General features: G+C 40.4%; 2 protein-coding genes across 11 annotated transcripts; one reads left to right on the top strand and one right to left on the bottom strand.

Moving 5' to 3' along the window:
- The first annotated feature begins 36,987 nt into the window (after positions 1-36,987).
- On the top strand, positions 36,988-90,349 carry UBE3A (ubiquitin protein ligase E3A). 9 transcript variants are annotated; one of them, XM_057404453.1, is made up of 15 exons: positions 36,988-37,108; positions 40,810-40,904; positions 46,472-46,539; positions 53,787-53,932; positions 54,540-54,656; positions 57,930-57,974; positions 68,299-68,609; positions 72,489-73,744; positions 81,651-81,795; positions 85,456-85,661; positions 87,447-87,611; positions 87,989-88,144; positions 88,237-88,310; positions 89,206-89,349; positions 89,578-90,349. In XM_057404453.1, the coding sequence occupies exons 5-15, from the start codon at positions 54,637-54,639 to the stop codon at positions 89,696-89,698; spliced, it is 2,643 nt and encodes an 880-aa protein (XP_057260436.1). In that variant the 5' UTR covers positions 36,988-37,108; positions 40,810-40,904; positions 46,472-46,539; positions 53,787-53,932; positions 54,540-54,636; the 3' UTR covers positions 89,699-90,349. The 9 variants fall into 9 exon arrangements, with proteins under 9 accessions (XP_057260436.1, XP_057260435.1, XP_057260437.1 ...); XM_057404452.1 differs by having other exon boundaries at positions 40,692-40,904; XM_057404454.1 differs by lacking the exon at positions 53,787-53,932 and having other exon boundaries at positions 40,692-40,904.
- An 11,145-nt stretch (positions 90,350-101,494) lies between these two features.
- On the bottom strand, positions 101,495-122,964 carry CNGA3 (cyclic nucleotide gated channel subunit alpha 3). Of its 2 annotated transcripts, XM_057404450.1 has the most exons (7): positions 122,836-122,964; positions 115,845-115,961; positions 114,886-115,065; positions 110,352-110,471; positions 108,106-108,213; positions 106,225-106,331; positions 101,495-103,240 (listed from the first exon to the last, which is right to left on the bottom strand). In XM_057404450.1, exons 1-7 carry the CDS (start codon positions 122,934-122,936, stop codon positions 101,832-101,834), a joined length of 2,142 nt encoding a protein of 713 aa, XP_057260433.1. In that variant the 5' UTR covers positions 122,937-122,964; the 3' UTR covers positions 101,495-101,831. The 2 variants fall into 2 exon arrangements, with proteins under 2 accessions (XP_057260433.1, XP_057260434.1); XM_057404451.1 differs by lacking the exon at positions 110,352-110,471.
- Positions 122,965-144,179: the final 21,215 nt, after the last annotated feature.

Here is a 144,179-nt window from a genome sequence, read left to right as displayed (position 1 = left end):
AGTTAGCACCAAAAGAGTGAGGTTCAAAAAACAGCCTCGGGAGTCTTTCTGCTTTTTGTGCCATTATCATGTATACCTTATTTGCATTTTCAAGCATTTTCCACCAGCTAGGCAGGGCCAACTCTTTTTTACACTGAAACAAGAGATATTCCAGTGTTTCCTTTGATTCTAGCAGCCTTATAAAGACCAAGCACTGTAAGCTGGTGACGAGAGAGTAAGAAACGGCACGCTTTACTCCTTCTTAGAGCAGGAGTAACTTCACCAAAGGACCAGAGAGAAACAGAGCAATAAACAGCCCCCTCTAATCACAGACAAGAAGAAAACCAAAGCAACATCACGAGGAAAGTCAAGTGGAAGGGTAAAATGCTGCATTTCTGAAACATGGTGTGAAATAGGGACTAAATGTTTCTCCACTCCTCTATCATAATTAGAAGCTCCTGGAGAAAAAAACCCTGGGCAGGCTTTCCAGGCTATGTTGTGAAAAGAGCAGCCTCTGAGGATTTATGTGAGGTGGCTGTGCTATCTGCAGAATCCCAGTCACATCTACCTTTCAAGATAGCTTGGTCATGTTCTATTTTTTGTTCTGCTTCAGCATGTTCAAAGTCCAGAAACTAGGAATAGAAGTATATATGCTGGGATTGTAACAGGCTCACTCTCTACTCTGAATTTCAGAGCTACTCTACTGCTGATAAGCACTCAGGAGACTGCCTGGTTGAAGTGAAAGCTCAAAGCTTTTTTAAATTCATGAGCGCTATCTGCACTCACACTGAGTGTCCTTATCCAGAGTTCACCATACTAAGATACCTTGTCCCTTGAGCATTGTCCCTAATAGTAGCTTGATGCGAGTCCTGTCTATGACACCTTCATTGCTCCCAAGGGGTTGTATTCTCCAGATCATCATGATAAATACTGCAAAACAATCCTTGAAAGTACTGAGAGAAAAGCCTCCCAGCACACCCAGCTAGCACAGACATGGTGCTTCTGCAGTCTTCACGGCTACGAGCACCTCAGCATTGCCTCTCAGCGTCCTCGCTCAGCACTACAGCCTTCTGAAACAGGGATTTTATCCTTTCCACAAGGAGAGGCTAAATAATGAGCTGCAGTCTTAGAGTGACTTAGTCCCACTGCAACAACTACTGCTAGAAATCTTAATGCTCTCTGAGCAGACTGCATAAAGGGAAACGAGGTAAGTAATGGTAAGGCATGGAGTCAAGCCTGGATTTTGCACTAACAAGTTCATTTTCTCCTCCTCCTCTCTTCTGCACCCTCCTTTCATAGGGGAATGGCCCAGCTGGGCCAGCTTTCTTCTCTTCTTCGAAGTGAAGTTCTGCTGTTGACATCCAAGCTGCTTTTTTTCCCCTTTAACAACAGGGCCAGTGAGAACAGAACGCACTAAAGGAGGGGCAAACACTTTCCATTTTCTTCTTGACCTAACTTCAGAAGAAACACCAAGCACAAGGAGTCGTGAGCTGAATTGGTATCAGCACCTAAGACCTGACAACTCTCTTGCGAAGGCAAGACAAGGCAAGGCAAGACAAGACAAAGACCTCATTAAGGGTCATTCTGTTTGAATTTGATAGGTAGAGGAAAGTCTCATTGCTCTCTCTGCCACTATCAAGCACCCACTTCATGTCTTCAAACTCTCCCCAGTAAACAGGCAGTGTAGATTCTTTCTTAAAATGAAATAATGCTCCTCAGACATTTGCTTTGATTATGGCAACTTCTAAGAAGACCAAATGTAGTATTTTTAAACAACCAAAGGTAGGCAGACTCCTGTATTCCTTCGGACACGCGAATGGCATGGTTTCACCAAAGAACCAGAAAGAAGCAGAAGCATCAACGAGCTCCCTCTGATCATGTTCCTGTGTCTTGTTTCTGCTACCTCCAAGCAGTTCAACTGGTGGATTCAACTTCAAGCACTCATGAGCAGATGGTACTTAGGTGGAGAAACCTTCCTGTTGCAACAACCTCTATGCTTTCCAACAGCTTTCATGATACGTGATGAAGAGCGACACTGAGCTGCATGGGGAAAAAGACTACCAAGCTAAAGGCAAGAGCATATGTTTAAGTGTGAGTTGTGGCTATCTGTAATGAAACAACATGGGGGTGTTATCCTTTCTCTTCCTCCACTCCCACTCAGGTGTCCAAGCTCCAAGTGCAGACGTATATGATATGTCTGATGTTCTCATGGCTTTCTAACTATGGACGTATCTCCAGAGTCATACCTAGGTGTGATTAATACACCCCCTTACTACAGAAGTGAAAAACAACTGGCAGATATTCATAAAAAATAATAATATCTTTGTAAAGTGCTTTCACATTCAAGTAATAAAATATAAGCTTAAAATAACTGGAAATATACATGGTAAGAGCTTACTTTTTATTAGTAGTGAGCAATCAATTTTACACCACAATAGAAAAAAAACAAAATGCAGGAAGACTACATTTTGAGTTCAGTATCAACATCATAGAGATTAAAAATTCAGCCTATTAATTATATCATGCTTCTATGATGAGAAGTATAATATAATTGGATGGATGAGGCAACTATTTCATCTTCAGTAAAGCAATTTCTGTGTCTTTGACTATAGCTATTTCTGGGATAAATCCTTTTTAAAACTTTTAATTATTAACTTACAGTATAAAGATAATTTGTATTTCAAGAACAATCTCTCATCAACAAAAAAAAAAGAGGGGGAATTTCATGATATTTGGTCAGTGTAATGCCATAAAATAAATGTAGAATAAGACAATTAAAAAAAAAAAAGCCAACTTGGAACAAATTAAGGTAAATTTTCCTTCAGAAAATCCCATGAAGCTGAAAGCGAGTGTGAGATGGCACACTGGGGTAACATCATATCTCGAGCCAAGGCTGGAAAGTGAGTCCTATAGATCTTACCTTATGTGGTGAGAATAGAGGACAACTTTGAGTAGCATGTAACACGTCACCTCTCTTTCCCTTTTTCACCCTGGAGTCCACTAACAGGAATAAGCTTGATATGTTTATTCCTGTTTGGATATATAGCTCACTGATAGCTCCAAGACTTCTTATCAGTTTTGCAACTACTGCAACTAGTATGCCTCTTTCAACGACTGGATGGATGGTTTTACTGTCTATTTCAAGAAATATTACTTTTATGATTCACAAAATAAGATCTTGGTTCCTTAAAAATTATTAAAAAAAAAAAACAACACAACAAAATCTTTTACAAATATATTAGCATTACAGTACTTAGAGCCTGGTCTTTTCTTGAAGATGCATTTTAAACACCAGACTCCGTGTCAATCAACCAATGACACAAGGTTCAGTTATCCCTGCCTGGTTAAAGCACTAAAACTTCTTAGCTAATATGTTCAATATGTTTTTAAAAACACGTTTTTATCATTATTTAGGTAATCCTGAAGAAAAAGCGTATCACTAAAGCAACAAATGGTACTAGAAAATTCAGCAGTGTTATCACTCATAATTGGTTCTAGAGTCATGCTCTCATGAGTTCCAGTTCTTCAAATGAGGGAATGAATGTAACAATGACATGGTCCATGGATTTAGCTCCAGTAAAAACATGAGGCAGAGCAGCGTGACTAATAAATGTACAAATTGCTAGCTCCTTCCATGCTAAGCTGATGTGTTAGCACAGGTATAAAACAGAAAATACATATAGGATCAGAACGGCAAGGAAGCAGCAACTGTTCTACTCATGCTTTTTTATTCTAAATTATAATACTAGAGTGACAACAATATCTCAGGAAGCAGTGCAGCTTTTTCAGGCCTAAATTCCTTTTTCCACTTTAAGGCAAAGTCGTTCAGCTTGCCACCAACCAGAATATGCCAATGGGTACAACATGTACAACACAACTGTTTGCCATCAATTAAAACAAGATGAGCAAGGATATCACACTTAAGATTCACAATGGAAAGTTAACCTCTCTCTTGACTTAGGATAATGATTTCATATTTAATTTCACAAGATCCGAGAGTAGTTCTTATTCAAGATGCATGTAATACATTCTAAAAATTATTTGGTTTTAATTAAAAGGAGAAATTCCACCAGGACTGTAAAACTAGTCATCCTGGAAAATCATATCCCTGAAGTTTTGGTTCACTGAATATGACTCTCTTATACTCCCAAACTTTGTTTCCTCATCACTTAAAGAAAGCATTTAAAATTTTTTTAATTGTCAAATTATTTGAAAACATTTACATTCTTTTAGGAAGAAGGGATTTCCACATATTTCTTGCACACTGAATTGAGTTAATTGGAATGACCAAATAGTGGCAATCAAGAAGGAGGGACACGACGTGAGTTCTCACAAGTGCTGCTGGGGTGCAGCTGTGTTATTTTGGACACCCCACAGGAAGAGACAATACTCAGATATTCCTCATCAGTCTTGGGGAAGAAACAGAAATGCCTTTCTGATGCTGTCCCTGTTTACTGATATTCACAGCCCCATGACTCCCAAGGAGGCACTGAAAGGCAGGTCAGGGCAGCTGCCAGTCTTCGAGGAAGCTCCAGCACACTTGGGAAAAATCCTGAGCAGGAGCCCTGAAGAGCCTGGGGACATAGAAGTTGCAGGACTGCTAGTTTAAACCTGGACCCAGAGGGTAACACCTGTGTTCTCAAACAACTGAGTTTGCCAGTTCATCCCTGGCCTCTGATGATCTTTCACACTGGATAAATGCTTGCTTGTTCCCAGCTTCAGGTGACAGTAGGCTCCAGGAGAAGATCCCAAATGGGCAATTTTGAAGTGGTCACACCATCTTTGCATCTGTCCACCTACTGCCTCCTTCCAGCGTGACTGCAGCTTGGTCTTGACTTTCATGCGCTCATGCGGGCTTTGATGCCACAGCCCAGGCATGAGCCTTGCATCCTCAATTCCTGCTATTGCTGCCGTAGGTTAGAGCAGAGCCTTCAGATCGTTTTGGAGGTTGGAACCTCAAAAAATCATACTATATCATCATCACCACGACCACCACCACCACCATCATCAATCATCATCATCACCATCATTACCACAATAGCAATACTAGGAATAGGAGAAACAGTCTCAGAGCCAGAGGGCAGCTCATGATGCCTGGCTGTGCCACTGGGCTGCCTCCAGCCTGCCCTAAAGGCAGCCAGCCCCAAGCCATCTGAACAGGACTGTCTTGCACAGCCCAACCTGCTATAGAAACATTCTGCCCTGGAGCAGCCAGGGCACATTTAATCCCTTACCAGTCACCTATTAGTTTGTCTACACTGGTAAAATAGGACAGGCAAGGGGGTATGCTCTAACACTGAGGTCTCCCCTGCATGGCAAACTCCTCTCTTCCCAAAAGCAGGGTGGTCATATGCAGACTGCCTGGCAGGAAGGGTCCTTGGCATATTCCACTCTCCTCACAGAGACCACTGTCTGCAGTTGGTAGTCAGTACTGGCCAAAACCATGCTGGCAGCTGGGCTAACCCAGCCAAGCAGTGTGGGAAAACACAGAGCAGGCTCAAACCTGTGCCCCAGCCGTTACAAGCACAGATGTAGCTCAGCTGCCCAGGTAACAGGCCCCTCCTGCAGTGCTTCCTTGCTCCATCTGTGCCAGGGAGCCTCAGACCTGTTGTCTCAGTTTACAAGAGTATTAAACTCAAAAGCTGACAGAAATGCAGGGCTGCCTCAGGACCATTGAGAAATGGGTGAGAAACTGAGCAGATTTCCACTGGAGCTAGGCTTTCCAACAGCTCAATGGTGCAGCAAATGCAAGTATTTGGCACTGTTAAAATATAGATCCAAAACAGCCAGGCATTGCCTATATCTCTCCATAGAGGTGTATGTTGCACTGCACAGAGTGCTCCAGAGGGGAATGCGATAGGAAAGCAAATAACCTGACAGCTTTGTAGGAAGAAAAATAGATTGACCTTAAAGGTCCAGAAAGGTAAGGGAAGCAGTGAAGAGAGTTCTCCAGATATCTTGAATCCACAACAATAAATTGTTAGAACAAACTGCTGTGACATTGCTCTTGATGTAAAACCTGGCAGCCTGTTGCCATACCAACACAGTGCAAGAGGCTTTGAGGGAACAGCTTGAGCCATCAGTATGGAAGAAAGGCTGAATGTGCTGCTTGTGAAAAGTACAGGAATGCCACCTCCAGAAGCTGGAAGTCTTTACATCTCTTTTCCAGTACCTGGCATCAGCAACAGTGCAACACCTGTCACCCAACGCACCCCACAATGATAGACAAAGAGACCCCTGCATCAGAGCCCATATACTTTGATAAGTCTTAAACCTAAAGGCAGTGAGGTTAACAAATGTCAGAGAAAAAGTTCTGAGAGGAAAGCTAATCCCTGTGGGTCTTTGAAGCTGCTCACTCCAACATGTGGTAATAACAGAGACAAATCCAAGTTTTCCAAGAGCTGTTACATTCAGTACAAGCCTACCAAAGGGCAAACTGCTTTTACCCACATTGCCCTAGAGAATGTTACTCATATCGCCCTGAAGAAATACCCCAACAGACAAGGAAGAAATTAGGTCTTCATACCTACAGAGGTCTTAGTCATTTTTTTACACAGCAGGATTTTCTGATGTCTTAGATAGAAGCCAATGAGAACTGACTTTTTGCAATACAATCCCCGCTGTAGTCATGTACTTGGAAGGAAAAAGAAGTAAATAAGTGTTTTTAAAGAAAAACAGAAAACCTTCTAATATAAATAATCTGACAGCCATGATGTAGGAGGGATCTTAGTCCATCTGCCCTACTACTATCAACTCCGGGTATTCAGGTCTTTCCCATATTACTCCTCCATGGAAAAACTGTCATAAACTGGGACATCAGCAACTCTTATGTCCCGTAAAAAATATTTTCCTAGCATCAGTCATTTCACCTCTACTGTGAAGCCACCAAGCCAACTGGTATTGCTTTGGTTTTTAACCCCTAGCCCCAGTCAGAAAGCCTTGCAAGGGACCTGCTTCCAAGCCTTGCTATGACTGGGAGAGCCCTGCCTGTGGATACTGCATGATTACCAACCCCGGGATGTGTCTGTGAAATGCTCTGAGTTCAAATAACCAGTTTTTATCAGAGGTGCGCTTCACTGAAAAATGCCTGGCCAGCTGAAGGGAAGCACATGGACCTTTGCCATTCATTACCCAGTGACACAAAGTTCCTCAGTACTGCTGCATTAAAAGCCCAGATGTGCTATTAATTGCTCTTCAATTTTGTGTATGACATCATTCAACAATACACAGAGAAATTATTTTTCAAATGACATGCTGTATATTCTTCCCGTTATAATCCCATTACAACTGAATTTTTTGCAAACAGGTAAGCACAGGATTCATTGTTTTGCAAACAGGTAAGCACAGGAAGGGACAGGGGCTCAGCTAGTCCCAGCATTGCATGACTTTTAAAATCTTAGCGTTTGAGTCACATTACCCCATGGCTTAGAGGAGCAAAACTGAAACATCCATGAGGTGTCTGATTGACCTGATACACTCTGTAAGTATTTAACATAGGGCTTAACATAGCGCTTCAGCTACAGAGTGAGAAATGCTGTTATTTAAACAGTGATTAAAGGTGTTGTCTGGTCTCAATAATTAACTCCAGAAGTAATCACCAAACCCTATCTCTTGTGCTGAAAGTTATTATGTTTTGACCACCAGACCCATCCGGCTCTTGATTGAGCAGAGCGTTTGCAATTTCTCACATGGCCTCAGGGGGCAACTGGGTGCTGCCAAGGTCTGTACCGGGAGAAAGTGGTTTTACAATGCAGAAAATAGAGCTGCTTCAGCAAAAGGTGGTTACTTTATTGTAGCACTTTAACGGAGCCACTTTGTCTTAATAAACAAAGTATGTGCATGTAATTGCATCATTTAGAATATCAACTACCTATGCAGTGCAAAAGAAATTATTCTTAATTGCTTAATTAAAATACAGTGCAGCTCACATATGTATGGTTTGTCTGTGCTCCAGTGACTGGACCTGCTCCCTGAAAATTAAGATAAATATGCACAGAAGATGACAGAACCAAATTTCCTCAGGTATTACATGAAGCAAAAATGCCAAACAAGCTGTATTTTTGTCAGCTGACGTATGTACATAAATATACTGGCACCCCTCCTATGCTAAGTGCTTTCTGTTGAATCTGGTGAGCTCGACCTTGGGTGAATTACCCACTCCTCTGTCAGTAACCACATCTCTCAGAGACAGTAAGAATGCATTGCTTACCTGTATAAAGCAGAACATCTTTAAGCTATGACAAAACCTATCATTACGTTTATCCATTGATGGTGTTTCCATTTACCAACACAGGAAGGATGAGGCACCAAGGTTCAGTGAGTTACCAGGGCTTACGTGGACCTATGGTTTCTAATCAGTGATGTGGGCTTCAGAGTTGAGGAATGAGCATATTATGCTAGAACTATAGCCCCGTGCCCAAGGTAGCAGACCCACCAGTCCAGGGCAGGCTCCACAGTGACTTGTTAGACTTGGGAACACAGATATGAAAAATGGGAGTCACTGCTCTAGTGGAGCGTGTGAACCTATAAAGGTCTATGTGCCAGAGTCTAAGTGGGTTATTTTGGTTTAAAAAAAATCATAAAATCATAATTTATTTACCTCAGTAAAAAGATCACAGGTATTTCAAGGAGTTATTATCTGAAGTCAGATATTCAGCAGACAGATTTTTTTTTCCTCATAACTCGAATTCTTCTTTTCTTCCTTTTGACACCACAGCAAGGGACAATGTGTGTTATGCTATTTTGGATCTACACATGGCCAAAAGGCACACAGATTTTGATCAGCTGCCTGCCATCTACAAGCATCAATAATAGTTCACTTCTCTCCTGTACTATTTCTTGATTTCCTTCCCTACCTAACCAGCAAATGACAGACTGATTGACAAACAGGCTTTCACTGGGAACTCAGGTTAAAACACATTTCAACAAGCACTGTGTAGTCTAAAACTCAAAGAGACCTTGGGATTGCAATGTTAAGTTTTCATGCTGTCAGCCAGGGCCTGATCCTTATCCCCAAAAATATTTGAATCCCTCACTCTGGTCAGTATCAATATCAGCCGAGATATTTCTGCTGGAGTTATGCATATAAACCAGGTCAGCCTTTTCCCATTGGGGAAAATTATTTTTCTCAATCTTATTTAGCAGACAACTGGACTTTCTTCTGTTTAGTTTTGAATCTCTCTCTTATTGACATACCACTTAACACAAAGAATGGAACCTTTATTGGAAGCAAGTTGCAAAACTGGTTTGCTCAGACCCAAGGTTCGCAGTGCAAGTCAAAGACAGAGGCAGGCTCACCTCCCTTCCTTCATCTCCCTGTCTCCCTTCCTTCGCCACCTTGGAGTGTAACTAGGAGGGAATTTATCCAGTGATAAACTGTTGGTTCTCAGCAAAAGAATCAATATGCACAAGGACTTTGAATTAAGCAAATTAAGCAGAACACAAATTTTAAACCAGAGGATGCCCTGACTGCTCATGGGTATGAGAGGGTACTTGAGTAAGTCCGTTCTTGCCCTTTCCCAGCTCTTCACTTGCACAAGAACTGATGTGGCAGATGTATTGTGTGAAGATCTAGAGACTGGAGTAACTTGGTTTGCAGGAACATCTATTCTGAGAATCCCCCCAGGGCTTCGATAGAAGTGGGAGCCCAATTAGCTCAGCAGCCTCTCCATGCCTGTACCTAATCCCAAAATAACTCCAGGCAATCCTGGGATTTTACAGGCAGGTACATACAGACCTAGATCTATCCCACCCACCACGATGCTGGGACCGGGAAGGACAAGAGCATGGTGTGGATGGGAGCTGGCTTGGAGATGCCAGATCACTGCATTAACCCAGTGTTGAACCTGAGGTCTGCTCCAAAAATACTTGGCTACGCACTGTACTAACACAGGTTTACAGCTTCCAGAGCTAAGCCCATAAATCCGTGTGGGCAGGACAGTTTGCAGACTGACAAACTCAGGTCTCTGTCAGCTTGGGAATCTCTTTGCTGTCTTCGGTCTCACACTGCAGGTGGCTAGAAACTGAGACGAGGTTTTTAGCAACACCCAAATTGTGAAGGTAGGCCCAGAAAATTACCTGCTGAGTAAAAGCAAGGCACCACTAGCAGCATTTTACAGGGGTTTATGTAAGGAACAGAGATCTGAAGGCAAGTCCAAGAGGGCAGCCATGTTCATCCTTTTAGTGATCAACTGTGGGACTGATGAGCATTTTCTGTAACATTATCTGATCAGAGGCCAGGATTCACCAAGATTAATATAATTTGTTTCTTGGCTTTTCCGAACCACAGCTTAACGAAATAAATTGGAATAGATTGGACAGAGTTGGATAAGTTCCCAAAACAAGTCTGTCGTCACTGGACAGAAAAGGAGCATGCATCAGTATGAAAGGCTACAGGCTTTTGCTGCCAAGGGTTTTATTATATCACTCCTGACAGACGGGGTCAGGCTTGGTAGGTGTCTGACTCTGCAGCTCCATCTCTTGGCAGACGCCAGGTAACAAACACGCTGCGAAGGCTCTTCATGCAGAGATGCATGGTATACTTACTTCAGTGCAACATACTCATTTCCTTAGCAATAACGGAGGGACATAACTCTAACCTAAAATAGAAGAGGGGATTCTCTCTTTTGCTTCCTTCAGTGTTTGTTATATTATCAGCTGTTGCTCTGGAAACAGAGTCCCCAAGTCAGAAACTGCAAATTCTAATAGGAGAAACAGGAGTTTGTGGGGTTTTTTTTCCAAATGTTTTAAAAATACATAATTACATTTTTAATTTGTTGCTGTTTGTCACTCATGAGATTGACATGAGAATCATGTCAATCACGAAAATTCAGCAATTCCTGGATAAACATTTTTATTGAAAAAAACCAACAAAAGTTTGTAAACATTTCTGATCAGCCAATTTGCGCTTTTGGTAGCTGATGTAATCATGAAATACACAGCTACACTGTTCTCCTTGTTTGTAGGTCAGTATGTCTAATGAAAAAGAAGAGCCCACAAATTATCAATCTATTATTATTATTATTTGCCGCACCGTGGCCTTCTGCAGCCTGTATGACTGATGAGCTCATCAGCAGCAGTGCTTCTGAGTGAACCTTAGTGATTTATCCTAGTTGATGAAGTGCTTTTGCTATAAGAACAGATTAGTTAAGCCAAAGATTTTCAGACCCACTAATAAATCATGGTAATGCGTTGATCTGACCTGGATTTAAAGTATTTTAAAAATTGGTAATTCTAAAAAGTACAAGATAAGTTATTTTCTACAAGTGCAGATAAACTCAGGCTCTCGGAATGAAGAGGAATAAAATGCAGACACAAAACAGTTGTGGTCAGTCAAATGACTTCAGATTTTTTGCTAAGAAAGTTTGAAAATCGATAGACAAACAGAAGAATAAAAATGGTGGAAGGCAAAATCTTCAAGTAAACCAAGAGAGGAGCTTGGATGAGATATCAGCAAAGCAAAATGCTATCACGGATGAATGCAGCATTTTCAAACAGAAGATGGTGCCTTCTGAGAGGAAGAATAGGAACTGCATTTTCAGGCTTCTAAATTTAACTGCCAAGAGTCAGAAAAACACTTGGGTGTCACTGTAGGCATTTTGTCAGAGATGTCTTTCAGTGCTAAAAAAAGGAATAGTTAGGAAAGAAAAAGAATGGAACAGAGAAGCAATACTGAAAATACTTTTTATTACCCAAACAGTGCATTGTGATCAGTTCTGGATACCTTGATAAGGACAAAATAGAAATGAAACAAGTTCAGAAAGGACAATGAAAATAATTAGAGGCATGAAAACCTTCTAGATGAATAGTAAAATCAAACCTGTTCACTTCAGAGAAGGGAAAATATAAAGGTGTTCAAAATAATGAACGGCACCAAAGAAAGTGAATCCTGTTCATCATTTCTCATCATACATGAGCAGGAGGGCATCTGTTGAAAATGAAAGGCAAAAAGGTGAAAGGCAATCCTTTCCCACAGCATACAACTGCCTAGTGCTTTTCCTTCCCACCGGAGGCAACCGAGGCCAGGAGCTTCATGAATTAAAAGGGAATGGAAATGTGCATGGAGAAAAGAGAATACGTCAAGTGCTAAAAATAAAACTGTGATTTGATTTTAATGGAGCTTCTCTTCCAGTGGAGGCTGCAGTACATAAAGTAGTCTTTGAGGGTGGGCAAGAGCAAACTTTTCCCCTTCAGAGGAGATTCCTTTTAACTACCTTGCTCCAGAATTTCTCAGATCTTTCACTGCCGGACCTGACACTTTCCACTGTCCCAGAGAGGATGCTGAGGCAGATGCAGGAGTGGCTAGTTATTGAGCAGCAGGCTCTGTTCTACTGCACCAGCAAATTGGAAGAAGCTGTGAGAAGCTACATGTGGCCACAGGGAGACAAGAAGAAACTGAGTCTGCAAGAGTGCAAAAGTGAAAATCATCCCTACAGCTCAGCTCAGCCCCTAAACAGCCAAACTTTCAGAGAGCAATTTTCCCACTTGGAAACTAGCAGGGGGAAACAGAAAGAAGCTCTGAGTACAGTGCTTTTCCGGAAAGACTATTAAACTGACACAAGCCTCTGAGAGAAAATTTCAGTGCCTGTGCAAAGCAGAAGAGTCGTGAGTAACCCCAGAAGCACTGAGGGCAGCAGGACATACCAACTATCTTGAGTGAAAAGTGGAGATGGCGTCTTTGCTCCTACCGAGGAACAAAGATACCCTGTATTCCCCTAATCAGTCTCATTTTCACTCCTGTATAATCACACATGGTAACTCCTACTCACTCGATTTATTGCTTTTATTGACAGCTTTCCTGTGTTGTTGCTGTTATTGAAACACAAAGTAGGAACTGATACACTCATTTATTTTTTTCTTAGTGGCTTGACCAGAAGTGAAACCTTTTTGGCTTTTCTTTCTTTTTTTTTTTTTTTTTAAGATATGAAATAAAAAAAAATATGACCAGTTTTGGCATATACACAATATCCTACTTCTTTCAGCTTACACTGTTAAAGTTTTAGTAAGGCCCACTGTGGTGCTCTCAGGGATTTTACGAACAAGCAGGGGTGATTTACCACTTTTGGAGATGCCAAACAGGAGCGTCTCTCTCTCTCTCTCTGCTCTCTACTGAGGGACTCAAGGGGTGCCAAACACCTAACCTAGGAACAAAGGTTTGTAACTGAAAAGAGATGCTATAAAACACACACACATTTTCAGTATTTCGAAAATGTTCCACCTTCTTCTTGTTTCAGCATGGAAGGGATGTTCTCTCTCTTCCAAAGCAGCAAAGGTTCTAAGACTGCTATGACTTGAATTTAAAATGTAACAGATATTTCTTTGTATGCACAGATGGCAGTTTCTACCATTAGTTCTGCCCCACAGTTCTTATTTTTGTGTTATTTTACCTCCACTTCCCTCACCTGATCTAACACGGCATCCTCCCCAGCTAGTGAAGTTAAACAGTCACTCTGCAGAGTTAAGTATAAGTTTTTACACTACCAATATTTTCTCAAGCAGCATTTTCCAAAAGGCCAGGTGAAAAGATTCACCTGATGCCTCTATCAATGCATTATAGAATCATAGAATCATTATGTGTGTTTCTTTTTGCTTAGTAAGTTGAAATTCCATTACACATGAAATTCATTTGCAACTAGTTTTCCTTTCTCTTAAAGATACATAAATCATTACTTGCTACAAGTTCTTTCTTCTATAAAGGCCAAGCTACTGTTTTGAGGGTCGTGTACTCTCTCTGAGATTTTCCTAATTTCTGCACACAGCTTCTTCCTCTGAGGACAGCCAAAGGGGAGAGCCAAGCACGGCAGCAAAGGAAAACAGCCAAGTACAGCCTGGGAAGAATTTCACACACCTCTTTCCTTCAGTCCCTCAACACATACTGACAGAAACAAATATGACTGAGAACACCACCAATCCGATCTGTTCTGGTACACAGACAATTATCACAAAGTTGATGAGGTTTTGCAATAAGCAATATAAGCTGTAAAGCAGTGCTTAGAATGGTTAACATTTAAATACATACAGAGATATTTTGCTGTCCAGCACTCTGCGGGGAATATTTAGCAGCTGAGATACTCACAGACCTTTCGTAGTCTGGTTCTGCATCTGCATAAGACTTCTCAAGATAATCAGAGATGGGTACAAGGATTTCAGTGCAAAAACCTATAAAGTCAAAAGTCTTTTTGAACAGATTATGAAAGTCAATGAAACAAAAGGGACATGCTTGTTTATGTGATAATTTCCAGCTCAAGCTTCTCTGGTGACACCAGTGGGATAGACTGTAAATATAAAACAAAAAAATGGAACAAGATGAGTCTCATATCTTCAGCCTCTGCTATGGCATCAGCTGGAATTGCAAAGGTGCTCTCATATCACTTGGTTCTGTAACCTGCTCCCTGTAACCAGATGAATTACTTTCCTGGGTCTTTTGAAGTTCAGCTGAGACAGGCAGCTTGGGTTACAAACTTAATCCAGGGAACACCAAAACGATTGTGGCAGAGTGTGAGCATACATGTGAAACATGAAAGAAAAAACAGAGGTATGATCCCTTCCATCACTGCTCATCCTTTGGTGTGCCCTGCAGGCACCCCACCCAGAGACTCGGAGTTGGCCTTGGATATACAGGTAACACAGGGTGGGGAAAAACTTTCTCCAATACCCATGCCTTTACAAGTAGCAACTCCTCCAGCTGGACAACTTTGCATCTGTGTCAGTAAATGCAGCTTAGCAGTTAGGGGACTGTGTATCTTTGCGAAGTGAGACTTCAGTGAAACTCCTCTCATCTGAAGGAAATTAATTTGCTTTGCCAAGCCAACTTGACTTTTCTAAAACAGAAAAACAGACTAGCTGAGCCAGAATGTAAATTTACAAAGTGATTTGGAGAAACTAAAAAGTACTTTTGAAAACCAGAGGGAAAATGCGAAGAGGGAAAATTATAATGCACCAATTAGAGTGGAATGCGAGTTGTCCAAGCTAACACAGGATTTTTTTATTTTGTTTTCCACAAGAGTCTGCAAAAATATTGAAGTTTAGTGTCAGCACCTCAGACTGGCACAAAGAATTGAGATATTAATAATAAACCACCAGATTTCAAATAGGAAAGAGAAAAGCAAGGTGGTTTAGGTTTTATTCACTGTTTTAATAGTTTGTATCCATTAAAATTCAGAGGAATTTCAATGGGATCGTAACTCCATTGCATTTTTTTAAATCAGCAATCAGTAGAGTCCTGTGACAGTGCTTTAGGTTCATGAAAAAGCCTGATGGAAGTAAAACATACGCTTGCGTTTTGTCAGTGTTACTTGACATCACTTCCATTTCCGAGTCAAAACCAGCATGTGTGCACACATGCACGCATGGATATATATCCTTACATCTTTTCCATAATGATTTCCTTCCACAAAAAAAAAGGGTGGGTTTGTATTTTTTTACCAGTGCAGAATATTGGTAAATACTGAATTGGTTCACCCCTGAGTCTTGGTAAGGTCCATTAAGTTCCAGTGGAAGAAAGAGAAGTGCAGTGAAGTGACAGTTTGTAAGAGAATCACGTACAGCCCATTCACAGGTCTTAGAAAAGGCTTCTGGAATCTCCAGGTTATGTACATATTTTGACAACAAAGAATTCAGCTCTGAAAAAGAAAGTCCACACTCTTTAGAGAAAATCTTACAGCTCCATTCCTACAAAACTGCTTAAAATGTTTAAATAAATACAAATAAAAATCAAGAGGAAGGCTCGAGCTTCCCAGTGCCTGCAGCCAGGCCAGCTGTGGTGCCAGACCTGGAAGGATGTACTGCTGGCTAAAAAAATGGAGGGAAATAAGCTGAGTCTGGCATCACCCATCTGGATCCCCAGCCCCTTGCCTGCTCCTTTACCTCGTTGCATCCTTCAGACCTGCTGCAGAAAGCCAGCCCACAGCAGAAGTTCAAAGCCTTATCACCTCCCTGCACTGGCCAGAAACTGTAGCCCTGGCACTTTGAGGAAGCAGCAGCAGCAGCCAGGGGAAATGGAGGGAAGGGGGGAAAAGCTGCTGCGTCACTGTATAGTGTTTGGCACCCAGTTGCCGGGAGTGAGACAGCAAAGTCAGCTGCGGTCAAGCCTAATACCCACTAGCAAGGGGGAGAGCAGCAAAGATGAAGCAGCGGGGATTTCCCCTCAGCAACAGTGATATTTGAAAGGATAAAGATACAAACTCTTTTTGGATTGCATGGACACTTAGCAGGAGTGTGGAGGAGTTCAGAAGAGGCTGTAAGTGCTTTGGGTGTATCCTAAACTGCGTGTAAACTGAGTAAATCTCTGGTCAGCTGTGAGAGGGAAGCTGCAGTGGTTTATTTCATCTAAAAAGGGATGAAATAAATGACACATTGCAGCTGTGTCCAAGGCACCTGCTGTCTTCACCTGCTGCTTCTCTCCACAGAAGGTATGAGAGAGGAAAAATTTTCAATGCTCGTGATTATTTTGCCTGGGAAACTCAGCACATAGGGACTTAAATCCTCTTTTGGGAACCTCTCATCCCAAATGAAACTTTAAAAAAAAAAAAAAAGGCAAAAAATACCAACTTATACCAACTGAAGCAACCAGAAAGGTCTCTACCACTTCTACCTCTATTTTCTGGGGGTCTGAGGCACCATGGACTCAAACGTGAATGCCTATGTGATGGCACAGCCCAAACCCAAAGTCAGGACCCAGCTGGTGACCATCAGCAAATAAGGGAAACAGAAGGAAACAGAAATGACAGGCTTAAAGAGAGGAATGTAGAGCAGGGGCCCCAAAACCACCCGCATATTGCCTATTACACTATTACACTGCAGAGACGTCCAGTAGACGCCACCAGCAGGAACTCTGCCCAGATGTGTTAAGCAATTCCCTGCTGATATGGATTGCATCAGCTCTCCGGATACAGCTAAGTCATGCCAGTGATTTTTGCTGCCCTTGAAACTCTTTAAAATACACAGTAAAAGTTTTGGTGGTTGTTTTATTTTTTTTTTTTTAACTATTGTTAAAAATCAGATTGCCCCATATGTTTTACATTTTCAGTTCATTTGCTGGGATGGAGAATACCTTTGGGCAAAGTCTTTGTTTCCTTAAACTTAACTCAGTTGTGCTACTCATACAGATGAACAGTTTTCAGAGGTAAGTCCAGCAGTAAGTACAGACTACGGTTTCTTTGCCATGTAGATGGTGCCTTTCCTCGTTATGGCACAGCCTCTTCAGTTTCAGTGCTCTTTGTCCTCTGTTTATGAACCAGTTCCCTGTTCCTTTGCCCTCCTCAGACAACCTCAAAATTAGGGCTAGGCAGCTGAAAGACAGCTCTGACCACCCCTGTTCACATACATTGCTTCAAATAATTTCCCTGGTAGAAAAATCTCTCCCAGTCGGAGGGTGGCTTCCCTCCAGCCGTGCAAAGGGCTTTTGTGAAGAGCCAGAGCATCCTTTCCTCCTCCCCACAAAATCCTAGCCAAATCACATCACATGCATCAAAAAGAAGAGAGCAGGGTCAAAATGGCACCCACCTCACTCTGCCTTTCTGCCCAAGAGAGGAGACAGCCCTGTGTGTGGAGGGTGCCGTGTCAGGGAGAAGGAAGGAGACAGGTGCTGGTGGCTGGGTCATGCAGACATGCCAGGGACCTTGGCCATGTCCAGCTGCCACTCCCTGCATTAACTCCTGCTCCTTCAGAGGGGACAGGAAAAGCAAACCCTGGAGAGAAGCCAGCAGCAAGCTGTCTAAAAGGCCAACTTGAAGGAATGTGGTGATCTCCCATCTCAGCCCCCCCTGTTCTCTCCCCTGATCTCCCCTCAGCCCCCCACACCCTGCTCAATAATCCTGTTTTACACATCTTGCTCATCCATTAGCAGCCTTACCGATGTCCACAGCCCCTCCAGCCTCAGAAAGTTCTCCTCCAAGTGACTGACAGTGCTGTCACATGCCAGATTTGCTCCTTTTAGCCCACAGGGCTGGGATGCTTCAGGCTGAGCAGTGGCCAAAACTGAAGAGAAACATGCCATCCAAGCACCATGTAAGAAGACACCTGATTGATACATGGAGCGGATGAGGATCAGCATAATCTGCAGGGTGTGGGGGAGGCAGGGAGCAGGTAAGAACCAGCAGCTGGAGAGGGAAAAGGCAAAGATGATCAGGAAGGCAAAATGGGGAATGCACAGTTTTGGAGGCAGGCAAGACCATGAGGAAAGCAAGATGCAGGGGGAGGAGAAAAGGAAAACTGGGACTGGCTGAGTAGTGAAAGCATGAAAGAGCAAAGCAAGGACTAGCGTTCAGCAAGGCAGTAGGAAGAGCAATGTATAAATAAAAAATGGTACAAGCACAGAGGCCCGGGGAAAACCAGGAATGTGGAGAAAGACAAGGACATAACACCAGGTGAGTGAGAGGTGCAAAGCAGTGTGCAAAGAAAAAGTAGAATGATTAAAGCAAAAGCTTCTGTGCTGAGAAGTATTGAAGCTCTCCTTTTTTTTGTCTTTTCTGCCCACAGATATCTATGAAAGTTTCTGATTGAGCATCCCAGCTCTCCCAAAAGCCTCAGCCACCCCACACAGGTCAGCTCTCTACCACCTTCTTCATAGCATACCTGGCACCAGTGCTGCAGGGAAACACATTTTTGTCCCGGCTGTCAGCATGTCTGCAGATACCAATAGTATGATAAATCCATGTGACGTCTTTGCTTTTTAGAAACCCAGGTTCCAGATGTTGATTTCATCTCTCATGGCACATAGCATCATCTAACCCCTGCACAGAGAATATGCATTAGGAGATACAACCCGCCAAGGACTCTGCTCAGCTGATTGTGTTTACTTCTTTTTTAAAATAAAAGATTTCAAATGAAATATTTGGAGCAGTACAAAACCCCCAAATGTGGTTTTCTTAAATTCAAGCACATGGAAGAAAAACTTTTTTATTTTATTTTTCTGGAGGAAAAAGCAAAAACATCACAGTTCCAGTCACACAATCACACTTCCCAGAGGGGTTTCCAGCTGAAAGGCAAACCCATCAATGAAGAATTTAATTTTTTTGCAATGGAATTTTTCCTCAATAAATGAACAAATTTACTTCATTTCTTCACCTCAAATTTTCTATTGTAATCTGTAAAGCACAGTAATGTTACCTATTCATCTCTTTCAGATGTTATGAAAATAGAGCCATGTGAAGCACGCAGTTGCTATAGTAATTAGCATCGTAGGAAAAGGCCAGTGAGCCAGCAAAGGACATTGCCTCCAGAACAGGGTTTAAATCATGCATGAATTGTATGTTAACCTTAAGACCCACAAAATGAGGAGGAGAAAAAAACATACCAATTCTTTCAAAAACTCTGCAAGAATAAATATGCTGTGTGCTGATATAATTAAAGGCTCCATGGCTCACACAGGTACCTTCCTTCTGACATTTCCTCAGAGATTTTTAGGCAACTTGGCAACTAGAAGAATGTTTTTATTAGTTAATGGGTTTTGTGTCAAACTCTATTTGATTTACCTTGTATGCATAATTTAGTCTCATGCCTGGATACTTGAGGAAATTATGAATTTGCAAGTTCTTTTTCCATTAGACTAGATCCTTGTAAGTATATCTAAATCATGCCATACATATATTTAAAACCTAGGATAAAACCTCTCAATTTTTGTTCTAACCTTTGTCCACAATATATTTTGTTGATCTAGAAGACTTTCTTTTTATCAGCTTTTTGCTCAGCACTATCATCACTAAAAAAGAAATGTTTCCTAATCACCAGACATGATGGGGCTTGCTATGCTTTGAAACAGCAACATGCTTGGCTGCTTAAGAGCATTTGGCTTTGTGCTTTGCATCCAACCAACAACGCACCCAAGTAGGCTGCTATTGGACAGGGACTTAATCCCTGTCATGTTTAATCACTACATTAAAAGATTTAAAGACTAACACTAAAGGCCATTCAGTTTAGGCACCATAGACTTAAATGATGACGCTTCTGTTCTGCATGACAACAATAAGAAAGTTATCAAGTCCATACTAAATGCACTGAAAAATCCTGTCTCTGCTCGGTGCATAACTCTCTGCAGCAAGGATGACTCATCAGCTCCCGAGTGCAGAAGACATGAGGGAGCCATTTTGCATTTCCTCAAGAATGTGACCCCCACTATAAAGTCTCCTACTTGAATACCACATTGCTTCAGGATGTGATTGCTAGCAGCAGCAGCCAGGGCTGTTTCTGACTGTTCAGTTGGCTAAGGAGTTAAAAGCCTCTCTTGGAGATGTGGACTTTGCTACAATTCCTCAAGTGCTGTTACTCCATGCTTAACTCAAATCTCAGGAAGCCGCATGTATGTTTTTTCCCCTAAGGCCACACATCCCCCTTGTTGCACAAATTCCATTTGCTTCCAAATTTACTTCTCCAGTCCAAATCCAGTATTAGGCATTTTCAGCCTAGTAATTCATCAGCCAGAGGACTCTGGTGCTACACATGAACTATGGGGCAAACATAATATCTTCTTTGCTGTGTCCTAAGATCTCAGCTCCTCAGTGTCCATATGAGGGCATTGATGATGACACCATGGATTCTTTCTTGAGCTTCCTACAGGTTTTCTTCCAATAGAAACCACGTAGGCACTAGGGGAGGAGTCATGCTCTCTTTCTCCACAGCCTGCTGTCAGGGTACAGGTACCACAGCTCAGAGGCATCCTCATACAGCTGCCTCATGTCTCACAGGATACCCCATTCAAAGTCCCTTTCCCTGGCAAAGACCAAGTTTAATCAGCTTCAGAAGATGCTTTGAGGATAATTAGCTGTTTAACCAGATCATTTCCGGAGCATTATTGAGCAGACCAGAGAACTTGAGGGGTGCTTTTAGTCTTTTAGCTTTTACTTGCTCACATGTTGTGCTAGTTAACTTTGCTGCTTAGTTTATATCTGTGTTAAGTGTATCTGGAGGTTGTATACAGATGCAACAAATAAAAGAACAAAATAATAAAATTAATCATCATACTGATTTTAATCATATTCCTACAATAAAAATGGAAGTTGAAATTCCACCTGAGATGGACACCTGAGATGATTCCATCGAGTAGGGAGAAAATACATTAGAATACCATAATAAGGAATTCTACTGAAGATACAAGATCTTTTTAATTGTTTTCACTAATTCATATAAAAAACCTCAAGGTTTGGAACTCAAATCAAAAGAGAGTTGAAAGAAAATTTGGGTCTGCAGCAGGTTTCCCCACATTACAACCCCTCTTCTTCCAAAAAAACAGTATAAAGGACTGAACCTGCAAAACCTGCCTCGTATGACCTCCCCTGTGAACAACAGGGGCTGTCCAAAGCCTTTCACTTATTAGTTTCCCAAGAGGGTAAGAAATCAGTATTGTGATAGCAATGCATACAGTACCTTTATAATTCCTTTATCTACTGACAAAATGTCATTTTTCACAGACGATCCTACAGTAATTAACACTCTTTCCAGCTACTAGAAGCTGGCACACACTTCCAGGGAGCAACTCCGTTTCAATAATCAGTTTCTGCCAGCAGCTGTGGAGCAAAGACATCCCTCCCTGATGCTTTCCCAGCAGCCCTTTTACCTGTGCTGCCTTGACTGAAAATATTTTCACAGCCACAAAGCTAACAATATCACACATCTTTTCAAACGTCAAGTCTTCCTCATATGGTAAAAAAGAAGAAATTGTAGAACAGCAGACCACACAGTGATAACCACTGATATATAATCTACATAAGAAAGTCCTATCACAGTAAGGTCATTCTTCGTGAATGCTTAGTTAGAATTACAATGCCTCTATATAAAAAATTAGCAATCTATTCCATTTATCCTCATTTTATGTTGGCAATATATACAGTCATTCAAACCATTTAAATTTTTTCTTTCTATTAAAAGTAAGCCACTGTTGTTTTCTGACTGATTACTCATGAGGGTAATTGTCTTTCTCATAGGTGTATGATATCCCAATATGGGTAGGATTTAACAGTCCAAAGCAACCTTTTCAAATATTAGCCTTTGTTGTACATTTGCCTTCTCTTTCCATGCATTATTGTACACATACACACATATATACACAGATAATACAAGAAGTAAGCTAAGGAAAACAAAATACTTCTAGCCCAGCCACTGCTATCAACAGACACTCGAAAATGAGACAAATCATGATCCCTGTATACAAGAGAATTATTTGTTCGAGTAGGTCAGGGAAGACTTAGCCTAGGATGTTGTTTAACGTAAATGTAATGTAAATGACTTTGCAGTTTGCTATATTCCATCTTTCACATAACTTGCATACAGTCTGTGGCATAAATAGCATGGAAAGTGGGCTTCTCTTGAGCTAAGTTTATTTATTTATTTATTTTTATTTAAGAGAGCAGAAACAGAAATATGAGTATAAATGAATCATCAATGGTTGTCAGTGAGATGGCTTCTCCAGTTCTCCTTCATATGTGTTTCTGTAAGAAAGATAAAAGTTGCATGCCCTCTGTGTCTGCAATGGGACAGCATGAGAGGTGTTTTCTTCTTGTAAGGAAAGTTCAACACGAAGTATAGAGCTGCTGTATTCCTTACCCAAAAATTTGCGTATCACCACAGAAGGACTGAGGATCAGAGCTTCACTTGTGTTAAACATTTTTGTTTTGACATTAATTTTTATATTATTTTCAAGTACTTTCATCAGTTCATGATTTTACAGATTTGCCATCACTGGGGGGGAGGGGGGGGGGGGGGAAGATTTAGGCATGACAGCTAGTGTTTTGGCTAGTTATGTCTTAAGCATATGACACACTGTATGAAAGTACTATTTCCAGCATTACAAGCATTATAACATTAGAAATGACTCTACAACTCTAATTCCAGTTTATAAATGATTACAAGCACTTACTATGCTATAGAACTCTTAGCTGAGAATCCTTCATGCTTATAACTAAGCTTTTGAGAAGCCTGGAGTCTTGGCAGAGATATCAAAAAACAGCATCACTCTCAGGGCAAAGATTTTCTTGTGTAAATCTTGCTTTCATGTTCAGTAGAAGTGTTTTTATGGAGAAGGAAAAAAAAGGCATGGGGGCTGCTTGCTACATTTAGGAGCTCATCTGTTTAATTGAAGAGTGGAGAGCATAACAGTGTCTGTAACAGTGTCTGTAAGCATCAAATTAATCAAAATTATAAGATGACAACTGAGGGATGTTCCTTCTGGAGTGTAACATGTCAGCCTTAGAAACATCAGTACAGATACTTCTATAAAAGATAAACCCCCATCCTACACAATGCATATTACCACATTTCCCCTCATTCTGAAGTAGAGACTCTTCAGCAATTTCCAACTATTTACTCCAAGTTGGAGAGGGTAATTTGTACCTTGAAGGAAAACTTCCCATTCCAGCATGAAAGTTCGAATTGGTAATGTAGTCTCAAAGATGTAGTTCATACAATTTTGGCTCTAACTGCACACCATTTTAAAATTTACTATACCTTTTCACTTCCTTTATGGTCATTACAGATAAAAAGTCCTAAATAACAGACAAGCATCCAGTCTAGTTCATACAGTAAGAGCAAGAAACTGGAAACCAGAAGACTAAGCTCTGACGTCCAAGTAAGTCCGCTGTCTGCTCTTACAGAATCTACATTGTATAATGGTCTTACCCTTGAAGTTATGACTTCTGAGTGCTCATCCAATTTTGTAATGCCTTTATTTCGGTAATGACATCAATTTTGACCAATTTAGAAGTGTGAGATTGTATTCATTTTCAATATCCTCTCTAGAATGGTGAGGACACCAGGTGAGGTACTTCCTGTCAGATGTCACTTGTGAGAAAGCATACTGGCATTCACCCACTGCTTCCTTTTGCAAAAGTGGTATCAGTTCAACCTTTCAGGGCTACAGAATAACCCCTGGGCACAGAATCACATCTGCTCTGTGGGTTTTTTTATTCTTTCTGTAATTGCAAGGCTGTCAAGGAACTTGTAGTCTTACAAAGGAAAACCTGACAAGAAGTCACAATTGACGTTTAATGTATCTGATTCTCATGTGCATTAAGAGCTCTATATTTCTTCTTCAATGTCTCTAAACAGTGTGAAGAAGCTGGTATTTATTTTTAAGTGCCTGCAATAAGATCATTGTAGATTAGTAAACAAACTAGTTTAAAGGAGCTTGTCCAATCTTTAGTAACACCATAGTTTGCTCACATGCTTGGTTTTTCCATATAAGTACAGTAAAGTCAGTATTTCACAGTTCACATAGATTAAACACCAGTTTAGAAAATCAGCACCAAAAGCAATACATTGTTTCATACCTGAGCAGACTTTCTGAGAGACCAGGCAGTGAAGATCCTGTTTTCAAAAGATGCTTATTTTTAGTTCAAATGAGTTCTGCATCCAGACAGCTCCAGTCATCGTATTTGAAAGAGAAAAGCATTGGGAATAAAGAGCTCTGAAGCACCTTGGTAAAACTCCAAGGTCTATTTTCATCCCAAGGGCCAAACCTTTTAGTACTTATTCAGGCAAAACTCCCACATATTTTTCCTCTGTCATGTAGGATTTCACTTTCTCAAGTGAAAATATCTGTATTTCTTCAACATGCCATACAGAAAGTATTCCTTTCTAGCAAAACTGTGAAAGCAAAATCACAAATGCAAAGATCCCTTACTGTAGATTTATGTTTGGGCAGTGGTGGATTGACATGTATGGGATAGATGTTCAATGCTTTTCCAGACAAAACATTTATCGAATGCATTTGCTGCATACATAATGACCTGAATGATCTACTCTGCACATGGGTATTACCAGTCCAGAGTATATTACAGTTCTGGGGTCAAGAGGTACAGCATAGCCACATGCCAATGTTGCATGGGGCTGAGACAGGGATTATATAGTAGATTCCATAGAAAAGCAATGTAGGCACACAGGTCAGATGCAGCCTGCAACAAACGCTAGAAGGAACCTAAGCATAAAACTACATCCTCCAGCAAGAGGATCCTCCTGTAAGACAGTCTCAAGAGAGTCTCAAGACAGCCTCAAGATTCTTCCAAGATTATGCAGTATTTCCCAAGATTACTGCATCTTCTGTGGTCAGCAATGGGGATAGTGGTTTTCTCAGGAGACAAACAAGCTATAGTACTTTTAAGCTCTGGGTTCAAACACAATTCACCTCCACTTTGGTAATAAATTAACATTTTCATCCCCTTCTCCCCAGCTACAATCAGTGATCAATGCCTCCCATGTCCTTGTACTTCTGCGCCTCCTTTGATGATCCTTGGAAGTCAGGGAGCAAGACTCAAAACACAGGAATTAAACTTCTACCTAATACTAAAACCAATCAATTCATTGGGACAAGCCATGTGAGGCAGCTTAAACTCTCCTTCTTGTCCCCCCATCCCCTCTTACTTCTGTGTTTTCCTGCAAGGGGCAGCCAGCCAAGCATCTGGTGATGAAAAAAAATGTGAGTTGTACATTCTACATTTTGGGTAAAGACATACTGCAGGGTAGGTCCCAATAGCTACAGGAGGTTGAACCTCTCATAGCTGTCTCTGCAGCAGCAAGAACTACAGTAAAATGAGTACTGCTGCTGAGGAAAGGAGGCGACACTTCTAACGTCTTCTAGCACCTGAGCCAAGAGAGGTTGGAGCTGTGGCTGATGCTTTTTCTTCTCAAGCTAAACAAGGTTTCAACTTCAAGCAGAAACCCCTCGGGAGTGCCCTCCTCAAATTAAAACCTCCTCAGACAAAAGTGTTACCGATGCAGCTGTATAAAAACACTGGGCACAGAAAGCTGTACATTGCATGCAATTAATTGAGCCTTCAGCTTTTCAATTATCTCATGATGACTTTTTAAAATTATTTATTGACTGGAATATATATGTATAGCTATTTGGACCCAATTTCACCAAAGCACTACTGCAGTGTTAATAACCAAAGCATACTTTGTATTCAAGGAATGAGCTGTTTAAATAGGAGAGCAATTATGACATTAAAATGCCAAAGGAAAAAAAAAGGTAAATTGAGTTTATCACTCTGTAGCTCAACCCAAGGGTAAAGTGAGCTTCTGGCATGACACAAGTTTGTCTTGGAAAAACAGTGTCTCGTCTCAAAAGCAATTGGGCATTGTGCAGTCCCTTGTTTTAGAAAAATATGTGCTCTGTTTGCACTGGGATTGCTGGTCAGATTTTTTTTTTTTAACCATGGCAGGTTGATAAATGCAGATGCCTGCACCCTTCCAAGCATTATTAAGCATGCCACATTAATTGCACAAAGTCATTTTCCTGTGCTCAGCAAGTCAGACTTCTATATATATCTTGGAAAAATAATGTAGGCATGTGGTCAGAAAAACAGCTGTCAATCAGGCTCCTCTTTTACAACCAAAACAACAGTTAGCTCAAACCTGCACAGCTATGTGATGTAAGGTAGTTTCAGCCATGCTATGTGTTGCAGAACATATCAAGATTTCCTCATGAAATCTCTGAGTAAACAAAAGCATTTCTCTAAGCATCTTTTACAACTGCAGCAACTAGTCAAGACTTCTTTCTGAAACCAGACACCATGTCAGGAACCAGGGCCAGGCTGTGAATGTAGGAAAGTGTGAGATACAGCAGAGCAGACAGCAGAAAGGCAGAAAACATAGGACTGAAAATCCATGCAACGCTGGCATCCTCACAGCATAGAACCAGCAAGAATGCAAAACAGCAAAAAAAAAAAAAAAAAAAAGAACATGTCCAGCTCCCATGGGAAGAAGAGAAAACTCTATGCTCTGCTCCTTCAAGAAGAATGGAGGAGGCAAGTGCAAGGCTGGCAGAAAGATGATAACACTAGATTCGGAGATGAAGTGGTGTGTATGAGCTGCTTCTTCTTTCACCCTGTTTCCTTCCAGAGGCCATTGTGCCTGGCAAAGCATTCAGGGAAACAAGACTTTCCTCTGATGAGCTTATCTCAGCAAAATGCAGCAGGAAATCTCCCTCAGCTTTCAGGAAGGAATGGAAACAATCGCACCTGATCAAGATCAGCCTTCCAGAAATGGGAACCACTTTAAGATAACATGACCTTCCACATCACACCTTAACCACAGACCAGTTCATCTCTTCATGAGTAGAAAGGGGAGAACAAGTGTACTTTTCAGGACACAGAAGCATGAATGGCCCTTCAGAAAAGCCCTCAGAAAAGTTCAATCCTTAGGTTAAAATGAAGAACCAGATATAAAGTAGCTCAGATTCTGGAATGAAATAGTGAAAGCCACTCTTGATTGCATGTTCATGGATCATACATCACCTCTTCTTTCTTCAAGTGGGGGGATTTAAGTTAATTGGAAGCACACCTGACAAAAGGCAATGTTGAGTTTAGTCAAGGAATGAAATAAACTTTTCTCAGTACTGCTTACATTTTGCTTCTGTACTTTTCAAACTAATGTTTCTGTCTTGTGAATAAGAAGTACAGTAATTTGGTAGAATTAAACATTCTCTTTGCTATTCCTACACTCCAAACCAATGGCAAAAGCTAAGGGTTTCATACACTAAAAATTAACACTGGCAAAACCCCACACCTATATAAAAACATATGGGAGGTGGGGGGAATCATATCCGAGCCATCTCCAGAGGACTTTGAAAAGTGAAATACATATGTCCTTATTTCCACTTGCCTCCCTTATATCTGACTCCATTAAGAATTTTCCCACAGCTTTCAGCACAAGGAGGACCATGTTTACTATACACGGCAAAGGGTAAAGTGGCTAGAAGGTGCTGGACAGGTTTTAAGATTTGGGGGGCACAATATTAACCACTTTAAACTACTTATTTCCTCACCATCAGGACAGGAGCGAGAAGAGAAAAGGTTAGAAGCAAGGCCCACCTCAGTTGTGACCTGCCTTCTACATCCAGGGCTTGAGGTCAAAGCATGTCGCTTGCCTGCCAAGGCCTGGATGTGCAGTCTCCACCACACTGTTTTCACTTCACTGCCCTCTTAAGCTAAGGATTACACTGTATTAGCCAAATCATTTGCAGTATGCTATAGACAGCCCTTAAGGAGCTCAAGTCTCTCCATTTGCACTGAAAACAAGATCTGAGTCAAGAATGTTGCTGCCACCTACAAATATCTACCAGGGCAAGAGATGAAGACTAGAGAACAGACCACCACAGTCCATCATAATCACCCAGTCACTACAGGGATTTTTTATCTCTCAGTTGCCCAGACTAACCACTAACTCAGAACTTTGATATTTCATTATATTGATGATGATCTTTTCCCCTCACTTATCTTTTTATCTACAAAGGGAGGCATAAAGGATTCAGCTATCAGCAAGTTCAAGCATTTGGCTTGGTTCCAAAGGCTCACAGCACTTCAGTGTACACTTTCTGTCTAAAAGGATTAACTAAGGTAGATTGTTCACTAAAAAGATGCTACTGTCTAAGGGGTTACCCTTACAGGGCTTCAAAATCTAATTTTCACTCACATAATTATTTGAAATCATCACCAAAAAGATGAATTATCAGGTAATTTGTATTGGGGATTTCAAGTGAAATGAGAACAGGACACACGCATCATAGAATCATAGAATCATAGAATCATAGAATAATTAGGGTTGGAAAGGACCTTAATCATCTAGTTCCAATCCCCCTGCCATGGGCAGGGACACCTTACGCTAAATCATATCACCCAAGGCCTCGTCCAGCCTGGCCTTGAACACTGCCAGGGATGGAGCATTCCCAACCTCCCTGGGCAACTCATTCCAGTGCCTCACCACCCTAACAGGAAAGAATTTCCTCCTTATATCCAATCTAAACTTCCCCTGTTTAAGTTTTAACCCGTTATCCCTTGTCCTTTCACTACAGTCTCTAATGAAGAGTCCCTCTCCAGCATCCCTATAGGCCCCCTTCAGATACTGGAAGGTTGCTATGAGGTCTCCACACAGCCTTCTCTTCTCCAGGCTGAACAGCCCCAGCTTTCTCAGCCTGTCTTCATACGGGAGGTGCTCCAGTCCCCTGATCATCCTCGTGGCCCTCCTCTGGACTTGTTCCAACAGTTCCATGTCCTTTTTATGTTGAGGACACCAGAACTGCACACAATACTCCAAGTGAGGTCTCACAAGAGCAGAGTAGAGGGGCAGGATCACCTCCTTCGACCTGCTGGTCACACTCCTTTTGAGGCAGCCCAGGATACGGTTGGCTTTCTGGGCTGCAAGCACACACCGCCGGCTCATGTTCATTTTCTTATCAACCAACACCCCCAAGTCCTTCTCCGTAGGGCTGCTCTGAATCTCTTCTCTGCCCAACCTGTAGCTGTGCCTGGGATTGCCCCAACCCAGGTGTAGGACCTTGCACTTGGCATGGTTAAACTTCATGAGGTTGGCATCAGCCCACCACACAAGCATGTCCAGGTCCCTCTGGATGGCATTCCTTCCCTCCAGCGTACCGACCAAACCACCCAGCTTGGTGTCATCGGCAAACTTGCTGAGGGCGCACTCAATCCCACTGTCCATGTCAGCAACAAAGATGTTAAACAAGACCGGTCCCAACACCAATCCCTGAGGGACGCCACTTGTTACTGGTCTCCAGCCGGACATTGAGCCATTGACCACAACTCTTTGTGTGCGGCAATCCAGCCAGTTCTTTATCCACTGAGTGGTCCATCCACCAACTTGATATCGCTCCAATTTAGAGACAAAGATGTCGTGTGGGACAGTGTTGAATGCTTTACACAAGCCCAGGTAGATGACATCAACTGCTCTACCCCTGTCCATCAGTTCTGTAGCCCCATCATAGTCTTCATTCTCACAGTCCCTGCATCTGCCTTCCAAGACTTGGGTGGTTTGGTCAGAGCCTTTGCCAGTGAAGACCAAGGCGAAGAAGTCATTCAGAACCTCAGCCTTCTCCAAATCCTGTGTAGCCAGTTCTCCCGAGAGCTTCCTGAGGGGGCCTACATTCTCCCTAGTCTGTTTTTTATTTGCTATGTACCTGTAGAATCCCTTCCTGTTATCTTTAATACCTCTAGCCAAGTTTAATTCTAACTGGGCCTTAGCTTTCCTAACCTGGTCCCTAGCTTCCCAGACAACATCCCTGTACTCTTCCCAGGCCACTTGTCCTTGCTTCCACTTATTATAAGCCTCTTTTTTCATTTGAATTTTCCTCAGGAGCTCCTTATCCATCCAAGGAGATCTCCTGGCCCTCCTGCTGCACTTCCTTCTAGTTGGGATGCAACACTCCTGAGCTTGTAGCAGGTGATCCTTGAATATCAACCAACAGTCTTGGGCCCCTCTGCCCTCTAGGGCTGTATCCCATGGAACCTTCTGAAGCAGGTTCCTGAAGAGGCAAAGTCTGCTCTTTTGAAGTCCAGGGCAGTGAGCTTGCTGCACGCTCTTCTCACTGTCCTGAGGATCTCAAATTCGAGCATCTCATGATCGCTCATCCAAGGCTGCCCTGGAGCGTCACATTTCCAACGAGCCCTTCCCTGTTGGTGAGCACGAGGTCAAGCACAGCACCTCTCCTTGTCAGCTCCTCTATTACTTGCAGAAGGAAGTTGTCTTCTACACAACCTAGGAACCTCTTGGATTGCTTGTGCTGGGCCGTACCGTCCTTCCAACAGATGTCAGGGTGGTTGAAGTCACCCATGAGAACAAGGGCCTGCGAGTGTGAGGCTTTTCCTATCTGTCTATGGAGTGCTTCATCCGCAGGTTCTCCTTGGTCAGGCGGTCTGTAACAGATCCCCACAGTAATGTCTCCCATAGCTATATTCCCTTTAACCCTGACCCACAAACTCTCTGTGGGCTGCTCACCTGTCCCCAGACAGAGTTCCATACTCTCCAGCCTATCCCTAACATAAAGGGCAACTCCCCCTCCCCGCCTGCCAGGCCTGTCCTTCCTAAAGAGCCTGTAACCTTCCATTCCAACACTCCAGTCATAGCAGCCATCCCACCATGTTTCTGTGATGCCTATTATATCATACCCCCTTAGACGTGCACACATCTCTAATTCCTCTTGTTTGTTCCCCATGCTACGGGCATTTGTATAGAGGCATCTGAGCCCAGCTCCAACTGAAGCCTGCTCATTGGCTGGAGCGGCTGGGATATCTCTACATTGCTCCGAGCATTTATTATAGGTTCTGGCAACTGACTGGCTATGTTGGGATGGAATGATGCTCCCCTCCCCCAGCACATCTAGTTTAAAGCCTCCTTGACCAGTCTGGCAAGCCTCCTACCAAAACTGCTCTTTCCCAGCCCCCACTAGACCTGGCCTACAAGCTTGGGTCCCATGTTCAAGGCACCCAAACCCCTGACTATGACACCACCCTCTTAACCATTTATTAACCTGGCTAATCCTCCTAGCTTTTTTTAGGTCCTCCCCTGTATCCTGGAGAATTGATGAAAAGACTATCTGAGCTCCAGAGCCCCTAACCACCTCCCCCAGGGCTCTGTAGTCCTTCTTTATGTTCCCCAGGCTACTACTATCTATATCCCTAGCACCCACATGTATCACCAGGAGTGGGTAATAGTCCGTGGGACTTACTAGACCAGGCAGCCTCTCTGCCACATCCCTGATCCGTGCCCCTGGTAGGCAACACACCTCCCTTGAGACAGGGTCGGGCCGGCAGACGAGTGCTTCTGTCCCTTTCAGTGTAGAGTCCCCTACTACTACGACCCGCCGCTTTTTCCTGGCAGCACCAGTAGAGATCTTTAGCAGTGCATCAGCCGGCTGTTTCTGGCTCGAGTGCGCTTCCTCATTAGCCCCCTGCAGGACAGCAAAGCGGTTCTGCGTGAGGACAGGGGATTTAGGGGGAAGCCCCTTGCTTTTGGTTGTCCTTTTCCTTCTTTTTTTTGCTGTTTTTTTTTTTTTTTTGTCACTAATTCCCAGCTTCCCAGGTTAACGGCCTCCTTCTTTCCTTCATGAGGTAGAGGTGAAGCTCGAGGCCCCTGCACAGTTTGGGCCAGGAGCAAGCATTCCTGCTTCCTCTCGGCTTCCCTGACATCTCGCAGTCTATTAACAGCATCCCGCAGCTCAGCCCCTGCTGCAGGAGGACCTCCACCAGGGAGCACCGAGTGCAGCCCTGCCCATTGTGCACCCTCCCCTCACCAGAGCAGTGCAGGCACTCTCTACACCCCGAGCTCTGCACTGCAGCTTCCCCTCTCATCAGCTCTGTCTGGGTGCCTACGCTGGCCACCGCCGGGGCAACCAGAGCAGAGCTCCCAGACCAGGCCCTGGTCATACAACGAGGGCTCACCATCCCGCTCGCCTGCCCGCGCGAACTGCCGCGCAAACTGCCTCGACCCTCGACCCGCTCTGTTTGCCCGCTCTGTTGCTGCGCTCCTGGTCGCTCACCCTCCCTGGGGCAGGTTTTTAATCATCATTCTGTGTGTATTTACAAAGATATCTCCAGAGGAAATTATTTTCTACAAATTTCTGAAGTGAGACATCAAAATCTACTGAAATTAATATGCAGCAGACTTGGTTCACGATGGCATTTCTCCAGCATCACAAGTAAATGGTGAACGAGGCTTGGGATTCTATTTTTAATATTCTTTTCCTCCCGCTGGAAAATGCTGCCTATTCCATATAACTTGTGTATCAGACAAGTTGGTTTTGTTCTATTTCAGCATCTAGAAGAGAAAGACAATAGCTTCCAAATGTTCAGATACTAAGATTAGATTTTCTGCAGGGCTTCTACTGAGTGACCAGGTTATTAGCTCTAATGCTTAATTTTTTACTTTTTACTGAGCATTACTTCAGTCACGCAATTGAAACATCTCACTGGAGCCTGCTCTGTGGAGGGGATCACTGCATAATACAGTCTAACCACTTGTTCTCCTCAGCTGCAGTCCACACCCAGGCCCTTGAGCAGCAACAGGGATAAAGGAGGAAGCAGGGAGGGAGTGGTGGCTTTTCCACTGGGAATTCCAATCAGATTTCTCCAAATTCAGAGTCTGCTCAGCTGGGCAGATCCAGTTGCTTTCCAGCAGCTGGTTGTATCAGTGTACAGTAGCTGAAAGCACTCAAGGCAGCAAAAGCATTTCTGTACTCTAATATCCCAGCATTTCTGAATACGTAACATACTTAAATGAGGCAGGAAAGTACAATTATCCCCTTTGTAACAGAAACAATTTTGGCACACCAGTGAACACTGTTTATCTGTGGTTAGTCAAGCTACTTCAGAGTAAGAAAAAGTTATAGCACATGCTATAAAACCTAAAAGGAATTTAGTACTTCCCCCAAAATAACAATTAATCCCTAGCAGAATCAAAGTGAAATTCACCATGCAGCTTGGTCACTCATGTAACACTGCTATGTTGCAATTTGCTCTGGATATATTACTTACCATTCTTCGCATCTCTACAGCCAACATGTTTTGTCCCACACCTCCTAAAACAGAAGAAGGCTGAGTCTCTTCATACCTGTGTCCTATTCAGAGACGTCTCCTTCCCATATGTCTGCATTCAGCCAATGCAATAAACCCCAGCATCCACATCAGCTTGATCCACACTGCACATTTCCTCCACCTGCTATCATCTGCCTCTTCCTAACAATTGCATTGGTTTCTTCAGATGAAAACCTGTAACATCTCTAAGCAATATTATCTCAGAGCAGTGATGGACCATGAGCTGTCCATTGCTAATCAGGAGCAAGATCCCAGGATTGCAATCAGTAGTTCCATGGAAAATAAAAATGCACTTGATGCTCTGCAGGGGACAAAAATCCCAACTCCAAACCAAGTGTCAGCTACTATTTGGTAAGAAAAAGGGATAAAAAAAAGACAATCATCATACAAATCCACAGTATTCCTATCTTGGATATTTTGAGAAGCCCTGGTCCTCCCTGCTATAAAGGTGGGAGAAGATGACCAAATGTCCCAATAAAAGTTTATAGAGACAACTTCCACACAATGACTGACTGGGATATATTGCAGGAAGAGGTTTAGAAGTGTCATCAAAGCATGCAGGGGTAAAATCGTGAAGACCAAAGCTAGGCCACAACTGAAATCCATGAGGGATGTAAAAGACAGTAAGAGCATGTGTAGTTACATCAGCAGCAAAAGGAGGACTAACGAAATTGTGGTGTTGCTGCTTAATGGGGCAGAGCACGTAGCGGCACAGGATGTGGAAAAGACCATGTCAGTGTCATTGCTACTGGCAAGGTGTGGTCTTGGGACTCCCAGATCCCTATGGGTAGTAGCAAAGCTTGCAGGAGAAAGGTGCTGCTCACAGAATAGGAGGATGATGTTAAGGGCTACTTAAATAAACAAGACATATATAAACTCATGGGATTAGAAGCAACCGAGCACACTGAGAGATGTCCAGTGTCACTGTGAGCCCACCTTCTGTCATCCCTGAACAATCGTGGTGCTCATGGAAGGTCCCCAACTGCTGGAGGCAAGGAGGATCTGGGGTATGGGGATCAAGGAAGACATGGCTCATCAGCTTAACCTGAAGTGATTTCCAGAATCAGTAAGAGCAAGATGACTGGGAACAGCCAGCATGGATTTACCAAAAGCAAATTATGCCTGACCAGCCTGAGCACCTCTGTGATGAGAAGACTAGCTCTGAAGGCAAGAGGAGAGCAGATGTTGCTTACTTGGACTTTAGCGATGACATGCTTCCCCATAGCATTCTTACAGGCTAGGAGGAAATAACGACTGAACAGGTGTGCTCTGCAACAGATCAAGGGAAAGGCAGCAAATGAGTGCATCTTCCAGATCGAGTTTTCTCAATATTACTATTTCTGAGGTAATAAGAAAGCTCATGGTACAATAAACTTTGTCCTGAATCTGAAATTTTAATACACCAAAGCTGGCAAGTTTTGCTACTGTGTGGGAGAGTGTCCAGATGCAGAAGTCTGTGTTCATTCCAGTGATTATTTTTAGATGAATAACAATGTCCACCTTAGCATAGCAATATACCCTGCTTTCAGACCATGCTGTGAAGTACCCTTGCACCTCAGTCTTACTATTCCAATTATACCTCTACCCACCATATTCCTTGTGAGTACCAGGACTCTCTGCCTGATCTGTAACAGTGTAGTTTAAATCTACCAGACTTACCACCTATGACCTGTAGCATACAGCTTAGGTCTTCCAAAACCATGCTAAAAACTATAAGGTATCCATGCCTTCTTAAAGATCTTAAACACATTTCCTGGCCCAGAACAAATACTTTGCTTCAGTATTGTACTTTTTGAGAATTTATGGTTTTAACAGTTTATTCTAACATTTAAGAACTTCTCATGCTTCTACATCTATTTATTTATTTTTAATAAAAAAGTATGCTATCTGCAAGTGTAGAATCAATTCTATTAATTCCCTTTATTAAGGGTTAATATAAAAAAGATTTAGATCTGTTTTCCTTTTACTTTCTATTTATTCCTTCCTCTCCTTCTATGCTTGCAGCTGCACAAATTCAATGACTTTAAAAAGTCATCATCCCTAAAAGTCACATTTTGCATGTGTTGCTCAATTTTGAAATTACCTGATCAACCTGCTTTCAACACTGACCTGCCAAAGAGCAAATTTTACCTGTGCTTTTAAAACCCCTCCAAAAGCAAACTTGCAATGCATAGCCTTAGTGTAGGTAGGGGAAGGAAACAAATGACAGATGAGTTAATGGGAAAACTGTTCTCAAGGGCAGGTGAACCAGCCAGGCTTCGGGCACGGCTGCTCAGGGTCAGGGTTTCTTGCTCATCCTTAGTCCGCATGCCCAGTCCTCACTGCTCCCCAACCTTCCCAGCCCCACCAGCCAGCTCTACACTCTGTGCCCCCAACGGTTTTGGGTTTGAGTAACATGGGCCTCTTGCTCTGCCTGTCCTCATCCTCTCCTCCACTGCCTGCACAGGGAACTGACACAGCCGGGATGGCCATGCTGAGTGCTGCCTGTCCCCATGTGCCTTGGCCAGCAGCAGCAAGAGCAGAATATGGCCCCAGCGCAGGCTCCCCTCCAGAGGTCATTGTCCATTCCCCTTCTTGCGCTCCCTCCTGCGGGCCAGCCCTGGCACCCGGCCTGGATTAAACTTGATATACCCTGGGCAGGCTGCCATGGGGCCGTGGACAGGCCTGACACCACGGCAGGCCTTGATGGTGGCCGCGCTCTCTTTGCTGAGGGCTCAGAGGTGGCAGCGGTTTCTCTCTTTGCCCGCAACAGCTGTGTCCCCTTGCTGTGCCACTGCTCACCTCTATGTCTGCGTACTGTCCTGCCTGCAGCCTTGCTGCGAGCAGGGCATGTGTGTGTGAAAGCATGCATGTGTGTGCACAGGAGCGTGCCTGTGCACCTCTGGTGTATCAGTGTGTATACATATATAGATAAGCATATAAGCATGCATGCAGATATACATGTCCCTGCACACGTCCCTGTGTGTGCGTCTGCGTATACGTCCCTTGGTGTGTATGTGGATATAGACTCACAGAACCATAGAATGGTTTGGGCTGGAAGGGACCTTAAAGATCATCTAGTTCTGAGCCCCTGCCATAGGCAGGGACACCTCACACTAGACCAGGTGGCTCAAAGCCCCATCCAGCCTGGCCTTGGAACACTACCAGGGACGGAGCATTCACAGCTTTCTTGGGCAACCCATTCCAGTGCCTCACCACCCTCACAGTAAAGAACTTCTTCCTAACCTGAACTTTCCATTTTAGTTTAAACCCATTATCCCTTGTCCTATCATAGGTATCATATATATCCTACCCTATATGTACATGCATGTGCCTGTCAATCCCCACACACAGGGATGTATGTATATATATGTATATAGGTGTATATATGCATAGATACGTAGGTGCGCGTGCGCGTGCACACTGCCGGACAGGCGCGTATCACCGTCGGCCCCACTCTAACTACCGCACTCCTCCCGCCCCCGCTCGGCAATCCGCCCCGCGCATCCTCCGAGCTTGCGCTGCGCCGATATCCGCGTTGCTCCCAAGATGGTGGTGCGGGGCTCGCGCTGAGAGTGAGCGAGTCCAAGACAGGAGGCGCAGCTGCGGGCCTGGCCCGCCCTCCCGCTCTCGGCAGGCCGCTCCCTCGTCCCTTCCCGCCAGGCCGCGTCCCCGTCTTCTCCGCACCGGGGCCCCGACGGCTCCGGCAGCAGCAGCAGCGGCGGCGGCAGCGGCGGCTCCTCGCCTGCGGCCCGACCCCGAGCGCAGCGCGGCCCCCGCATGATCCCGGGCGACGGTGCCGGCGGGAGTGACCGGGAGCAGCAGGCCGCGGCGCCCAGGTCGGTAGGCGCTGCGCAGCGCCCAGCCCGGGGAAGGGCCGGGACGGGGGATGGCGCCCGGCTCACGCCGGCCCGGAGGGGGAGGGAGCCGGGAAGCGGCCCTGCCCGTTTCCCTCCGCTTGGGAGATCCACTACCGGGGGTGGGGACGGCAGGCGGGAGGCGTCGGCGGCAGGGGTGCGTGGCCCCCGTGGTCATCCACCTCCTCCCCGTGAGGCACATGGGTGCGGGGCTTCCCCGTCCCTCCCCAGAAGCGGGAAGGCCGGGCGGGCAGGTGGCTGGGCTGCAGCCCGCCCCCAGGGAGACCTGGGCTTGCTGGGCGACCTTGGGTGAACCTAGCCTGTCCCTGCCTCAGTTTCGCGGTTCTGCGGGGCTGCTGTGGCCACGGGGCGCCTGGGTGCTCTCGGCATGGCCAGCTCGGGCAGCCGGGGAGGTGCGTGTGTGTGAAGTACTGCGAGGGTGCGTAACTAGTGTGCAAGGCCTGCTTAATAAAGTAGCTGTGTTCACTTGCTCTTATTACCTTTGATCCAGTCTGAAGAGTCGGATCTTCTAACCTGAACAAACTGCTTTGCTAGTAAACGGCATCTGTCACCTCCCACTGCAGGACTTTCGGGGTTCCGTTTTTAAGTGTAGCGGCAATCGTTCTTTTAAAGGAGCTCTGTGGGGCATTACAGTTCACAGCTGATTTGTGTATCTGATGCCTAAGATGAAGTGATGTGGTCATTCAGAAGTTAGTACTGCTGAGGGAACAAAGCATGGTCTACAACTCTCCTTTAAGTGGCAAGGACCTGTAATCCATAGACTTTTGGTTATGCTTTTTTTTTTTCCTTCTAGTTAATGGGAATACTTTGTTTGTTTTCTTCTGTGTAAGCTGTGTTACAGCTCTGGAAGAAAACCTATGTCTTACACATCACTTCAGGAATGGCCTCTCTGTGTCTGTATGGAAACTTCCCTACCTCAGTAGGTGGCTGTGCAAACCTGAGGCTCTGTGAGAATCAGCTTGTCAGATTAGTTTTACCATGCCTCTTGCAGGTCTACCAGAAAGTTCCTCGGTGGGAAATTTTTATCTGATTTGAGCTTTGATTCCTAACAAAGTAAAATATATTGTTATTGTATGTTTTTGTTTATGTTGCTGACTGGTTTGAAAGGAAGAGGTCTAAAACATAAGATTAAGTTACTAATTCATGCAAATAGCATCCAGTTAGAGATTCCACACGAAGAGGGAAGCTAAACTCTAGGTTGTGTTGTTAGACATCTATGACTGGGTGAGTTGATAACAGAGGTGGTGAGAGGTACCCCTTGATAACAATGAAAACTGCTGGAAAACAGGCTTTACAGTTTTAACAAACTGTTTAGTTTGGATGGTAGCACGGAATACTCTGTGCCCTTTCATCTTGGAAACAGTTGAAGGTTTGAAAATACTGTGAAACTTGGAGTGTGTTGAATTGAAAATAGGAAATGTGCGTTACCAAATGGCTGTGGATATTCCACAGTTTTCCTTACATTCGTCTTTTAAAAAGTTTGCAGTGCCTATGACTTGTCTTTGTAACAGTAATGTTCTGTCAATTTGATATAGACAAACCTTGAAAGAAAATCTAGACCACTGCTTAGGTTTACAGGTCTGAAAAATATCTTTAATTGAAATTATTTCTGTGCAGTATTATGGGATGCTGCATCTCTCATAAAAGAGATGGAATACCTTCCATTCCACTCTAAATGTTTGCTGTTTAATATAGTGTCTTTCATACTAGAATCAACAAGTTTTTTTTCTGTTTACCAGCATTGTTTGCTGGTTTTCCTGACTATCCCTAGTATCTCCCAAGAATTTATAAATAAAAGCATCAAGCTAGATGGCAAAATAGCTTGATTTGTTTGGGATTTTCTAGGGACATGATTCTGTGACTGTGTAAAGAAAGTGACTGAAGGGAAGGCAGGCTTGGAACAGCAGATGAGTTTAACTTGTTCACAGCAGTGTGTTTTAAAACCTAGAGCTTTCAGTTCAGGTGCTCTTCAGAACCCTTAACGTTGTGTGGGTTGATCCTTTTTTTTAGTAGCAAACAAAGCTTTTAGTCTTTTCTTAATTACTGCCACTGCTTAAAGGCATATGCAGATGATTATTCTTTTGTGGATGGGATTTAAAACTGTGTGTGTATGTTAAATACACCAAGGGATGTTCTCAGCTTGTTAGAGCACCTTAGTGATATTGTCCCTGTTCTAATTGACTTGAGGAAATAAAACAGATACTTTTTCTTTTCACTTCATGTTTGGTAGGAGCAAGCCTTTTTCAGAATTATGAAATATGTACCCCAGTAGGAAATCATGCTTATTTCACTATGAATATTTGCTTTTTAACCTTGTAACATTTTGTATAAACAACAGTGTAGGACATGATGTGGCATTTAATGTGGAATGAATATAATGTTTACATTCTTATAACTGCATCAAATATGCATCACCTTAGTTTTTGCTATGGAATGAATTTTTTTTTTTTCCCTCTGCTTCTTTTGGTTTCAGTTTATTTAGTGAATATTCAGAGAGAATTAATCTTTTTTTTTTAAATTCAGGAAATGTTTTTCCCTCTCACCACAGCAGTGTATTCATAAACGGGAAGATAAAAGCCACTAACTCTTAAAATAGAACATGCAATTGAGGGACAAGGGGAAAGAATTCCTAAAATATGTAGGCATATATCCCATTTTCAGTGTCAGTATTTGATATTGTGGGCTAGGTCTTTGCTTCGCTTTAGTTAATGAATTGATATTGATTTTTAAACAAAGATGTTTTACACTTTTTTCTGAAGTATCCAGTAGCTGTGAGTTTTACAGAGAAGTGTTGAAAGATTTTCTGTCATTAATCAAATGCTGATCTGTACATGGAAGACGGTAATACATTTGCTGTCAGGTTCTGTAATAAATAATTTAGAATACGATGTTTACTAAAAAAAATTAAAAATATAATTTTCTCCCCCACTCCCAGGAGAGTGTTGTAAGCTTTGCTAAATATTTGGTTCCCAGAAACAACAGCAGTGAGCAAACCACATGTTAGAAGTGTTTTTTTGTCATCTTAATATTTTGACCTTAACTTTTACTGCATTAACTTCTTGTACTTACAGGCAGTGCCTGACAGCCTTATAAAGCCCATGAATAAAAGTTTGGAAAAAAAACAGGCTCATATGAACAATAATGTGTGTAATGTATCTGGTTGGTCTGCAGAAAGTCAGCAAATGCAGTGTAAAGGTAACATTTTGTAATGAAGCAACACTTCAGTAGCTATACTGGCTGGTGAGATGTTTCTTCAGGGAAATAACCTTGTAGGGTAAATATTTAAAAAAAAAAAAAGATAAAATCAAATAATGTTGAGATCCAGGATTCGTGGTTAGCAATACAATACATGACCAAATAGCACTTTTAATTGCTATTTTTGAATAGTTCCACCTTCTTGTGGCTGGGAGTTGACAGGACTTATTAACAACTTACTTGTTGCAAAATTACATTATAAATTAAATATTACCATGGTGTTCTGTCTCACAAATACTTGTGAATTAATTTCTGAAAGGAAACATTAACTAATTCTTACTTCTAATAGGTTGAGCCTGCTTCCCTGTGTTATGAAAACTGCTGAATGGAGGAAGAGGGTGGAAGTCAGTCTTTAGCGATACTCTTTCCTTTACCATCCTGCATGGTTCTTTACCTGTGTTTTACAGAGTGTTGAAGAATTAGGAGAAGCTGCAGTTATTCAGCTGGGTGAACTAAATGGGTGGCTTGCCTCTGGACCCTGACTCTCACTTCACTGTCTTAGGTAAGAGGGGTGACCTGCTTCTTTTGAAGCAACTTGCATTTCCTTAGAACAGGTGTATGTGTTTTAAGAGAAACTTCTAGTTTGTGAAGCAGTGGTTTGTTTTTTTGTTTGTTTTGTTGTTGGGGTTATTTTGTGTTTTTTTTTTTGTCACCTGGTGGCTTGAAAAGAATTATTAACAGCATGTGGCTGTTCTAGAATTGTCTTTGAAAAGCACTCCTATTTGTATCCTTCCACATACCTTTGAAAACATGCTCTATGTTGACATACTTTACCTTTGAGAATCATGCTTATCTTGTGTGGTATTTTGACAGTGGAACTGTCCCATAGGTGAATTACAGCAGTGATAGTTTAGCACAAACTTGAACTGATATACCAGCTGAGTGCTTGATACTGAGGGTATAACTTTTTTCATGGAATCATAGAATAGTTTGGGTTGAAAGGAACTTTTAAAGGTCATCCAGTCCAACCCCCCTGCAATGGAGCAGGGACGTATACAACCAGATCTGCATGTTCAGAGTCCCGTCCAGCCTAACCTTGAATTTTTCCAATGATGCGGTATCTACCATCTCTCTGGGCAACCTCTTCCACTGTTTCACCACCTTCATTGGTAGAATTGCTTTCTTGTAATTAGTTTAAGTCTACCCTCCTTTATTTTTGAAGCATTACCCCTTGTCCTATCACAACAGGCCTGTGTTTGTCCTATCTTTCTTATAAGCCTCCTTAAGTACTGGAAGGCTGCAGTAAGGTTTCTAAAGTCTACCTGGAGCCTTCTCCAGGCTGGACCACCTCAGTTTGCTCAGCCTTTCCTCATAGGAGAGGTGCTCCTGCCTTTTGATCATTTCTGTGACCCTCCTCTGGACCTGCTGCAACAGATCCATGTCTTTCCTGTCTGAGGATCCTGGAACTGGAGGCACTACTCTAGCTAGGGACTCACTAGTGCAAAGCAGAGGGGCAGGAACACCTCCCTCAACCATCTGGTCACACTTCTTTTAGCGCAGCCCAGGATACAGTTAACATTCTGGGCTGCGAGTGCACATTGTCAGCTCATGCTCATTATTTTATCCACCAGTACCCCCTAAGTCCTTCTCGGAGGCACTCTGTATTAATATCACCCAGCCTATATTGATACCAGGTATTGCTCTGACCCAGGTGCAGGTTATTGACACTTGACTGTGTTGAACCTCATGAGGTTTGCATGGGCCCACTTCTCAAGCATGTCCAAGTCTCTGTGGATGGCATCCCATCTCTCAGGCGTGTCAGCTGCAGACTTGCAGAGGGTGCACTCAAACTGTACATATTAAATAGTACTGGACCCAATACAGACCCCTAAGGAACACCAGTCATCACTGATATCCATCTGGATGTTGAGGTGTTAACCGCTACCATCTGGTTGCAGCCATCCAACCAATGACAGTTGAAACACATGCTGGTTGTCTTGAATCACCTCCCTGTCTTCCATGTGTCTTCGTGTTCAATCCTGGTGTGACATAATGTCAAACCTGTGACCTAAGTACCTACATAAGACAAAGTATCAAAACCTATAAGGTAGTTTGAAACCCAGTTTAGGTTTGGTCTTGGTGGGCCTTGCATCAACCAGTGGGATCACAAGCATAAAATTATGGAACCTGTATTTGGGTTTGGCTAATTGCATAGCTGCAATTAGTCCACATGATTTTCTTTTTATTCTGTCCTGTGAGGACTGCAGCAGGACTCCTGCCCTGACCAAACTAGAGTTCTAGGGACAAAGCTAGTTACTCATCTGTCCTTCATAGAGGAGATCACACCTCTACTCCCTTTGATGGACTCTTTTTTGGACTTGTTGATACTCCCTTGATAATTGTTACATTAAAGAAATTGGTGAAATGAAATGAGAATGACAGACGAAAACCCCTTTTCCATACCTTTAGGAGCTGTGTGCAGGGGAGGCACAAGACCTGCGTAACATGCCAAGCTTGCACGGTGCTGAGAGATGCCAGACTTGTCCAGGCAGCTGGGCTCTGGCACTGCTTGTGTACTCTTGCTCTGGTATGCTCTGTGGGACCCAGGTTGGAGCAGCTGCAGTTCAGCAGGCTTGGGGTGTCAGGGGGTGGTGGAGTGGCTCTTAAAGGAGCTGAACTTCTAAAATGGTCTGCATGTCAAAGTACTTCAGAAAATGCTACCATAGTTGTAGACAAGTTTTTCTTTGCAGATGGTTAGTCATGTGCAGGAGCTAATTAATGCTTAAAATATTTTGATTTTACAGTATGGTAATTTTCATTTTCTTAAAAGCTATCAAACTTCTACAAAGCTAGATGATACTGAAGAGGTCTATCACTACTTCAGAATTTCCGTTTTCAGTATCATGTCTCCAGCTTTCTTATTTGTATAGCCATATTCAGATAATGATTACTTTTTATTTCATAGTGAAATCCCTTGAGCAAAATTGTGGTAATAAATGCTGTGGTTTAATATGTGTATATACGCTATTTTGTTTTTAGAAGTTCGTGGTATATGAGCATACACAGGCTGCAGTGGCAGCACTTAGATGTGTTTCAGCTGTTGTAGCAAAACTTACCTATTTGGGACCATGACAATACGTACTTAGAGTCTACACAGTCTGCAAGTCCCATCAGAGTTCAAGGGCATGGGAGCTCCTAAGGGAATGTGTCACTTTTGTGAAATATTGGTATTTTTTTGGTTGTAAAGGTTGAGCCCTTCGCATTGTAGGGTGGTGATAAATACTCCATTTGTGTGGCTCCCCTGACCTAAATATCTTACTGAAAGAAGGGTGTTTGTGAATACTTGGTGGTTTTTTGTTTGGCTAATGTTATGTATGTCAGTCATGGAAGAAAATTATTATTTAAACTCTCTGATTCTCTAATACAATTTCAAATACATAATGCTACATAAAACACCTACCTTTTTTTAAGGGTAGTGCTCAGAATTTTTTATTTTGCTCCTGTCTTGTGACAGTTACTGGAAAAAAAAAAAAGTGGAAAACATTGTTTAATGACCAGATAGAGGTGATTTCATGATGTCTTGCATCAAGCCAGACATGAAAGTTGCAAAGTATTTTTTGTAATATAGAATTAATTTCTTAAATATTTTGCAGTTCTGTACATTATAGTTTGGTTAATTAACTAGCTTAGCATCTTTGTTAATATTCAGTGTGCCTTAAAGTCTCTTATTGAAGATATATGAGAGTTGTAAACAAGCAGCTCTTTTGGCTCTGGTCATGTGACACATCAAGATTTCTTCTTGTTGAGTGGAAGGAAGCAAGTGTGTTAGCCATGCTTTAGTCACATTTTCCATTTGCATTTTTTTTAGGCAGTTGTGGTAGCCTAATGCTAATTAATGAGTACTAAAGGTGAATGTTGAAGCACATGACTTCATTAAATTATTTTCATTCTTTTTAGACAAGCATTACAAATTCTGTATTTCATTTCGATGTTGGTCGTGTAGCCTTTAAGTGTAGTTTTTTAGTAGACTGCTGAATTCCTGCTTTGCTCTGGTGGTAGCTGGTGGAAGGAGTTTGAAGAAAGAGGACTAGAAGTCCAGGAGCTTCGGTTTTGTGTTGCTGGAATTGCTCATCTGCTGCTAGCTACATGTTACTAAGCAAGTCCTGTGTCTCCCATCTCCTCTCTGCTGTGGTCTTGTTTCTTCTGTAAATTGTACTGTCTTAAACTACACAGCTTCAATTATGTTGGGAACCTTTGTTGTCTTTTCTCCTATTGCTGGATAATAATCATAAGATCCTTGATAGATGTTTAATTTTGATACCTTTTCGTGTTATACTTTGTGCTCTGCTCATACACTGTGGATACTGATGGGGCTTTTGTACCTTAAAGGAGACTGAGTGAATTTTATATAGATGATATTGCTTTATCTGTGTACATGAAAAATTATATGCATTGGTGTTTGAGCTGGAAGTCTTGTGAAACAAGGTATGAAAATATTGGTCACATTTGTCAGAGTATTTCTGAGTTTGCTTAATGGCAGCACTGTGAATGAAGAATTATTCTTTAATAGAATATAAAATAGATATTTTAGATTTCTGTTGGTATGGAGAAGTGCCACCTCCAAACAGGAAAATCATCAGTTATTGTTTCATATTGTTCAAATAATTTTCTTTTTCTTCTGAATGGTACCAAAGTTTTATTGGTGTAGTTGCAAAACATTAACTCATAAATCCACATAATTATCCTAATTGTTTGCTGAAATAGCAGTCTTGTTTCATGAAACAGGTAGGGTGTCCTGTTTAACTTTTTTCTTTACATACAAAAAATTGTGGACAAATTGTTGGTGGAGAGAGTGCTTTACTGGCACGACTGTTTCAGACCAGGATCACCCCATTTCACATCCCTGATAAAGAACTGGGCCTTTGGTGTACTAGTTGGGTTCTCTGTGGTTTGACATATTTTAAGGCAAACCAAAATGTACTCTTAAGGTAACCGGATCAGTGTTTCCTTCGTGGGAACTCTCATCTGTATTGGAGATCAGCCTAAATCAGCAGCATCGGATTTGCTTGTTCTAAATACAGTTTTAGAACCTAGAAATTAAGTATTAAATCTTATGGTACTGAAAATGTGATACTCTGTGGCAAATAAGTAAGTTGGGTGTTTTGGTTTTGTTTGTTTGTGTTTTTTTCTTTTCTTTTGAAAGTTGCTACTAGATTTCTTTATATGCTTATTTCTCTCACTTTTTTCTCCCAGAAACTGGTTGTGCCTTTAGGTATTTGTTGAAGATGTTTGAAGTATGTTTTAATCATGCGTCTGTTGTTAGTTATGGCTTGCCTGAAAACGAATGAATTGTAGATAAGTTTATCAAACTCCACCAGTTTTGTGCAGCCCGGACAAAGATGTGGTTCTGTCTGTGACTTCTTTGAGCATTGGGTGTTTTTTTTTCTAATGATAATTACCATTAGTTAATTAAAAAACAACCAAAAAACCACCACAATAAAAACAACAAAACCAAACAAAAAAGAACCAAACAAGCAAAACCCCAAAAAGCACAAAGAAACACACACAGACAAAAAAACAAACAAACAAAACCCAACCAAACAAGAAAAAACCACAAGCAAACCCTTCCCCACCCAAAAAAAAAAAAAAAAAACAAAAAAAAAAGGGGGGGGGAGGGAAGGCAAGAAGAAAACACCAAAAAAAATGGGGGGCAAGAGGGGGGAGAGAAGACCATGCCAGAATCTTCAAGAAGAAGGAAATGGATATTTATCATGAGCTAGATGAATGGAATTGTAAAACTCTATTGCATTACTGTGGAGGAATGATTTGTGAGCATTGTATGTACAGGCTTTCTGCTTTTGTATTTTCCCTAACATAGTAGATATTTTCTATTGTGCTTTTTATGGGAAATATGATTTAGCTTGGGAAGTCATGATTTAGTTTTAGGTAGTCCTGTGAAAACAGGGGGTTGGACTCTCTATGGGTCGCTTGCAACTGGACATACTCTGTGATTCTGTGTTTCCTTTAGTTGCAGCTTGTGACTGATTGAATGTATCATTTTGAAGTTGTATTGAACTTGTACAAGCACAGTGTGAAAACTGGAATGTAATGGGGTTTTTTATATTGTAGGTACGAGAACTGTAGAAGCCCATTTTAAAATTTGAAAGAACAAGTTTCTGCAGCTCTGGAAAGATATGGTATGTTTATGTTTTCATTTATAGTGCATGTATGCTAGTAATTATAGTATGAAATAATTATCTTTTGTTCCCTGGTTAAAAAAATGAAAAGTTGAAAATAAAGTCAGGAAGAAAAATGCATTCATTTTTCCTGTATTTTTTTTAGCTGTGATTTTTACTAGTTAGGCATAGTGCTCTAGAAAATCGACTAAATTGAGATTTTTTTTTTTTTTTTTTTTCCTTGGAGAATACTAAAGATTTGGTTTTGGTTTGTTTGGGTTTTTTTCCTTCCTGCTGAGCACATTTATAGTGAGACTTTTACAGGTTTTAGGAATGGCTTGAAAAATAAGCTCATAACTACAAGAAAACTTAAGTAAACATCAGTGTAAGTTAAATATGTAAATTGGAATGCTAGGAAACAGCATTGCCCGGAGAAATTGTGGCTTCCCTATCCCCGGCAGTGTTCAAGGCCAGGTTGGATGGGGCTTTGAGAAACCTGGTGTAGTGGAAGGAGTCCCTGCCCATGGCAGCAGGGTTGGAACTCAATGAACTTGAAGGTCCCTTCCAACCCAAACTACTCTGATTCTATGAAATACAGAAGTGTAGCCTTCATTAGTAGTGCTAACATCAGCTCATAGCATATGGCATTTTTTTGTCTAGGCTCTTGAATGTCCAGCCAGCTTAAAAAAATATACATGTATTACCGCAAGGTTGGAATCTTAACTTGTAGTTATTTTAATTTTCGTTTTCTGACTATTCTGGTGTAGTCCTGTGGAGATACCTGGTAGTGAAGAATGACTGCGCCACCCTAGGGTTTCAAGTTCTGTAGTTCTGCAGTTTGGTACTTAAAGAATTTTGGAAGTTTCTTGCGTTGCGGCATTCAGAAAAACAATTACTGGGTTGTTTTTTTTTTCTACCATATTAAATATGTCTAATAATGTACATAAAAGCTCTATGTGAATACATGTAATATATAAAATTAACTGCATCTAAGCTACATCCATACTGTTTTTAACCATTTAAAACATGGGAAGAAATCACTAACTGCTGATAAGAGCTTTATATGCCATGGGTGTATGTCTGGGGTTTTGTTTTGGAGATATTTAACATAGGAAAGTATTTAAAGTTTTGAAATCTCAACCTTGCAGAAGGATTGTTTGGTGTCTGTGTTTTAAGTTCTGTTTCATAGAAAGCTATAGATGGGACTACTTTAAATATAGTATGTGATAATTAAAGATTGTAAATGACTTAAAGCTATAATGTTACATTATCACAGTCCAGATGTTCCTGAGAGAATTGTATAAATTGGTCCTTTACTGTAGCAGGCATCTGGTAGGTAGCATATATTTTTGCACCCACAGCACCACTGGGACCACCCACCTGCTTCTTGCTCTCCAGTTCAGTACCAGTTGTGTGTATGATGACTCTTCTTCAAACTTAAACCGTTACTTCTTTCTTGCCAGTTTTGATACTGGCTGCTGTTTTCCAAATGTTTAACTGCTTGCCACTGTATGTATGCATAGCCTGTGTACTGGTATTTCCCCTCTAATCCCCCACAATTTGAGTAATGAATGCTAATGGAATATCAGAAGAGCTGTATGTTATGCTACAGAATTGCGTGATTGCTTGGTCTTAATATAACTTATGTATAAACAAACATGCTGATGATACTAAAGAACTTGGTGAACAGAAAGGTATTTTACATGGAAGGCTGCATGAAGGATGGGTAGCAAAAGAAAGCAAAATAACTAAGTATAAACGAAAGGACAGATGGAATAGAAGTTTAAATATTAAAACTGAAGTGAAGGTGTAGAACATACGTGTTTGGAAAATAATTTGATACCCAGCCAGTAAAAGGAGAACTACTAGAAGAAGTTTAAACAGATGATTGGATTTCACCTCCTGATGTAGGAGGGGTTTTCTAATCATAACTGCATATTATTTTGGTGGGAGCCTGTAATAGCAGGCATAATTGAGTTAGAAACAAATGGCTCTGCTGTAAAACCAAGGAGTGTGTGTAGTGGAAAAAAAAAAACAGCTGTGTTCTAAGTGAAAAATGTAGAAACTAAAGATTATTTCAGGTCTTTCCCTCTTTTACAGAGGTGAATAAACTACATCTATGATCTTATTGAAATATCAAACCAAAACCAGATGTTGAAAGGAAAGTCTAATACCCAGAATTGCAGGGCTGGTTTTAGAAAATAAGTCACAGGCCTTTAGCTTGGCACGAGGGCGGAGGAATGGGGGCAAACACTAGACTTTTTTCTGTTGCTGTATGATTTCTGGACTGTTGACATACGGGCAAAGTAAGTATTCAAATATTACAAGATTAAGCTTTTGTGTAAATCTGTAGTTGATCTCTGTATATCAGGATGCACCAAATTCTACTTTTATTAAACTCGGTAACTTGTGTTTTTACTGAAGTGTAAATTCCAGAATGGTGCCAGCTTTAATCCGAAGATAGTAGCAAATTCAGATCCCTACCCCAAATAATTTATTCGAGTGTTAATTATCCTTGCTGTTCTGCATGTTTCTCTTCCTACTCTAATTTGAATTTGTCAGCCTTCAGTTTCTAGTCATATGGTGGTTTTATATGCTTTCTTTTAATTGGAAGCTCTTTTTTATGTGTTCTTTATGTGCAGTGAGAGGACTTAGTTACTTCCAGTATCCATATTGATTAGCATGATTAACTTTGAACTTTTTCCCTTATCTAATCACAAGGTACTTTTTCCTATATTCATGCTGTCTTTGTGACTCTTTTCTGCTACTCCTAGAACACTGCTGAAGAATATTGAATAATTGGAGAGCTGGGCATAAGTTTTGAACATGTCAGAAGTACTTTATGTAGATGAACAGGCACTTTTCCAAGAGCCCTTCATATCAGTTGTTCTAGCTGTAATACTGGGAGCACGTGTGTGTTTGCATATCGGTTACGACTGTTTTAATTACTTCAGGTTGGCATTTTCCAGGATAGAACCCAATTCTTTTGGTCTTCTAACTCTGTGACTTTGTTATTTGCTAGATGAATGGTTTGGCTTACTAGTCAGTGGGCAAAAAAAGTACAGATGCATTACTACTGGTTTTCTGCAGCTCCATTAGGATTTATGTTAACAAGTTTTCTTAGTGGATGTTTTATTTTACTTTAGGCTCAGTCAACCTCATATTAGTTGTATGAAGAAAACTTCCGGAATCTTATGTCCATTTGTGTTTTCTCTGCTGGAAGAAGCATGCAGGCAATGAAAATAATGTCTTGATAAGGTTGAAAACATCAGTTAAGTCTCAAACATGATTATTATTACTTTTTTTTTTTTTTGCCCTCCCCTGCAAATGGCAGTTAAGATGGAATTTAGGGACTTGGTGAATATTCTACAGTTTCTTCCAGGATACTTAAAACAATCTCAAGTTATAAAAGACCAGCTTTTCTATTAATTGTCAGTTCCTTTTTTGAAGTAGTAACCTATCAGGGGAAGTTCTGAGGGTACCTTGTACTGCATAGATGGTAACTGTTTATTTCATCATAGTACTCAAAAATCTAGAAGTGTATCAAATTCATTCTTGGAGGATTCAGAGTGATTCTTCAGAAAACATGTGAAAGCTGTCTTTAGTGTTATCTTCATGAGATGGAGGATTATTTTTAATTAAGCAACTCAAATTCTGGTACTATAATGTCAGGAAGGTCATGGTAGTTCTTTGTACAGGTGAATCACCCCTGTTTTCATGAGATCACCTGTTAAAAGGAGAATTTTAAAAAGAAGAAAAATTGGATCAAAGATTACTCAGGTGGATACTTAAAATTCCTTTGTAAAAGAAACTTAAATTCTTACAAATGCCACCTCCAGGGCACCCATCCTTCAGTGAGGTCAGTAAGAAGTTACAGTTTAAATGAGAAAAGTGTTCCTTCTTTCTGGGATCTTCATAGATCTCATATACTAGGTGTCAGCTGCCTGATTGCTGTGCTTTCACAGAAAATGAACATCAAACAACACAGAGAAAGTAATGGGTATAGAAAACCCATGTAAGTGATAACTTTCAATTAAGTGATTTGTACCTGGAAGTTTTTTGGCTTTATTTTTGATTGCTGACAAGTAGGTGCTTATGTTCTCCATGGTGTGGCTTTAAGTTCTGTATGTTGAAGTTGGAGACCTCTTCTTGGCTCCTGTTTGTGATCCTAGACTTTTGAGATTAAATGAAACATGCAAAATGAAGATCTCATCAGGCTATGCAAAAAAGTTGCTTTTAGCCCCTTTTAATGCATCTGAACTTGTTTCTGACTTCTTCCTCTTTCACTCTTTTCTGAAAATCTGCACCTTTGCCCCCTTGGAGAAATGGGTCTGAGTTGTCTCAGACTACTGCATAAACATTATTTATCCTGTTGCATCTTGATGAAGGCTATTCCAGGGAGCCACATAAGGTTCTTCAGATATATGGTTTGAGGGCATGGATCTTGTGTATTGCCTTGCTAATTATAATAGGGGTTGTTGCAGTCCTGGTTGAGTCTACCTCTTGTAAATAGTCACTAAGCAGATACAGATGTGTCTCTACTGGAGGCTGCCCAGTCCCAAAGAGCCAAGCAGCCATCTCAGGTTTCTTGGACATACTCCACAGGCACAAATTTAGATGCATTCAGCTGCTCAGTGTGTTAGTGAAAGCCTAAACTGTAAGACATGCTAATCATAATTATAAAAATCTGTTTGAGTAATAAGAATAAATATCTGCTCTGGGGCTGCTGTTCCTACCTTAGAAAAGGTAAGTTACATCCAGAGTGTGTTTTGTAATGGCATTCCTGTGACAGAAAAGTAGTTGGTTTAGGTCAGTTTCCTATTCTTCATAATGTCAGTTTCCAGAATGCTAGTATTCTCATCACTGTGGTTTCCCTTTCCTGATCAAATAGTGTCCTTTAACTCTGTTACTTGTTGTGGGGTTTTTGTTTGTTGGTTTTATTTATTTAATATTTTTTTTTGCCTTGTTTGGATCAACAATCAAAATGTCCTTTGTTCAAACTAGAATCAGAATAAGGGATCTTCTGATGGCAGTCTCCTTTACCACCCACCCTGTGTTTCAACATGCTGGTCTCTTTGCCAGGAGACACTACTCTGCTGATGCATGAATGAGTAAGGTTTTAGAAAAATTCTTTCATCTATGCTAGGGAATCCTTGCCTGTCGTATTCTGTCCCAAGGAGTGGCAGCACGGATAGGTGGGGAAGGTAGGACAAGAAGGAGATAAAAGGGAAAATGATTCATTAAGATTTCTAGCATCTGGATTGTTGAAAGGTAGCATGAGATTCATAGACCCCATACAGTAAATCTAGTTTTAAGGTATCTTGTTACAGATTAGAAATGTGCTGATTCAATCTGTAGACACAAATTTCACTACAAAACTTAGATGAGTTAACTTCACCTTGGTGAGATTCATGCTGGCTTGGATGCTGCCTCTGTTCACAGAGCTGCTGTAGATACTATGTTCAGTGGTATGCTAAATCTGACTAACAGAGTTGGAGCTGTGTCAGGCCTGGGCACAAACTTGACTTGGCCATGATTAGTAGAGGTGCCACCTCAGTGCACATTCTTCAACATTCCAAAATCTGATAGTTTTTGAATCCAGTACCAGCACTTTACGTGTTCCTTCACTGTTAACAATCATGTTCATGGCTTCTATAATATGAAACCTCAGGAAAACCTTTTTTTAAGGTTGCTCTCAGCCTGTTCTGACATGCTTCCACTTGAATGGAAGACTACTGTAACTAGCTTTTTGCCCATGGTCTGGGTGGTACAGGATGCAAATCCAGGTAGGGAGTGATTGATTTGGAACGTGAGCCGATGCTGCCAGCAGTTGGACAGAATGCATGTTTCCTAACACATGAGGAAATTAGAGATTACACCACTGTTCTCTTTGACCAGCATGCTGCAAGTTACTTAGGCAAAGATCTAGAAGTGGTGTTAATTTCTGTATGCATTTTTACAGAACAATTTGACATCAGTTCAGAAAGCAGCAAGAATTTAGATTTAACTTTAGAAAGAAGCACTGCCTTGGAATAGGCGTTTGCTTATTTAAAGCAAAGGCTTGCCTGAAAGTAGACACTGTCAGGTCTTAAATAATCAGAATGCCATAAGAAATGTTTTTAAGACTTCTTAGTTTTGCATCAGCATCTTGATTTTTGCTTTTCTGTCCAGCTGATGGTCAGTGAACTTTAATTTGAAAATCTTTACCCTGTTTGTCATTTAATGTTGACTGATGAGGAACCTTTCCAACTGACTCTTAATGGTTGCACTGTGTTCCTGGCATTGACTAAGTTAAACTTTGACAATTTATACCTGTAAAAGTACTAGAGAACCTCTGCTTTGTTTCAGAGGGTTTTGGTGACCTGCTTCCTTTTTACTTATGTTAACTGCACTTGTGTTTAGATGAGAAGACACAAATATAACTGATGTTAAAAAAATTAAATGACATTTTTCCTATCTCAAGGAATGTACCCAGTAAAGCTAATAAGCATCATTCCAAAATTAATACACATTTGTTCTGTTGTGGGGCTTGTAGCAGAATAGCAAAAGTCAGCATTTTTTCTGCCAAATTTTTGAAAATCCTGGGCCTTGTTTAGAGATAAGTGATTTCATATCACTGACAAGTCAACAGTTAACAAATTAGCATTGAGAATGCTTGATTGCTTATTGAGCGTCTTTACTGAAGACTCTTGTAACAGATTGGACTGAAGCACAAAAGCTTTCTTTACAGGAACATTTAAAACTGTCTGATGTGCTCCCTTAATACTTGTACCAGATCATTGTGACTTTGGAGAGCTACGGGTGTGCCCTGAATACCTTGCTAGCCTTGTACACCTTGCTAGCCTTGTACACCTTGCTAGCCTTGTACACCTTGCTTCTGTGTGAGGCTTCTTCATGGCAACCTTCAGATGTGGGGAGTTTTATCTGGGACTGAGCCACAGGAATAAACTGATACTGTATAGAGGTCTGCCTTCATAGCTACTGGTGTTTAGAAAAAGATAACTTTTTACTTACTAAACACAGTAATAACATTTCAGTTTTAATCGAACTTTATATTAACAGAAAGTGAATAATGCTTTGTGGTCTGACTCTCCATCAGAGGCCTTTTTTTCTTTACAGGCTTTGTCCAGTGCGCTTAGGAGCTTGGGTGGGAGAAAGAATGGGATTGAATTGAGTGTTGAGGGTTATATTTGGAAATATTTTTTCAATTAACTTTAGTTTAGAGTAGATAATAGCAGTAGGTAAGAGACTAACTGGTTCCTTTTCAGCCATGGAAGTAATCAGCTGGGGTGGTCCCAGGGCGCTCTGGGCACGAGTATTGCTGGGTGATCATTGGCTGCCACCTGCGTGACAAAATAAAGGACCAACCCTACAATTTGTACCGTGGAGCCAGATCACAGGAAACAGTTGACAGGTAAAATACCCTTTTGAAAATTTAAGGGAGAGAAGAGTAGATGCGGCTTAAATGGAGCAAGGAACCTGAAATATTGGCCACAGATAGTAAGGGTTGTTCCTCTGAAACTTTTACATAGCTTTAGCCTACTTTATTGTGGGGAGAGGCACATGGCAAAGTGCAAGTTACATGCTGCTCCCCTGGGAAAACGGAGCCTCATTAGGAACCAGTATCAATTAAGTTGTGGCAGAGAAATGACTAATGGAATTTTATTGTAGTTAGAAATTACAGTTCATATTTATGCATATGCTTCCAAATCTTCAAATGCTTGTTGTCCTGATGTTGAGTGCTTTCCACTTGTCCAAAAGATGGATTTTAGTTTTTTCAGAGAGGCTAAAACTAAATTGATGAATTTTCAAGTTCATCAGTTGAGTGTACTGTAATGAGTTACTCCAGAAGTCTTAAAATGCCATTCAGAAATTAACTTTTTTTTTTGTGCAGTAGGTCTTAATCTTGCAGTTAATGCTTAACATCAGTATTTTTTTCTTCTGTTTTATGATTTTTATTTAGCAGACTGGCTGAAAATAATTTGTAAGGACTTATAACTAAATTATTTTTAATTATTTAGAGTTGTTGAGCTTATGCTTAGCCCAGCGTGATACAGGACTGGTGTGACAACTCGTTTTTAATCAGTGAATCAATTGTGATCACCCTGATGTCACCGAATGGCCACAGCTTGTAAAAGGTAAGTATCAAGTGTACTGTGTTGTTTCTCAGGATCAGTATGTTTCAGTTTAATATTTTTTTCCTAAGTATTTTGTTTGTAAGGCTTGAAGTTAGTTTTGTAAATAGTATTAAGGTGTATTGTTTGTTTAAGATAAATCAGTTGTCAAAGTTGACTTGCGCTCTTGCTTAGAGTGATTTCAAAGCTTGCTTAGCTTGTCTCTGCCTGCTTTCTACAATAAGAGCACTGTGGTGCTCTGTGATAGTCCTGTTAAGACCAATATTATCACTTTTGTCTCTGGTGTTTTATACTGTCACACTGAAATTCTGTATAAATTTTTTAGCATTCTTATTCAAGGAGTGGCTTGCAGAATGGAGAAGTTGCTCCCTGTGTTATTGGAAGCGAGCCACCATTTCAATTTGCTAGCTCATACTGCAGTATTCAGATTAGTTAGTGTCTTGTGATCCGTATCTAAGATCTAATTCAAAGCTGAAATTTATAAGAGCATTTGCTCTGTGATTTTCTCTGAACAGAACTCTTGTTTCAGATTTTAAGCATGATGAAAAGACATCTTGCCATACTGTGTAGTTCTTTCTTCATACTGTTGCTTGCTCAGAGGAATAACAAGGTATCTTGTTTGTAAACAATTGGGTATTGCAGAATAAATAGCTTCTCAACAAATACTACATTTCCTGTAATTAGATTGATGTTCCGCATTGTTTTAATGAGTCCTGAAAGCTCATTTTATCTGGTGCTTATATCACCATTTGAAACCTTTTAAAATCTGGTTAGTAATTGCATTAATACTTGTACAAATCATAGTTATGCTAGGTCTGTTCATGCTATAGAAAACAAATTAGCTGAAGGAGTTTGATCCCTGTTTTCTCTAGAACCATTTACCTTAAAGGACCAAACCTTTTTTTGACTCAGGTTTATTTTTTTCTGAACTTTCCTAAACCTGTGTCTTATATTATTGTCTTGCAGAATATTTTTTTTTTTTTAGCATAATATCATGTACTAACTGTGCTGTCTGTTCAAAGCCCAGGTAAAACTCACACAAATGTTAAAGATAGGAAAAGATTTTGAGTGTACAGATAGCTGTGATTGCATCTGTACTGCAAATTACCAGGCTACCTGTTTTACATGATATGTTTAGGTGCCAGTCTGCTTTTTTTCCTCTTAACTTTTCATACTGCTGCATATTTTGAAGGCTCAAAGCATCTTCTTGGTGTTTGTGAGTTAATGCTATTTCACCTGTACTTTCTTAGCAACTTAAGCATTACTCTTACCCAAAGCTTCATTGTGTCATATGACTGAAAGGTCACAACTGCCTCAAACTTCCAGTCTCTTTGCTATCAGTTTCTGAAGTCCTGAATGTGAATAGAGGAGCTAGTGAGTATGAACATAATAAACACTCTTGTTTCCACTGTTCTTCAGGTCATACGACTTCTAGCACTTGGATGCTTAGGCGAATAACTAGGAAAAAAAAACAAAACTAAAACTGAAGTTTTTTTCTCTCTGCTAAGTATTTAGTGACCTGGTTTGGTCACTGGAGTTGAAGGGAAATGAAATTTTGATTTGTTTTGCTGTTGAGCATTTTTGTCAGCAACTGTCTTGTCAGTCCTGAACTTCACTCAGTGAGGGGAAACATCATTTGGAGGGAATAAATAAAGACCAAATTTTGAAATTGGGCAGTTCTTATTATTTCCCAGCTAGAGGGTATTTGCATTTTAAGCATCAGTATAAGATCAGTTGGATGGTAATTTCAGAATTGTTGCTAGTGTTAGTTGAATTTTGTAACTTGGTGAAATATAAACAGATTACTTCCTGTGTTCTTCAACTGTCACTGCATGGTATCCAGCTTGCCTAGGAATTTTTAAGTTGTCTGCCAGAAATGCTTTCTAGGCACTGGATCTGTTAATGTGGTACAGTTTGGTAATATCCAGGAAGTTGCTCTGGTATGTCGGTAAATGAACTAAGATTTTAGTAGAGAATTGAGAGAATAGTCCAGGCTTTACTAGGAGGGACCACCCAGTAAGGTAGCATAATGAAACATGAAAAAAAAAAATGTTTCAGGCTACAGGTGGAGATTTCCAAGAGTGTTTCATATATATAGTCATATAGTAAATAGAGAAATTCAGGAATTCCATTCCTCTAAACAAAGATTTTCTCAGTGAAGCTATGGCAAGGCCTGCTTAGCTGTGCTAACTGAAGGCCTGTAGCAAACTGTTGAAACCTACAAAGTGAGTTCTATTTGAAGATTTTTAGCTCGCTTCTGTTTTAAGAAAGTTGTCATGAAAGACATTTTTGTTCATGTAAGCTACAGAGTTTTATTGCAATGGCTGTGCTCTGTTTCCGCTTCTCGGGCAATGTATCCTTTGTGTCAGTTATGGTCAACTGTACCAAAGTCTATACCCAAGTGAAGGTTGGCTATGTTCTTAAGGTATGATTCTCAAGGCAGCTAAGGTGATTGAAGTTAAAACTGCTGCCATGTCTCCTGGCTCATTGGCTACAAACTCACAACATAGGCGGAAGTCCTGAAGGAAGGAAAAAAATAATCAGTATAAAAAAATCTATTAAATGTTAACTTCTTGAATTTGTGCTGCATAAGGAAGAAGATGATAATAAGGAGGAGCTGTAATTTAGCCTACTTAAGTTAATATGGAACTATACCCCTTAAGTGAGTCTGTAAATTAAGTCAAGCTGCTGTTTGTGTGTTCAAAAATGTTGGGCAAAAACCTAATCCTGAATATTACTGTCTGACCTGTTGGTTGGAAGGAAGAAACAGCTGCCTGCAAGATTATTTCCATAAATTCAATTTGAGAGATGTATGAAATTTATTTTGAGATGCTGTTGAGACCTGTTTTGGAGCTGCTGCTTGTTAGAGTCCAGCTGTGCAGAAAATTTTTTTGTAACAGTTGATCAATGGTAAACTTTGAGTATATGTTTTAGTTACAAAATTGATTGTGAAGGTTTAGCCCAGAAGTGGTGTAGTATGTAATCTGAATAAGGAAGTACTGCCAGCAGAACTCTTCTCTAATGCCTGCTGTTGTGTAAGCTGTGAGGGAAAAAGTGCTGTCCTCCTTAAAGAAATTTGTCTTAATTATATTGTCAGGGTTTACATTATAAATTGTCTTCTAGGGTTTGGTCAAACAAACTGAATGTGGAAGTGCATAGAAGTTGATGTTTTTACTGGCAATAATACAGTATCATCACTTTCCACCTTTCCTAATTTCATATTGTAATGACTTACAAAACTTTAAGCATTATTTGTTATTTTATCTGTATTTGCAGATCACCAGGAGAACCTCACTCTGAAAACATTGAAACTAGCCGAATGTAAGTAAATGAGTTGATGAGTTTGGTATATCTTGTTTCAAAATGTTTTGGACATATGTAACAATCTTGCACCTGCTTAAAAAAGAAAAAAAAAAAAGATGACCAAATCTGAGGTGAGCTGTGGATTTACTGTAGAAAATTTCAAGGTAACATTTTGCTTTGGAAAAATAAATAGCTTTAAGAAACTGATGTTTTTTTGGTTGGTTGGTGTTTTTTTGTTTTTTTTTTTTAATTGTTTTTTTCTGATAGTGAATAGGTTGAAAGTTCAGGCATTTAATTTAATGTGAACCAGTAGATGGTAGCATAATACAGTGTCAGAAATCTTCAGGCCTGTCTTCAGACTTGACAGTAGGGGTGTAATTTCTACCTGCTGTTCACTAACATCTTGCATGGGTTTGAAGACACTTCAGTACTAAGGCACAATACCTCCTAATATCTGTTGTGGCAGATGGATTGCTGAAATAAAAAGACTAAAAAAGGTCTGAATTTGTCATGCACGTACTAGTTAATTCTAGAAACAGAATGCTGGCTTTCTTAAGTTTAAAATACTAAACAGTGTTCATGTAGCATCTTGTTCACACTTTTGGACCTTGTTTTGGTATATCTTCATTAGCCTAGAAGCCAAGATTAACTAGAAGCATGATTGTGATAGGCTGAAATCTTCATTTCAAATTTTAAAGGGTTGCGCGTATGAGAGAAACATAAAAAAAAAAAAAGTTATTTGAGGCTTTATTCTTCTCTAAGTTAGCAAACACATTCTTTTCTAGCTATTCAAACTGTCCTGTCATAGAACTCTGAGAAACCACAAACTGCTTTTCTGGCTTAGAGCACAAGTTCCAAAATAATAGAGAGAGCATAGCTGAGTAGTTAGGGTACTGTCTGAAGCTTTGAAGGATCTGTACTCATTTCTCTTCTCTGCCTACAAACTTCTCTGATCTTAAACTGTCTCCTCCACACCCTCCCCCCGAGTGGTCTAGCATTCTACACACTGTGGCTGAACGCCAGTTTCAGGATGTTTTGCAGGCTTGGGGATATAGTGTGAATTGCTCAAGGACTTCTGTGCTGTAGCTGCCCAACTTGGAGATGAGCAAAGCTGAAGTGCCCACATCAGACTGCATACCTAGCCTTAAAAGTGATGAGAAGGAAATGGGAATGCTTTTCCCATGTGTTTTTAACAAGTCTCTGCAGTGAAGTCTTTTCTTGTGCAGGGATTTTTCCTGGGAACTCTTTTCCCTCTCATGCACATGTGTTACAGAAGTGCTGTCTAGCTGCTTTTTTAGGAGTACAGGTTGCAGGGATCCAGACCTTAGAAATGACTGGCTGTTGCTGTGTGAACATGTTAGAGGCAGAGGTTGCAGAGCAAAAAATCTGCCATAGTCTCTTCTGCTCCAGTAGCAGCCCTTCCTTCATTGTGTTTTATTGTTCCTGCAGTTTAGTTTTGTGTTCTTTTGTTTCCCTGGCCTAGTCAAACAGGGGAAATCAGTCTGTAGCCTGGCTAATAGTATGCTCTGCATATTGTCAGTTGGACTAGTGCTTTTTACACATCGTAAGGAAAGATGTGTTGGAAACAAGCATCTTGACTGGCATGAAATAAAAACTCTGTAAGGACCTATGAAAAATGAGAAGGAAAAGGCAGTATAACTTTTTATGCTAGCAGTTTGACAGTTCTTTTTTGTATGTGTTCTTATCCTTAAAACTGAACCTGGAAAAGTGTCTACAGTAGCAAACTTTTCTGTGGGAAAACTGATTTTTTTGGTGCAGAATGATGATTGGAGTTACCCTGTGGTTTCAGGTGTCTGTCTAAAATAGATGTAAGCCAGTAAGCTGTAGGGATTCGCATATTTGAGTAGTAGTTACACAATATTAATGCATGGTACCATTTCAAAACTATATTTTTTTTAACTGTAACACAATGTGATGGTACATTACTTAGAGAATTTCTGCAATCCTGCTGCGTGGCTGCTCTTGCCACATCAGGTGGAATGGCAGGCTGGGTAATACAGTGTGACCTGCAAGCCTACTGTGTAGCTAAAATAGTTACAATGTTATGTACCTGACCTTTATTCATTAATAAATACGGGCACTTAAGCAGTGTTTTGTTATTTGCACACTGAATGGTTAAGTTGGTTTTGCTCTGGTTGACTGACATAATTGCTATTTGTTTGTTTTGCATTGCAAAGCTTTATACCAAGAGCATAGTCATATATGTTTCACGTGTGGGAATTAAAATAAAAAATCAACTGCCTCTTTCATATTCTTAAGCAGCAAATTCTTTCATGCAGAAGTCTTGCTTATCCAAAGCTATTCAAATTCTGGCTCTATGCATGATCAACATCTTAGTTTGAACTCAGCTTTAAGTCTTTTTTCCTTAGCATTCATTCGAGTCTTTGAATTTTTTAAGATCCTGTCACAGTTCTACATTAATTTTCAGCTTCAATTTAGTATAACTTTCTTAAAATGCTTTTAGCACTAAATTATATAAATTTAAGTTGTTTAGTATGACAATAACTTGGCTTCTTATCAGTTCATGTAATTACACTCTATCTCGTCACATATCAAGGCAAAGGTGTGGGTATTTTGATATGCTGGCTTTCTGTGCATTCATCTTTAATTTCTGTTTTTGAGGATTGGATGCTTTCAGATTTGAAACTTCCTCCCCCTTTTTTTATCAAAAATTTGACATCGCACACACACCTCACACATATTTAAAGGGAGTAGACTTGATAGTTGACTTGTTTCCTTTGAAATAATAGAAAAATGAAAATTCTGCAGCAGCCACAAAATGTGCCAGAAAAACAAATTGCAACCAATGCAAATATGTACAGTAACTGTATTAGTGTTTCATACTACATACTTGCAGATGACATCCTAGTGCTTTCTAGACAGAGTGCCTTAAATTAGTTTCTAATTAGTCATAGCTGAAAGCAGAGGCGGGTTTGCATGACATAACCATGGGACATGCTGCTCCTGGCCTCTGTATCAAACTTTGACACATAGGGTGATTTATGTGGCATTTACTGCTTGTTTTATTGCCATTCTTCAGAGAAAAAGGTGTAAGAAATATCTTTATGTACACCTGCAGCCTTGCACTGTATTGTACATGGCAAGGGGGGTTGGAACTAGATGATCTTAAGGTCCTTTCTAACCCTGACTATTCTACTATTCTGTACTGTGGTATGTGTAGGATGAATGAAAAGATTTCTTCTTGGAGCCTCTTGCAATGCGTCATTTATACCCAGACAGTGATTCCCCTGAGGAAGCTTCATCAGTTAATAAGACTGCATTGACCCACTCAAGAATTATTAGTTTCTTAAATTTAGCAGCTACTTAAGTTACAACTAAGTGTCTGGTTTGCCTTTACTTCCAAGAGCAAAAGTGCAGTTGTATAGAAGTGCAGTTTGGCCGAGTTTTATAATGAAAGAAAGGGAATTCCAGGTTTTGCACTAGAAGACGTAAGTGGAGCAAATGTATTGTAGTCCTCGGTTCCCATGGAGCTTGAAGAATGCTGTAAATTTACCAGTTAAAAATAGATGAAAGAAAGCTTAAAGAGGGGAGATCATTCTCTCTGGAGCTGTCTAATCCATGAATGGTAGGTTGTTGTTAAACTAGAAACTTAGGTGTTTCAGTCTTATGATCCATATGATTTGTACTTAGTTTCTGCATGATCATGGTCATCCTTCTAGGACAGTGTCATGCAGACTGAAGGCATAATGAAGGAATGCTACCATGAAAGCCTAATTTGAACATGTTCTAGAGTCTCTACTAAGAGAGTTGTGTGATTTTCATTTGCTTGTACATGGTGATATTTCTTCAAGTTGTACAAGATTGATCAGCATTTATGTCTCTTTGCAAGTCCTATGGTGGTTAGATATAAATCAGTATTTTTGTCTGAAATATTGTCTCCCATGTCATGCTTTCTACTGAAACACTACAGTGGTCCAGAAGTAGACAATTGGAATCAGTGTCTTCAAGTTACTGTCTATATCTTTCGATATCTCACTGCAGTGCTGATTTTCATCTCCTTTCTTTGCTTGGGCTGCTGATCAGAATATGGGATATAAATTTCATACTTGACAAAGTTAAGCTTTTTCAGTAGAATACATGAAGTTTAATTGTACTTGCTTGAGTGCCACGACTTCTTTAATAGAGGGAAAGCATCCTAAAAAGTATGTCATATGCTTAATGTCTGATTAAAGTATGCACTACTAGTTTTGTCTTGAATATAAAAGGCTGAAGGATTCCTGCAACTGTGTGAAGTTACTGTCATTTCATTACTTTCCAATACAGTCAAAATGGGTTTTATTGTGGCCTAACAGCCAGTACAGAGTATTAGAGTTTAGGATTCTGTACTAGATAATGTAAAACAAAATTTGGAGAACTGTTGAAATGTTTTGTGTGGTTAGAGGTGATTATTCTTTGGGGGTTTAACAGCTGATAACAATTGTGTACTTTTCTTTAAAATACTAACAAATTTGTTCAAAGAGAGTAAGATGTTGTAAGCTTATAATCAGTCCAACTTAGTAATATGTTTATCCTGGCAGTAACTCAAATTTCTTTGTAGTTAAATAAATTTATGGGCTTTTCTGTGAAGGATGTATTTCTACCTTCAAAAGGTACTAATTCTGTAAAAATGAGTGTAATATTTAAAACACAGTCAAGTATGCTTGCAGTCATTACCAATTATAAAAATTGCCTAATAATTGTTTCCCTGTAATCAGTTACTTAATGGCTTCAGGCCTGTAATACTGTGGGGCTTGGGTTGGAGAAGATGGGGAGCAGGGACTGGGGATTTTTCCTGAAATTGCTTGGATTGAAAAGCCAGGATGTAATTGATGCATAATTCATCTCTCAATTTTATGGCTAATTGAATGTTGGAGGATCACATAGGTGACAGGGCACTGCGATCCTTCTTAAGGACAGATAGGAACCACAGTATGAAACCAGTTGGGGTGTGGAATGACATTATTTCTGAAGAGTCCTGAAACTAATAACCTGAAGAGGAAAGGGCAGTAGCGAAGGGTGCTTTTCTAATAAGACTGTAGCAAGTTAATTTGTCTGTGAGACAGGATTGAGGGATAAGTGCTGTATTCTAGACCCTTTCTCTCTCTGTCTTCATTGCTCCATAAAACCAGAACAGCCCTTCTGTTCTCAGGCTCAGCCTTCTTGAGGAAGTGCCGTGTCTTCATCAGCACATGTTGTTCCCGTAGGCACAATGGATCTAAGAAACATGGTGGGAAGGGAGGTCCCTTGGGTGACACCACTGTGGTCCGAGGGGTTCATGGTCTGCACCCCAGCTGTTGGGGCTTACCACACTGGAAAGAACGAGGTTTGGAAAACGTGAGCTCTCTGTGCTATGTGCATTTGCAGACATACATTTGCTGAAGTGCCAGTAGCTAAGGCAGGCAAAGCATGTTACAGCACTGCTGGAACAGAGGACTCAGCTCCAGCTCTGGATGGAGTGTTTGGCAGTTCAGTGTGGAGGTAACTCCAAAGGGTCTGTGTGGGCAGTGCTTTTACGGGAAGTTTGTCTTTTCTAACATTGCTGTTCTTAACTAAACAGAAGCAGGAAACCAACATGCAAAGTTTGAAACTGGAACTCTTAGAAAGCAGTATTTGACAGATGTTCATCCATAACCTACACTTTTTTAACAGCTTTTGGTTTGCTGGTCATCTTATATCCTAAGTATATAATTGTTGCAGGTGTCTTTTATGCTCCTCTGTGTTAAGGAATATACTGAAAGTTGGTTTACTATTAGTACTAAAAAACCTGTTCCCTGGAGTTTTCCTACCCAGAAGACAAACTTAAATTTCCTCTGTTTCCATATACATGAATGTTTTTGTTTGTTTTTTTTTGTTTGGTTTTGGTTCGTGGTTTTGGGGTTTTTTTGGGGTTTTTTTTTTTGTTGTTTATTTGTTTGGGGGTTTTTTTTAGGGTTTTTTGTTTTGTTTTGGGTTTTTTCCCACATCTTAGAGTGATGTCAAACTTCTTTGTAGAAATAAGGTAAAAGTCATGTCCCAAGCAAAAACCAATCAGAAATATGTAATTTTACACAGATATTTCTAAAAAAGTAAGAAATATGTATGAAGGTTTCAAATTTAGGTAAACTTAAAGATAAAATTATGCATTTATTTTTTATTTCAGGCAAGTTTTGAAACTTGGATGGAAAAATCTTTGTTTTGTAGATGAACTCTAAAGAATTATGCTTCACATTTTTTCTATAATTCCTTAAATGTTTAAATCTCCCTTTTTTTCTTTGTCACAAAAGTTTCCTTTTTGTAGTTTCCTTTTTGTAGTACTTGTCTGTATTTAATTTGAGAAATGAAAATTAAATGCTATTACATAGGAACTTTTGAACCAGTGCACTGCATCTCGTTTCTCATAGGTTTTAGACATTTGGAAATTACTTTACAACCCAAAATGCAGCCCACCTTTGCCTAAGTATTTTGAAAGGCAGAGGCTCTGTGGTGCACATTTCTTTTGATACTCCACAGTTTCAGCGGCATTTAAATTACAGATGCAAAGTATTTATCACCTGGCTTTTTATTAGTTAAAGAACAATTAAAAAGTATAAAGGCTTTTTTTTCCCCTGAAGTACTACAAAAGTAAGTCAGTGAATATTAGTGTATTTTTAAATGAAAAAATTATGCTTATGAAATTGTTGGGCTTTGGGAAGGAAGATGATGTCTATTTTAGCTGCCTCTCCGTTGCAGTAGTGTGTCTTTGTTTGTGGAGGTTATACAAGGCTCAGTGTGTGAGAAGTTATCTTTAGGCCATGAGGTTATGCCTGTGAAATGTTTACAACTGCAACCACACTGGTGCAGTTTCATACTTGGATGTGCAACAGCACTGTGAGTCTTTGCAAACATATATGAAAGTCAGTCATTGAAGCCTCAGTAACACTAGGAGGTGTCTGTGTGCTAACATACAGTAAACTGGTAATCAAATTTATAAGGGACCAGTTAATCTTTACTAGATCATTGTACAGGATCTTAAAGGGAGCTGCAGTCTTCACTGTGTAGTGTGAGCTAAGAATAGACATAGGTTTTATGTTACCTTGCTTAGTGACCCAGTTTTAATGTCTCAGGGTAAGAACTTGAATTTTCTGCATCCTAAATGAGCAAGGGAATGTAGAAATAGATCAAGTTTTCACCTCTGGAGAGCAGGGAAGGTATGCTACTTTTTAATTTTTTTTTTTTATACTCAGTAATATAGGAAATGTGGCACTGGACATTGACAATAATTCATCAAGTACCAATGGGAATGTTGTATGGAGTAACTTACTGTTCTGTAGTTCACACACTGGCTTACTCAGAACTGTGTTCTCTGTAAGTGCTTTCATGGATGGAGCTCAGTAAGGGTAGCTCTTGTGGAAGGCTCAGTAAATTCCCTTCTACCTTTTGATGTCTGTAGCCTTGCTTTGAGTATGACCTTTTTTATTTACTTAAATAATTTATCTGAGGCCATGTCAAAAGTCTGTGGAACAGCCCACTGGGAAGAGGTGGGAAGAAATCCTAATATTGTTGTGTTCTTGTACTGTTGTGCTGTTTGCTTCTGTAGCTGATTAAAAAAAAAGAAAAAGAAAAAAGAAAAGAAAAAATTAGCTTTCAGTCAGACTTCTGTCTCTGATAGAATTTCACAGAACTTGAGGCAATGAGTCTGCAGCTACAAGTCTAAATGAAAATGTTTGTACAAACAGCATTGTTGTAGGCATGGCACAGTTTGAGAAGTAGTTGGTAGTTAAATATTGGAAGCAAAATATCCTGAGTCCCTCAGAAGTTAACTGTTAGAGACAAGTCAAAGCTTAGCTTTGTCTCCTGGCATCTCTGGATGTCACTGAAATGTTGTTTAATATGTTAAAATGTGTTGTTAATATATCAGTGTTTATACATTAAAATAACTTTATTCAGACTGGATAAGCAAGCTAGAAAGGTGTGCACGCCTGTCCAAGAGTTAACAATTTCTGCAATTTGAAAACATAAGTTCTCCCTTCTTAAGGAATTGGTCAGCTTTTCATGATACATTTGATCTGAATAACAACGCCAGCTGCTTTAGGTTCTTAAATACACATACCCCTTTTTATACATGCACACACTGAGATATATACAACACGTTAGAAATACACACACTTAGAACAGCTCTGAGAAATAATCCATGTAATGTTTGTGGTGTATTACATAGGTCAGAAGATTATGGCAAAAAACTTGTGATCAATGTATAGACTGCAGTGGAGGAGTAAGATAGAAGGATAAAATGATAATGTGTATATGAAAGAATGACCATTTTCTATGCACAGGAGAGACTGAAAGAGGAGTAAATAAGGAGCATTTTGGAGAGACAGGTGGCCATAGCTCAAGTGTAAAAATTCAGTATTAACAAAGAAAGGCTTTCACATGATATAATTACTTGCTTACAAATGACAATATTTCACACTGTAAATCTGAAGGTCTGAATGACTGAAAGACAAGCATGATCAAAGCATGGAATCTTGTCTTCAGAAATAGATGTTTGTGAAATCATGTACTGGTCTAAGCTGTATTAAAATGCTTTTTTTTGGTGTAATTTTTTTTTTTTTTTAAAGCCTCTGTCCTGAAGGCTGAAGTATGAAAGACAAGATTTAAAAAACCTTGCATTTTTATGAGTACATGGAGAAACACAAGTTTTAAGTCTACATATAAAAATGGGAGAGGCTAGAACTCTTTCCTTCGATTAAAATGCCGCTATTCCTTGTTTATACAATGGTGGTTTTGATGGTATTACTCGTGCTGCATTTTTTAATTATATTTTTTTTTATGATCTTTCTCCTCCCTCTCAAAGTGCCAGGGAAACTTCTCAATTTATTTTTTTTTTTTTTTTTTTGGTCATGGAATTCACTGGCACGTTTGGAAGGTCAAGTAGACATTAAGGTAATGGTATTCTTTGTAAGAAGTATTTTCTTCCCTAGGCTCATGAGATCTTGAAGGGTGAAAAGGAAGGAGTAAAGGTGTTATTGCTGAATAATACATGGCTTGATAGTTACTTTCAGAACTTGAGGACATTTTCCCTTCTAAAGCGGCTACATTGAAACTCGTGATACTTAACCGAACAGTATTAAGACCTAGAGTACTGAGTAGTACCAGTCAGTCTAGCACTTTAGTTCTCTCATACTTGTTCTGTGCAGAATCTATGCATGCGTCAACATTGGAAGAGGCAACTTTAACACAATTTCTGATTAAAATCTTGCTTCACAAGTTCTAATCTTTATAGTACTGTATCACTAAAATTAGGTAAAAAGCTTCCATGTTTCACCTAATCAAAATGTTTGAAACGTTTCATATCTGGTATTTTTCATTAATAACTTGTTTTCTTAAACCCCCAAAACTTCATTTCTTGCCCAAACGTGGTCAAATACATCACTCTAGGTGCGGCGTGCAGCTGCTTCTGTCCCAGTTACCTACAGCTTTCCAGTGATTTCTTTACTATTTGCATTTTTCTGCATAAGTCTGTGACCTTAATAATTGGCCAGTTAAATTTTCTTGTGTGTATATATAGCACTGAGCACATTGATTTGTATAGTAATGCACTCGTAATTCTTCAGCATACATACTTGCCATATATAATTGCAGGAGAAAGGAGAGGATTTGGTGAATAGCTTTTTTGAGACCCATATACCTTATTAAGCTAAGGGGAATTATATTCAACCTTGAGCTCATCTGTAGTTGTGGTTTTGTCATCAGTTTAATTAACCAAGCAATATTTTTCCTACAGATTTAAACAGACTAAATATCTGAAACCTTAAGTTATCTGTAATCTTCTTTAAAAAATGGTTTAGATTTTTAAAGGCTTTAGATGGTATTGGTGTAGTATTGATAGTGTTACTAAATGAATGTCTGAATTGTTTGTATTTTGTCTCTCTTCCCCCTGTCTGTCAGTGGCAATCATACCTCAGTACTATACATCAGACTTAATCACCTGTGTGAGATCCAGTTGTTTCATTTGAAGCCTTGCTTTGCATCTGAATTGGTCTCTCTTCTAGTGATAATTGAGATTGTTCAGAACTGAACAACATTGTGTCCACTGTAGCGCTAAAATGTAAAGCTGAAAACTGCATAAATAGGATTTACCTTCCACTTACATAGGACCCACAAATTAAATTGTGTTAAATATACTTGCATTTGTCAAGATGAGAATCCTGCGTTTAAAAAACGCTCCTGATGTGTCCTTTCTGACACAGAAATCTTGTGTTTCGGTGCCTGACTAATCTCTGCCTTGCTGATGCATTTGAATGAGCTTTGTATGTGAAAGCTCTACTAATCCTTGTACTTACTGTTTGAATGTTTGCTACAGGAAGCGAGCAGCTGCAAAGCATCTAATAGAGCGCTACTACCACCAGTTAACTGAGGGCTGTGGAAATGAAGCCTGCACGAATGAATTTTGTGCTTCCTGTCCAACTTTTCTCCGTATGGATAACAATGCAGCAGCCATTAAGGCCCTCGAGCTTTATAAGATTAATGCAAAACTCTGTGATCCTCATCCCTCCAAGAAAGGAACGAGCTCAGCTTACCTAGAAAACAATTCCAAAGGTGCCCATAACAATTCCTGCACTGACAGAAAAATGAACAAGAAGGAAATGCAAGGCCCGAGAGATGACTTTAAAGGTAAGAAGTTACTTCAGTTTTTTTCAATAAAATATGTTTCATATGCATAATTATGGAATTCACTGTGGTGGTGTTCTGCTGAATGCGGGAGGTTTCTGCTGACTTTAAAATACAATATTGGGCAATCAGATATTTTACTGTGGAATCTGAAAAATGGCTGGATTAATGCTGAATGCTGATTCTAAATCTGTATCTTTACCATGTCCCTGTTAAAATCCATGTGCATTTGTTGCTTTCTGACATAACTGGATTTGCAAATATGGAGAGATTGTTTTTTTAAAATGCTTTGTATGTCTGCTTTAGTTTCACAACTCTTCTGTAGTTAATGAGTTACAAAGGTTGTGCTTTAACTAGTTCCACTTCTGTTAAGAAACAGATGAAGAAAAAATTATGCAGTGGATGATAGGCAGTACTTCGACCAAGCTAAAAATTAAGCAAAGTGATTTCTAAGCCAATGTACGAAAATAAAAACTGTTCAGTATGTCTTTTGTAACTTCTAGTTAGCTTTTTAAACTCTGTAGGATAGTAAATACATATTAGTGTTGCCAAAACCTGTGGTGCAAGCAGAAGCTAAATGAAATTAAAGCAATTAACCTTTGAGCAGACCTTTAAGTATCATTGCTGTAAGTGGTATAAACACAGAAGTTCAGATTCATTCATTTTCTCTAAAGAAGGTGAAACTTTTTACAGCAAAGAATTAAAAAGCCCTACAGAATCAGCAATAAACATAGTACTGTGTTATAAGATGCTCTGCCTGTATCTGTTTGTTCTTTATCTGATGCGCAGATAAATTTGTCCTGAAATTATTTATGATCTGAGTAAGCAGAGGCGAACAGTAGGTAGGGAAAAGGGAAGCCAGAGTATTGTGAGATGGGCAAGAGGAACATTAGGTCCGTTTTGTGATTTGTCTCTTATTTTGTGTATTTTTAATGGAAGCGTGTATGGACAGAGCTTTCCTCCTTCGTTCTGACCATACTGTCCTCTCTCCCCAAGACAGAGGTCTAAAAGTCCTCTCAAACCATCTGCAGAGTCAGTCTGTTGTCTAAAGCAGTGACTCGATCTGTTGCAGCATCTCAATTATTAACCCGTCTTTGTAGCTGCATGGACAGAGATCATTAATGCATTCTTAAAGTCCATTGGAGTCTCTTCAATTACCTTTGGAATTGGATGTTGTCTAAGGAATTCAGCACTCTGAATTGTTCAGGGTTTTTTTAAATCCATCTGCAGTAACAGTTACTGGGAAAACTGCAGTTAAGCCAAGAAAGAAGATACGCAGCTTGCTTTTATGCTTGACATAGGATTGAAAGTTCTAAATAAAACGAAATAACCTGCAGAAACAATAATTTAAACTACTTTTATGTAGTGCTAAACCCTAAGACTATTACCTTTGGAGAAAAATGTACCTGTAGGCTATTGTCAGTACGTCAGTAATATCTTAGATGGCTGTCCAAAAAGAGGAAGGGAATGGTGAAATTACAAATCTATAAAAAAGCATGGGTAACAAATGTAGTCATAGAGAGAGAGTGCCATTTCAAAATCTGTGTCATTATTACCTGGGAAGCTATTTTTAACTTGTGGAAACTAATGTTTGACCAAAACATGGAACTGGAAGCAGAGAACATCAGTGGACAGGCAGTGAGCACACAATCATAACAAAGCTTCCATAAGGGATAATGAAAAGATAATTAATAAATTTGTTAACTGGGGAGTGTAATTGGCAGTATGCATACCACATGCAGTCTTTCTCACAGTCAAGGATCATGGCTAAAGCATGACTCCATGTACAGATTTGTCATGGAGTATTACTGAGACTGAGGTCTGAAAAGAGATACACTTACTTTGCTGGATCACGTAGTTGTAATAGGAAGGGTGAGAAGAGAAGGCATGTAAAAACTCACATATCCACACACAAGTTGACTAAAGTTGACTTGAGTTAGAAGAAAACTTCACTATACATTTGTTCTTCTCTCGCTACTGTACTACACTGCATTTGTTCTTTTCTCACTACTGGAAAGTAAAAATGGGGCAGACTCTTCTGATAGCTCAGAGGATGGTCAAAGGATATGATTTAGAACTGTTATGAAACTGCTAATGATAATACTAAATATTTTATCTGGAAATGGCACATGACTAGATTCTTTAATACTAAATACTGAAACCTTTAAAAGAATGACTAGGGAATTCCTGTTGTAAGTACAGAAACCTGAAGAGTATTACACTGTTAAATAGTCAACTTTTGCTGATAATTTTCATTTTGTGAATAACCTATGCAATCCAGTGTTGGTGAACTTGAGGCTGTGGTCCTCATTTTGAAGAGCTATAGCATGAAACAGCGTATGTATCAGCAGTTACAATATCTTTTAGTCAAGTTTGCTTCTGGAACATTCACCACAGCAGGTACAAATAGGAGATGTTGCGCTAAGCTTGAATCCTTTCATAATATTTTCAATGTTCTTGTTGTTTTAACAGGGAAGATTTTAGTTTTGAAGCTTTTTCACTGTCTTTGAAGTGGTTGGAAGTCAATTTCAGTACTGTGACATAAGCTTAGTATTTCCTGTGTTGTATGTGCTCTAACAATGGCTTAGGAATCCAGAAATCAATAGGTTGTCTGTCTGGCATCATTTAGTTTGTATTTTTAATTTAATGACTGCTTGGAATGAATATTAGTGTAGGCAGTCACATTTCAAAATACTTTAAACATAGAACTGTCTTTATTAAAATTATATGCTTCCTTCTTTCTGCACAGATAGTTGATCTAGCATGGTTGGTGAATACAGTGCTGTGATGAGCATTTTTTAGATCTCCAGAGATGCTATTAAACAGATTCTGTTTTAGTTCTAAATTATGTGTCAGTTCAGAAGAATCTGCTTAAACTAGAACATCTTTTCAGGGTCTGATCATGTGGTAATCCTACTCTAAATCATCACCTGATGTGAAAGAATCTGTGGGTTCTGTTTGAGAAGCAGCATAGAAAAGATAAAAATCTTTTTTCTTTAGAAAAGAGAAGAAAGATTTCATATTAAAAAAAAAGGACTTACTTAATATCAGGGGTTTGGGGGAGAGGTGGCAACAGGCAGGTATTTGGATTGCGTGCAGGTGATGCATGTAAACCAGCTTGTTCATCTGAATAGCATGTTGATGAGTATACTCAAGATGTTTGTCTCACTGAGGCCTAATGTACAAAGAAATAACCCACATACTCAACTGTGTAATTTAGAAGGCAGCATAAATTTCTGAGCATGTATTGTGGTTTTTGAGAGGATTTTCAGGCATCGGTTTAGAATACAAACAGTTGCAGAAAGCATTAAAAATAAAAGTAAGATCTCATATTCCCATTAATATTCAGCAAAACTAATTATTGGATTTTTTTTAAAGTCTACTTCTAAGGGAGAAATAATGTGTGAAGTCCATACATATCTGCTGTGTCTGAAAAAAGATGTTGAAACAGTTTAGTTGGGATATAGTTTAATGACTTACACATTAACTGTGCAGATTTACCAGAAGACTGTGTTGTCACAGAGTCATATTCAGTAAGTCTTTCAAAGATTAAACGTCTTAGTGATTGATTTAGTTGCTCTTGTTTAGATGATACAATATTGTTTACTACCAAATGCAGCTAATTGGCTGCAAAGCAGTTTTACTGTTGAGCATGTTCTCCGTCAGGGATCGACATCCATAAATAAGATATTTTACACAATCATAGTGAATGAAATCACGATTCTTCATGCTAATGAAATTATGCAGTACCTGCCTTAAATTTATCCAACACTAACACTGTTTTGTTTTGGTTTTTTTTCTGGTGTTAATGATGATACGCATTGAGTAGAGCAAATCAGAAGTATTTTATCTTAACAAAATTAATACTTTATCTTTTCATAGATGTGACTTTTCTAACAGAAGACAAGATATATGAAATTCTTGAACTATGTCGGGAGAAAGAGGATTATTCCCCTTTAATCCGAGTGATTGGGAGAGTATTTTCTAGTGCTGAAGCATTGGTACAGAGTTTCCGAAAAGCCAAGCAGCACACCAAGGAGGAGCTCAAGTCTCTTCAAGGAAAGGATGAAGACAAAGATGAAGACGAAAAGGAAAAAGCTGCCTGTTCGGCTGCTGCTATGGAAGAAGATTCAGGTGCATCATCATCTTCGTCATCAAGAATAGGTGATAACACACAGGGAGATAATAACCTCCAAAAACTAGGCCCGGATGAAGTGTCTGTAGATATTGAAGCAGTCAGACGGGTTTATGATAGATTACTGTCTAATGAAAAAATAGAAACTGCCTTTTTAAATGCACTTGTGTACTTGTCACCTAATGTGGAATGTGACTTGACTTACCATAATGTGTACTCTCGGGATCCTAACTATCTGAATTTGTTTATTATCGTTATGGAGAATGGCAATCTTCATAGCCCAGAATATCTGGAAATGGCTCTACCGTTGTTTTGCAAAGCAATGAGCAAACTGCCCCTTGCAGCTCAAGCAAAACTGGTCAGATTGTGGTCTAAGTACAGAGCAGACCAAATTCGGAGAATGATGGAAACATTTCAGCAACTTATTACTTACAAAGTCATAAGCAATGAGTTCAGTAGTCGTAACCTAGTGAATGATGATGATGCTGTTGTTGCTGCTTCAAAGTGCTTGAAAATGGTTTACTATGCAAATGTAGTAGGAGGGGATGTGGATACAGATCATAATGAAGAGGAAGATGAAGAACCCATCCCAGAATCTAGTGAACTAACACTTCAAGAGCTTTTGGGTGAGGAAAGAAGAAATAAAAAAGGTCCTCGAGTGGACCCACTGGAAACTGAACTTGGTGTTAAAACTATAGATTGCAGAAAACCACTTATCCCATTTGAAGAATTTATTAATGAACCACTGAATGATGTTCTAGAAATGGACAAAGACTACACTTTCTTCAAAGTAGAAACAGAAAATAAATTCTCTTTTATGACCTGCCCCTTCATATTGAATGCTGTTACCAAGAACCTGGGATTGTATTATGACAACAGAATCCGGATGTACAGTGAAAGACGCATAACTGTGCTCTACAGCTTAGTTCAAGGACAGCAGCTCAACCCATATTTGCGACTTAAAGTGAGACGTGATCACATCATAGATGATGCGCTTGTCCGGGTAAGTCATGCAGCAACATGGAACTTAAGTTTGCTGGTTCTGACTATTGCAAACTATGTGGGCTTTGACTTACTGAAAAGGACTGTGTGTGAGTGCAGTGGTTTATGTACTAGATTTCCTCTAGAGGAAACTCAAATAGTTTTACCATATTAAATTTGAATTTTACACGTGCTGCTGAAGATTTGTATGTTAGGCAAAACTGCTTTTACTCCGAGTGGTTGCAGACTTAGGTGTTTTAAAGTGTCAAATAGTTCTTACTTCCCATTAACAGATTCTGCAGTTACAGCTTACTCTTCTGTTTCGGTACTTTTCCTTTGTCCTCTGGAATGTGTCGGATCATCTTGTGATAGCAGAATTTTTCGAATGGAAATTGGAATTAAAACTTTTCAGTTGTCTACTCTTGTTGTGGACTTCTGAATTTCAAGATGTAAAGTGTGGAGTGCCTGCATAAGTAGAACTTCTCATTTCCTTAAGAATTGTTGCAATTTGGTGCAAATACTGGTATGACCAAGGAAGGAGAAGACAGACCTGTTGGTACCTGAGAGCTGTGAGGGCAGCTTGTTTCTGAATATGCTGGCTTCCTAAAGTAAAACTTCCTAAAGTTCACACATTTTTGGAAGATGGGACTTACACAGGATACAAACTATACAGGACTTATACAGGATACAAACTATAAAGAATACTTCAGAGAAAATCTTCCTGTAAATATGTCCTTTAATTTTAGGACTTTTCCTACTTCTAGTTTTTCACTTAAAGCTGTTATTTTTCAGAAGCTCATTTTTCTGTGTTCTGTTATTAAAGCACAACACTGTTTGCAAAATTGTAAATTCAAACATAGCTTTAAAGCTTGCTGAAGAGCCAGACAGGTATTTAGAGAGACTCTGGAAAAGTACCTGGTTTTGCCTCTCAGCTCAGCTGTTACTTTTAGTTAAATTTGATGATTTTAACTGCTGCTGAAGGTCAATTGTGAGAGCCCTAAATGAGCTCCCACCTTGATTTTTCTGTGTACCTATGAATTTCCAGATGAGCTAGCTATTTCCTGGGAATTGCCACCCCTCCCTGTTTTGTATTATCAGCAGACTTGTTGAGGGTATACTGTCCCTTCATCCAGTGATGAGTAAATTGAACAAGACTAGACCCAGTACTGACCTCTGGGGATCACCACAAGCTACAGTCCTCTGACGAGGCTCCACCACTGATGATAACCCTTTGAGCACTGCCATTCAGCCCATTCTCAGTCCACCTCGCTGTCCACTCATCTCACACATGCTTCCTGAGCTTACCTATGAGGATATTACAGGAGATAGTGTCAAAATCCTAGTCAAGGTAGACAACATCCACTGCTTTCCCCTCATCTACCCAGCCAGTCATTCCATTGTAAAAGGCTATCGAATTGGTCAAGCACAATTTCCCCTTGGTGAACCCACACAGACTATTCCTAATAAACCTTCTTGTCCACCACATGCTTGGAGATGACATCCAGGATGAGCTATTCCATGACCTTTCCAGAGATGGAGGTGAGGCTGATTGGCCAGTTGGTTCCTGGGTTCTACTTCTTGCATTTTTTGAAGACTGGGGTGTTGTTATCTTCTCCCCAGTCCTCGGGCACCTCTCCTGTTCTCCATGCTGTTTCAAAGATGATGGAGAGTGGCATAGCAATAACATCTACCAGCTCCCTCAGTACTTGTGGGTGCATCCCATCAGGGCCCATGGTACAGGTGTATCCTGCTGAGTTTTGGCACACTAAAGTAATGGAGCCTACTTCTTTGACTGTTCAGCTTTCTGATACATAAATACTGGGGAAAAAAGGAAGGGACAGTATTATCCCTTTAGGAGAAGATGGGCTAAAAAAGGATAAGAGCTAGTTTTGGGGAGATACTTGTTTTGATCTCTGTTCTAGCAGAGAGGAAGCAGACCTTCCTCTTCATGCTCATGATGGAAAAGAAAATCTGTAAATATGAGAAAAGGACACATACTGCTTGTTGTGGAAGAAAGTTGAAATCTTTGAGAACAGTAAAAATATGTTTATTGTTGTTTAGAAGGCACATGGGCAACATCAAGTTAGTGCAGCTGCTGTATCACAATGGGGTTACAGCAGTTACTGCTGCGCACGCTCTTGGTCTGTTGAAAATTTAGGTAATTTAAATCAGATCAAGCTCAAACATACTAATTTGTGGTGTCCTTGCAGTCTGCGAATACATGCTTGGGCAGTTGCCATGGATCCTCTTATGGCTGTTAATTTAAGCTGTCAGAACATGCTAAATTATGGTGATCTGACTCTGTCAAAGCCGCAAGAAGAGTAAGATTTTAAAACTGTTTATTCTGGAACAGAAAATAAAAGAAAAAGATAAAATTGTTCTAAATTCAAGTAGTCTGAGCTGAACTGTGCAGCCCAGGAATTTCTTGAAGGAAATAGATTACATTCACTAAAATGGAGAACAGTGAAGGCTCGCTGTTCTGGCCAGAGAGTATGTGCCGTTTCAAACAGGTGCAACAAGGTAACCGTTGTAAGATGATGTGGCCTTAAGAAAAAACAGTGTTGAAAAAAATATATGTAAAGGATCTGCAGAGTCACCTTTTAGCTATTGTTACGTTTTAACTGATGATATGAAGTATCAGTGCTCAGAAGGAGATTTTGGATATTCCTGAAGAAGTGGTAGGAGTTAAGAAATGACCAAATGGAACATGTAGTAAACATTGTCTCTGTCTACTACAATGTGCCTATGTCTGTCTCTCTCTCATTTGTTTTTTCTCATTGTAATATCAAAAACAATGCAATAGAAATGCATTAGGAGAGTCTAGAGTCTCTTTGGAGAGATTATAAATCCTCTTAGTGGTAAAAAAGATGACAGAGTACATAAAAGATGGCATGAAGAAATGGAATGAGGAATACTGGTTTTCTTAACTCATAGCACCTGCTCATATTATCCAGAAGCAGGTTTAACACAAGCAGCTTTACCTGACTACCTTAAAATTGTGGATGTCTTTGCCCAGGCAGGGCATTACAGGTATTGGGCATTACAGGTATTTTGCTGTGACCAACACACAAACCTCAGAAAGTCTCTAAGCTGCAAATCTGCTGGAAGAGTGTTGTAAGGAAACTGCTGTTCCAACTGCTGTTGTCTCGCAGCTTCTTCTGTGACTGCCTGATCTAAGAATTGCATGCTGTTGTTACAGGTACTTCCTGTAGCAGATTGAGAAGTGATTTTAGTAATTTTTAAACTTCACTTCCACTTCCTAATTGGTCTGAAATAAGTCTTCAGTCTTGAGTACTAATCCTTAAAGTTACTTGTTCTGTCTATGATTCTAGTCAAAGATAGTTACCATGCACTGACAGCATAAAACCCAAGTGAAAGCTACACTGTATGAGTTTGTATCAGTAATGGTTGTGGTTTTGGGTGCACTACTGAGCTTCAGAAGGGTCTCACTGAAAACTGTCAGAAAGATATTGCCAAGATAATATTCTTAAGTAGTAAAAGCATATTCTTAGATCTGTCTAGTGGCAAAGCATTTCCAAAGGTGCTTAAATTACAGGTAAGTAATTATGATTACAAATATTTTTACCCTTGAATTGCGTTTTTTTTATTTCTGGAGTTTGAATACTTAAAGACTTCAAAGTAATTACATACATGGGTCACTAGACTTGTGTCTTTACAGAACAGTCAGTGCAGGCCGTTTTAACTGTATATGGACTAACTCTGAGAACTTCCCAATAAAAGCGTTTTCATAAGTATTTATTAAAATGAGGCTGAGATTCTTATTCATATTTTCCTTATTGATGCTGGATATTTTTCAAGCAAATACATCAGCCTTTATAATTTCTTCTTGCAAATGGACTATACCAGTCTTTCTCTTCTAATTGATCAAGATAATTGAGTGATCACCAAGCTGGGTTTCTCTTATCAATATTTAATATTTAAACTTCTAGAATTCAGTATGTACATCTCACTGTTTGGACTTCATTAAAACAAATATGAGCACTGGTAAGTGATGTTTATTATTATTATTACTGCAGGATTTTTTCTTGCGAATTTGAAGCAATACATTTTAAATGCAGTAACTTGTTAAGAGTTGCTTATTAAGAGAATCACAGTTCACTCTGAAACATGTACATCTAAGCAAAAACTTTATTTGCACATTCATTGCTCAGTTTCTTTGCATGTATGAAATTTGCATCAGAAACTTCTTTTTCGTTTTTTTTTCATTGAAATGGACTTAATGAAACACGCTTTCCTTCTATTATGTGTTTGTTATATACTTGTATGTGTGTTAATCTGAAAAGTCATTGGGGTGAGGAATTTTGGAATTGGTAAAGCGGTAGTCCCCACATTTGTTAAGGAGCCCTTACATCTGGGAGTTGGTAGCTCAGTTTGCAGTTTTTGAAAGCAGTTAATATGCCTTTTTGCATCTAACAAGTTTGAGGTCAGCTGTACTTCTGCTGCATCATGTTGTGTGGATGTGGTAGTATTGAAAGGAAGTTTATCCTTAAATCCCTTCTTCATCATTTTTATCACTCAACAGCTATTTGTATGTGGATTTATTCTCAGGTAGCAGTAATTTAATGGGTGTTAGCTACAACACTCAAGTTGTGCAAGTGAAAATGTGGTGGATTCCTTCATCAGAGTCTGGCTGGTACTTGCTCACAAATTAGAAATTCAGTTTGACAAATTTCACATGGAACTTAGATAGCTGGCAGGCAGCAGGCCTCTTGCTTGTAAATGGCTGCTGAATATATTGATGAGCACAAACTCTTATGTGACAGCTGAACCAGTAGGCAGATTCTCTCAGAGTGTATTAGCAACAAAGTACTTAAGGACCTTTTTGGTTCTTCTAGAACTAAGTTGATGTTTGTGTGTCCTGTGGAAAATCTCAGCACCAGTACACCTTGGTTGCCATGAATGTGTGTGACTATGTTGACACATGCAAGCCCCACTCAAGCGTATACATGAACCATAAAGTACAGCTGGCAAGGATGCTGCTTAGTCATTTGAAGTTGCTGGTTTTCAGAAAAAATTCAGAAAAATGTAGTGATGGACTTGTCATGACGTGTCACTGGTACTTTCAAAATTGAATTAGTTGTGTTCATGTCATTTCTGCCTTCTAGTGAGGAAAGTATTCCTGCCATTGCCTGAAAGAGAACTTTTATGTTGCATTACTAGAACTTGAAGGGATTTTTGATTGTTTTTAACTGAATAGAAATTAGTTCAGCTACCATCAGTTTTAAGAAGGTAGCCAAACTCTGGTGTTACATCAGGCTTTTTAATGTTGTCATATTGGTGTCATGTATTTCTGAAGTTCGTATGTCCTTGCTATAGAAACACTGCTGCAGTTCTGCTAAAATTAGTGCCTCTCTACTATCATGACTAATGCTGTGTTTTCCACTCAGTTCCAATTTCCTTGTGGAATGTCAGTGTTGAGACAGGATGTTCAAAGGGGAGCTAAACCCACAACCTTCAGTTGAGCAGCTTAGCAACATTGTCCTGGTTATAGAATCTACTTCAATGAACATTAGGCTTTGACTCAAAATGCTAGCTTTCTGGTAATCTTTTATCTGACTCCCTCACAGACATCCAGTGCGCACTGTTCCAATATGTCCAGCCAGTGTTGCTCAACTACAAGTGCTTCCTTCCCCTTCTTTTTAAATGCTGCATTTCTTTTACATCACTCATTGCAGTGTAGTTCTCAGCCAAAAAAAAATTATTTTTGAAATATTTTTAATTGCTTCATGTTTATAAATATGAGAACTCTCCTTAGTAGAAGTGTATTTCTGTGACTCAGAAGAGCCTTACACTATGACAAAGGGTTGCTGTCCCAAAAGACATGCAAAGGCAATACTTGCTTTTTCAGAACTCCTCAAAATTCATGAAAATTGCAAAATAGAAAACTGCTGATGCTATATACTGCACAGCCAACAGCCCTGAGGAGAAAAAAAACCTGAGCCACTTGTAAGTGGAAGAGACTCAACTAGAACTGTCTGTCCAGCTTGAATGTATAACGAGTATTGAGGATCTTAAAATAAATGCTACTTCTCTGTTTTGAAAATCTTCAGTTGTATTTGAAACATGCCTTAAGCTCTATTGTTGTCCTGTTCAGGAAGAAAAGATTTTACATATCTGTAAGATGCACAATTTTAAGGTTTTCATGATTTTACGAGATAAAAGATTACATTTTATGGAAAGCATGTGATGAGAATAGCAGGGCAGGGGACGCACGCCACAACATAGTTTTGCTGCAGAAGTATTGTTGATAAAAATTACAGTGAATTTCAAAGAATAAATATTATTTGGTCTCCTTAAAGGCAAAGCCACTTCACTGCAAGTAGTATGCAATAGAATACCAGATGGTTTATGTAGAACATAACTATGTTTTCCAGATGATCTTGTAACGGTATCGGTCCCAATCAACTGATCTGACTTGCTCTCTTTACTGGGGTCTTCGTGGTTTGCCTGTTGTTTGGTTTGGTTTGGGTTTGGTTTTTGTTTGGGTTTTTTTACCTGAGCTTTATATGATCTGAAGTTACACTCTGTTTCCTTCTGACACTAGTTTTCAGTTCCAGGTAGTGCAATTTTCTCCACATGCTCTTTTTGCATGAGGAGCTTCAAAGTCTCTGGACCTGCTAATGCTAACTACCTTTAGCAGTGTCTCACATCTGCCCCTGCTGTGCTGCTTGAAACATGGGCTGGCTGATTTGGCAGTTACCAGGAGAAAATGTGTCTTACTGGTGCTGTCATTTTGAGTTGATGGTGTGATTATTGCTGTCTTTATCCTCTCTGTTCTGTTCCTGTTCTCCTTTACAACTGTGTAGTAGAACTCTGGGATGTAAAGAATGTGTTGGCATGTGTGTGTGGATAAGGTAAGTAGTGGAATAGAAGTGTTTCGGTGTGTTAAGGACACCTGGTGGTAAGTACAGGTTTCAGTAGTCCGGCTTAGAGGCAAATCTCACCAGTAATACAGTCTTGGTAGAGGAATGCACAGGTCCATTTGTGCTTTACTGCTGTTGCATTTTCTTCTTTGCCACAAAGACATGTTTAATATAATCATGTTGCACAGATTTAACCAATATATTTATGCTTTTAAGCAGCATAGTATCAGCTGCAAGGTATTCTTGCATAACTTTTGATTAACTGAAAGGATACATTTTTGTTGTAAGAAAGTGAAAGATATGTAATGGCCTTTATGTAGACATGAACTCCTTTCCTGTGAGATGTTATAACTGGTATTTGACCTTAACTGAATATTCACTTTCATGGAAGCAGTGCAGTAGATCTGTTTAAAGGCACTGAAGAAATAAGAGCAAGAAATTCTGAGACTTCCTTATTAGAGTCAAGAGGAAAGGAGACCAATTTGACTGTAATGTTAGTGTCTTCTAATTTCTGGGGTATTTTGTTTTGTTTGTTTTTTTCTCCATCTCTTTCTTTGTGAGATGCGATTACTAGTCAAAGGCTTGTCTTCTGTCTTTCACTCTGAAAACATATCTTGTGTAATCCCTTCACAAAACCATTTGTTGCAAACATGTAGATCAGATTGCAGTCTCTTTTCTTTGTCAGATGAATTTGATTATCCCAGTAATAAATCTTGTTTTCATACTGTTTTCTGTGAATTTTGTGCAACACAATGCTAACTTATTTAAAATAAGTGCTTAGAAGAATAGAAACGGAGAAGGCTAACAGTCTTAATTGGCTAACAGATCAGATCTGTGCTAAGTTTCTTGCTGTGTTAATCCCCAAATTCTGATACAGGCTTAGAGTGATTTAGCGTTACTATTGGTTTCTGATATTTTACCGTTGAGATTTATACTTGCTTTCTTAAGTTTGGAGGGTAGTTTTGATTTCATTATTTGATACTCAGTCGACTCTTCTGGTAAACAGGTTTACTAATGAAATACTTCTGTCTGTTCACTCAATAGCTAGAGATGATTGCCATGGAAAATCCTGCAGACTTGAAGAAGCAATTGTATGTTGAATTTGAAGGAGAGCAAGGGGTAGATGAAGGAGGTGTTTCCAAAGAATTTTTTCAACTGGTTGTGGAAGAAATCTTCAATCCAGATATTGGTATGTGATATAAGAATTTACTAATTTATCAAATTTTTCACACAAAAGGTTGGAGCAGATGATCTTTCAAGGTCCCTTCCAACCTGGCCTGTTCTGTGTTTATGCAGTGCCTTTCTGTATCTGCTGCTGCTTCTTTCTGAAGCTCTCCAGATTTCTTGGTGATCATGAGAGCATTTGACCCCTTGAGGCTCACTGTGTCTTTATCATCAGTCATCCTCCTAAGGAGGAATGATGAAAAGCTATGTGTATAGCTAGTGAAAGCTGCCACTGCCTGTTTGAATATACATCAGTAGTATAGGGTTTCTTTGCAGGGTTCCTGTGTTTTTTCTCTCACCTTTCTCCTCACTCTGCTTTGTGATTAGCTTCTAGAATTAGTAATCAAACCAAAGAGGAAGAGCTTCTGCAATAAAACCAGAGTAGGACTTATGGTGAGTTTTTATTTCCTCCCCTTCCTCCAGCTTAAAACGTCTGATAGCGTCAGTTCTTCTAATGATTTCATCTAAAAAGGGGTACAAATCCAAAGTGTAGCAGTAATGTCAGATTTCATTGTAGTTACTTAGAACTAAGATTTTGATATATCAGAGCCAAAGTTTTATATTTGTGTTTTAACAGTCATATTTCCATCTTGCCTTTTTTCTCTTTTACCCTCCTTGCTCCCTGCACTAGTGTCTAACGCTTCTGCTTCATATATGCAGAGACGTACTGCTTTTAATATGCAGCTGGTCTGCTGCTCTGATAAGATTAAAATGTCTTAAAATGTTACTAATACTTTGTGTTAGAACAGAAATGAGACCTAGCAGGTTCTTATACTAATTTCATAGTTTCTGAACGATGATGACATATTGCAGTTCCTGTTAAGGCTTCCATTAAAGAAGCTCAACAGCATGTAGCCATTAGTTAATTTGGGTTCATTGAGCTGTTTTAAAAAATAAAGCTGCTGGTTTTGTAGCTTAGAAAATTGATGAATATAAACATAAAAGTTCAGTTTGTTCAGGTTGAAGAGGAAGTCCCCAGAATCAGTAACAGGATCTGAACCTTGACGCTTACTATTACCCATACACAAGCCAGTTCTTATCACAAGCAATACAGATCCATAGGCAAGTCTTACTCTGAAAACTACCATTAACTTGGAGGGATTGGAATCTGAATTAGCAAGGTTACTTGGAATAAATTGGAGTACAACAAAATAAGGAAGTCTCCCTACTTTGACAAAGGTATATTTTCAATGCAAAATACATTTATTCTCTTTACCTGAGTTTAGCTAAGCAGAAGTTGCGTGCGATGCCTATATTGAAATAATCCCATTTAGTAACTGAAATCTGATTCAGCTAAAATCCAGCAGTGTATATATGCTCCCTGTGTATAAAGATGGGTAATAGATAAGATGTGCATGCATGGTTTGTATTTTACTTCTGTATTCAAAATACAAAAAAGTAAAAAGTAAGTACACTTTTTTGTATTCATATCAACTTGGGGGGGGGGCTGGGTATTTATTTGCTTTTGACATAAATGTGCAAAACCAGAAAATGTAGCTTGCATTCATACTTTTGCACCTATTAATATGCACTGCAGTTTAACAGTTTATACACCATATATGCCAAGTGGGTTTTTGTTGATTCATAAACACTTCATTTACCAGAGAAAATGAAGGAAATCCTTTAAATGGAATTTAAAATGTCATCTGATAGGTATGTGTGAAGTCACGCTTATACCTGTAAATTTTGTTGCCATTACATTTCAAGTATTTTGATATTAAAGTACTGTCAGGTTTTACTCAAAGGAGGTAATTACTTGAGCAAAATTAGATTTATGACCAACAGTCACCATGGTAAAAGGAAAGAAGGAATAACTTTATACAGTATTCCAGCCAACACTATACAATTGGTTTTGTCTTATTGAAGCTTCCATTTTATTCTGGTGTTTTATTTTAATGTTAATGTACTATAGTCTTAGTTTTGGTCAATGACTAAAATGCTGTATTTCACATGAAAGTGTTTCCAGATGTTGGTCTGGGTGAAGTGTTAGTCCTTAATTATTAGACATTTGCTGGAGTTGTTTATTTTGACTGTTTAACTCTTCCATTTTCTTTCAGAAAGTACAAGTAATTGCTTTTATTTTGCCAGTAATCCAGAAGTTACTTCAGTCAATTCAGAAAATGGAATGCAGGGTTCTCTGTAATGTTTCTCCTATATATGTTTGTGTTCCTTATCCATTTCTGATTTCCAGCTACCTTACCTGATGTTAGTCTTGTTATTTATGTGCTTCCCCTAATAGCTGGCCCTGTCCTAGTATCTTACTGTGATAAATAATCTTCAATTTTGGGGAATAGCCAGTCTCTGAATGTGTTTGCAGGTCATTTCCTTACACTGAATGAGAATTCAGGCTTTATCTCTTAGCTGAAGGTGACATTTTTAGTCTTGGGAGTAATTCTGTGACTCTGTTTGTGGCTTTGTAATCAGTTTGTACCATCTCAGTAGGCTGTAAATAAGCATATCTTTTAAGAGCTGACAAGATAAATCCTTGTGGCAAACGTAGTTCATGTTGTTGACCATGTGCATCTAAATTCTGTTGTGTTGGGAGGAAGGAGCCTCAGCACTTTTCCTTAAGCTCTGCCTGGAAATCATGATCTCAAGCTGTAAAGGTAACAGGTCACTGTGACTATACTAGTCTCTCCCCTTAAGTCTATGGGGTTTGAATTTATCTTGTTTTAGTATCTAGTAAGGAAATGGATTTTACTGTAGGGTTCATTTAAATAGTGTATAGCCTATGCACAAACTTGGGTTTCGTAAACAAGAGCTAGTCTACAGCCAAAAGGGTAAGGCTTTATCCTTCTCTTGTCTATACAGCCGTATCCACTCCCTGTAGCTCCTGGCATTTGCCAGTTCAGCCGTTTGAAGACTTCTGTAAAGGTACTTAGTTTGTGGACTTTGCAGAAAATCAGATGAAGGGAGACAGGGAAGCAAAGCAAAACCTCTTCGCTTTCAACGGTGATAAGCTGTTAAAGTTGCATCCCCTCCTGTGAAACACAGTCTCATGTTACGTTTTCTCCTCAAGATGTATGTGATAGCTGCAGCAACAGTGGGCCTTGCCAAGTACCTTTAAACAAACAAAACCCAAATGTGGGGATCTAAGATTATATGTGATGGTTAATCCATGCCCTGTTCTCATAGCTTCCAATTCAGTCATAAGGCTGCATCTAGTCCTGTTCCTTTGCTGGAACTGATCTGGAAAAGCCTTTAAGGAAAGGCTGTTGCTCTGTACTAATTGGAGTTCTTCAGGATTATTTCATCCACATGTGTTTTGACTGTTATTTTCTTGTCCTGTTGTATTTATCGAAGTTACAATGTATGTTGACAGTGTGCTCCTGGCTACTTAGTAATGGCAGGCGATGAAAGGCCCTGCATGAACAGGTTTGGTGGGCATTGCAGGATATTGTATCGCAGGTTTCTGGCATACTTTTAGTGATAATGTTAGTAACAGTATTTTGAGCAGCTCAAATTACCCTAAGGTAGGCAGGTTCTCTTCGCATTAAATTCACTATAATGTTAAGCTAAGCATGTTTTAGAGGCATTCTAATGCAAATGTGTTTATAATGGTGTGTTTTACATGTCATTTTTATTGAAATGTAACCATGATTGTTCAACTTCATTTTTCTTACAGGGATGTTCACATACGATGAATCTACAAAACTGTTCTGGTTTAATCCGTCCTCTTTTGAAACCGAGGGTCAGTTTACACTGATTGGCATAGTACTGGGGCTGGCTATTTACAATAACTGTATACTGGACGTACATTTTCCCATGGTTGTCTACAGGAAGCTAATGGGCAAAAAAGGAACTTTCCGTGATCTGGCAGACTCTCATCCTGTAAGTTCATTATGTTCTTTGAGTTTATTAATGCATTTGTCATGCAACAGATACAAATAATGCAAGTACAAGATCACTGTCAGAAGTGGAAGTGAAATAACCAGTGACTTGTGTAAAGACTATGCATTTGTTAAATATTAATTCATAAGCAGTAAAATCTCTTACTACATCTGGCTTGGAGGAAGAATTGTCAAGTCAACAAATAGGGCTGGGTATCAGTAAGGCTTTGTTACATTTTTATTTTACATGCTGTCTAAATTGTTTATTATCACTAAGCACTACTAAGCAGTAACTATTATTCATAGTATCTTCCCAAAAAGACTTCTAAAATTAGGCTGGTTATATTTATTTGTAGAAGTAGATTTCTACAACAGATATGAAAGTAACAGTAGACATGCAAAAAAGGTGTGATGCACTTGGGGTTTGGTTTTGGTTTTTTGTCTTAAAGCAAAAGACGGACGAGGCAGTCTGAATATCTGCACAGTTTGGGAGCAATGATCAGTATCCGTCTTCCCTACCTCTCCCCAGCCAGTGGCTATACAAAAGCACTAAGCCATGCGTGTGTTTTAGATAGAGCATAGAAGCAGCTATGCAGGGTGACTTGCCCTGCTTCATCTGCAATTAAAAATCACCAGTAGCTTTCTCACATGCTAGCTAATATGAGTTGGAATGCTTCATTTCTCTTTTCATAAGTGCTTATGCAAATCTTCAGCTACTCAGAAAAGATGAGTAGAATCATAAAATCAACTGTTTGAAAAGACCTTTAATATTGAGTCCAGCTGCTAGAGCATGGAGGATGTGGTGGTCACCAGCCCTCACACCAGCAGTTCCAAGTCCAGCCGCTGTCAGCGCAAGGTATTTTAAAGGTGCTGTGGAAGAATCAAAAGGATATATTTAGTGAAAGGATGAGGCTTACATGTAAACTCTTTTAATAATTGAAACATTTAGGAGGAATTTATTATTTCTACTTCACTATAAAAAATACAGTTGCACTCAGTTGTTGCTTTTCCTTTGTTTTGCATTCTTGAGTCCTACACCTCTGCCTCAGACAAATAATTGTTCCCTTTGTGCATAGCCTTTGGTTTCCGAAAGAGTCTTGAGCTTTTCTTGAGGCATAGCATGGAGGAAGGCTGGTCACTCCTTTGAATAGAGCAAGCTCTTGCAGTTAATTTCAGATTCCACTTGGCAAATTCTGACTTAACTTGTGATTTTAGTTATTATTTTTTTTATTTGTGCATAAATGTTTTCTTCTTAATAACTGCCCGTCTGTCGCTTCAAGATTGCTTCCTAGTTCGTTTGGGGTTTAAATCAAGATGTAGAAGACAGAAGCTTGCTGCCTGGAGTTTAGCTGATATAAGATACAGCATTTTCTTTTGATTTTAATGTGTGTACGTTCAACCTACTAGCGTAACGTGTTCTGGATGCCAAAAATAAATACAATTTCAAGAGAGTTTAACGGTAAAGAGGTAGTCAGTGACTCTTAAGCTACAGGTTTGACCATTGCATTTAGGAATATTCCTGTGTACTGGTAGGCTCTTCTAAAGGTTTTATCATTCATTGCCATGTTTCTTTTTTATCTTTCCTTAATATCTGCTATTGGTTCTTTCAAACACGGAGGTTAACATACCTTTGTTTGGACTGTCATGGGAGATCTTGGGGGACTTGTGTTATATAGAATGCAATAACCCTTTTTGAGCAGATGATTTTATGCCTTTTGGTATTACTCAGTGAAATCCTGAAATCTGCTTATGACAGACATTTATTGTTTTGTTTTTTTTTCACTAGGTTCTTTACCAGAGTTTGAGAGACTTGCTAGAGTATGAAGGAAGTGTGGAAGATGATATGATGATAACGTTTCAAATATCTCACACGGATCTCTTTGGCAATCCAATGATGCATGATTTAAAGGAAAACGGTGATAAAATTCCTATTACAAATGAAAACAGAAAGGTACACTCAAATGATTTTTAATGTAATCTGTAATTTTTAGATACTGTATGCAGAATTGTGTAGCACTGCAGAGGTTTGGTCTCATTCCTGACTTAAGCTTAAAAGCCTTTTTTAATTGCTATAGCACAGTATCGTTGTAAGCAGGAAAGGCTTATCTTTTAAAGAAAGCATTGATGTATGCATCTGTAGCTTCTGGATGTGGTGTTTGACCTGTCTGAGAACTGTGTGAGACATGTTCTGTATTATTGCTGAGTAGAAGCTGAACCCAGGTAATCTACATAGAATTACGTGTATTTTGGGGTCTTACATTTTTTGGAGATACGTTGAGTGGCATGTGTCAAAGTACTAAGGTTTTTTGGGGGATTGTTTCCTTACAGGAATTTGTCAATCTGTATGCTGACTATATCCTCAATAAATCAGTAGAAAAGCAGTTCAAGGCCTTTCGGAGAGGATTCCACATGGTGACCAATGAATCTCCTTTGAAATATTTATTTAGACCAGAGGAAATTGAATTACTTATATGTGGAAGTAGGGTAAGAATTCTGAATGTACACCAGAAAGTGGAGCTTTTTTGATCCTAAGTACCTAACTAGTGGTCATTTTAAAAAATGTCATCTTCTTACAGAATTTAGATTTTCAAGCACTAGAAGAAACTACAGAATATGATGGTGGCTATACCAGAGACTCTCTTATTATTAGGTAATTTTTATTTTTTTTCTGATTTCTGAAAGATAAAAAGCACTTGACATGGCTGTTTCTTCACAGTATTGTAACATGGAGTATTTTTGTAGTGCTGGAGATTCAAGTGTCTTATGTATAATTCCGCTTTACTCAAGTACCATCATTAGGAAAGAGCACATAGTTGTAAGTGTACTGTCTTCAGCTTCTAGTGAACTTTGGTAAAAATTAAGAGGGATTTTTCCCTGGGTTTTTGTCTTTCATACCATACAGTTAAATAATCCCCAGTATAAACAGGGCTGTTTCAATAAATAACCATTGCTTTGCTGCTGTTTTTAAAAAAAAAAAAGAAATCACACTGAATTGTTTAGATAGGTTGCATGAGTAAACCATTCTGCTCTAATTAGAAATCAAGTAAATTCAGTGTTTTTGATGTTTCTACTTTTGTGTCCCCTTTGACTAGAGAATTCTGAAGACAAGCATTAGGGAAGTGTGCATCTTGAGTGCTCTAGACTTTGCCAACTACTTAACTAATTCCTGCTAGGGTAGAAAACCTTGACAGCAGCTGTTTGCTTACTGTAGTGTTTAAGATGGTGGTAGAAATGAACATTGTAGTGGAACCAGTATAATTCCGTAGGAAATGGGAATCCTAAATTAAGTGATCTGAAAATATTCTTCATTTATCAGCCAAATTAACATTTAAAAACAGTTAAATTGCAGTGTTTTGGTACTAATTCTAATTTCTACTTCTGAATCTCATTTGATTGGTAAAGAAGTTACTGGTTTGGTTTATGAATGCAACTTGTAAACTTGCTGTTAGGGTTGATAAGGATAACTAAACATTCAAAGTTCAGTTACTTCCAAGAGTCTCATTTATACCAGGTTTCAGTTCACTTCTTGATTTCTTCCTTCATAGGGAATTCTGGGAAATTGTCCATTCATTTACAGACGAACAGAAAAGGCTATTCTTACAGTTTACAACAGGCACAGACAGAGCCCCTGTGGGAGGACTTGGAAAGTTAAAGATGATCATAGCCAAAAATGGCCCAGATACAGAGAGGTAAAAGAAAAAAAAGTCTACGTTTTTCTTGTTTGTTTATAAATGGAAGCAAATTCTTTGCTTTTAAGTTAACTTTGTTAAATCTGGACAGTTGCATCTTTAAGCAAAGTGGATTCTCTTTAAATTCATTATTTTGGATCTGTGAAAGAGCAATGTGTTTCTTTGCAGGTACTGCATGTTCCCAGATCTGAATTCTTGTTTTTCTCTTTCCCTTTGTTTTCCCCACAGGTTACCTACATCTCACACATGCTTTAATGTACTTTTGCTTCCGGAGTACTCGAGCAAAGAAAAGCTTAAGGAGAGATTATTGAAGGCCATCACATATGCCAAAGGATTTGGCATGCTGTAATGAATATAACAAAATAGAAAAAAATATATAAAAAAAAGGGATTACAAAATGATGGTGATGATGTCCCTGTCTAAAAAGGCCATAAGATAGTGAGCTACAGTAGTCACCTGTGTTTGTGCCTCCCTTCTTTACTGGGGACATTGGGCTGGAACAGCAGATTTCAGCTGCTTATATGAACAAAATCTTTATTTTTTCTTTTAGCGTGAAAGTGTTACATATTCTTTCACTTGTATGTACAGAGAGGTTTTCCTGAATATTTATTTTAAGGGTTAAATCACTTTTGCTTGTGTTTATTACTGCTTGAAGTTGAGCCTTTTTGAGTATTTACAAGAAAACAAACTGTACTCTCCCAAGGAAAATATTGCCATCATTTGTAGACCATGTAACCTTCAAGTATGTGCTATATTTTTGTCCCTGTATCTAATCAAATCAAGAACTGTACTTTTTGAAGAGTTTGCTTTTGAAACTTGAAGTCTTGGAAAACAGTGTGATGCAATTACTGCTGTTCTAGCCCCCAAAGAGTTTCTGTGCAAAATCTTAAGAATCAATAAAGACGGAAGGGAGAACTCGGAATGTTAAATTGCAGCCTTGAGAACTTTACTTTAGTCACAGCACAACAATTAAATCTCATTTCACTATATGTTGCCTACACATGTCTTGTAATAAACTGTGTTTTTAATTAGGAAACATTTCTTAGCATAAGAAAGGGTAGAAATTTTAGTTACTTTTTTTAAAAAGATGTTTACTGGGGAAAGTGCATTTTCAACTGAACAGCTTTAGAGTAGGGAGTGAAGTGTTTGGAAAAAAGATAGGAAGTTTTTGCTTTATTATAAACAAAGCATGTGGAAGTGCACTTAAAATGAAGTTTTATTCTTAATTGCCTATTACGTTGACATTTTAAATAGACAATCCAAAGTCTTCCCTACATGTTATGTCATCACCGTTTATTTAATGACTTATTGTTCCTACTTATCAAGGCACATGATCAGTGTTGCAACATAATCTAAAGGGATGGCTACTGTATTTTAATCTCATCTAACAATAAGCAAAATTGAACAATATTAAACGTAAGGCCTACTTCATGTTGTACACTTCCAACCATTAATTAAACTGTTAGAAAGTAAGTACTAAGGTTATGTTCATCTATTACATAAAGTATTCAGTAGGTTTTTAATTTAACTCTACAAATCATATCAGAAATAAATCCTTTACCTTTCGTAGTCTGTGTTTAATGTTAATTTCTCCTGTTGCAGTGTATGACAAAGGGATTATGCATTTTTAAGTGAGGATGTAACTGGCATATCTCTTTTTTCCAATACAAGCTGCAGCGGATGTGCAGAGCTGAGCTTGTGCCTTGACGATTGCTTATAACTGACTACTACCGATCAATCCCGTGACTGTGTGGAATTGGCATTAAAAGGCATAGTTTTGAAATCATTGGAGAAAGAAAAGCTGTCTTTCAGGACTATTTTAATAAATTCTTTCTAGTAATAGAAACAGACAACTGTTATGTGACTGATGCTGAATAAAACAGTGACCTTTTTCACCACGGTTCAGTGAAAAAGAAAACCAGTGACTTCCTTACTTTGATGAATTGGATATTACATTATTTGATTAGAAAACGTTGTAGTACAGCATAAGTTGAGGGTTACAGGTGTGGAAATCTCTCCAGAGGTGAACTGTAGTGATGTGGGGTCCAGTGATGTTCCCCTCTCAAATCCAAGACAACCTGGACACAGGGACTGAACCTCGCTGGAGAAGGATTGGTGCTGGCTGTCTTCTGGTGTTTGAGCTGGAGGTGGCAGGTAGGGCAAGCTGTTCTGGATGTTCACCTTATTTCATGTCTTTTGAGAGGAAAACAAGATATACCAGCCTCTGGGTAGGGAAGCTGACAACAGTGCCGGCAGATTCCTTCAGGTTTGGGGCGTCTTTTACTGTAAGTGGCAAGACAAGATTTGCCAAGTGGCTTGAGGTGTTTTGTGACAAGTATGAACCCCATCATGATACTGCTGTGTGGTATGTACGACATCAATAATCTAATGCTGTTGAGCCGTGTCCCTATAACTTGTCTTATTCTGATATAGCTGTGGATGGTGGTTTTACCCAGCTAACAAGTGGGTAAAATTCATGTTGTTTTTTTAAATGGACCCAAAACCAGGGCAGACAGCATCACTGGATAGCAATACAAAGTTTTCCAACCGAGGTGTTGGCATTGTGAATATGCTTTTTCTCTTCCTTTAGCATTAAGATTAAAATAATACATAATTGTATTGGCCTTTAAAAGTATAAGCTGTTTTTCAAGGAATCATTTTCAGGTAAGATATAAGCACTTCATATTGACAGGTTTCCTGTTTAAATACATACTGCCACCCGCAAAATGGCATGGTATCAAAACCTTATGTCCTTAGTGGTGTTACAGGTGTGCTTGTCCAGCTGCAGCAGCTGATAAGGTTTAAAGTAAATAAATCTTGAAGTCTTGTAGCTGCACGCTGCTCTCCTGCCCTGCAGAAGTTCCAGTCAGTCCTCTGCTGCTTGGAATGTTTGTCATACTGGGGAAAATGCCATTTTAAGTTCTTTTTTTCTTCAGGCACACCTGGAATGTCTTTAACTCTCTTGTAGTCTCTCGTAGTCTTTCAGCAGCATTTAGGAAACTTTAGGTCTACAAAGCTGACCTTGGAAATATAGGTGTACTTCTGTGTCACTGAAATACCTCTTTCAGGTGAGAGAGACATAAGGCTTCTCATCCAAGGTAGCACTGTGATGCCAGTGTGCTGGTGTTCTCTTTTCAGGGGGTCCTTAATTTGTTAACAAGAAAATGTTTGGGGCATCTCAGCATTGTCTCATATGACACAATCCTTTTTTTTAATTTTATTTTTCTCATAGAAATGTATTTCACTTGGATGCAAATTCCTATTTCTCTGAACTGTACTGTATGAAACATCAGTCCCTCTTTTGCAGTGGCTGGTGTATGGGGTGGGAGCTGGGCTTGGCTGGTGGAGTCACTTGTGTTGGCTGGTGGGGGAGCAAGTGGAGGGATGAGATGGGAGAGGAGGGGATGGGGCAGCAGAAAATTAAGAAGAGAAGCAGTTGGAAAACATCCTGATTGACAATGGCTAGGGAAGATGAAGGAAGCAGAGATGTGCTTGGTTTTATTTCCTTAACTGAAAGGAGTCTTGTAAAGGATCTTGGGAAGACAAGGAATGTGGGAAGGTGGTTTTAATTGCAGAGGGTGCCATGTTGAGATAACACCAGCATGGGTTTGTTCTGTTCTGCAGTATTTGTAGGATACACTCGGTGGTCCTGACAAATAACTGAAGCCAGCCTGCTACACTTGTTTATGGATGTCTGCTCGATATATATCCTGCTTCAGGGGGTTTTGTGTGTGAAAATTTCTTAAGAGACAAGGACACTGGAGATGCAGGTAGAGGGCAGGAATAGTTACTCTGTTTTAGGATAATAGCCTTAGGAACTGCTACGTTACCTTCCTGGGTAGGTTTGTGCATAGTTTTGAGGCTTAAAAACAAAAGCAGAGCTGACTGAAAGTCAGTGATCACTGGAGTTGGCTGCTGCCTTTGGGAGGACCCACAGCACAGCTAAACTACAAACAGCTACTTGTGCAGGGATGCTATGGCTCGTACGGGCTTGGCTGACAACTAGAACTGAGCAATGTCAGGTGAAGATAAAACCCAGCAGCTTGATTTGTGCCTGAACTGTTGTCATGTGCAAAGCTGACGTGAGTCCTTTCTGCTTAATGTCAGTGAAAGCTCAGGTGTGCATTTCTGCTGTGCCAGGGGGGTCACCTACAGAGAAAATCCCTGAAGTCTGTTTTCCCACTGCAACCTTTTGCTTCCAGACCCGTGTAGTACCACAGTGTGAGCAGCAGCACTCACGAGTAACTGTTCATCCATGGCAACAAGTTGAAGGTTTCTGTTCTATGTTTTGAGATGCCATACCTTATGTGCTGCTAGGCTTGATTTAGTTATTTCCTGTTGCAGACATTCAGTGTTTGAGCAGCAAGGTGTAAAGGTCAGGTGAGCTCGTATGATGGCAATTAAAGGGGTTTCATTATTTCGTAAAATAATTGATGTTAATAAAAATGGGAAGCTCAACACTAGAATGTTCCATAGATGTTTTCAGATGAATAACATCCCTTGTGCTGTGTACACTGATTTTATTTTATTATTTAAGTTTTTAATGGTCATCTGCACATGAAGAATCCTTGCACTTTGTAGCAAGTCACCTTGTCACATAAAGCAGGTGACATTTTGGCTTCACCAACAGGGATACCTTATTCTCAAAACACAGCACAGACTTCTTTACAAGCATCTGATAAGGGCTGCTCTTGGGCCAGGGTTTTTCAGCTTGAATCTCTCCAGGGAGTGTCTCACATTCCCAAACTAAAATCCCCAACGGATATAATTTCTAACAAAATGGCTGTCAGCTGCCTTGAAGCAGGGCTGCAGCCACTGGGCTCTGCCCTTGCCAGGCTCCAGCTCAGTGGCCATCAGCCAGCCCAGGTGCGAGCACTCTTGGGCTGGAGATCATTCCCAGTGGCAGTGCTTGGGCCTCTCAGGGGCAAACCTCTTCCAAACCTGCAGCTTTTTGGCCAAGCAGTTGGACTCATCCAAGCCTGTTCCTTGCTGGCTTTGAAAGGCTTCCTGGGTTGGGACTCTGTTTCTGGGACCACACGCTACTGCTGTTACCACCAGTAGGATGGTTTTAGTCCCTTCTGTCTTCTGTGCTCTTGGCTTCTCTCGAAGGGACAGTGGGTGGCTTGGAGCCAGCACACAGCTGCTGTATCCTACTACAGACCAGCAGCTGCAAAGGTTGACGCTGGAGCTGCAGAAGCAACAGGGATCTGCCCCTGAGCCTCAGCCACTGCTGGAGGGCTGCAGGTGGTAAAACTGAGTTGTCTCAGCAGCATCTGCAAGGTGGGAGCTTCCAGCAGCCATATGCTGCTGTTTTCACACTTCTCTAGGCATGTCCCAAGAGTGGTTGCAGCCTCTGGACTCTCCCAGTGGCCAGCGGCAGCACCACTTGGTCCCATCACCTTCTGAGTTCCTTCTGCCATTTTTTCTCCCCTGCACAAGTGAGGATGGAGCCCTCTTGGACTGAAACCCACAGAGCAGCTAACTGCTGTGCTGCCCACTGCTGCTCCTGCCCGTAGCACTGGAGATGGCTGAGCAAGGACCATGCTCCACTGGAGACATCGCTGTTGCCCATCAGTCTGGCACGGCCTCTGCTGGCCACCAGAATGTGAATCGGTTGCCTGGTCGATAGACAAGGGACTTCCCTTTCTGCTTTCTCCAGGTCTCTGCATCTCTTCTGTAACAGCTGCTCTTCCCCAGGCAGCGAGCTGAGCTGCATGGTGCTTCTCCTTTGCCTGGGATGGGTTTGTCACCCCTGCTCTTGGCTTCAGATTTGAACTGCCTCTGGCTGCCGTGAGGTGCTGCATGGCTCCTTTCTCACTCCTTCCTCATTGTGCTCATGCTCCTTTGGAGCCACTGCTTGCAGCTGGTGCAGTTAGGTTATGGCAGGTGAAAGCCTTTCAAAGCAATTGAAACCCTGAACTGAAGGTGTTTTGCTTGGAGCAGCTCCTCTGTCAATCTGCCCAGTCTGAACCATGCATGGAGAATCCCGGCTGTGGCTGATGGGACAAACGAGCTGTGGCATCAAGTGATGTGTTTGGAAAGGTGTGTGGTGCTTCCCTAGGAAAGCTCTGCAGCTTTTTGTGGCTATACCTGAGCTTTTTACCAGCCTTCATGCAAGCATGGTCAGAGGCAGTGGTGTTATTACAGGGAGATGAGGCATTGTGGTTCAATAGTCAGAATCCATTTTAAAAAACTCACCTCTGGATCATTTCCTTCACGACAGCGTGCCCAAAGTCGCTGCTAAGATGCTTCCTTCTGCCAAGTACCTGTGAACAAGCAGCCCTGAGGCTTGCTTTAAACAGCCTAAATGCAACTAAATATTGAAGATAGCGGGAATCCCACGGAAGCTGCTTGCATGTAGCTCTGCAGGTGACGTATATGTACTGCAGCATGCAACTGGCATTGATTCTCCTAAAAAACACAGATTTTTGCAGCAAGGTCCCTTCGATTCCTCAGCCTTGGAGGTGAGCTGAGCCAAAACCAGCAATCCTTCAATGCTATTTCAGCTGCTGCTCTGGGAAGGCAGGCAGTGTGCCCACTGTTCTCACTGTGATACCCACCTGCAGGGGTTGCTTGGGTGCAGTGGCTGCTGTGGGGTGACCCCTTCCAGTGTGATGTGGGAAACAGCTGTTGGCAGTAAGAACAGAAGGGGGGGGGGGGGGAGAGGGGTGTTAGGTTTTGGGGGGGTGTTGGGGGTATTGTGTTTTGTTGTTTTCTCTTGTCAGGAGACTAAAGAAATGATATGTCAAAACAGCTGAAAAGCTGATAAATCATGAGCTATTACTCAAGGTGTCCATCGGTCTGTAATGCAGTAGTCCTTTCCTGGTTTTCCATGTTACTGCTCTTCAGTTGCCCTGTTACAGAAAGGTTGATACCTGCCACTGTAAATGTTAAGGAAAGAAAAATAGAACCGTAACCATTAGTAGATTCCTTTCTGCACTTCTGGTTTTAGTAACCTACCCCCAGCTTACAGGTAAGACAGGTCCCTGTCAGAGCTGGACCATGTTGTCCTTTGCCTCTTGGGAGAGCATGGCAAGGGATGGCATGGGAGCTGTGGCCGCTGGCACTGTACCCTTTGCTCTCCCAGCAGAAGCCAAGCAGTAACAGTAGAGCTGGTAAAGATGATCTCTTTGTGAGAGCTGCTGCTGCTTCTGGACTAAAGCTGATGTTTGTGCTCATCCTTGGAGCTGAGGCCACCCCGTGTACTGCTCCTGAGGCTGCAGAAACCGCTTTTGCTTAAATAATGTGGGTCTTCCCTTCGTTTCTCACCCTGCCCGGTGCGCAGTGGGGTTGGGCTGCAAACACAGAGCAGCAGAACTGTGTCCTCCAGAGTGAAGCTGTGAGGGGCGTTCACTTGTGAGCTGCAAACGGCTGCAAAATCTGAATTTCAGAAACAAAACGCCTGACCGTTTTTAGCCCCAGAGGTTGCTTCTCAGGTCTTGCATGTGTGTCCTTCCCCGTCTGCCCAAGACCGAGTGGAAGGGAGCCAGGCTTCCCATCCTCCCTGTAAAGGAGCATCCTTCTTGAGCTCTGGGCTGTGTCTGGGTCTGCAGGGAGAGGGATGTTCCCAGATTGGTGGCTTCCCCCAAGAAAGGTGCCACAGCTGGAATCTTGTGCTTCAGCTGCCTGTTGACTTGCCAGCTCCATTTACTGCATAATTCATTTTGTTCTCAGGGATAGGTAAAGGGTTTTTCTGAAACTGTGTAAACAACAGTTTAATTCTTCCTGTGTGTTCCAGGATGGAAACGCCACTGGAAGCGCTGCAGGACTTTGAAGCCAAGTAAAACGCTGTCATCCCGCAGTCTTCAGGATGAAGAACAGCTCTTCCTTAGTCAGCCTGATTGTATTATCCTGTTGGACAACCTGGACTAGGTTTGGCCTGTGCAACTCTCTCATCCTTGCTGTCAGCAGTGATACAGGAACGTGTCTTTCAAAGCAACAACCTACAGACAGTCTTGGAGAAAGCACTAAAGCAGAAAGCACTAATGCTTTCATGAGGGAAAGGAAAATGACCAGTTTGTTCCTTAATGTAAAGCAGAGCCCTGTCTGGTTGTAAACATTTGGCAGGAATAAAACTGTAAAGCAGATGCCTTAAGGGAAAATAAATAAATCCTGGGCTCTTTCTGCAGAATGAGCTGCAGAGTTAAGCTAACCCCAACCCTTGCCTCTATGTATGGGAGTCTGTACAAAGGCATGTGATGTTTTGCTGTCACCACCATTTCTGTTGTCCAGCTCATTGAATTTTCCAGAGCTGAGCTTTCTACTGTAAAATCTGTTAAAGTAAAATAATAGTAGGGAACAAGGGAAAAAGGATGGGGTGCTATGGAGAGCACTCTGCAGAGCAGCACAGCTTGAATCGTTTGCTGTTAGGGAGCAGGGCTTATACCTCAAGGCCCTTATAGCATCCTAGAATGCTTTGGGTTGGAAGGGACCTTAAAGATCATCTGGTTCTAACCCCGCTGCCATGGACAGGGACACCTTCCACTAGACCAGGTTGCTCAAAGCCCCATCCAACCTGGCTTTGAACACTGCCAGGGATGGGGCAGCCATGCAATTAAGAACTTCTTCCCTGGAAATGCTTGCTCCAAGCAGCACCTGGAACACAGTGGTGCTGCTTCACCAGCTTTGCCCTCCTTTTGCACCTGCAGCAGATGTTCAAGCACCTCTGGCCTTCCCCATCAGGTGTTTCACTCAGCACAGGCAGTCTGGACCAAGACTCCCACCCCATGGCCACCCTTTTGGCACAGGCTGGCTCCCGTACCTGTGTGAAGTGGATGCTGTGCCTGTGAAACCCCTGTCTGCAAATTCAGGGCATGTGTTCAAATGCTTTCTAAGAGCTGTCTCCTTCCTGGCTTTCTCTTATGGTGGGTTGAAAGACCAGGCAAGCCCATGCCAGGTACTGCCCAAGGCCCTGGTCTAGTGGAATGTGTCCCTGCCCGTGGCAGGGGGTTGGAACCAGATGAGCTTTAAGGTCCTTCCAACCCAAACCATTCTCTGTTTTCTGGTAGGTGACACGTGTTTGTGTGCAAGTAGCAGAGTGCTGCCAACACATTTATTTCTGCTGGACAAGGTGCCATCCCTGCTGTGTCACCCTGCATGGGGAAAGGGAAGGCAGGAGCCAGGTGGCTCTGCCACCCACAAGGCTTGGTGCCACTGTGGAAGCGGGGTGGGGGGTCAAGGCTCTTGTGTCTGCGTTGTATCTGCAAACACAGTGATGGTGTCAAAACCGGGCATGGGACCAAAGCCGTGTTGTGCCAGCTGCCCCATGCTGAGGGGAGACCAGCGCCATTCCCACTTGGTTTTCTGTCACTTCAGATCTCTGTTCAGCTAAAGCTTTCTGGGCAATGTGATAGTGGCACGATGAAAGTCTGTCATGAAATGCTAAAATCCAGAGGGATATGGGTAAGAGAAACCACAGAGTTGCTTGAATGTTACTCAGAATATTTTAATGTACATGCTGCCACATTAAAGAAGCGGAAAAAGCATCTTACAGAGATGATAGATGTCAAAGGATGCAATTTCATCATGCCAGAAGCTGTACGTTTCCAAATGACTGAAGCCAATAACATCAAAATAGCTCTTTTTCTGGCATGTGAAAACCAAACAAGTACAGAAAAGGGAAGAGCAAACACATATTTAATGGATAGATTAAGCTGTTCTGATCCATCAGATGACAAAGCATTCTTGTGTTTGGGGGGGGGGGTCTTAACAGGTAAAAATTTGGTATAAGTAATACTTTAAACAGTTCTATCTGTATATTCCTAGCAGGCTGGAACAGCTGTAGGATGTTGGGTAGGTATTTAGATATTTACAGAGAACAATGACTGATGTAGACCGTGACAGTATGAAACCCTACCAGACATGGCATTTGAGTAACACGACAGTGAACATCAGCTACAGGTGCATGTGGTACCTGCCTGTTACAAGGGGAAAGCTGCAAGTTCAGCAGCCTGTGACTATCTGTGCTTACAGTACCAACCCAGCCCCACTTTCAACCCTGCCTTCCTCAGTGTGGGGTGAGGAAGGCGCTCAGACCCCTGCCAAAAGCACCTCTCTTACGTCCCCTAATTGTCTCAAGCCCCTATGTCGTGGTTTAAGCCCGGCCAGTAACTCAGAACCACGCCGCCATGGTGAAAATAAGGACGAGATTCAGCTGAAGGACTTCCGAACTCCACTGGCCAGAGGTAGGTCTCAGCTACTTTCCAAAGCACTTGTTGCAATCAGTGGAAACTTTGGTAACAGAGGTTAAGCCCAGCCTACAGTAGATCCCTAAGTCTAGCTGGCTTCTAGGCTGATGATAAGAGTTTAGACATGGCCTGTGTGTGGACATCTACTACCTGGTGGTTCCTTTGGCAGTGTCCTGGCAAAGCCCTGTTCCTTAGTCACTGTCAGATTTGTCTCTCACCAGGCCCAAAAGTATCAACAGGAGGGGGACAGCTGCTTGCCCAGAGACAAGTGGCTACTTTGAGCATCTGTACTCACCAGAGCAATGGTCTCTGTTTATTTCATTGTTCAGCCTAATGAGCATCTGCACAAAATGTAACATGGCTTTCCAAATGGCTGTTGGGCAAGAGAGCCTGGAATACAGCAGGATATCACCTGCATAATCCACCCTCTTCTCTGTGGGTTTCTTACTGGTTTTCTAACAGACCACCTATTCCCATTTGCTGTTAGGGCTCCTAAACCAAGGCTGATGACAACTAAAAGGCAGAACACTGCCCATGGTAATCATAGAACCATAGAATGGTTTGGGTTGGAAGGGACCTCAAAGCTCATCCAGTTCCAATGCCCTGCCATGGGCAGAGACACCTTTCACTAGACCAGGTTGCTCCAAGCCCCATCCGACCTGGCCTTGAACACTGCCAGGGATGGGGCAGCCACAGCTTCTCTGGGCAACCTGTGCCAGTGTCTCACCAGCCTCACAGGGAAGAATTAAGTAATACCTAATGGTGCTGGAGGATCCAGCCCCCATGGCATAGATGCTGAACAGCCTCTGCTACTCCATACGTTTCAGGTCAGTGAGGTACCACAGGATAAAAGTAACACAGAGAAAGCTACACGGCAGAAAAATACTGCACAGAAAAATGACAGCCAGTATCTTCCCAGGGGGAGAGTATTGAGAGAAATCCTCTCAGTGGGAGGGAGAGAAGCCTGGAAAGAAACTGGAAGCAGCAAGGTAGGAGAGGCTAAGAGGGGTGCGTAAGAGGTAAATCCCGAGGTTGCAATGTGATAGAGCAAGAAACCTCAGTACTGTTCTGCCCTGCATGTCACAGCAGGCTGAGTGGACTGGACCTGTGTATTCATCTCAGATCCAGACTGCTGGCTGCTCTGCAGTGAGCAGAAAAGCAACCAGCACAACCAGCCTCCTGTCAGCAAATGTGGCCTTGGTTCTCCCTAACAGAAGCACGGCAGTTCAGAGTAAAGCTGGCAGTAAGTAGTGAAGGGAGCTGGAATAGGCATCCTTAAATAAAATAAAGAGGAAGAACACATAGGCCTAGAGGCAAGAATGACTTTGGAACACAGGGTTTGTTCTCACTGTTCACAGAAACCCCCCTGGGGGAGAAAGCTGGTGGGAGGCAGGGACAGTCTGTCCTGCCAGCCCATGCAGGTTCTCAGCAGCCTCCCTCTGGGACCAACCACTTGCTGAGACAGAATTCACTCAAGACCCTCCATACAGGAGCTGCACACAACTGGGCCCTCTGTTCTCCGCCCAGGTTTAGTGAAGCCGTATTGTTTCAGATGCCTCTCACTAGTGAGCTTTTGGGGACTCCCTTCCATGTAAGGATTCTACCAGTGGAGACAGGGCTGTGCTGGAAAGCACAGACCATGCCAGAAAGGACATGAATGAGCACTGCATACTCTGTCAGCGTGGCCCTTTGTGCAGAGTCCAGCTCATTAGAAATAATCAGACTAAAGCATCTGTGTGCACAGGAGTTTCATACATGTGCACAGGCCAAGTACATGCTGCTGCTTAGCTGTAGCCCAACCATTTCTGCAGATGCTTTGTTGTGAAAGGACAAAGATTTTGAGAAGCCCAGGTGAGCATCCATGTATTTGATCAGCTATTAAGGTAGCAAGGTACAGCTATTTATGTACCCTTTAAATATTTTTGAAGTCTGTAACAAAACCCAATCCCTTCTTGCTTTAAGTACAACGCCTGCTTAACACGACAGAGATGGGAAGAGACAACGCGTCAAGACCTGCACACACCACACACAATAAACATTCTGAGCATGACTTGTAAGAAACCCACTCCCAGTACAAAAAAGCACCCAAATGCCAGACCAAATGTCCCCCTAAGAAAATGGCAGTGTTCTATTTACAAGAAAATACTGCTTTAGTTAAAAATGCTAAAACCCATTCTCTTGAGTTCATATAAAAATAATCAGGTCTGTGTATGCACACACATATTTACATACATTTATGGCTTTCACAGGCTTCAACCTTCTCCACTGAATAAATGAGGAAGTACAAATACTCCATTACTGCTTTTTCTCCTCTTCAGGTTTTTCACCCTCTGCTTCTCCAACTGATAAGGTGCCACTACCGTATTTTTTCACTCGGGTTTCTACTCTGGCCAGTCTCTGCTTCACCTTTTGCTGAGATGAGGTGTATTCTGCTAAGAGCCTCGCAAACCTGGTCTGCAGTGTATCCAGAGCTGTTTCAAGTTTTTCTACTTTTTCTTCCAAGTCTTTTGGGTCAGCTCCTGCTTTTGCTGCTTCTTCATCTATTAAATTGTCTTTCATCAGAATTTGTCGCCCTTTCTCTTCCAGAGCCTTTTTGGCTTCTGGATATTCTGTGAGGGCTTCCATTAAATCATCTTTAGACAAGCAGAACAAATCAGAATAACCAATACTCCTTATGTTGGCTGTCCTCCTGTTGCCAGATTTGCTACCTTTGATGTTTAGGATGCTGATTTCACCGAAGTAGCTGCCATCACTTAGGACTACAAACTGGGTTATGCCGTCATCTGCCACCACAGCCAATTTTCCCTCTTTAATAATGTACATTTCTCTCCCAATATCTCCCTTTTTGCAAATGTAGTCCCCAGGACTGAAGACTGTAGGTTTCAGTTTCAGCACCAGCTCAATGAGAAGTCCAGCTTCACAATCCTGGAATATACGCACTTTCTTCAGTGTATCCAAATGGACATTGATGGCGATTTCAGCCTTCAACTTGTCAGGCAGATTTTTGAGAACTTCCTTCTCATCCACTGTTTTCTTGTTGGTCCAGAGGTAATCGAACCACTTAATAACTCTGGCTTCCAAATCCTTCGTCACTTTTCGGAAATGCATGTACTGCTTAATGGAATCCACTTTGGCCTGGAACTCTGCCCTGGAGGCATTCATGTTGGAAATCATGGAGCCCACGTTACCGACAATGGTAGCAAAGATCAGGACACCCACCAGGAAGTCAATGACCACAAAGAGATACTCTTCATCTTTCACCGGGGGAGGTGTTTCTCCGATGGTTGTCAGAGTGAGTGTTGACCAGTACAGACTGTAAATGTACTTTCTAGACAGGCGCCCGTACTCTGGGATGGACACGTTAGGGTAGACCCAAGAGTCAGTTCCAAATCCGATGAGCTTTGAAATTGCAAAGTATATACACGCATTCCAGTGGATGATGATAAGAATGTATAAGACAAGGTTTCCAATACGGAACATATTGGGATAATTCGTCCTGGTTTCAGTACGGTCAAAAAACTCAAACAGCCGAGAAATCCTCAGCAAGCGGTTAAATCGCAGCTCAGGGTAGTTCAAACCAAACTTCAGATATGCCACGTCTGTTGGCACAACAGACAGCACATCCAGTTTGAACTGCAAAGTTTTGGTATAGTGATCTCGCAATTTCTTTTCATCCTGAACTAGCAAGCCTTGTTCAAGGAAGCCTTCAAAGAATAAAAGTACATATTTTATTTGTTTGTTAGAATAAAAATGCCATCAACAGTACTGACTGACTTACATTGCAGATACCTGAGAAGATTAACACTTGTACTGATCTGCACACAGACACTGATACACTGTGAATTCATTTAATGAAAAATATTTCATTGCAAATGCAGATATTTCAGTGAAGTTTCAAAGCTGATATATAATGATAAAGAGCAATGACTCTGTGATTACCATGCTCCCTGCAGGTTCCCACTCTGTTCTGGGACAGCTGTTATCTTTTTCTTTAAGGTATGCTTGCAAAAAGAAAGGGGAGATTCAAATGTGTCATTTTTTTGTGAATCATTGGCATGAGTCATAACTAAAATTAAGCAAGTGCTAAGCAATTGTGTGTAAAATCAGAGTGGAATATTTTTAAATACATAACAAGAAGAAGTAGGCATAATGGATTGTTGGAAATTTTTTTCCAAGCAATATAGATACCCTTGAGATAAAGAAACCCAGTTTCCTCCTCCCTGAGCCATGCTTTTCCTCTTATGTCCAATGTTACTAAGCAGAGGAAAACCAAGCTGCATGTCTTTGTGGCCTACACATCACAACTGTGTTTCTGGAATGTTTGCCTACCTCTACAGTTGCCTCATATATGTGTGCATCTGTCTTTCGCTGTCTGCAAACTAATGGTGACGACAAATGGAAGTAGTTCCTATGGCATGAATGTATTACCTCCCAGAAAGCTGCTGGAAAAGCTGCTCAAATATGCCCTTATTAACAGAATTATGCAACTAAACAGAAAAGTTGACCAGGCAGATGAATTTTGGCTCACAATTAAATTTGAAAACACCTCCTCATGAAGGGAAATAAAAGCCCTCAGCTCTTTTTTGTCCCCTCACAAAACTGAAGTCCTATATTAAAACCTTTTGAAAGCATCAAAATGCGGAGTATGCTAAACTTGATCAGCTGCTGAGGCACGAATCTTTTCTGCTTCATAGTGCACAGTCACAAATAGGTGAAATGCAGCAAAACTGGCCCTGCAGCTAGGCAGGACTGCACCACAGAGAAGCTGTGCGGATCATAGTAGTTGCAGGGTTACCTAGATCGCAGTTCAAAGCCAATCTCTGCCTTTAGACAGCAGGGAGTCACACTCTTTCCCAAGGGCTTCCATGACCTCTGTCCCCAGGGCAGATAGACCCTGCAGACTTACAGGAAAAGGCAGCAGGCACAGAGCCAGATGGGGTTGTTAAGAGAGTCGACAAAGATTTCAGCACCCAAAAGAAGTGACTTCCTTAACTGAGTGCCTGAAACTGCAGCAAACACCTACACTGATGCATTCAGGAGATCTCTGTGGCAATTCTGCAGTTCCAATCCAGGCCTGCAAAACTGACTTTCTAACCACATTTTAATAGTCAACCATTGTCAGGACAGACTGTGGAAATGTGTGATTTACATTGCCTGGATATGCCCAATTTCTGCTTTTTTTTCCCCATTGCAATAACAAAGGTAACAGCAGAAGAGAAATCTAGTTGGCAGAGCTGACATTTCAACTACAGAAAGAAGATGAAACCCCTCCATCCTGCCACAAATACAGCAGTCCTTTGATTTAGGCTGCTGTCTGAAATAGACTTTCCTATTGAACAAGGAGGTACTTGCTAAGTTTCAGAATTTGGCTTGCCATGAGTTGTGCACTTCCCAGCGTGACAGCATTTTTAGCCTCTGTCTTATGTTTACAACTTGTCACAAACCATAATTAATGTCAAGCGGTCAACGTGATTAAAAAAAAAAAAAAGAATGAAAAAACAAAATGTAAAAATGGAAGGTTTAAAGAACTCTCATTTTGTAAAGATCAGTGTGGTTCTGGACCTCTCCAAGGGACTTTTGGGGGCTTGAGTCCATACCAGAAAGTAGAACAAGCCAGGAAACGTTTTCTGGCCCTGAGACCAGCTACCATGACAGCTTCTATTCACATGGAAGCTCTCACAGCCTCCTCCAACAATAACACCATGAACAACACCCAACCTCTGCTGTCCTTCCAGCTATGTCCAGACACTGCCCTGAGGGAGCACTACCTGTCACACATGGAACTGCAAGCACCAAAGTACCTCAAGGGCTATTGTAGCAATTTAATGATACGGATCACTGTATGGCATTGCTTAGGCCTATGTTATGACCTTATCTAGTTTAAAACAGATATCCCTTTAAGGCTAGAATCTGTACCAGCTGGGCTCTAATATAAAATCTTCTCAGCCTGTCTGGTCTACAGAAACAGGAACAGGAAGCTGGAACCCCTTCACACGTGACATGGCACAGTCCTCACAGATCCTTTAGGTTCACTCTTTCTTGAGGAAGGCAAGACCTAAACACAGGTGCTGGGGTTAATCCCATAACACCACCTTCCTGGGTTAACCCTGTAACACCACCAGGCAGTGGGAGCCCCAGCCAGGACCTCATAGAGGCTGCAGGAAATACAGCTGGTGGCAGAAGAGCAGCACTGCTGGTTGCAGGCAGAAGACTGCAGACCAGAGGCTGAGACGGGTGTCAGGTCTTGTGCTTGACTGACTCAATAATCACTTCTGAGCAGGATGCTGCACAGCTTGGCTAGGAAAGCAGCACTTGCGGGGTGCAATTGGTTTCTTGCTCCATCTAATAAACACAAGCAATATATCACACAGAGAATGACTGTGATATGGAAAGTGCCTTATGCTCCCTTCCCCCAGGCAGCCTGTTACAGTGGCTGTTTAGTCAGCGTTTGGCATGCCTATCAAGCACTGACAGAACTGAATTTAGAAAGAAGTGAAGTGCAGGTGTTGGGATGTCCAGCCTTAAAACAATCCAAGCTGGAGAGACATTTCATCTTCCCAAAGCCCCCGCTGCTGAGCTCTGCTGTAGACAGGATATTACACTGGTCAGATCCTACAAGGAATTTCTGTTTCCAGCCTTTATATCCATGTTGTATCTGAAAACACTGTAAAACCCCAGAAGAACTCACCTGTTCTGAATCTCACAAACATGTCGAAAATATAAATGATATCAGAGCCATAATCCAAAAACAGCCATAATTTAATGTGGTCCTCTTGTAGCTCATCAAAGCAGGCTCTAAAGGAGCAAAGACACACACGCACACAAAAATTACACCAACTGCATAAGCAAAGCACTTGCAATGCGTTATTGCACATTACTGGCACTGAAAAATTACAGGCAGCATATCTCCATGCCCAGACACCGGCACACTAAAGCTGTGTCTATACAGACACTAGGATCTTTTAGAATTCAAAGGTGTTCAGGCCAGGAACAAAACTTGAACACATAGAATCATAGAATGGTTAGGGTTGGAAATGACCTTAAGATCATCTAGTTCCAACCCCCCTGCCATGGGCAGGGACACCTCACGCTAAACCATATCACCCAAGGCCTTGTCCAACCTGGTCTTGAACATTGCCAGGGATGGAGCATTCACAACCTCCCTGGGCAACCCATTCCAGTGCCTCACCACCCTAACAGGAAAGAATTTCCTCCTTATATCCAATCTAAACTTCCCCTGTTTAAGTTTTAACCCGTTAGCCCTTGTTCTACCACTACAGTCCCTAATGAAGAGTCCCTCTCCAGCATCCCTATAGGCCCCCTTCAGATACTGGAAGGCTGCTATGAGGTCTCCACGCAGCCTTCTCTTCTCCAGCCTGAACAGCCCCAGCTTTCTCAGCCTGTTTTCATACGGGAGGTGCTCCAGTTCCCTGATCATCCTCGTGGCCCTTCTCAGGACTTGTTCCAACAGTTCCATGTCCTATTTATGTTGAGGACACCAGAACTGCACACAATACTCCAGGTGAGGTCTCACAAGAGCAAAGGGGCAGGATCACCTCCTTCGACCTGCTGGTCACACCCCTTTTGATGCAGCCCAGGATACGGTTGGCTTTCTGGGCTGCAAGTGCACACTGAAGCCGGCTCATGTTCATTTTCTCATCAAGCATCACCCCCAAGTCCTCCTCCACAGGGCTGCTCTGAATCTCTTCCCTGCCCACCCTGTAGCTGTGCCTGGGATTGCTCTGATCCAGGTGGGGACCTTGCACTTGGCATGGTTTAACTTCATGAGGTTGCCATCAGCCCACCTCACAAGCATGTCAAGGTCCCTCTGGATGGCATTCCTTCCCTCCAGCATATCAACCGAACCACACAGCTTGGTGTCATCCGCAAACTTGCTGAGGGCGCACTATTAAGCATGCGTCAGATTTCATTTCAGATTACAATAAAACATGCATCAAATTTCATGGGATACATATCTCCATTAAGATAATACCCAAATACAAGATTTGTTTCTGAGTGGCAAGACACCTTCATCTCTCCCAGTCATCTGACACAGCCTAAGTTAAGCATTTCCACAGGACTCCATTACTTTGACTCAAACTGTTTTCTACATTTTACAATGGAAAATAAATATTCGAGTAAAATCTTCCTGCCCCTCGAGCATCAATAGATGCCTCGTGTTTTTAAGATGACCCAACACTGCCCAGACATCTCTTCTGTTCTCTACTGGGTGACTAGAAGACGTACCCTTAGCAGTGGCCGCTGAGCGTACAGTGACCAAAGCTCATCTCTGCATCTAGCCAGCAGGTGGCACACAGAGGCCACAGCCAGAGCTCACGAGGATGGTCATTGCAAGTTACAACACACTGATCGTGAGAAAAAGATAAACACCGGCCATCTATATTCTTAGTGGCATATATAGCATATATCTCTAAGGATATATGGACTGTAACTCTTCTAGGTAAGGCACCCAAAAAATACCGCAGGAAGATAAGAGGATGATTTACATAGGAAACATAATGAGACACTACATTTGAAACCTAAAATTATTATTAAATTGAATCCATACCTGCACACTAGCATACACCAGTTATAGAAGACAGGTGCTGCAATTATGGTCAGCCAGTTGTAGTAAATATTGCTTGAAGGATCTACCACAAAGATTTCTTTTTTCTTCCTGGAAAGTAAAACATGCAGGTTTACACTGGATATGTGATGAAGTGACCCTGCTGGACCTCCCTCTTCTGGAGGCTGCTCATCTCACAATGAACTCACAGCTGCCAGAAAAAAAAGAGCAGGTGTCCATGCAGGCAGCTTCAGATGAGATTCTAAATATTAGCTTCATCCCATCTGACATGCTCCATTTATTTGCTTGACCCAACTTTGGAAAAAGTAAGTATGAGTGGAAAGAAAACCAGAGATATTCATGCTGCCACAGCTGGAAACCAGAGTTTTTCTGCATATGACCCCCACCAAAACGAGTAAAATGTTAAATGTTTCTTATTACTATTCCAGCTAGAAGGCTATGGCCCATCGCTAGGAAAAGAGCCCTCCTTTGCAGATTAATTTTTATGGTTTTGGCAAATTCTGTTCTGGAAATGACTGCATGAGCACACACTTAAGTAAAACACCTATGTATTGAAATACATGTTTATACAAGTAAGACTCCATGTGTGCATACACGCATAAAGTGTGTGACCAGAACTAAGACGTGTTATTACGTAAAAGAAAAATTCACATATTCACAGTCGTGGCTCCCTAAGCCTCACAACAATCAAGAGACGCTAAATGAAGCATACAGGCCTGGAATGTAAAGATTTAAAGAACAGCATGGCTAATGGCACATGCAGAGTATGCTCAGAAGTGGCCTTCCCCAGCACAAGAAAAGTTGATATGGAAGAGACAGCAATTAGGCATCTTGTATGTAATCAAAGGAAATAGGTATTAGTGGATTGTGAGGTCCGCACCTGCAGAAGTTATTCCAACAGTAACATGATCTGTGAACTCTATACTAGTGTGGGACACATGTGACTGGGCAATGCTTCATATGTATTTGTGTGACTTTTCTTAACCCCCAAAAATGTAAATATATTAAAACGCAATGATAATTTATTTCATATTTGTGTATATTTCTGGCATTAACCTTGCTGAATGTCCAGATGATAATGCTAGCAAAGGAAGCAGCTTTAATCTAAAAAGTATTTACTTTGTCATCTTCACAACAGGTTTCAAGCCATTTTCTCTAGAAAACTGATCACCACCTCAAAACTGGTGACCATGAAATACAGTCTTCATGTGACAAAGTACAGTACCTTCTAGACATCAAATGTTTCTTTCCTTTGCCAAAATGTTTTAAAACCCTTTTGGCTACTGCAAAGCTCAGGCTCTCGCTATATGGTAACTGGACCCGAAAGAGAATCCTTAGAGCAAAGGCTAAGCAAATGAAACTTTGATTAAGAAAGTCAAGATCTTGACACCAAGCAGATTTTATCTCAGAGCGATTGGCAACTGCATGTTCCCATGCCTACACAGCACATGCCACCATATACATACACATAAACTTGCAGTATAGTACCTTAACCCACTCCTTAACTGTGAAGTCCATTCAAATGCATATTTTTATGTTATCACTGATATTTTTAATAACTGGTAAGAACTAAATTGTACTATGTTTGCGTGAACTTTGGGGGAACAAAACAGAAGCAGGATCCATTTCTGTCTAAAGCATTCAAATAATCTTGTTTGATCACTGAAAACAGGGCAGTTGCAAAAATACAGCATCTCCTAATCAGCAGAAGCAAACTTTAGTGATCACCAGTAATGAACTGCACAAATTAAGTAATTAAATATGCTAGTTGGTGTAATAAGTAAACTTACTAGTAAATCTATAATTCTCTACAGGCAAGACTTTTCCTCTTTGTCCAAACCAGATTTTGGTTCATCTTGTCTGAATTATTATGGACATTCTGGAAGAATTAGAAGTCTGTGCAGATCTGCAAAGCAGGCTGCTAACTTTAAATGCCCTCATAGTAAAAAGTGATCTTCAACAGCAAATCAAAGTGAGTAGAAGTAGATGAATTCTTTTTACTGGCCTAGGAAGCTGTTGATGACATGCCTAAACACAGGTCTTTGAGATGCAACAAGTTTGTTTGGCAGCTGCACCTTTCCAAAGGGAAAAACATTAACAATTTGACAGGCTAACATTTTGCAGCCTACAGAACAAGTATTGTGGTGGAAGTGTTGTGATGAAACGCCATACTGTGCTTTGTGGTGTAGGAGGTATATTACAAACACACATTCATTCTTTATACTTACTCTTCTTTTTTTTTATCATCTTTTTTGTCATCTTTCTTTTCCTCTTTCTTTTCCTCTTTTTTCTCCTCTTTCTTTTCCTCTTTTTTCTCCTCTTTAACCTCCTTCTTTTCTTCCTTTTTGCTGTACAACATAATGTAAGGCTTAGCAATATTACTGATATTCTAGCAGCTAAGGGAGAGGGTGGATGCTGAGGTACAGGAAACTAGACTAGACTCCAGAGAGAGTAGGACAGGGATCCAACTGGTAAAAATGGTTTACTGGCTGAGACCTCTCAAACTGACACCATCACATCAGGTAACCAGCTGGCTGATTCGGTGCATTAGTTACCTGTGCTTTCTTGATCTCTTCAGATACCAGTGTACCAGGCTGATTTTACTTATATGTTTCTAATTTATTTCATTTGTTAGAACTCAAGCATTTAAAAAGATATAGAAGAACTTGAAACGGCTGACCAAACTGTCAGCATTCTTTGCAGATCCAAAACCCCCCAGAGACTGTCTGAAGCTTAATGGCAATTAAATGAAGCTGAATTTCCTCTCACATGTCTTTTAAACTAACATGGAGCATAGGCAGAGGAGAAAAGAACCTTTGGATTGACTGATCTTCTATTTATACATGCACCTCAACTCAAAGAAACAGTTTTCACTTACTAAGCCCGATTTCTACATGGGAATGAGAACTGCAACTCAAGTATTTATTTCTCTGCCACTGAAACCCCTGAACTTTGACTTCTTTTTCAAATCTGTCCCCTAAACTAACTCTTATTTAAAAAACATATCAGGATTTCACTGCACATTACTATGCATGGTGCCTGATCTGAAGGCCAAGTCACAGTTGCTGTTGCTAGCATTAACATAGCTCCTCAATACTTCCAAAGTCTGGCATTCCTACTAGAAAGGAAGAAATGTAAGTAAACATAATTTTCAAAGGGTAGGGCCACTGTAAATCTGTGGATGTTGACATGCAGGGAAATGTAGGTTGAGATAGAGAATTAATCCAGAAGTCTTAGTGGTGGTGAACTCTGGAGGGAATATTTTGACAATTCCAACTTCCTCCTCTGTTTTGTTTTTGAAAAGAGAAAAAAACACTTTCTCACACAGCATCTAATGCCAACATTTTTTTTTTCTCTGAGATCTACAAACTCATCTGTCAACTACAGGTATCATTCATAAGTGAGTTTCTTCCATTTCTGTGGCCCACTACCCATCTCTTTATTGTGGTAACTCCATATTTACCATACTCCCACCTACTTATAGGTGGAAGTCACTCAGAGGAACAGGATGGACATAATCAAAGACTACGTTCTGCAGTTCCCCAACTGCAGGCAGTTCTTAAGTCTTTAACATAATGAAAAGCTTCAAAAAAAACCTGCACCTTTTTTTTTTTAATCAGTGCTCTTGAGAAAACTGGAATCCAGTAACTAATAAAGTGCTTGTTTTGTGACTGTTCTCTTTAACAGCAGTACAGTGGCATCCATTCTGTGTTCCCAGCACATTAAAAGGAGCATGCAACTTCAGACTTAGAAAACATGTCTTTGTCAGCCCCTATGAAAACACTGTCACAGTCTTTGAATGAATCAAACATTTGCATTTCCCATCTGTCAAATACTTCAGACTGTCCAGCAGGTAGACAGACAGGTTTTGTCTGCATTTACAAATAATGAAGCACTGGAAGGATGAAAGTTTTGCCCAAGGTACACCAGTCATTGTCAGAAAAAGAGTAAAAAAGTAGTATTTCCATCCCAATCGGCCCTTTGGGCCCTGACTAGCAGGCTCAGCTCCAGGCTTCTCGCACTTTTTCATACCAGTCTAAATAAAATTCTGAAAATTCTGTCACTGATCACTGCACAGATTTTCTTAATAGAAGTTATGCAAACCAAACCAAAAAGTTGCTTCAAGAGCAAGAAGACCTCTTGTTCAGGTATACGCACATTTTGGCTTTGCAGCATCATTTCAATGTACAGTTTGAACTAGCCTGTGATGGAACTATTTGTAGAGAAAACCAAGAGTTCCCTTTAAGTTTTTCTGACATAATCAGAAACTATCATGATTATTTTTGTTTTCATCTGGAAATCAATAAAAGGAAAAAAAATCTATCATCATGACTGACAACAGATCTGCTGCTGGATGCTACAAAGCAGATATGTCCTCAGACAGCTGTGGTCTAAGACATGCAACAAACATTGGTGTTGAGTGATGTTAAATCATAGTTCTTCATTCAGATATTTCTCTTTGGTGTAACACTGTGAAATATCTTGTCAAATATATAAAATAAACTCCAAAGGATAGCTAGCTTCTGTCAGAACTTCCATTGCAATGCAAACCTGATTATGTTATCTGTCAATCTCTTTACATCTATACTAACAACATCTGTTGAACTGAAACATACATTTTAAAAAGACAGTTAGTTTTCATTTAGACTGTACACACTGAGTGTTTTCTTGGTACCCTGATCAGTATCCGCTTCTCATTTGACAACCTGAAATTTTTGGGGCACTTGATTTGCAAGAAGAACTAGTATGTTAAAAGAGAAAAGCCACTATTAGAAAATTAATACACACATCTCATTTAAAAACTGAATAATTAATAAACCAATTGGCAATGCAGCAAAATCAGCCAGCTGAACTAGAGGAGGTAGAGACTAAATGCTTAATCGAATTCACTCCTTGAGAGGTAAGCGTAACTTCAGACAAAAAGAAGTTCACAGGGGACACAAAGGATGCTTTTCATTCAAAGAAAACTAGATCTTTCTTCATAATCAAACTATATTCTTAGGAAAGACTTAGGAAGAGATAAGGAGTTTATACTACAAATGTTACTAGGTTGGAAAGGGAAAAAGAGAAGGAGCTAGTAGTCTAAAGGTGTTTGAAAGTTATCAATACTTACTCTTCGTTAGTGTTGTTGCTATAGTTGACATTAAACCTGGCCAAGGGCCAGCGGCTGCAGCAAGTTAAATAAAACACATTAAAGAGTGTAAAGACTATTGGTATTTCATACACGTGTTTATTGACATTAGGGACTGACTTACTAGCTTCTCACATCTGCACTGATGAGATTAGAAAGGTCAACTTTGACTGCCACAATAAGCCCCCTTGCGTAAGTATTTCAAGGCACTAGTTTCTTTTTACCATGTGCTTGGCATACACATTTGTGACCACATCTGATGTCCAAAGCTTGTTCTGAGGCATACAAGTGCACAGCAACATGCATTCTCACAATTTTTAGCCCTGTACTCATTTAGCCATTATTTTAAGCTTTCTTCAATCCTTTCAATCGTTTCAAGTCGTCTCCACAGATGCACTGTCAAGGCTTGTGGATAAGTAACAAGCATACCTACCACTGCTGCAGAGTTACTGTCACTTGGCAACAGTGTCAAACACAGAAGGCAAGGATGAATACTCTGAAATTCATTCCTCCTAAGAGCCTCATGCAGAGGTTTGTTGGTCCATGATCAATGCTGTCATTTCTAACTACTTTGAATCTGCAGTTGCTACTGATCCAGACAGCTAAAAAATTCAGACAATCTGGCTAATGCAATAAAATGTGCCTTTGGGCTGATTTTCTAATGGGTAGATAAGTGAAGACAGTAAGCTCTGCAGGGCCACAACAGATGAAGGTAACGTGTATCACGCTCAGCCCTTCAAAGGTTCTTGCTTTAATCTGAATTACTAGCTGAGATTTTGAAACAAATAAACTTACTACTTGCTTGTCTACCAATCTTCAGCTATGAAAAAAAATATGGGAGTCTATGCTTTAAAGCACAATACCAAACAGAAAGTCAGCTCTTGTCTTGGGACTTCATTCTCTTCTTTCAGCTGAAGTTAAATTTAAAACACATATAAAGTAATGAGAATTCATCAAATCAAAAGATGTTAAACACAAAGTTTTCTCTTCCAAGCCTCTGTTGCTTTATTGGAGAAATTTTAAGGTTAAGACTGAACCTGCCTTCCATTTCAAAGACTAGGTAAGTGCCAATGTGCTAATGAGTGTGTGCTAATTAGCACATACTAATGAGTATGTGCCATTATATTAAGTCGGCAGCCAGAAGATTTTCTCATTTCTGCATCAGAAGCCTTCTTTAATGTTAACAGCTGAACTCATGAGTAGGTGTAACAAAGCAATGGCTCATTTTGCACAACTGCTGGTTTGGAGTTTCCTAACACTTGAAGATAATGTGCATAATATTAATGTCCTAAAAAGCCACAATTAGCATTCTTCAATTAGATTCTTCAAATAGGAATGCATTCATCCTTAGAAGAGAGGAGTTTAGCAGCATCAAGTTGCACAGATAGCGTATCATAAAATTCCAGTTCTGAGAACCCATTCTTGCCACAGTATATTTGAGGGGGAAAGAGAAAGTGTGCTGAAAGCCATAATACTTGAGTTATGTGAAGATTCCTGGGCAGCATTAGATACTCTGTTAGCTCCTGTGCTAAGCTCCTTATCCTCTTCTTAAAATAAAACTTCCATTCTAATTACCAAGAAAATACCATAACCTTGGACGTCTTTGTTTAAAGTATAAACCATCTTCTTACCTGTTTACTCCCCCAGGCTGCTCACGGATGCCCAGAAAGGAGCGGATGTTACTTTGCCGAGTGGACACCTCTATGAGCTCTGGCCCTCGGATACGTTCTAAGAAAGAATCAGGTCTTTGGTCTTCATGGTGCGTATGTCTTGTAGCCCATGACCTCACAGATACAACAAATCGTGATAGCCTGCATGGAACAGACATACAACATTGACTGAACCAGACAAGATCATCACATGCCTTAAGATGTCCCCACAAAGAGTAGCCCAGGATGATTTTTCTCCACTTCTCCACCTGCCACAAAATTAAACTTGAGGCATTAACTGCATGAAACCAGTCACTTCCAGCAATTTCATACATCATCTTTTCCAGTGTATCAGGAAAATTTCTCACATCAGTGAGAAGCAGAAGCAACAGAATATTATTTCCAAGTGGGGACAAACAAAGTAGTTGGGGTGGGGCAGTTGACTTCTGACAAGCTTCTGACATTATGTGATAATAGGGGAATCCTGGACTGACAGAATTAGATGATATAACGTAATTAATTTATCGTATCTTCACACATCTTTTTCTCTGGCCACAAATACACATTACATATCCTGAAAATGTTTTCTGCCCAAGTTCAAAAGGAAACCATACAGATCGGCCTCACATCATGCATTTCCTCAGCATTCAGTATATTTTAGATCTTATCATGTAAAAAATGCTTTACTTCTTTGTATTCAGACTAACCTGTGTGAGCTCATTCAGTATCTCAAGGATCCTAAGGTTTTTATTAGGAATGAGTAAGCAATGAGTTCAGAATCAAGGTCAAAAGCAGCCTCTGTTACTTCTTAAAGTCTTTCTTCAGATGGACTGCATCTATTTTCTTTGGAAAGTGATGGTTCTTCTTACTTTGCCTCCAAATTGTGATCAATCTCTTTCAACAAGCTAAATTTAATGCTGGAAATTATACTAGCATGTTACCTTGCCATTGCTCCCCTGCCTGCAAATGAGCTCGTCTGGGATTCAGATGTATGTCTTCCCCCCACAGGAATGACTCTCTGCAGTTCTGAAGACACATCCTCACACAGTGAATGGGTTCTGCAAAAGCAAGTTATTATTTTTTTTAATAATTTCAGCATAATAATACAGCAGACTTCCCCCCACCTGATTCTTTCCACCTCTACATCAGGAAGCAATGCAACAAATTGTCCTCTTCCTAGTAATATGGCATACATTTGACAAATATAGAGCTAAGCCTATATTCCTACTTCCCTGGAGCCATCCAAAATGAAATGAAGTCAGTGAAGGCTCTGCCATCCATTCCAGCAAGATCATGGAGTTTATCCCCGGGGGGCTTTAAAGTGACTGCCCACTGCTTTTTTCAGTGTTGTTCTCCTAGACATTTTTGGGGATTAACAGTCTGGAATTTGTACCAGTGCAGTTCCTATTTGTGACTCAAAGCAAATGCACATGTCCTTTTGCTTTCACTCCAACTTGGACTGTAAGGCAACATGGTGATTTTACAGTAGTTAGTCCTGAGCACCGCCACTGCTGTTCTTACCAGCCAGCTGCACAGCTGCAGGCCTAATGCTGCTCACTTCATTAACAGACACCTCACTTACGGCATAGCAAAACAGGCAGAACCTCAGAGCAGCAATGACATGAGGCTATTTGCCACATATGAAAAATACTGTAAACAGCCCAGTTGCATGCAACTGCACAGTGATTGTAAAGTTAAGCTACTTGCAGTGTCATGCCACGTGCAGTGTCATGCCAACCCCCGTGAGTACCCATCATTGTAAGACTACTTATTAGCACCAAAATAATTAACATTTGTGAAAATGACATTAGATTTTAGCCTCATCTTTCCATAACGGAGTTTTGAAATTGACTTCATTGGAACCTGGACATTACCAGGGATCACCCTGAATCTTTGTATAAGACTTCTGGGGTTTTCTCTGCCTTTTTAATTCTTCAGTATTCCCTTTTATGAAACTTCTTCACATCCATTAAGGATCACTTTTTCCGCCTTTGTAATGCAAACAACTCTCACATGAGTCTGTTAATCTGTATTGCCAGGAAAACACTGACTATAATGATACTTTGCAGTATCTTCCTAAGAACTGGCAACAACATTTTGAATGCCCACAAAAGGATAATTAGCAGCTGAGTTTTGTGTGTACTCATAGCTGAGAAACTGACAAACAGAGAATTAAAACTTTATTATTTCTACACAAACAACCATGCTACAGGAGGTATATCATTGGAGTCTTGGAATTCTCAACTTGTCAACTGTTTTCTTCTTCTATTCTAATAAGAAAACACCAATAGATACTGCTTAGTATTGACAATTTTATAACCTAGTTTATTTTGTGGGTGCTGAGAATATTGTGAACATCAAAGTTATCATGGCTTCTAGGGGAGAATGAACAGACTAATGGAACAGAAATCCATTATGGATTACCAGATACACAGAGTCTGCATTCAGCTCAAGAAATCTCCTGAGCTGGATGCTGGGACAGTATTAGCGGGAAGTATGTTGCAGATACTTGCAGTTTGCCCACTTGTTTTTTCCCTTTTTCCTGAAGCATCTGCCTACAGCCGTGCTGAAGCAGGGACACTGAACCTGTCATTCTTTTAGACTGCATGCTATGGCTGGTTTTAAGCCCTTCTATTCCTTTTTACAGAAAAATACACATTTTGTGTGATCTTAGACAGCAGTAAATTCTAATATTGCTACTTCTGTGCTTACTTACCAATTATTACTACTTTTGAGTCCTGAAAATATATTTTTAAAAGAAGATAGTTCAAGTTCTTTGAAAATAATTTTGAGTGTCACAATTCAGATGTGAAAAAAAAAGAAAGTATTTTGCAGAAACAGATATGCTTTTGTGGATACTTAAGTCAGAATTTTTTATTTCATATTTGAATGGATTCAAAGTCTGTGCTCAATTACTGACTCCAATAATGAGGAGTAGCTCAAATGCAGTAATTCAACTACTTTTAGCAACTGTACATTAAATTGTTATAATTTACCCTAAACATAAGTTGTTAATTATAAGGGTCAGAAAATAAACAAGTGAACAATAATACTGAAAACAAAATAAACATGCATTAAAGTACTCTAGTATTTTATTCAAGTAGAAACTAAAATACAAAAAAAGATTATCAGAATGCATTCTTTATCAGTCTAAGAAAACTCTACACAGAGGTCAGGCCCAGGAAATCAGTCCAATCTAAAGCCTCAGAGGGAGATATATTTCAATTTCATTAGCCTGTATAAGCATACTGAAATAAAATGTACACCATGTGATGTTCTATTTTGATATAACTGTGCTGGTTACCCTCCAAGCAGCAGTTGAAAATTGCTGTCCAAAATGCACTGTTAAATATCCTTATTTGTTTTTGTAAACTTTTGTAAAAGAAAGGAGTGCCAGTCTCCCTTCTTACTGACTGTGATTGGGCACCTGCTGACAATAAATAAAAGGCTAAGAATTAAAAGTTCAGCTCATTTTGAGTAAATGTGCAGGAAGGCAATGCAGAATCATGCAGAGATAGCTGCGTGAGTTCTAAACAAGTTGGATCAGGTACCAAAAGTAATACTGTTCTACTAGCTCCACTTATCAGCACAGTCATACTTGCAAGTACATCATCTGTTATGAGCTTTGTGTGCGTGATCATCAACTCTGTACTCCTCAGCAGTGTGGAAAGCTGTGCTCCACTGTACCTACACAGGCTTATCATACTCAGTGTGTCTGTAACATTGAAAGTTTTACCAACTCTCTGTCCTCTTGCTAGCAGGAGCTACAAAGCACTTAATGTCACCATCTAAAACCTAATGTTTTCCATCCAGGGCATGGCCTTTGGTGTCCAGAGCCAGAAGTAAGTTGAAGAAATGTTTTCATCTAGGTGAAAGAAAACTGCATGCATATGTGACCTGATATGAACATCTTCCAATCTGATCTAGACTCCTACAAAATCAACTAAAAATTTCAAATTATTTAAATCACTCTCTGGTCACTCACACTCACTGAAAAACTTATATTCTGTAGGAATTCTGTAGTCTATATTTTTATTTTGGTTGCTTGACTGTTTTTAAAAAGAATCTTCTGATTATTCTATATGTGCACCAAGAATTTCTACAACTATGTTATAACTAAATATAACCATTTGTAATCAAATTCAGGTTTATCTCATAAAAAAAATTATATGAATAACATGCGTATACCACTTCATAAAACCAAAATCATTTTGTGGAAACAGTGCTAAAATGCCTGTATTTCATTTTTGCAATTACAGCTTCTGTATATTTGCAACAGGATCAGAAAAAAATACACACAGGACTCCTACAGGCAACTCTTATGAAAGCTCCTGTTCAATATTACACAGCAATTACAAACACATTCCACTTTAATTCACACAAATGCAAATCAAATGTAAATCTAAAATGAACTCTTCCTTCCATTATTATAACTCCCTATTATAAAACTCACATACTCAGACTTTCCTGAACCCTGTTCAGTTAATACAAGAGGCTTTATTTGTCAGTTGGCTTTATATTGATGCAGAGGTACAGTTACAGACGGGGCTTTTGATGTAACACCCTCAGTGCATGTGGCACAGCGCTTACTTTATTTTCACAAAGACAGATGCATTCCCCTCTGGATTCCATTATCATGTTTGCCAAACAGTAACCATTGACATTACTACCCAAGGTTGTCACACAGTCTGAAATCAACAAGAGAAGAGAAAATACAGTATGCCATGAAATAGAGAACAGGTTACACAGCAGAAACATCAGCAGATGACTGTGCTTCCTCCACTTATGCTGAAAAATATTTTATTTCCCTGGGGGTAGCAACACCACTGTGTCTTAGAGAAAACTCCCTGACACTGAGGTTCCTACTCTATGCCTCTTCAGCTTTCTAAAGCCCAATTTATTCCTAGCTTTCATGGCATCTAGAGGTAAGCTCTGGGAAAGGTATTTACACCAGCATCTACTCTGTACCCATCCCTTGCCTTGCCTTGTTTTACCTCTAGAAACACTAGAAGACCATTTTCACCTAAAGTGCATGCAAATAATCCAGAATTTTCTTTTAGAAGTAATTGCTTTGAAGTTCTGATCAGTTAAACAGGAAATGCTGAAGCCCTTTTGATTAACAACTATGAGCCAGAAGTGCAGGATCTGACTCCAGATGGCAGTGACCTGAATTAGGGTGTCTAGTATAAACTCAGCATCTAAGTTCCTATTACAGTCAATTGCCATCTTAGAGCTTGATTCGGTTGCCTCAGTATAGGAGTCTAGTATGATTTGGAATACCTCAAAATACTTTATCTGACCCCTCCAGAGCACACTGGTCTCACATCAAATCCACTAGCCCTAGCAAAATGCTTCAGGTCCTCTATCATACATCAAACAGTTTTAGATGCCTATTTTAGGCAACTAAGTACTTCTCATAATCAACAGAGCCAAACAGGCCTGAAGAGCTATTGAGCTTTAGGGTAAGCTGAACAGTTCTCCAGGTGCCACTGTTAGTACTGACTACATCTTCACTGATGACAGTAGGAACTTAAGACGCCTGCTCATATTCAATTCATTCACACTGAAATACAGATATCTACAAGGTACAGCTGAATCCTACTTCTGATTTTTAGATAGACAACCTGTGTCTACAAGCTAATGTGCTGCCTGTCCTATCTGAGGTGTTGTTATACAGAGGCTGGATTTTAAAAATGAAGACTCATGAGGTATCTTTTGTTATGTTGGGTCTTGTTTTAACAAAATGGACTAACTTTATAGCACACTACACTGTAAGAATATGGGCTCATGAATCACCTACTTCAGCATAATTGAGAATGAGAGTTTAAACAACACTAGTAGTTTTCTGTTAACTATTGCAGTGAATGCTTTTCCTTGATAATACTTCATTCCACAGAAGAAATGCACTTAAGCATATCCTTAGCATTAAGCACAAATTTAACATCCAGCGACTTTAAGTGTACTACTTAGTTCTCATTAATTGCTTTGTTGAACTATAGCCAACAGAAGCTGAAGGAAGATAAAGGTAAAGGAGAAATGCTGCTACTCTAGAAAACCTGGGGTTTGGGTTTTTTTCCCAATGTCTATAGTTGTATCTTGCTACAAGTCAAAAACTAACTAAAATTCTGACTTTGATCTATCTTTCAATACAGACATATTCTAAAACAAATCTGAATTAAAAAGATGTGTATCAAAATTCTTTGAGTGGTATTAAAAAGGTATTGTATACACCTATTAGAAACTACTTCAGCAATACAAAAACCTTAAATATATCTCTTGCAGAGTAAGATTGTAGCTTTTTACTCATCTATGAACTGCAATTAATACTGCTAACAGCAAATTTTCTTTTAAATAAATGACTCTTCAAGACCATCATCATGATGATAAAGTGTGATTCATATTTCAGTCCCTCTGTCATAAGTAAATCATTGCCTCTGAAACTGCAGATGACTGCAGTGATTTAATTCTACATTTAAACCTTTATTACCACACTCTCAGATTCCTGACAGTAATACCATTCTGTGAGCTGCCAATCACTTATATCCTCTACAAAAAAAGAGATTTAAAAAAGGATACAAAGAGGTTGTATTAATATTTTGATATGCTTTTTCCTGTTCCTGAGATACGACTGTAAACAGAGACAAAGGGACACAAAGGGACACAACTCTTACAAATCTCCCTAAGGAGATCATGGGGTGGTATAACCAGTTCAAGCAAGCCATACTGTGCAAGATAAAAGCATTTTCACTGGTGTAGGTACACCTACATGACAGAAGCTATCATGCAAGCAAAGCAAAAAGGAAAAGAAGGACCTTAAACAAGGACCTTTGAACTTACACAGGGGAATTTCAGGTTAGATATAAGGAAGAAGTTCTTCCCTGTGAAGGTGGTGAGGCACTGAAACAGACTGCCCAAAAAAACGGTAAATGCTCTATTCCTGGCAGTGTTCAAGGCCAGGCTGGACAGAGACTTGGGCGACATGATCTAGTATGAGATGTCCCTAGGTTTTAAGGTGCTTTCCAACCCTACCTGTTCTATCATTCTATGTCCAAACAGGACAAGGATCCCACATATATTATATGCTAGGGGCATGCAATCCAAAATTATAATAACACAGGAACCCAGGCAATCTATCTGTCCAGTAAGATTCTGAGTGCTCTAGTCTGGGTACACATTTGAACAGCAAGAGAGTCTGACAAGGCCCACATAGCAGAGGTGGTTGACCGCAACAAGCCAAAAGCAGAACACTTTTTCCAGTTTTCCAGTCTGTACAGGTGCTGTACACTTTCCTGCAGGCCCAACAAGGTTTGCTTAGACTAGACAAATGACTGGTACTATATAAAATCTAAGTGCAAGCTCAGTGGCACATTTTAAACAGCCACATTAAAACTATCAAAATAGAGAAAGACGAATGTAAAAGAACTGTTACAGTTCCACCATACAAAGAGACTCTGAAAATCCAGTCAGAAAATGTTGTTATCCTTTATACACCATAGATGTTCCCTGTCACAGGAATTAGGCAAATCGTAGAGGCTACCTTTAAAAAAAAAAAAAAAAACAAAAAACAAACTTTTCACTGCATGGCACTGGGAGAATCCTTTTTTCTCCAAAGCCCACAGAGTCTCTCTGGGGAACCACAAACCCTGCTATCGGCATGGTGACTTGAGAAAGAGTTTTCTCTTTAATGAGTTGGTGTAATTTCCAGTGCTGTAAAAATGGCTTTATTCCCGAGGTAATACAGATTCCAGAACTGGAAGTCATGACTACCTTCCCATTGCTGTATCTTCTCTACTTTGGATATACATTGGTAAGTCAGTTAAGTGCACGGGGTCAACAATACCATGATGTAACACTCTCACAATGCAGAGCTAGTGCAACACCACAAACTAGCAGCAATCTGTCCTCTTGACTTTGATGAAAGGAATATATTACCTGAGGCAGCCATTTTCAATCCTGGCAACATCATCATCAGTAGTTCTGACAGACAGCCTGTGCATACCAGGGTAGGAGTGCTGGGTGTTGATTTTTGCCATTTTGCTTTACATATCAACATCAAAATGACAGCTGAAACAGGGAAGAAAAAACATTTTGTGAAGTTCGCAAAAGAGGTGTGCTCAGTACTTCAAAAGAGTGATTTATTTAAACAGTGTAACAACAAAAAGCAATTTCAAGCATTTGAAGACTAGCCAGTGATATTTACACACACAGTATGATACCTGTTCCTTGATTTATTTGCACTAGTAAGAAAACAGTGCTAGTAAAAGTACAATAAAATTCATCATGAACAAAGAAAAGGGTTGCATGACACTGTATTATTTTTAGTTTCTCAGCTTTCTGAATATCCACACTATAATACCTATTATCCACAGTGCAATTGCACTTAAAATCTCATTAAAAGAAGGTTTCCGTTAGAAAGCCAACCAAAAAAAAGTTAGGTAATACATGTGCTAGGACAACCAATCCCACTTTAAGTTGAACCTTTGTGCCAATTTTACCTATTTTATGCCTTTTTTTAATTCGAAAAATACATATTAACTAAGCAGATAATTAATGAAATGTATCCCTCAGCTCAATATATGCCACTGATTAATTCTGTATTACCTAAACTCTGCACAAAACACATACTAGTTTTTTTTTCCCATTTATTTCCATATGTCATTTTTATTATGCTACTTAAAGACAAGCTCTGTTAAGATATTTAGTAGCCCATCTTCTACAAGATTTAGGAAATTGACCTAAATTCCTTTCCAGATTTGGTCTTTAGTGCCTTACCAAATTCCTTTCACATCTATCATCTGCAAAACAGGTCCTAAGACTCAAGACAAGTGTCTTAAAAACGAGAGACTGAAAGACTCAGTGAAAGCTTTGAATTTTGAAAAATGTTTTTAGGTTTTGAAACTCCATTCAGGAATCATTTTTGTTTGAGATATGACTGGAATGAAATTCTCTTAGATCACTCAGTAACCTCAGACCATCTGCTGTTTTCACCTGTAATCCTCTGTCTTACTGACCATACAATACTCCTCATTAGCAGCAAATGAAATGCAGACCTTACAGAAGTTAACATTCTGCTCTGAATTATTTCTGAAGCAAAGTTCACAATCCATGATTACGTTATGCATCCAGTTTCTTAAAAAAAACATACCTGACTTACCCTCCATGCATTTCCCAGAGAACTAAATGGAATCATATACAACTTTTAAAATAATTTAACATATATCAAAATAGAAAATACATTAACTCATTTTTTATTATCCTGAACAAATGAAATTAGTGTAGAAATAGCCCTTAGGCATTTAACACCTGAATATCTGATTAGTATTTCCCATTTTGCCTTAGTGTAGGTCAACCGGTATAGAATTATGTCTCACCTTAAGCTGAGTCCTGTACATACTGGATAACTTATGTATTACTGGGGAAAAAGTGGGCATTTCTATTACACATTGACATAAAAAAACAGAGATCTTTCAAACAGCTCTCACATTTGAGCGCTCAGAACAATTAATTCTTAAAGTGCAGATGACATGCTAAAAAATGTAACTATGTATAAAAATGTTAACTAGAGAAGTTTGTTCAAAAAACATCTGCCAAATTATTTATATGTATGTTAATGCATATCCATTATAAATCAATGAACACATTTTTAAAATTATTCAGCCTTTAAGAGACAAATGTTCCTATTAATAAATAAACTAGTCAAATGAATAGGTTTCAAAATATGCATGTGCCAAAGGTATCGAATCTCTAGGAAAGATTTTAATCTTTTTTTTGTTATATTTAGTTATTATTTAGTTATATTTAGTAATATTATTTTTATTACTGCTTCTGCTACACAGAGAGTTGTGCTTCTACACATACTATAACACAGAATTAGATAGCTGACATGCAATAGTGCTTTGGCGATTAGGACATTTATTTTGTCGTAACAGACAGTATTAAGGTAACTCCTGTTTCTCATATATTAATTTGAACATAATTCAAGGTAAAAAGAAAACATGTTTTTCCTTCTGTTGTTACCGATTTCTTCGAAGTTGAGCTTGCCAAAATCTGCAAAAGTAGCCTACAATTTACACTCTGTCTCTCTGCCCAGGTTCCAAGACTTGAACTGACAACAGAACTACAAGTAGCCATGCTGTCATAGACACTTGATTTAAAAACAGTGCAGCATGCTTCTTGCTGACAAACCGCTATACATATACATACAGAAAGTAAGGCACAGCAGCAAATTGCTCCTTCCTACCGATTGTTGTTCTTGCTGCCTATTTCATTTCCACTGCTTTGAGCTATACCAAGTATCACAAAAGATAACTTTTAAGAGTACAACGGCATAAGCTGCTTGGATTTTACTGCTCTGTATAGAACCCGCTCTCCTTTAAAGCTCAACAAAATAATTTCATTGGGTTTTCATAATCATAATACGATTCTCTACCACATTGCAGGAGGGAGAGAGGAGTTGTCACTCTTCCACTGAACAGTGTCATGTATTCCCCATGTATCTCCGTTAAACTTTCACTTTATTCTAGTTCAAGGTTTCAAAAGCTTGATGGTGGACAAAGAAGAATGATTCATAAGATAAGTAACAAAGCATTAACTTTTTCCTAAGTATGTATTTCCAGCACAGAATTAGTACTGAGTTAAGATCTTGAATAGTTCTGCCATTTAACACAACAATAACCCTGTCATTAGTTCTGCTGATCCATAATCAGGTTGATGTCTGTCTACCGCAGTTCTTAGACAAGGGTCTAAGGGTTTATAACCTCCAAGAAAATCAATCACTGTTTAAACAATAAAAGTTTAAGATAATAAAAACCTTCTGAAATCTAGCAATGATGTAGATAACTAGCTTCTAACAACATGTATTATCTCCCTGAAGAGACACATTGCTTCTGAACATGGAGAGTAATGAACGATGCCTTTCTATATTTCAAACGCTGTAGGTGTGACATATGAATTTCCAGGCCTGACAGTTCTCCATCCATTTCTGAAAGTTTGGTTAAAAAAACATGAACTACAGTATTTCCTTAAACTTCAAAATGAAATAGTTTCTTCCGATGTTACTAACTTCCTAAATTTACATACTACTAGTTTGGAATTAGACACTACTAATAGATACTAGAATTAGATATTCCAAATCTCCTGGAATCATTCATGTATGCCACTGGAGCACTGAATACAGGAAACACTTGTATAACTTCAGTAGACTTCCAAAAGCTACGCCACTGAAGAAACAAAACAAGTCATAGGATATGGTATATGAAACCAAACACTATTTTGGATAAAAAAAAAAAAACTTAGCTTCTTAGAAGGCAGAAAGCAAGAATGGAATTAAACCTTTACCGCTACAGAAGTTTAAGAACAATATTCCTCAGGGTTCCATAGAAAAACTTCTCATTAATGATGAAGACAAAAAGAAAGCAGTGAAACAAGATCTCAGGATGGCAAAAGTACTATGGGCAGGACAAATAAAAGGAGTGCAAGGAATTTTAGGATGACCCACATCAACTAGATCAATCTCTCAGTTTGATGGCAAGCAACATGCAATGTAAGCAAATGGAAATCAGTGAATACACGTGAAAAATATGTAACCTACTGCCTTGTGTGCTTCCAAATTAACCATCTGAAGCTCTCAGAAAGGGAACCTGAACACTATATATGTACAGCTAAGTGAAATGCCCTGTTCAGTGCAGGGCAGGCTTGCTGACATAATAGCTAACAATGTATACATGGAAAGTGGTAATGACACAGCAAATTCTAAAACTGCTCCATGAAACAACAGTGAAAATTATCTGGAACACTATTAGTCCTTCTCTTAAACAGAAAGATACTGCAGAATAAAAGCACAAAAAGAATGATTAAGGACACAGAAAATGGGGCTTGCCCACCCTAGAAAGGCAAAGAATAAGAAGCTATACAATAAAAATATGGAGGCAAAATTTGTGCTCATTTCAGAGCCCTTGCAATTATTTCAGCTCAAAATCCAAATTCAATACACATTGTGGTCTGAACACTTGCTCTGCACTAGACTGGAGGAAAGGAGGATGTAAAAATCTCACAGAAATACAACTCTACTATTAGCAATAAAATTTACTAATATATTTTTGGAAAGAGGTAGGGAGAGTGGATGAAGGTTCACTGTTAAATTGTGCTGTGCATACCCACCTGTGGTAGAGAGAGACAGAACACAGGACTGGTAGAAATAAAGAGGTAATTTGGGTACAGTGAAGGTGGTGAAACATTCTAAACATGGTTTGGCCCTGCATGAAGCACACAGAAATCTGACAAATGACTGACTATCCAATACAGAAGAAATACTTGCTCCTTCTAAGCCTCCAAGATTCCTAATGGTAAATGTGTTTACTGATCTAGTGAGGAGATCAGCATTTCAAAGCCAGATCCCAAATCTGGCAAGCAACTGACTATGGAGCAGCTTAAAAAGAGCATGGGGCCGGCTATCAGGAGTCAACCAGAAGGAAAGTGCTGCAGAGGCATAGGTCTCCCAGAAAGTCTTTGCAGGGCCACAAAGAAACAACTCCAACTAGCTGGGATCTAGAATTGTAAAACTGCTATAGAGAGCTGATGTTTAGAAAACAGTTTTCAGAACTCAGTAGAGGCTCAGCTTTGTATTTAAACAGTTCTTGCAGTAGCATGGTGGGTTAGCCTTGGCTGGCTACTAGAAACCCACCTGGCTGCTCTCTCACTCCCTCCTTAGCTGTCCAGCAGAGAAAGTAAGATAAGAAAGCTCATAGGTCAGATAAACACAGAAAGATCACTTACCAATTATCAACACAGGCAAAGCAGACTCAAACTGGGGAAAATTAATTTAATTTATCACCAATTAAAATAGAGTTGGAAGGTGAGAATTAATGACAAAACACCTCCCTCCCTCTTTTTTTCCCTGGATCCAACTTCACTCTTACATTCCCAACTCCCCCACCCCAACCAGCAGTACAGAGGGTTGCAGTCAGTCCACAATGCTGCCTCTCTGCTGCTCCTTCCTCCCCACACCATCCCCCTGCTACAGTGTGGGTCCTTTGCACCAACTGCACTCTGTCACAAACTGCTTCAGTGTAGGTCCACTCCATGGGCTGAAGTCCTTCACGATAAACCTGCTCCAGCATGGGTCCTCCATGAGCCACAGTTCCTGTCGGGAAAACCTTTTCTTGCATGGATCCTCTCCACTGTCTTGCAGTTCCCTTCAGAAAATAACTACTTGCTGCACTGTGGGGTCCTCCACATTGGTTATCTGCTCCAGCATGGTCCTCCCAATCAGTTGCCCATGAATCTCTGCTCTGGCAGATGGTCCTCTGAGCCTGAATCCAGTTACCTGGTTTTAGGCAACCAAACTGGATCACTGAAGTATCATTATAATTTTTAATTTTCCAGAACTAATCTTTGAGTACAGCAAGTTTGCTAACTTGCAACTCTGAAAAACAAAAACTGCCTCGGGCTGAAGAATATTCCAGTGCCAGACAGCAAAACAGAACTTATCTGAAACAATCCTAGCTTGAAAGACTGGCATCTTTACCAATGACTTAAGCAGAATTTTAACATATTTTCTCACTGTTTATTTCCTGGCTATCAATGAAAGAGACGAATAATAATTCCACTCACAAGAAAATTGCTTTTCAGCAATTCAGAGACTGAAACTAGAGCTAAATGAGAGAGATGTAGTATCCTACTAAAAATATTACAAATTATACATTAGTGATAGCTCTCCCTACTCCAAATGCAAATAGTTTATGTCCTCTTTTATCTTCTTCCTTTTGGATTCAGTAGCAACTGACGTTTTGTGTCAAGTTATTTTATATACACTGTATGGTGTAAAAGACCTGTGTTACCAAGACAGCCAGTTGTTTGACAACAAGTTCAAGTAACCTACGGAAACATCAGCCTCACATAAGCATTTCTCAATTTTGAAAATGAGGTTCTACTTATCTCTTTGTAACTGTAACATTAGACTGAGAACCAGACTTACAAAGGCTTAAGTGTCTAAATTTTAGGAGGCTGTAGCATCCACTGGATTTCCTATAGAAGGCAGGCAGAAAACCAGGTATCCAGGAATAAGACACTGAGAAGGAAGCTACACACTCCAGCCAATATGAAATGACTGAAGCTAAAACCAGACACTGAAAATAACACAGCACCTAACTCCATGTCAAAAGGAGGCAGCACCCAATTCACAGGCATTAACTTGGTTTCTCAAGTCTATTTACTCATTTGCAGCAAACTGCATTGTGCTTTGGAGCTCCACCTCAAAAATGAGACACTTTTCAAGTCTGCTTCAAATTAAGCACACCAAAAACGTTTTTTCCCCTTTCTCCAGAACCTCTTACCAACAGACCTGCTTTCCCATGGGTTTGCAGGGTTCTGGAACATATACCTTCAGCAGCAGGAATGACTGTTTTCAGCACCCACTGCAGTCAAGGCCTCTGAGCAGCTTCTTTGGCCTGGTTTTCAGACAATCTGGCATATGCTTGGTAGCAAAAAACTATAGTCTCCCTCTCAAGAGCATTGAGAGTTCACATTTGGGCTACTCTAGCAATGTTGGGCAGAATGTGTTAACTCACTCTAACTTAATTCAAAATTGCTAACCAAACAAATATTAATATTTCTGATATGAAGTAAACATAGTTTGCTGTCAAGTAATGATGGCAGAGCAAGCTCTTTATACCACCATTTAACAGTCTTGAAGCTTATTTATTTAGAATAAAAGGACTACAGACAGAAACTGTGACAGAATTCACAAAACAGCTTTTCAAGGTGAAATATGTATCACTGTCACAAAGTAAAAGGTGACCTTACATATGATTTCATAATGGATCTTCTAGTATTTGTGTGGTGGGTAATATACTGTTACTCTTGAGGGTTTCAACAACATCTTGCTACTTGCTGTGGAAGCAGAGATAAGCTGCATAGGATCACTTACATCATTTTAGTTAAGACACATTCCAAATCCTCACAGAGCCTCTCAGGTTCAACCCTGGTAAGTCTCTGGGATTTATTTTAGGATTTGACCTCCACCTACATGATCCTTGTTACATCACCTCATAAGAGTTGTGGTTCAGCTGCACCACTGTGTGTGTTATGTGTTACAGTCTACAGTTCCAACATATCAAGCAGTACAGGCAACAAATGTACATCAAAGGTGGGATACTGGATCTTTAAGCAAGTACGTGATTTGAAGACAAGGTACAACTTTTTTCTGCAATGATCTGGAGGTTTGTCAACTAACCTGCAGATTTAACTCCAGCACATTCTCATGGGAATCAGCTTTGTATAAAAGCTACTGGATCAAGCCCAAGGGGTTGAAAACATAATAAGCAGGCTGCACCACCTTACCCTCCTGCATCATTATGCATAATAGTTTAAATCAACAACTCTTACATCCTATGACCACTTTTATAAGTAAACTTTTCAAATTTCATTACTCACTGCTACATCTCTGCCCCATAGTCTGTGGGCACTGGTATCTCCTGAAAATGCACATAATTTATATGCATAGCTTGGTAAACACAGTACTAAAGATCTGTCAAACAAATACACAACTTGCCAGCTGGCGTTAATGACTACTGCATATTCATATAGGTATCGTTTATAGTTTTATAATGAAATGTGTATCATTATCCTTCATCCATTTGATGGTTGAGTCCCTGGAACCCTATAGCAGCAAAAGAACCTTTTAAATACGTTGAATTATTTGTATTGAGTTTCCTTTCTGTATCTATGAACTATTACTAATACAGTTCAAGGTTCTAAGATTTTACGTTTTATTTTTTTTCAGACCATTTTCTATGAATGTATCATTTTTAGACTGGAAACTGCTCAGGAGAATCTAGCTGTGCATACTGAACATAACATTGTAAATTAAAACGCAGTAAACTACAAATTACAGTTGAGTGGACTACCAAGTCACATCATGTTGTTTCTGTTGCTGGTATGGGTTAACATTATGCAGGTATCCATGTTTCTATATAGCAAATAAACTCTGCGCAAGACTTCTGTCACCACTGTCTAAAATGATGTGCCACCCCTGGAGATATTCAAGGCCAGGCTGGATGTGGTTCTGAGCAACCTGATCTAGTTGAAAATGTCTCCGCTCATTGCATGGGGGTTGGACTAGATGACCTTTGAAGATCCCTTCCAACCCAAACTATTCTAGGATTTTATAATCTCTGTCAGTGCATTCATTTGCCAGGGTAATTCTTAAAAGTGAACATAACAAGGACGTGAATACAGCTAAAACACAGAAGGTTTACATTTCTGAATGACTATGTATAAAATACTTAGTATGTTTACATATGTGCATGTGCATACATGTGAATGTTACCCATTCCCTACCCACTTAATGTAAACTATTACAGCCATCCCACGTGGCTAGGGAAGGAACACATGAGAAGTAATTTATATCACATTTCACATGCAGCAACAAGCCATTCAACCGAAGAGGATTTAAGAGATGCTAATGAAAAGAGATGGCAACACTGGAGAAGGCAGCAGGATAACGTGCTGAACTGAAATGACAGAGCTTGGGCACAAACTGGATGACAAAGGCTGGGATGCACAGAGATACAGAAAGCAAAGCTGAGAGATGCTGACATGGAACGATGGTGTATAATTTCTTTAAAGCTGATGTGCTCTTCCCTCAAGTTGCTCACTGCTTGTTTTCTGTGATTACCCTTGCTGATTAGACATCCTGGCACTCCCATTATCATCTGCAGCATGTATTTTTCTAACCAGCTGGTTTCAGCATGCGTACTCAAAGAAAATGACAAAAATATCAGAGAGAAAAAAAAACAAAAAATGTGCCGACCGAAGGCAAAGTCCTAATATTTCAAAGCCTGCAATATCTGAAACTACAATCTACACACTTGTAACAACGAAAATTGCAGATTTTAAATACAATAGCCCCTTTACTACTTGCTTTGAATGTAACAACTCTGAATCTGGGAAACAAAACATAGTAAAAGTTGTCCACTACTAATAGGTACCAGCATTTACATTTAACATCATTTCCCCAGAGACTTAAAGTAACATTCATGTAAATTTTCCTTGTTTTCTTTTGGCCTCTTCCTCTTAGCAAGTGAGTGGACCATGCATTAGAAAAAAACACTGATTATTATCATTATTGTATCTTGCACATTCTTAGGCATGTAAACCATGTTGTAAAACACGAGTTTTGCAAAAGATGTCACATTGCTAAAAACAAGGTCAATTCAGCAGGAGCACCAGGAATCCCAGGAAAATTATTTCCTTTCACTGAGCCTGTACTATATGCTAGCATTTTCTTTATGCAGGGTTTGACAACCTGATGCTTGTACCACCAGACAGCAGAGAAGTTAGAGACAGGCAGATCAAACTGGTAAAGCTAAGCCTCAGTCAACAGGTGTGGGGTAACTCCCCTAGGCCCTGTTTCTGGACAGATTTGTGTCCTGATCCAACTTAACTGTGGGTACAGATCTCTGTGTCAATTAATCAAATTAACACTCTTAGAACACGAAAAAGGAAAAAAAAAAAAAAAAAAAAAAAAAAAAACGAAAAAAAAAAAACAACGAACCCCCCCCCCAAACCCAGAGCTCATAAGTTACATTCCCATTTCAATCTTTTGAGTTAAGAACTGAAGTCGGATGCAGGACATGATCCCACTCTCACGGCAATAACACAAACAACGGCTTACTGCCTACTCCTTCCGACTCACCACGCTTTCCTCCTCAGTATCCCAACTGGGAAACTGCCTGTCTGTCCGCCGCTTCGGGGCCTTTATCCTCAAGCAACATAAAGAGCAGCTCTGCCTTTCCCTGACGCTGTACCGGCCCGGACGCCGCTCCCGGCCCGCGGCGAACCTCCCCGGCGTGGTGGCCCGGTCCGGCGCGGTCGGCGGGGCAGGGCCCGCAGGGCCGCCCCTCCGCGGGCGGATCCCGGCCGCGGCCGGCGCCCTAAGCCCGGCTCATCGGCGAAAGCAGCTCGGAGGGCTTTGCGATCCTGTTAAGTTCTCTGGGAGGATCAAGACGTCAAAGCAGCTCGGAGGCGCCCCGGCACATTTCTTGTCACGCCGAGGAAAGTTGGGCAGGGCAGGGCAGGGCCTGGCCGGCCTGGGGCCGCTGCCGGAGCCGGGACCCGCAGCCCCGGGCGGCGACACCAAAAGAGATGTGACCCCCCTCTGCCACACACGGCCCGGCCTCCGAGGCACTGGCTACCTGCGGGGGGGAGCCGCGCCAGCCCGGACGCTCATCCCTTCCTCGCTGCGGGGTTGGCGGGCTCGCTGCCTCAGTCCTTCTCGTCCGGGCGAGGTCCCGCAGCCGCCGACATCCAGCTCCCGCGCGCACTCACCGCTCCCACTGGTGCCTGCGCGGCTACCTTAGCCGCCGCGCCGCTGTCCATGCCGCGGGGAGAGGCCGGCCGGAGGAAGGAGGAGAGCTCCGTGCCGCCATAGAAAGCCGGCTCCCCGCAGCCCACCGCGGCCGCCTCGTTCCTGTGCACGCCGCTCCCTGTGCCTTCGCGTGGCGGGGACGGCCGTTGGGGCTGAGGGAGCCGGTTCGGGCGGGCGGCGAGCAGCGCCTCGTCAGGAGGGGAAGGAGGGCGGGGGATGTGTCTGCCAGCTGAGGGGAGCAAGCCCTGCCTTACTTGAGGGATACGGTGAGGAGACAGCCCGCAGCTGGTCACCGCACTACTGCTCGGACCGACGGCTTCTCCTTGGTGAGGAGGCGTTTCTCGTCGATGTACCGCTGAATAGGGCTCTTCAGTACTCTGTCCTTCCCTCGCTGACCTCCTGGAGGAGGCTCACCTTCCTGCTGACGCTCAGCCGGGGCCGGGCAGCATGCTTCCCGCATCTTGTACTGAAGCTCCCCGCAGGCTTTAACACTCCCCTGGACTTCACCTGCTCAACTCTGATTCTGCTTTTCAAAGGGTGCCTAAAAGCTGGAAACAAGGACAGTGTATGAAAGCACCATAAAGTGATTCTTCACCTGGAAAAAGAGTCAGTAAAAGCCATGTCACCTCTGAGAGGCCACTGCACTTTGCTGTACAACATCAGTTCAGCTAGACTGGACACAACATGATAGTAGAAATGCATTTAAGTGCTTGGGGTTATGGAGAGGCAGAGATACTTCTCTTCCCTTGCTAAGAACTATTTTACATAAGAAAGATGAACCGCAACACACAACAAGCACTAAGGAGAGGAAAAGGGCACCTCTAAAAAGCCCATGAGAAACTCGAGGTCTCTTTCTCACGCAGCTATCACATCAGTCTTCAGAGTAACAGGGTTTTGGGCAATCGGAACCAAAAAGCTTGGGAAGGCAGAACGCATTCGAAGAGCATGCTTTTTTACTTCCTTTCCTGCTGGATTGCATCCCTGGGAGACTTCTTACTATGACAAGGTCTAGTTCTACATCTCGCCCCCATGTTCTGGTTACTATGTGAAGGAAGCTTTGGATGAGAATCCAGGAAAAAGCTGGGGGTATTTCCAAAGGTCAGCAACAATGAATGTCCACATCTAGAATGCATTACTTTCCAAAGTCTGCCATAGTGTTCAGCGATACCAGTGTAAGAAATTTTAGAGAAAATACTATGTTAAATTTACAATATGTTTTCACAGTACCTTAGTTTACCTCTCTTAATCAGAGGACCAAGTCTCTTCAAATCTTTTATATTACAGAAGTAAATCTCTGAGAAAAAAAAAAAGATGTTTCATAAAGGAAAACAATGTTAAATAAATTTATCTAAGCATTTATCATAACATTATGTTCATTTAAAAAGACTATTTTCTATTCAAGGAAGTAACACACTCAATATAAAAACTTTTTATAAAATATAGGATTATTTCTCAAATTTTCAGATGTATCTGAATTGCATAATTTTTAGAAGTGGTAGTTGATTTCTCAGTGTATAAATATATAGCCTGCACTGATTGTTTTTCCTTCCTCTCCCTTGGCTTCTTCCCAGAGTCATCATTCTCTGTTAAGCTCCTTACAGCAAGGGACAGATACACTGTTATAAAGCATCATTCAGGCATTGAAACCCCCTGAAAAGGGCCACAGAAGGTTTAAACTTGCTGCAGTTTTAAGAAGGCTTATTAAACATGTGCCTGTTACATGTGAAGTCAATCAAAAGAGCCTTTTTCCACTACACATACAAAGTGTGTGCTGGAGACACACACAGGGTGAGAGTGGACCAAACTGACTCCAGCGCTCTCTGTGCTCTGGCATGGTGCAGCCGGTGAGCAGGAGGGACCTGCTGAACCAATGGCCCCTCCTTCTGATCCTTTTGCATCTTTTTTCTTCTCCTGAGGGCTTTGTACAACTCCTGAGCACCACAACATTCAGCTTATTCACTAAAGATGCTGGATCAAAAACAAGTCTGATTTGCTACCTACACTGCTTTTCTAACTATTGGTAACTGTTCCAAACATTGGTATCAGGACTATAACTCTTCAAAGGCAGCCTTAGTGATGTGGCTAATAATTATATTGAAATTATATCCAAAATGAAATGTAACTAGTTGCAAAGCTCACAGATTTAATTCTGCTCAGTAATCCCCCAAAGGGATTGAACAAATACATTCAAAATTTAGAGCTACACCAGTGAAATGAGCTGTTGATACAGAACCACTAACACTCCGAACACACTTGCCTAATAGCATGAAGTACGCACAGCAAACTGACAAAAAGGTTTGATTGCTGTTTACTGTCATCAGTCACTGTCAAAGTAGTAGGCACTAAGAGGCAGAAGACCATCCCAAGTCCTAGTTAAATTTGGCAGTATTTTCCAGTTCTCATATCTATTCCTGTATGCTAATCATATTCTTATTCAAACCTATTTACTTTCAGGTTTCAATCTGCTGGTGGCAGAGTTTGGCCACTCGCTTAGGTATTGAAGATGACAGAAAAAAAAGAAATATCTTTTTGCTTGTTCCATTTTCTGAATTGTTAGATATAACTGAAAACATGCTTATTCAGGGAACAAATATTCCTTCTTTCCAACACTTGCGTTTAGCTCTTGCTTTATTTGTACAATCATTAAACCAATCCTTTGAGAGCCATCAACAAGGAAGTTCAACACATTGACAGCTGCAAGACATCATCCATCAAAACAGTTATGTTCAGCAAGGCACTACTGATGATTTAACTCAGTGACCTCAAATTACTGTTCTCTGATAGACACCCCTTGAAACACAACCATGAATTAACATGTCTAATTTTGACAAAGTATTTTGTAGTTTTGAATGCAAATTAAATATAAATTTTGTTCCACTCTGTCTGCAATTAAGCAAAGCATCAGTGATAGTTTGCACCTGGAAATTATAATTAATAACAAAGGAAAAAAATGGAGTTCCAGCACCTCAAAATAGAAAAGAGAAGGGGAAAAAAAGAAAGAAAAAGCAAGCACTTACATTAGAGTCTTTCACACCGTGGTCCTCAGCTACCTAGTTATCAAACACAGTCTTCCCTCTCATAGCTTGCTTTCTCATTTTATTCTTTTTCCAGCCTACTTACAGCCACTTCCTGGGAAGTTGGGCTTCAGTATGGGTAGTGGTTGCTCTGGAAGACAAACATCCTAATACGAAATTCTCTTAGCTTTTCTTTCTGATCAGCCATCATATGGTACAGAATATTCCTTTGGCCAGTTTGGGTCAGCTGTCCTGGCTGGTGAGAGGGAATGTAGTAGAGACAGCCTTTATGCTATGTGAGCACTGCTCAGCAGAAGCCAAAACACCCTTCTAGCTACCAGTATAAAAGCACAGCACTAGGAGAACTGCTATGACGAAAATTATCTCCATCTCAGCCAGACCCAACATACAGCCTCTGGTCAAAAGACCTTGCTGAGATTTTTGTCCTCTTATCAATCAGCAAAATAGACGCTGCAGGAACTTTATGCACCAAGCCAAGGAATCTGATGAAGGGTCCACATTCCCTTGGCTTCCCCTGAAAAGTTTTGCTTCTTAGAGCTCTCCCATTCCGGTTTTGCAGTATCCCTTTCTTACTTCAGAGCATAACATAAAAAGTACAACGTGTCTAACACCAATTCAGAGTGAATGACTGCTTTAAAAATCCCATAGCTGCTAGAAAATAGCTGATGAGATGAGATGGTACATCTCAAATATTTCCTGTTAATCCTTTTTTTCAAAGAATACTTTTTAGGAGATCTTTGTCTTCAGTTAGTTGTAGTTAGTTGTAGTGCATGGCTTAGACTATTTTCAGGGTAGACAAGGGGGAAACAGCCTTTTTCTGTGTTTTGTGACACTGCCTGTCTTGTTATTTGCCTGTCTTGTTATTAGTATTAGAGAAATACTGCCAATAACAAAACATCTAAATGTCCATAAAATTATACATAATTTTGAGCTATTTTCTTAAAAAAAAAAAAAAAAAAAGAAACAAAACTGGGGGAAAAAAAATCACAATTATTGAGTCCATAAATAAATTACACTTTTTTATAACATGCACTTTTGACAATCTTCTGAGAAAGAAAGAACGATTTTCACACAGTTCTCTTTCTGCAGCTGCTTTCCATTTCTCCAGAGTTAGTCTGTCAGGTTGAAGCTCCCTTTAACTGCATGACCAGCTGGCTTGTGAGCTTTCAGATTAATCATCAGAAGTCTCTGAGAAATAAAGGAAAAAAAATCAAGTCAGATAATGCATCAGTAACTTCTCCCAAATGCACCAGAAAAAAATGAGTTAATTGCAACAGGAATTTTTGGAGCCTTGACTTAGTCTATCATAGAATTAAATCCTGAGCCCATGACAGCCTGGATGCATTTGAAACTCATCACTTGCTGAAAGATACACTGCAGTGTCTCTCTGCATCCAGCAGCAAGATAGCATTTTGAAGCATGTCTAATCTGTGAGGCAGAGTAGATTTGAGGAAAGGATTAAGACAGCTGAGACTTGTGACCTTAGTTCTGTATGTCTATCTGCTGTGCTCTCTGCCAGTGTGGGCTCCAAGCACTGATGTGGAGTTCAGCTTCACTGACTTCACAGAGTTGAATCAGGCTCCAAGCTGGAAGCAGACATTATATCAGAGCCATCCTTCAACATCTTGAGGCCAGTTCCTGGCATTAGCCATCTCAGCATAAACCCCAGTTGTTCAGTCACCTGAGGCAGTACAGTTCACAGACCATGTGTTGTTATAATGCATAACCGAAACACTGAGAGTCAGGCCCTATGGGGAAGACGGTCAATAGCCAAAGCAGAATTCTAGTATATAATCATTCTTTGTTGTCAAAAAGGAGTAAGTGTTTAGTGGCACTGCTAGAAGTCCCCTTCTGAATCTGTTAGGTGATCAATGGTATTGTATGTAGTGACTTTATTCAAAAACTAATACCTCAACCTTTAACTCCAGTGAACTTTAGTTCTCAGCTGCTCTAAACTGGTGGTGGTCCAGGGCAACCAACAGAGATGAGCTGATTTACAGTATCTGAGGCTTTGGCTATGTGGTTCTGTTGTGAGAGGCATTGACATTCTTGTAATAGTTCTCCAAAGACCGCTATGCTCTGCAACAAAGTACCACCAGGATGCGTTACAGAAGAATAAGGCTTTAAAAAGGAATGAATGAATAAATGAATGAATGAATGGATGACTGTGGTTTAAAATCTCATTTTCTTCAGGTTCAGAAATCATCGTTTCCTGTCTTGCACTGTAGTTCTGACCCATTTCTTGTGATTGTTCCAGTTCAGAGGAATTAAACGAACAAAGATCTGTACAATAATTGGACTGAATTGCAAACCTGATGAAAGCTCATTTGATTTTGCTCCCAAGAGAAGCACTGATTAGGTATGTCTTAAAAAGCCATTTGTATTTTAGCATTTTGAGTTATGATTTGGAAACAATCTATGGAGTGGGAGCTCAGTTGAACAAACCCATGCAGTGCATATGTGCAAAGGCAAGACAAAATCAAAATATAGACAAAAAAGAAACAAGGAATAGAATCATTCAAATAGGGAATGTGAAATCCACATCACAAGTATTTTCACAGTCCTGAAACAGCCTAATTCTGTGAGGAACTGACTACTGCAGAAAACTGAACATGACCAAGTCAAGCTCAGAAACTAGCCCCACTAAAGAGAGACATCTCCTGATAAACAAAAGCATAAAAGCACACATACCTGTTTAATGTTCTCCCTGTAAGCACCATCTTACCCTAATTATAAGTGAATAAACTCCATTTATTTTACCTTAACCTTCACCACTGGAGGGGAAGATACAGTAAGGGGGAAGGATGTGACTGTGTGCAATTCTTTTTTTAACCAAAATGAATGATTTTTTTTCTGGGTTTGAATAAAAAAGAAGTGCTGAATACATAACAGCTGCTATGTTCCATTGAAATAAATGGAAAACATCCTACACATTTTGGTGTAACAGGATTGGATCCTTTATATATTTATGAAAGCCTTTGCATCCGCTTAAAGCCAGTTGTTTTTACAAGCAAAATCACAACACATTAAAGGCTAAACTTCCCAAAGAAGGAACAGTAAGCCTCTAATATTGTTTGGTGTTCCTTCAACAGCAAATAGAGACATTTGCATGAGAATAGACTAGGGCACAGGTAGGTAAGGAACCTTCCTGCCCATTGCCCAAGCAAGCACTCAGCTGGTTCCTTTATGTAGCACTGCCACTTTGTAGAGCATTTCACAGAAAAGTTGGTTGTTCTCTGATAGAAGAGAGCACAGAAGGATGGGGAGCGAATGATCACTGATCAGCAGGGATCAGCCTGAGGGAGGTGTGGAAATTTCTGCTGCATGTGAGCCTACCTGTGAATTCGTTTAACACCCTATGTGACTCAAACCACCTGAAGACACAGGCTGAATGAGCTGTGCAGGAGCACTACAGATGCTCATGAGATTTTTCATGCTGCTGTGTTGAAACAAACGTGATTGCAAATGCAGCCTTCTTAATGTTTCCCCAGGTTGCTAGCTTGGGACAGTAAATATACACAAGAATACGTATTTCTTAAGTTGCTTCTCAGGACAATCCTATCTTTTAGTGAAAATAAAACTATCCTGCTGTCTCCAGGGGAATTTCAGCAAAACGCTAGTCAGGCCTGGTAGAGGTACAGCTGACAGGGATACAGCCCAACTCTTGCAAACAGAGTAAATTGCATTTTCAGTCACATAATGGTGGTTTGTTAGAAGCAAAGACAAGGAAAGAGAGACACGTGAACTATAAAGTATGGCTTATAAACCTTTTCTCATCATGCTCTATGAAGGCAGTTGCTGTCATTGCGGGGCCTCACTGATGAGCCTGAGAAAACAGCTGATGGTCTGCAGCCAAATGTTGATAGTCACAGATTAAAGATGTCTTTTTCATGAAGTCATAAATATCTTCACTTAGATCTAGCACCGGTCTGCCCAGACTCCAAGATGGACAGTGTCCTGAGATACATGAGACAGGTGATGAGTGGTAGGTCTCCAACTGCCTACTGTAACTCTCTAGCTACTCTTTCCATAAGCACTGTGCCAAACTGTAAACTGAGAACTAAAGAAATTGTATGGGAAGGATACTAGGGTAGCTTGTTAGCACAGCTCCAAGTGTCCATGTGCTGACCCTCATTTCAGGAGCTCTTTGAGCAGTCTGCTGCTTCCCATCAGAAAGCAATGACTTACCTGAACCACTGAGTAAAGAGGAGAATAAAAAATCCTATCCTCTTTATTTTGCTTTGGAGTTATTTTAGCCAACACTATTTATTTCCATGTACTGTCTACAAGGCTCAAGGGGCAAAGTATGCCTTGCATATACAGGTGTTAATAATAGCCATGAAAAGCAAGCATTTGGAAATGCAACAAAAGTTCAGTATTTCATCAGAATGCTGAGTCCTGCTGAACCTTCATTGATCTGGCACTGCTAAATATCTTTATATGACTTTCTGCTTACCAGAGAGTAAATCAGGACAGCAGCACTCCAACATGGTTCCATACAAACTATCTGCAGCTATGGGCAGTTCCAGGTCACACAATTAGATGAGGCAAGGGTGAAATGCTGAAGTAGGTGAAATGCTTTTAAGGAACAAATATCACTGGCTGAGGTGGTGAAAACTGTTGTCTTATGGTATCAAGATTGACTACAGGCAACAAAGTCAAAGACACCAGAAATCTTTGCAAGTGAGAACATACTGTATTCAAACTTTGCATAAACAAACAAGGTCTGAGACCTTGGGTCAGTGATTAATGCACTCCCTCAATGACTTACCTCAACAGAGCATTTTACTGGCTCTCACTGCTCTCTTGGTGGGAGAGACAGGTTCTTGTTAGATGGATCTCCTTTCTCTCTCTGGCCAGGTTGGATAGGGCTTTGAGCCACCTGATCTAGTGGAAGGTGTCCCTGCCTATGGCAGGGGGGTTGGAATTAGATGATCTTAAGGTCGTTTCCAATCCAAAACCTTCCATGATTCTATGATTACTATGAAATATCTTTTGTAGTGTGAGTATACTACACTAGGAGCAGAAGGTTACCTATGCCCTAACTCCCTTTAGCTTAAACACACCCACAATTAAGGTATGATAACTTACCATAGACTGGCATAGCCTATCAGAGTGCATATATTCATCAAGACAGTGAAATCATCGTAGCTTCAGGCCAGCTTGTCCTACTTCCAAACCAACAGGAGGTTTGTTCCAGCAAACTAATAATACAATTAAAAATCCTAAACAATGATCAAAGACTTTCTACAGCAGTAACTATCAGCAAAACATAAATTTGCAAGTTTGTGATGCCCATAAGAGAGGACTGAGGAAGGCTATGCCTCATCCTGTGCCCCTTGGCGTGAGTAGACCTGTGGGATTGCCTTGGGGGTGTACAGCTATTTCAGCAGGACTGAAGGGAGGAGTATCAATATAATTTTGCTCATGTCACTGTACCATCCGTGAACACTATTCTGCTTATTGTCTACCTATTATCATATTCAGAGGGCAGCAAGGCACGGTAATACAGTGCTCTGGATTAGCCACCTGCAAAGAGATTGCAGCTAATCTTCTGATGACTCTTGGAAAGTCAAATGAGAAATGGCAACACAGCTGCCATGGGAAGAAGAGAATTCCCAGGATGGTGCCTTTATTTTTTTTTCAGTAGAGAGGAAGCTCAGGGAAAACTTTGTCAGGTCAGCAAACCTGAGGGCTGGAGACAGACCCAGGGAATTTTTTGGAACAGTTTCAGAAGCTGGCAGTAAGACAGAAGAACTCCTGAGACTAATCCTGCTAAACTTCTGTGGCTGATAAGAATTAACCATGCTTGCACCTGCCTACACACAGGACCACAAATACTGGTTGATTTGATGCTGGTAATGGTGAGAGGGAAAGGAATGTTTTGCTAGATTCCTATTTATTGCCCCACATATGGAGAACAGCACTGAAAGACAATTTTCATGCCACTTGAGAATAGCTTTCCTAAAGTTAGGTTATCCATAAACCCTTTTCTTGCCAGGGGAGATGGGCATACTAGAAAGCATGATGAGCTAAGTGTCTTTATGCAGAAATAAAGAAACCAAAAATTAGCTTCAGAGACTTGTCTTGCTACTGATAGACTGGGCAGGAGAGCTCAGCAGTTTCTTCTGCTTTTTCCATTGCCATGTAGCTGACTTTCACGGAGAAAATCTACAGGTTCTTTACTCCTTTTGGTTTTAGCAAGATATATTCAAAAATAAATCCCCAAAGTATTGAAAACTGACACTGCTGCATGTTACTTTGTCTGAAAAACATACAAGGTAGGTCAGGTGACTAAATCACTGCTGTACTAGTTTCTAAGAATAATCTAAATGAAATTACGACAGTACTCTAGAAATCACTGTGCCACACAGAAGTGAGTAGTCATAAAGTGACTACAGTCACTGTGTCTACAGTTTGTTTATATATAGTATGCAGGAGTGAACAGTAGAGGGTGTTATTTTAAAGGAAAACTCGAGTTCACTCTCTGGAATATCTCCTGTTTGCTACAATTTTCAGCAAAAATATCAGGTGCTGGGAAGCACAGCTGTGGCTCAGTGTAAATGGCACTGGGGAACCTGTCCATCACCTCATCTTAAAGACCAAAGCAAATAAAAGAATTCCAAATAAATCCATTTTCCCACCTCAAATATTACTTCACAAATTGTGTCCAAAGAGAATCCAACTGGGGATAGGTAGGGTGGGGTTTTTTTATCCCCTCATATTATAATAATTCAGCAGGCAATCTCAGGCTTCAGCTGGGATCAAGCAGATGGTGTGGTCCTGACTGGAGCTTCGGGCTAGATCCTGCCAGGTGCTAGGTACTGTGCAAACATCATCAGCACCTTAAAGCCACACAACCCTGGAGTGAGCCCTGGGCCAGAGACTTAGTGTTATTTACACATTTTGTGGGGTTTTTAGCAGCAGCAGCCACTTAAGTCAGCAAGAAATAAGTATTTTTGAATGTCTCTGTCAGTTCCTGTCTCTTTTGGCACCTTGATGCACCTCAGGGCATGCAACTGCAGGCAAACAGTGCTCTCACATAAGAGACAAGCTCCTTTTTCCATTTTCTTTGGCAGCTGAAAGGAGAAAAGAGCCATGGGGGCTTCTTTCTTCCACTAGTGAAGTACCGTTTGAACAAACACAAGGAGAGAATGTGTCAACTACAAAAGCAGACCAGGAAGGAAGAATGGCACTAACAGAGCTGGACACTCCATGAGCAGCTAAACCCACCTGTAGGTTGCAACAGATTTAAAAAGGTGGTGTTTCCTCAGTCAGGCAGCCTTTCTCTTTGCTGTGTAGCTGACAGATCTGGCTTTGCAAGCAGCACGTTTCAGGATGGTAGTTATGTTAATGTTTTTATGTCATTGTGACTATTTTTTAGACTTGAATGATTTTTCAATGTACTTTACAGAATGTATAAATGTCCTCTCGATGACTTTCTATGCAGCAGCTCAGAAAATGTTTTTAATGAGATTTTTTTCCCTGACATGCCCTGGTATCAGTAGGTGTGCCTTTGTTTTCTAAAACTTTCTAAGGGAAAATGTTTCCTTTCACTCTTCACATAATCAAGCAGATATAAATAGTAAAGGATATAAATGGACAAACCTAAGCCTCTCCTGCAGTATTCACCAGATGGAATGACTTCATTGGCAGGGCTCAGTGCTATTTTAAGTGCTGCAGATTATCTCACTCAGCATCTGGCAACAGACCAAATGAGTGTACCATAAGTCTTATGTCATATATGCCAGGCTGAACCAGATGTCTTGGAGACCCTTAAGCATGTTAGATATAGCACTGGACAGATGTTTCCAGGCAGCTGGACTCCAACCTGTTTCTTTCAATTCTATGTGTCTAAAGAGATTAAAAAAAAA

The sequence above is a fragment of the Pezoporus wallicus genome, unplaced genomic scaffold (genome assembly GCF_028554395.1).
Source record: "Pezoporus wallicus isolate ANWC-B61680 ecotype Strahan unplaced genomic scaffold, APGP_CSIRO_Pwel_v1 contig_5787, whole genome shotgun sequence".
In the NCBI taxonomy this organism is placed as follows: Eukaryota; Metazoa; Chordata; class Aves; order Psittaciformes; family Psittacidae; genus Pezoporus; species Pezoporus wallicus.
This window is presented reverse-complemented; position numbering and strand designations above follow the sequence as displayed.

What these genes read in the sequence shown, in the direction of transcription:
- UBE3A (XM_057404453.1), top strand. Translation starts at nt 54,637, where the DNA reads ATGGCCACAGCTTGTAAAAG. An exon ending in AACATTGAAACTAGCCGAAT is followed by an intron (nt 57,975 to 68,298) that starts GTAAGTAAATGA and finishes TGTTTGCTACAG; the next exon opens with GAAGCGAGCAGCTGCAAAGC. An exon ending in AGAGACTCTCTTATTATTAG is followed by an intron (nt 88,311 to 89,205) that starts GTAATTTTTATT and finishes CTTCCTTCATAG; the next exon opens with GGAATTCTGGGAAATTGTCC.
- CNGA3 (XM_057404450.1), bottom strand. Translation starts at nt 122,936, where the DNA reads ATGGCAAAAATCAACACCCAGCACTCCTACCCTGGTATGCACAGGCTG. An exon ending in ATTGAAAATGGCTGCCTCAG is followed by an intron (nt 115,962 to 122,835) that starts GTAATATATTCC and finishes TTGCTTTTGCAG; the next exon opens with AACCCATTCACTGTGTGAGG. An exon ending in CAGCCTGGGGGAGTAAACAG is followed by an intron (nt 110,472 to 114,885) that starts GTAAGAAGATGG and finishes TATGTTGTACAG; the next exon opens with CAAAAAGGAAGAAAAGAAGG.